The sequence below is a fragment of the Heteronotia binoei genome, chromosome 11 (assembly GCF_032191835.1).
Source record: "Heteronotia binoei isolate CCM8104 ecotype False Entrance Well chromosome 11, APGP_CSIRO_Hbin_v1, whole genome shotgun sequence".
In the NCBI taxonomy this organism is placed as follows: domain Eukaryota; kingdom Metazoa; phylum Chordata; class Lepidosauria; order Squamata; family Gekkonidae; genus Heteronotia; species Heteronotia binoei.
In genome coordinates, this window is record NC_083233.1 from 62,810,106 (window position 1) to 62,944,364 (window position 134,259).

A 134,259-nucleotide genomic window follows, 5' to 3' on the forward strand; every position below is an offset into this window, starting at 1 on the left:
AAGGGTTAGCCTCTATATCCAAATTGGGTGCAGGGAGAGCAGGAAAGAGTCTTTCTGTTTATGGAATAGGGATGTCTATCTCCACGCAGGATCTTGAGATCTCCTGGAATTACAAGTGATCTCCAGACTTCAGATATTACATCCCCTGGAGAAAAGGGCAGCTTTCCCTTCCTAAGCTTCACCTCAAAATATCCAGGAATTTCCCAACCTAGAGTTGGCAACCCTCTTACAGAATGAAGAAGGAGAATACATATTTATACCCTGCCCTTCTCTCTGAATCACAATCTCAGAGCGGTTTACAATCTCTTTTATCTTCTTCCTCCACAACAGACACCCTGTGAGGTGGGTGGGGCTGAGAGAACTCTTACAGCAGTCTGTACACTTAAGAGCCAGTTTGGTGTAGTGGTTAAGTGTGCGGACTCTTATCTGGGAGAACTGGGTTTGATTCCCCACTCCTCCACTTGCAGCTGCTGGAATGGCCGTGGGTCAGCCATAGCTATTGCAGGAGTTGTCCTTGAAAGGGCAGCTTCTGTAAGAGTTCTCTCAGCCCCAGCCACCTCACAGGGTGTCTGTTGAGGGGGGAGAAGATATAGGAGATTGTAAGCCGCTCTGAGTCTCTGATTCAGAGAGAAGGGTGGGGCATAAATCTACCGTCTTCTTCTTAACCACTACCCCAGGGGTGGCCAACGGTAGCTCTCCAGATGTTTTTGTCTACAACTCCCATCAGCTCCAGCCAGCATGGCCAATGGCTGGGGCTGATGGGTGTTGTAGGCAAAAAACATCTGGAGAGCTACCGTTGGCCACCCCTGCACTATACCATACTGCCTCTCCAAACTGGGAAGGCATTCCCCAGCGGTATTTATTTTGTATTTTTTTGTTTGTGTGTGTGCACGTGTGTGAGTGTGAGTGTGCACCTGGAAGTCATGGCAATCTCTAGTGACTGACTCCTACTGGGGGCTTGGAGGATATTCAGGGAAGTGGCTGAATAAAACCTGCCCCTCTTCAGGTATTCCAAGGAGGTCTCCCATCCAAGTACCTGCCAGAGTTTACCTGCTTAACTTCTGAAATCTGAAGAGACTGGACTTGCCTGGGCTACCAGTCCAGTCTCTTCAGATTTCAGAAGTTAAGCAGGTAAACTCTGGCAGGTACTTGGATGGGAGACCTCCTTGGAATACCTGAGGCGGGGCAGGTTTTATTCAGCCACTTCCCTGAATATCCTCCAAGCCCCCAGTAGGAGTCAGTCACTAGAGATTGCCATGACTTCCAGGTGCACACTCACACTCACACACGTGCACACACACAAATACAAAAATACAAAATAAATACCGCTGGGGAATGCCTTCCCAGTTTGGAGAGGCAGTATGGTATAGTGCAGGGGTGGCCAACGGTAGCTCTCCAGATGTTTTTTGCCTACAACACCCATCAGGAGTATTTATTGAGGGCAAGATGGCTTGAGCCTCTCAGTACCACCCAACCCCTTCACAATATGTCAGGGAGCATAACCCAAGGAGGAATGGGGAAATTCCTCCCAAGGTGCAATGCGGCACTTTCTCAGTGCAGCAAGAGAAGTGGAAATCACTAGGGAGGAAGCCTTCTGAAGAGAAGGACTCCGAGAAGATGGAGACTTCCTGTAATTGTCTTTTGAAGCTGTGGTGATTCCGACCTTTTCAGCTTTTGGTGATCATTCGGTATGGAAGGCCACATCTGTAACAACAGAATATCCCACAGGCAGGATATACATTCCGATTCAGGATCAACGCTGGTGCAAAGCATACATATTTCAAGCAAAAAGTGGAATTCTCTAGGGTGCTATAAGTGAGATCCAAGATTAATGGAACACACTTTACTGAAGGAAAATTAGGCCACATTTCAGGAAGGCTATCCCATCATGGAGGATAATTAGACAGAGGAAGACATTCCCCACAGAGTAAAGTAGACTGTTTCGGGAGCAATATAAAATATGTCTTAGTCATGAGCTTTCTGAAGAGTCTGCAAGTTGAGCTGAGTTCATTCACAATTTGCTACTTTTACCTTCTCAAAGTTATTTTGCTTTGGGGGGTGGGTTCAGTTATTCTGAAGGAGAAACAGGCTGCCCTTCAGATATTGTGAACTCTACTTCATGGGACTTTGCATTCACACATGACAGCTATCCAGGGTTTGATCAAAGAAGAGTTTATTAGTTGGCTCCAAACTAGCATATCCAACTGAAGTTTGTAGCTGATGTGAAAACCTCACTTTGTATTCATTATAGTTTGTTGTGATATGACATCTGAATTCATATCCCCAAGTTCTCTGAGTAGCATTGCCCCTTGGGTGGCCTTAGAGGAAGGGAAGATAAGTGGCCTTCTGAGAGGTGGAAAGAATATTGAGCTTTTAATGCTGTGCTTTTAAAGTTGGGCTTTTAATGCTGAGCTTCTGTTAACAACTTTTACGATGACTTCTGGTTTTTATTGTGTGTGGTTTTATAAGCCACCTCAAGCAGCGTTTCTGGAGATGTGGCATAGACATTTTCTAAATAAATAAATTAGGTGAAAAGTTGATTGACTGAAATTTGTTTAGACTGAAAAGCCGATAGGCTGTAAAATGTTTCTTATATCTGGGGGACGAACCTGAGTTTGTTGGACAAACCACAGTTTTATCATGACACCTGAAGGCAGCCCTAGTGTGGAGCAGCAGGTGAAAGACTAGGGTTGCCAAGTCCAATTCAAGAAATATCTGGGGACTTTGGGGGTAGAGCCAGGAAACTTTGGGGGTGGGGCCAGGGGACTTTGGGGGTGGAGCCAGGAACAAGGGTGTGACAAGCATAATTGAACTCCAAGGGAGTTCTGGCCATCACATTTAAAGGGACAGCACACCTTTTAAAATGTCTTCCTTCCATAGGAAATGATGAAGGATAGGGGCACCTTCTTTTGGGGCTCATAGAATTGGACCCACTGGTCCAATCGTTTTGAAACTTGGGGGGTACTTTGGGGAGAGGCACTAGATACTATACTGAATATTTGGTGTCTCTACCTCAAAAAACAGCTCCCCCAGAGCCCCCGAAACCTCCAGATCAATTCCCCATTATACCCTATGAGAATTGATCTCCACATAGGGAATAATGAAGTGCTCAGCAGACGTTCCTCCCCTCTCCCCCCCCCCCCCATTTTCTGGCGACTCTGAAGTGAGGGCTTGGCCTCTCTACTCATGAGTTGCAGCCAACTTCTTCCAAGTAACACAGACACCCCATCCCAAGAGGATGACTTGGAGACTGAAGCCTCCGGAGGGGAAAAAATCACATGGTGGCTTTGGGGGTGGGGCTTCCCCCCACCGGCCAGCTGACTAGGGGCAGGAAGGAGACTGGGAAAGCAGAAGAACCCCCGCTGGGACCTGGGGATTGGCAAGCCTATGAAAGACCCAAGTTAGAAACTCCACAGAGTGATCTTTGGTCAGTCAGTCTCTGTCTAGCCTACCCCACGGGTTTGTTGTTAACGTCACAAAGAGGGGAGATGCTCCTCTGAGCTCCTTGGTGGTACATAGATGAGCTTAGACTGTGTCCATTTGTCAGATGGGTCAGTCACGCCCTGTTCCCCTTCTCAGAGTACCTCTTCCTCCTCTTTTGTCATATGGGGGTGGGGGTGGGGGTGGCAAACAAATGGAGGCCTTGCCTAATGGAGGCAACTTGTCTAAAATCTCTCCAAAAGTAGAAAGATTTTTCACTAATAGTTACGTCCTCTTTCATTGGTGTCCATCCTCTTTTGGGCTCTTTAAAAAAACTGATGAAAATGCCCTCTTCTGGGGTTGGAAGGGTGAAATATTCCTAGTTAGTAGCAATCATCACAACTTAAATAGTTTGGTGTAGTGGTGAAGTGTGCGGACTCTTATCTGGGAGAACCGGGTTTGATTCCCCGCTCCTCCACTTGCACCTTGGGTCAGCCATAGCTCTGGCAGAGGTTGTCCTTGAAAGGGCAGCTGCTGTGAGAGCCCTCTCCAGCCCCACCCACCTCACAGGGTGTCTGTTGTCGGGGAGGAAGGTAAAGGAGATTGTGAGCCGCTCTGAGACTCTTTGAAGTAGAGGGCGGGATATAAATCTAATATCTTCTTCTTCTTAAATAGTCAGGGTATTTAAAATGAGATTTGTCATAGTGATCACTCGTTTGAATTTGTACCATTTTGCATTCTAAACCACTCCCTACCAGATAATTTTACTATACTTTCATTGGATCTTAAATTTCTACCTGTTTGCATTCTGAGCCACTGACTACCAGCTATGTGTGGCTTTGCTCACTGTACCGGATTCCTCGTCTGATGAAGTGTGCTTAGAGAGCACATGAAAGCTTACATTCTGAATAAAACTGAGTTGGTCTTTAAGGTGCAACTTGACTTCTATTTTGTTCGTTTGAAGTAGTCATCTGGGAAATACGTCCTCTTTTTTTTGCATTTCAAAATATGGTAACCCAATTCCTTAGTCAACAACGGGTGACAGAAGCAAATCCCATTATTTTTGTGGAGTGAAGCAATTTGTCCTGATTGGCCTACATGCTACTGTACCATGCCGACTCCACAATCTTTCATTTGGAACCTCCAGCACATCTGCAGTTTTCTCTTGTAGATATGCAGTTTTCTCTTGTAGACATTTGATGCCGCCTTTCTGTTCAATCAGAATCATAGCTACCAGCATTGCTTCTGGGCACTCAAGAAGTAGTTCTCCAATTCTGTAATCTTGTTTTACTTCATGTTTGTCATATGTATCATACGGTCAGTTCTGCATTCTCTACTTTTTAAAAAGTGTATTATGCTGTTGTTATTACATTCTTCTTACAGGGTGCGATTTGCCTTGAATCTCAGTGAAAGAGGCAGCGTATCATTGAAACAAATAAACAAACAAACTTGGCAGCAAAAACATGGAAAGAGGTGACAAGGGCAGCTACATTGAACATCAGGAGAAGACTGGCTGAAATCATGCTCATGCTTACTTGGAAGTATGGCCCATTTGAAAACTGTGGTATTTCCTTCCAAGCAACCAGGCAGAGGAACCAGGCTGTGTGAAGGGTTTCAGGACTTCAACTACAGCAGAAACATTTTATTCCAGTTATCATGTGTTATTATTTATTATAATAACTTTGACTACTTTTGAGAAAAAGTGGGTGAATAATGGTCTAAATCAGGGGTCGTCAGCCATTTTGAGCCTGTGGGCACCTCTGGAATTCTCACACACCATGGTTAGCTCCATCACAAAATGGCTGCCACAACTTACCTTCAGTCACACAGTGAAGATCCTTGTGCTGTGGCGGTAACTTCTTCAAAAGCTACATTTTTTAAAAAAACTGCACAGTCAATCAAATCTCCAAGGTCCTATCAGAAACTTTTCCGAGGAAAGCTCCACTTGGCCTCACCCACTTTCTGAAACACTTGGTGGGCTCCATGAAAGACGTCAGTCTTAGGGTTGCCAGCTCCAGACTGGGAAATACCTGGAGATTTTGACAATGGCGCCTGGAGAGGGTGGGGTTTGGGGAGGGGTGTAATGCCATAGAGATTGACAACAGGCTGGCAAAGGCAAACCGTGCATTTGGCCGACTGCACAAAAGAGTGTGGAGCAACAAGCATCTGAAAAAAGGCACAAAGATCAATGTTTACAAAGCGGTTGTGATGACAACCCTCATCTACGGCTCCGAATCGTGGGTTTTATACCATCATCACCTGCGACTCCTTGAGCGCTTTCATCAGCGCTGCCTTCGCACCATCCTCAACATCCACTGGAGTGACTTTGTGACCAACACTGAAGTCCTCAAGAGGGCGGAGGTTACAAGCATCGAGGCACTGCTGTTGAAGACGCAACTGTGCTGGGCAGGGCATATTTCTAGGATGGAAAACCACCGCCTTCCCAAGATTGCTCTGTATGGCGAACTTTCCACCGGCCATCGAAATAGAGGGGCACCAAAGAAGAGGTACAAGGACTCCTTGAAGAAATCCCTTGGCACCTGTCGCATCAACCATCACCAGTGGTCTGACTAGCCTCAGATCGCAAAGCATGGAGGCACACCATCCACCAGGCTGTCTCTTCCTTTGAGAACGCACACATAGCTGGTCTTGAGGACAAAAGGAGATTGAGGAAGAATCGCACTGCTACAGCACCAACCCCAAATCAGACTTTTCCCTGCAGCCACTGTGGCCGGACCTGCCTGTCCCGCATTGGTCTTGTCAGCCACCAGCGAGCCTGCAGCAGACGTGGACTACTGCACCCTTCTTAAATCTTCGTTCGCGAAGTCAAGCCGAGAGAAAGAATGCCATAGAGTCCTCCTTCCAAAGTGTCCATTTTCTACAGGTGAACTGATCTCTATCACCTGGAGATCAGTTGTAATCCCAGGAGATCTCCATCCACCACTTGGAGGCTGGCAACCCTAGCTGCCATATTGCCCATAGGCACCATGCTGGGAACCCTGGTCTAAATAATAATATAGGAACTACTGATAACCTTTTTATATTTGGTATGTTTTGGATTGCCAACCTCCAGGTTGGAACCACAGGAAGACCAGTAGGAAACAGAAATAGACAGTGGCCAAATTGCTAATAAAGAAATATACTTATTCTTATTTCATTAATTAGTAATTGCACAACAATTCATTCAAAGGTAAGTAATTTTCAGTGCAATTGATTCCAGTGCAATGTGGTGCAATAATCCAGTTCAATAAATTGCTTGTGCAATGTCTGTTATCTTCAATGAATACTGTCAAATATGGAATCTTGAGGTGGACATCTCAAACCACCTCCAACATAGCTCGCTAGCTGATTAGCCTGTTTCAGATACCTTCTTCATGGAGGGTCAGTTGTTCACAATTGTCAAGTTCCAAACCACTTATACACTTCAACAAGCATACCAAGCACAGGTGGAGAAAAACTGTGGAGAAAATCTCTTGACTTGACAGGTGGGCCCTGGAGATCTCCTGCTTTTACAAGTGATCTCCAGCTGACAGAGATCAGCTCCCCTGGAGAAAATGGCTGCTTTGAAGGGTGGACTCTATGGCATTGAACCCTGATGAGGCCCCTTCCCTCCCCAAAGCTCATTGTTTCCCAGATCCATCCCCAGAGTCTCCAGGTGTTTTCCAACCCAGACTTGGTGGCCCTAATATGCAAGGTTAGGAGGGGGCTGATATGCTTAAGGGCCCTGGGGATGGGATGGGATGGGAGGCTTATCCTTTGCTGTCTGTGCCATTTCCTCTGTCAGAAATGACCTCCTTTGGGTTGCTCCAAGCCACAGTAAATAGATAAACTGTGCTTCTCTTTTTCCTAGGGTTTTAAAGCATTCCAGTTCTTTTTGTGCATTACAAATGCAGGTAACAGGAATGCCTGCCCCTCACAGTTCTTCCAATATGTGCAGTCACTGTGCTGTGTGAACAGAGGGAATGTGCTTATCTACCAAACACATACAGCTCTGGTATGTGTGAACAGACCCTTGGATTTTTTAAAGCTCATGTTCACACATACCAAATCTTGTATGAGGAATAATAATAAGATGATGATGATGATGATATTAGATTTATATCCCACCCTTCACTTTGAATCTCAGAGTGGTTCACAATCTCCTTTATCTTCCTTCCGCACAACAAATATTGCCCTTTGTTCATAGAACAGAGTGACTACACATATCAGAAGATTGTGCATAGCATGGTTCTTCCATTACATGCGGTTAGTGAGCTCCTGGTATGTGTGACTGTAATGTCTGAAAGGGCCTATAATTATGCCAGATTAGCAGTGTTCTTGCATGGCCCAACATGCTGGTTTGCTCATTTGCTTAGACCAGAGTGAGAGGGGAGGTTCAAAAACCAAGGGAGGCAACTCAATTCATTTGAAAGGTTGAATCAAGGACTGTTTTTCTGTATTTGCGCAATTGCCAGTCTTAGAAAGGCATCCTGCCTCTAGTGACCCTGCTAAAGCAGAAAAAACATCCATTGTAAGCTGAGAACATACACTTTTCCTCTACTTGCTTGGCAGATGGAGTCATGCGTCCAATCTGGGGCCCTGCCCTGCTGGTCTTTTTAAAACGATGTTAACATCAAGGGGAGAGTTCAGAGCAGAGCAACAAACATATTGACGTGTGGAATGCAGGCCCACTAAGGAAAGGTGGACTGGGAATTTTAGCTCTGAGAAGAAAAGACTCAAAGGGGGAAATGAGATAGATACAGGTGAGTAGCTGTGTTGGTCTAATGCAGCAGCAGAACGGAGTCCAATGGCACTTTTAGACCGACAAAGTTTTATTCACAATATAAGCTTTTGTGTGTAGGCGCACTTCCTCAGATACATTGAAAATAAGGATCTTCCAAACAAGTAAAGAAAGAGAAGCAGATTTACACCATTGCACCAAGAGCTGTACAGTCTGATTTTCTAGCTTCGGTTGCTTCCGCACAGAGGTTTTGCTCCACTTTGGCTTCCTTGATGTAGTGCTGTTTTCAGAAGTATCTAGATCAGGGCCTCCCAACTTTAGAAGCTGGTGGGTACATTTTGAATTTTGACCCAGCATGGGTGGCATAGCTGCCACAAAATGGCTGCTCAAGGAGGCAGAGTCAGCCACAAATGGATGGCCACAGCTTAACTTCAGTAACAGCTCAGATTCTTGTGCTGGGGTGGCAGCTGCTGCCAAAGCAACATTTTTAAAAAACTGCACAGCCAATCAAGTCTCCAGTAGTCAGTCAGAAGCCTTGCTGGACAAAAGCCCTACCTGGCCCAGCCCAACTTCTGGGGAAAAAAAAAAGTGGAGGGCACCAGAAAAGGTGTCAGCAGATGCCGTGGTGCCCATGGGCTGCACACTGGGGACCCGCGTTCCCTCTAAGCTGAGTTAGTGTGAGCTAGCTCACAGATTTCTAGCCTCCAGCTCACACATATTTGTCTTAGCTCAGGAAGGATGGCCCCAGAGAACAATAATTTATGCAGTCGCTCACAACTTGAATGCCAGTAGCTCACAAAGTAGAATTTTTGCTCACAAGACCCTGCAGCTTAGAGGGAACATTGCTGGGGACCCCTAATATCGATGGTGTTATCCACTTTTTGTCCTGCTTCTGTGTTTCCCCCTGCTTTGTAGCAATCTTTCCCAAACAGGTTTTAGTGTGATTTTTTAAAGGGAAACATGAGGAAGGGAAGAGGAGCATATTTGCAGCTCCTGCCCACATCAGTGCCATTTTTCTTACCTCTGTCCCCTTCTGCCACCATCCATTCCCCACCACCATGGGAGAGCTTTTTTTGGCTTTAAAAAATGGTAATGGACATCACTATAGCAATATACAGATCAAGAAAACTGGTATATTGTGCATCAGGAAAATAGGGAAGGAGGAGGCTGAAGGCAGACAGAAATCCAGCAGGTAAACTTTCCTCACCCTGTATATGCATCCAGTGGCTGAATTCCTGTTCGCGTGCAAGCATTAAAAGAAAAGGAGCCCTGCCAAAAGTATATATTCCGCAGCAAATCAGATTCACCAATAGATGCTTTTAAGTAAAAATTAAATTATTGGGGGTTCCAATCATGGATTTCCCATGTCTCATGTGGCTTGTCCCCAGGACATAAATAGAAATGGTTAAAATCACTGCTCAACTATGAAACTTGCAGGACAGTTGTCATCAACCCTGAACCTGCAGGCCAAATTAGAATTTTGGAAACAGACATAGAATTGCAGAATTACAGAGCTACAAGGGGCCATACAGGTCCTCTAGTCCGAACCCAGGCTCAATGCAGGATCAGCCTAGAGCATCCCTGACCAGTGTTTGTCCAGCTGCTGCTTAAAGACTACCAATGAGGAGGAGCTCACCACCTCCCTCAGTAGCCAATTCCACTGTTGAACAACTCACTATAAAGTTTTTTCTTAATCTGCACTGCAGCCACCACCTTCCCACCCTTCATTTAAACCTATTATTGCAAGTCCTGTCCTCTGCTGCCAACAGAAACAGCTCACTGCCCTGACAACCCTTAGACACCAGGCGCCAATGTGAAGTGGCTGTTGTGGAAGGCGGTGATGCCCCTGATCACCAATCGCTGGGAATTTCCAGGAGAAAAATTGTCCTATGAAGGAGGCAACTGCTTCTGAATATATGCTCCTTGCAGTTACAAAGGCAATGCCTCCTGTGGACTTCTGAAAGCTTCTTACACCACGTAGGTGATGGAATGCCAAGATAGTCTCTTTTTGCACTGAGGAAGAGATGCTTGGGAACAGTTTCCAGCAGGCCCCATTTTGGGCAGGAGCTCACAGGAGTGGTGCTCCGGAACCTCTAAAGTTTATCGTGCTCTTTCTTTCTTACCCCCCCCCCCCAAAAAAAAAAAACCTTGCTTCTGGGCTCCATTGTTCAAACCCCCTGTGGTAATTTTGCTGAACTTTTATGATCTGACAAACTTTCTATATTTCCCCCCACAAAAAATGGGAAAATAATCAAAACATATAAAGCAGACAGATGGAAACCTTCATCATGTCACTGTGGCCACATAGGAGAAAGTAATTTTAAAAGTATGATGGGAGGAGTGTTCCCTCTAAGCTGAGTTAGCATGAGCTAACTCACAGTTTCTTAGCCTCCAGCTCACACATTTTTGTTTTAGCTCAGGAAGGATGGCCCCAGAGCAAACTAATTTATGCAGTAGTTCACAACTTTAATTCCAGTAGCTCACAAAGTAGAATTTTTGCTCACAAGATAGCTTAGAGGGAAAGTTGGATGGGAGTACGGTTTTATGATGACAATTATAATTCAAGCATTTTAAACTAGATGCTGAGCTGATATAATTTAGTACACCTTCTGGTGATGTCAGGGGTGTGTGGCATATGCAAATGAGTTATGCAAATTAGCTCTGGCACATCTTTTTCTACAAAATGACTCCTGGTTTCCAGAGGGTGGTTTGTTTTTCCGATGTGTCTACAGCAGGAGAGGTTGCCATACTCAGAAACAGAATACTTGGCTAGTCAGTGAGACTGAAGCTGCCTGTTTTTTATATTATTTAAAAGCCTTTGGATTTTATCATCCAGATTTAAGAAGCAAGAGGGTACCTGGAAATACATCATGCCATCCATGTTATCATTGGGTAAGTTGCCCAACCTGACTTGGAGATTTGGGGCCAATTCACATAATACAGAGTTTCCATGGCTGCCACAAAGACTTTGTGTCAGACTGTGGTAGAAATTCTGTGCCTCCCAGACCTTTGCAGGGCTGGCTCTGATGGTGACCACCACACAGGTGGAGAAGGGCCTTCATCCTTCTTCCCCACGCTTTCACACCCCGAAAATGGCCCTGAAAAGCCACTATTCACTCTACTGTGAAAATAACACACAGCACACACATAATTTTTTGCCCTGGAGGAAACAGCAGCTCCCATGGAGTCATTTCAGAACAGGAAAATGCCACTGGTGGGGGACACTGCATCCTTTCCCCACAGCTGCCATGTTTTTCATCAGAATTAAGCCCATGTGCATTTGGGACGTGTAGAACTCTGATCTTGCATCCTATACAAAGTCTTCAAAATGGCCCTGAGAACTATGTATCGTATGAGTTGGCCCTTGCTGAGATGATAAAAAGAAAGGGGGTTTTAATCTTGAACTGATAATAAAAAATGCCACACTATATCAGGGGAAGAAAGGGATTCTGATTATGATATTTTGGCTTTTCTTTCTTTATCAGTTGAGAACTGCCGAAACTGATTCAAGTGAGGTAATAAATGTTCATAAATAAAACTATTTTGGATGCATGGCCTGGAGCTGGTTAGAAGAGCTTGGTAAGACAGCAAGACGACTATTTATCAAAGCCTCCAACCTTGCAAACCAAAGGGAGTTCAAACGTAGAGGCCTGTTAGGCTTCCCCCAAGTGAGGAGGCTGCAAGGTTTCAAGAATTCCAGGAATCCATGTGGCCGTTCCATTAAACACCCCTGATTAGTGAATGTGCTGATAAAACCTTGGAGGGCAAAGGTCACACTGTGGAACTGAATGTCTCCAGCATTTGGATTCCTTTGGCACAGTTAACCCTTCATCCACTCTGCAAGAAGCGAGAAAGGATGGAGGGATGCTATAGATCTCATATCTGTTTCCATTTGCCCTGTCTATAAGTTTGAATGGTTTTCTTCCATTTCATTTTATATGAAGAAGTGTGTTTGCACATGAAAGTCTGTACCTTGAATAAATTGTTGGTCTTAAAGGTGCCCCTGGACTCAAACGTTGTTCTATTGCTTCTGGCCAGCATGGCTAGCCACCTGGATCTAGGGTTGCCAGGAAATATCAGGAAATATCTGGGCACTTTGGGGGTGGAGCCGGGAGACTTTGGAGGGGGACCAGGAGCAAGGCTGTGGCAAGTATGACTGAACACTGAAGGGAGTTTTGGCCATCACAGTTAAAATGACTGCACTCCTTTTAATGCCTTCTCTTCATTGGAAATAATAGAGGATGGGGACACCTAGAATTGAGCCCTCTTGCCCAATCTTTTTGAAACTTGGGGATTTGTTTGAGGAGAGGCACCAGATGCTATGCTGCAAATTTGATGCCTCTGCCTCAAAAATAACATCAGCACCCACCTAGACAATCCTACCTGGATCTGTCCAGTACAATTTAGCTGAAGTTGTTTAGGTCGCACTGATTTCATTGAAAGAGTTAGATAGAGCTGTAGGGCTCAATTTGAGAATACACTGGAGATTAACAATTTTGTGACTTTTTAGGGGAAAACAGGAAGCCCGAGAAGGGAACAGGAAGGGAGAGAAGGAATGCTTAGAGCCTTTCCTTCCTACTATTTTTCTGTTCAGAAAAATATCATATACACAAACTGCATTTCCACTCATGTATCTTTTCTTCTGCATGGAGAAAAGCGGCAGGGGTTGGGGATGGTTTGGCATGGGCATGGAATACAAAAAGGAAAGGGTTAAGCATAGTATTGCTAACCTCCAGATGGGGCACTGTATCCCAGTTCTTCCTCTTAAATAACATCATGAAAGAGTGTGTTTAAATTAAGAATCATATAAATATACATGTAATATGAAGCCTTATACTGGATTATACCACTGGCCGATCAAGATCAGTATTCTCTACTTATCCTGTCAGCATCTCTCCAAGGTTCCAGGCAGAGATCGTTCGCATCACCTTCTACCTCAGGGGTGGCCAAACTGTGGCTCAGGAGCCACATGTGGCTCTTTCACACATTCTGTATGGTTCTTAAAGCCCCCACTTCCCCATCAGCCATCTTGGAGAAGGCATTTGTCTCTTTAAATCACTTATCCAAGCCAAGCCAGCCAGCAGCTTGGAGAATACATTTAAAGTTAAAGTTGCTTTCTTTCTCCTTCTCACCATCTTCCTTCCTTCCTTCCTTCCTTCCTTCCTTCCTTCCTTCCTTCCTTCCTTCCTTCCTTCCTTCCTTCCTTCCTTCCTTCCTTCCTTCCTTCCTTCCATCTACCACCTACATCTGATGTTCATGTCTTGCTGCTCTCAAACATCTCACATTTATTCTGTGTGGCTCTTACATTAAGCAAGTTTGACCTCCCCTGTTATACCTGGTCCTTTTAATTAGAGATACTGGAGATTGAACCCGGGACCTTCTACATACCAAGCAGATGCTCTACCAATGAGCTGCAAGGGTGAGGCATTTGTACCTCCACTCTGAGGAACAAATGCCTTGTCCTCATGGCTCATAGTTTCTCCACTCTGACACCTTGTGGAAGGAAGCAAACCACACAAAATGGCAACTGTCATCACTCGCACTAAAATTTTTAGAATTTATCTCAAAGATGGGGATGGATTAGCCTTTAGTTGCCCTGGAGACATTCTAGGAGACAGAAGCAAGCTGAGCTGAGCCCCAGCAGTGCCACAGGGGGGAGGGATGATGGCTCAGTGGTAGAGCATCTGCTTGGGAAGCAGAAGGTCCCAGGTTCAATCCCTGGCATCTTCAAAAAAGGGTCCAGGCAGATAGGTGTGAAAAACCTAAGCTTGAGACCCTGGAGAGCCGCTGCCAGTCTGAGAAGACAATATTGACTTTGATGGACCAAGGGTCTGATTCAGTATAAGGCAGTTTCATATGTTCATATGTTCACAGAGGCCCAAATGTAGCCAGTGGCAGCGGCAATGAGTTTTAGGCTTTCATTTTGCTTTGTCCCAGATCACTACAGCTCAGGACAATTCTCATGAAGTTGCCTTATAGTGACTCAAACTCGTGGTCCATCAGCATTAGTATTGTCTACTCAGACTGACAGCTGCTCTCCAGGGTCTCAGGCAAAGGTCTTGCACATCACCTCCTGCCTGGTCCTTTTAACTGGAGATGCTGATGGGGATTGAACCTGGGACCTTCTGCATGCCAAGTAGATGCTCCGCCACTGAGCCTCAAGCTGAGTGGCCCACATGGGGTGGCCAGCACTTCAGGGGGTCTTGGTTTAGCATATCCTTGGCTTTTTGCACTTCCCAGTCCACCCCTCCCTGAAGGCAAAAATAGGGACAAAATTAAGGAAATGGTTTTTTAGAGATGACTGCTAGAAAATAGATTCTCTCTTGTTAAAAGAGACGGAGCTCATGTTATACAGGCCATATGGGGATGAATGGAAGGTGAGCAGAGTGATACCAATTACATCCTCAGTTTGCATTTTCTCCATGTCCCTCCTGCCTCTAACATCCTTCCAGATGTGTTCCTGCTGGCCTGACCCAGCTGTCAATACCTGTTAATTTCATTGCCATCTTTTCAAACAGCCTGGGAACAAACAGGAAAAAGGTAAATTGGAGAAGGGTGGGGTCACCCTTAAGACAACTAGTTCTGGCCCAAGGAGCAAAGCTATTAATGATGACAGGAACAATACTTTGTACTCCTGTGGCTCCATCCATCAAATAGTTTCACTGGACATTCAGATTCCAACTCTTGCCCATGGAGGGAAAGGAGCAGCTGAACGCACAAGAGGGAAGGGGAGACATGCTGGACTCCTAGGGTTCATCTCTCAGGCAGGGGTGCACTGTGCTTGGAATAAATTTCTGCCTCCCTCACAGAAATTCAGAGGGGGAATGTCTCCTTCAGGAGCCCAAGGGGAGCATTGTAAATGCTTTCCCATAAATAAATGTACAAGTGCCATTTTAGATTTCACTTTTAAAACATGTCTCTAGTCCTCATGATGAACTGAGAGAGGAACATCTGCTAGAGAGTCAGCTATTCTGCAGTTATTAGTTGTTATTTTTGTACCTTGCACAAGGGTCCCCAATCTTTTAAAGTCCTTGGGCACTTTGGAATTTTGAGATGGAGGGGTGAGCACCACCCTAAAATGGCTGCTGCAAGAGGTGGAGCCAAAGCCAATACCTCCCGCCTCATTTTGCAAAAGAATTGCAAAAGGACAATAACCAGAAATGTAAGAAAGCTGGAGGGGGAAGGGAGGAGGGAAGGAAGGAAAAAAGGCTGGGGAATAAAAAGAAACAAAGGAAAGACCAGAGAGAAATAAGGGAGAAAGAGTAGTAATAGAAAGGATGAAAGCCAGAAATTCCCATCAGTCCTCTAGATCCTCCAGCAGCTGGTTTTGTAGTCCTGGCAAACTCTTCCATGTGAATGAGAGCAATCAGTAACAAGTCCTACCTTATAGTGATGACACCGACTTTCTGAAAAGACTGGTGAGCACCAGGGGAAGTACTGGCAGGCTCCATGTTGCCCTTGGGCACCATGTTGGGGAACCTGGATCTAGTATCTGTTTATTTGTTTGGATATTTATACCCCAGTTTTCTCCCTAGTAGAGACTCAAAGCAGCTAAGAAGAATAAGATATTGGATTTATATCCTGCCTTATACTCTGAATCTCAGAGTGGTCACAACCTCCTTTACTGTTCCCCCACCCCCTACAACAGATACCCTGTGAGGTAGGTGGGGCTGAAAGAGTTCTCACAGAAGCTGCCATTTCAAGGACAACTCTCCTGACCCAAGGCCATTCCAGCAGCTGCAAGTGGAGGAGTGCGGAATCAAACCTGGTTCTCCCAGATAAGAGTCCGCGCACTTAACCACTATACCAAACTGGCTAACAATATCATTCTCTATTTTTATCCTAACAACAACCACCACCACCTACGTAAGATTAGGCTGAGAGTGAGCAACTGGTCCATAGGTCATAGGTTAACCTTTACTCCCCATTTATCTAACAATAAGCTTTCCTTCTGGATTCATCACCCCCCTCCAATAACAAACTGGGGTATACCAAATAATTTTATCCAGGTATAACAATATTTTGAATTATTCTGTAAACTCTCATGAATCTGAGACCCCTGCTCTCTTCCATATCAGCAAGACCCTTAACATTCTTTGCCTATAACCCAGACCTTGCAAAAAAAAAAAAATCACTGCATTTCTATAAGTTTTAAGAAAAATTGTTGTGTGCCACACGTCATTCAATAACAGTTAATTTTTTTTAAATGCACCCTTCAGTTCATAAAGAGAGACTGTTGTGCAAATAAACGGAGTGAAAATGAGGCTGTCTTGGTCAGAGGTGATCTTTTGAAGATGGGCCCCAGATGGGTTCAAACAGATGTCCTCAGGGAAGGAATCCCAAAGATAAGATCCTGAGGTCAAGCAAATCCTAATTCAGAAGGAACGTGAGGATGGAGTAGGGGGATGGGGGTGGAGAAGGGTGGGTCTGTCAGCTTAAATTACCGAGTAGATGCTACGTTTCCTTTTGACACTAAAGCAGCCAGATTGAATGCAAATTAAGCACCAAAAAATGTTCTATTTTCAAACCCCCCCTGACTTCCCCTCCCCCTCCTGGGTTTGTTCTCCTTGTGGGAGGAAGGTTTGGCTGGGCACTGGCCAGAAAGCCTCAGGGACAGAAAGAGATAAGAGCTTCATCAAATAGAGACAAATTTCAGGAGAGTCACTGTTTCTGGTTTGTAGCAGCAAGAAGAAAGGGGGTGGGGGGATGACAGTGGTATCCTAGGAACATAAAGACTCAATGATCCCATACTAGGAAACATGTAGATTTAAAACCTGGGTGATTGCTTCTTGTAGAGAGTAATACATTAGGACAGGGATGGATTCAGGAGAGAAGCTGTGTTGGTCTGAAGTAGCAAAGTCTAATGGCACTTTTTAAGAACAACAAAGTTTTTTTCCCCCATTTGAAAACAAACTTTATTTAATGCTTAAGACCAACGAAGTTTTAATCAAAGTATAAGCTTTTCTGTGCAGGGACAGTTCTTCAGAGAACAGGGAAATATTCAAAGGAATTTGAATTTCTAGGAATTTCTCAAGCCAGTTTTGGCACCCCTAGGGCTGGATTAGCAATTAGGCCAAGTAGGCACTGGCTTATGGGCCTCCACACCTTTAGGGGCCCCGGGCCAGCTCCCCCCCCCATTTCCCCCCTGCTTGCAGCCCTCCCAGGCTGCATGTGAAGCCAGCAACTGAGCCACTCTTTGCCTGACCAGCAAGCTGCTGGTGTTGTAGCCAAGTTTGTCTCTCCCCTGCAACTTTGTCAAAGGGGCTTTTGAGATGGTTCCTGCAGCGGTGGTGGTGGCACTTTGACTCTGAGATGATTTGCGAGGGGCCCCCCAAGATTTTGACTGTCTCGGGGCCTCCACAGGGTTTAATCTGGCCCTGCTAGAGAGAGATGTGTCCTGACCCAAATAGTCCAGGCTAGCCTGATCTTAGGCTTGCCAGGTCCCCCTTGGCCAACAGCAGGGGTTGGGGGGATAGAGTTGCCAGATCCAAGTTGGGACACTGCCGGGGATGGTAGGGTTGTTAGATCCAGGTCGGGGATGGAGGGCAAGAACCTCAGTAGGGTACGGTGCCACACAGTCCCCCCTACAAAGCATCCATTTTCTCCAAGGGAACTGATCTCTGTAGTCTGGAGATGAGCTGTAATTCAGGGAATCCCCAGGTCCCAACTGGAGGCTGGCGACGCTCCCTGACCTCATCAGTTCTCAGAAGCTAAGCAGGGTCAGCCCTGGTTAGGATTTGGATGGGAGACCACTGAGGAACTCCAGGGTCCTACACAGATCCAGGCAATGGCAAACCACCTCTGAAGCTCTCTTGCCTTGAAGCCTATGGGGTTGCCATACGTCAACTGCAGCTTGATAGCCAAAAAATGAAATAAAGAGGGACAGGGCTTTTTTTTTGGGGGGGGGGGGTAGCAGGGACTCTTTTGCTTATTAGCCTGCACACCCCTGATGTAGCCAGTCCTCCAAGTGCTTACAGGGCTCTCAGTACAGGACCTTCTGTAAGCTCCAGGAGGATTGGCTACATCAGGGGTGTGTGGCCTAATATGCAAAGGAGTTCCTGCTACCAAAACCCCCCACAAAACCCTGAAAAGGAAGATGCAGTGAGAAAATGCTGCAAGGAGGGCAAAGCAGCCCTTCCCTCCCACCAGCACTTCAGCACTGAAAATTGTCCTCCCTTGAAACCGCTTTCCCCTTTAAGAAGCCTTTTAAACACACACGTTTTAAACACATACATGTGTGTAGGAATGCCATTTCTTCAACGTTGTAGGATTAGTAATAATTACAGCTAGCACCCCAAGTGCACTAGACAACAATTGTGTACTGACACCAGTGTGTGAAATACGCTAATGCCCTTAGACATGTTAGTTCTTGATGGATGCATTTTGCTCAGGATCTGGTTCCTACATTTGTGGTGAGGATTCCCTCCTTGCCCGTGTCACTTTGATGAAAGGCAGTGGTCTGCAGGCACTGCTCTTTGATGTGAGCATGCCACGCCTTGGACTGTGGCATGCAGAGCCCTGAAAGCCAAGCTGGGATGGTTGGCGGCATTTCCTTTCCTCTCCAGATCCTCTGGCTGGCATAGACATGCAGTGTGCTTCTTCCCTTGCCTCTGTGTTGTGGGCACACTAGCAAATGCTGAGAGGAGCATGTCTCTGTTCTTTCCTTGACTGAATCCCTACTGAGGATCATGTGCAGAGATGCTCTCCTGTGTGGTCCTTCTGCAGGACAAATCCCGCCCCCCATTCCCTCACAGGAGACAAAAAAAGAGTTCCTGCCACCATAAACCGGTTAAGATTATAACCCAGTCTTAAGGCCAGTTTACCTGACCTAATTGGCATGCTGAGAATGTGGGTTTGTGCAGACCTGCACAAAGATCAGCATGTGGAACATTCTCCGCATGCCCGTTTAGGAACATAAATGAACCCTACGGCTGCAACTGCATGCACTTACTGGGGATTATGACCCAGCAAACCCAGCTGGACTTACTTTCGAGGAAACATGCCTAAGGGCAGACTACTGATAGCGAACTGCCAAAATCCAAGATTGTTGTTTTGTGGGGGAAAATGAATATGTACCTCAAGTGGAAAATTCATGGTAATGATATTGAAGAAGTCTCCTATTTTAAATTCTTAAAGGGTTGGTTTTACCAGAGATTAACTAACACACGGCTGCCCACTTGGATCTATGGTCAGTTCAAGCTGCTCATGTTAAAAAATTGACTACAGCAGCATTGCATACTATCTGTTGGTGTTTTAATTCATCTGGGTCTCAGTATATCCCAACCGCCATCAAACTATTTAATGCCAAGGTGGCCTCACAGAATTGGGACTGGTATCGCGATTAAAAAAATAGGGCAGTCCTTGGATTCAGGTCTTCTTGAACTCCTACAATCCATCTGCAGAATTCCAAATTGTGTAGCATTGTTCCCCCTGTCTCTTGACACTCAGGCTTGGCTGAGTTAAAACTATATACTCTGACACCCAAGGGGGTTACCTCAGTTTAGTCAGAGAGGATTCTTATGTTTCCCACTGTTTATCCCACTAATAACAATAATAATACATTTTATTTATATCCCGCCCTCCCTGCCGAAGCACGCTCAGGGCGGCTCACAACATGTAAATCTCGGTTTACAATAAAACATCAATACAATTCAATAAATAATACATTAAATAAAAAACATCATTTAAAACCAACATTTCTATTAAAATTAACATTTATCGTGCTACATCTCAGATCTTCAGTGAGTTTTGCGGCTGGATACGTCTACAGCAGGTCTATCTTAGATCTATATTTATGCAAAGGCCATCTTAAAAAGAGTAGTCTTGCAGGCCCTGCGGAATTGATCAAAACTCCTCAGGGCCCACACTTCATCCGGAAGTTGATTCCACCAGTGTGGAGCTACGATCGAAAAGGCCCGTTCTCGTGTGCACTTCAATTTGGCCTCCTTCGGCCCAGGGATTGTCAACCAGTTCATTCCCGCTGACCTCAGTACTCTCTGGGGCTCATATGGGGAGAGACGGTCCCTAAGGTAGGCAGGCCCTCAACCATATAGGGCTTTAAAGGTAATAACCAGCACTTTGTAACGAACTCAGTATACAACTGGCAGCCAGTACAGCTCGTGCAGCCCCGGCTGTATGTGCTTCCACTTTGGGAGCCCTAATAACAGCCTAGCCGCCATGTTCTGCACCAGCTGCAGCTTCCGGGTTTGGCACAAAGGCAGCCTCATGTAGAGGTCATTACAGTAATCCAGTCTCGAGGTGACCATTGCATGGATCACTGTTGCCAAGTCATGACGCTCCAGGAAGGGGGCCAGCTGCCTCACCTAAGATGGAAAAAACGCGGATTTGGCAGTGGCCGCTATCTGGGCCTCCATTGACAATGAAGGCTCCAGTAGAACCCCCAAGCTTTTGACCCTGTGTGCCGCTTTCAATGACACACCGTCAAAGACTGGGAGGGGAATTTCTCTTCCTAGAGCGCCACGACCCAAGCAAAGGACCTCCGTCTTCATTGGATTCAGCTTCAACCTACTCAGCCTGAGCCAACCTGCCACGGCTTGCAATGCTAGGTCCACTGGGATAAACTTGTCGAGCAACAATTCCAGCTTCTCAGTGTTTCCTAGGACTCCCTTTATTCAGTTACCAGACAGGAAGCCATGAGAACCATTAAGTAACGTCTATTTAAATATGATTATAACAGTACAATCTGTAGAGCACATGTTACTTCTACTCAGTTTGCTGGCATTCTTCCATCTGGACAGCTTCCCAATTACTGCTTGTACTAGACTGTTCCTTCCTATAGACATGCCTTTCTATTGGTGCACTTTAATGCCCTACCATCTGGAGCAGGGGTGTCAAACATGCGGCTTAAGAGCCAGATCAGAACCCCAGAGGGCTCCTATCAGGCTCACAAGCAACTCACTGTCTGCTTCCTTCTCTCTCTCTTGCTTCCTTCTGCATCACTGCAGTTTGAACAGCAAAAAATTCCTTGATGTGAATGTATTCACAGGAGGTGGTGGCGGCTACAAGCATAGCCAGCTTCAAGACGGGGTTGGATGAAAATATGGAGCAGAAGTCCATCAGTGGCTATTAGCCACAGTGTGTGTGTGTGTGTGTGTGTGTGTGTATATATATATATATATATATATATATATATATATATATATATATATATATATATATATATATATATATATATATATATATATATATATATATATAAAATTTTTTGGCCACTGTGTTGGACTGGATGGGCCATTGGCCTGATCCAACATGGCTTCTCTTATGTTCTTATTCAGTCAATGTGTGAGGGTTGGAATGCTGGCTACTGTAAGTAAATGGATACTACTGAGAATACAGTGGATTGTAATGAATTAAGGCACCACCAAACTACTGCACCTATAAGCCAAAAAGGATGGTCCCAGAAGGAGGATTATTTAGATCTGAAATGAGATTGGACCGGTTCTGGACTCATCATTGGACTGTATTGAGTGAATTCTGCATAAATTATTCTGTGGACAGTAGTGACGTTGTGTGCTCAGGATAGTATTTTTGTCACTGTACATTTGTATTGTAGTCATTGTAATATTTTATTGCAAAAAAGGAATCACTTTAATAATATTTTGATATTGTTTTGTACACTGAGAGTATTTTCTTGTCATTTCCTTCTGCATCACAACTTGCTTTGCCAGGCTTGCTCAATCGCACAAGAGCTACAGAGCAAAGTCTCTATTTTCTTCACTGGCTGACCGGCACATGAAGCAAATTATGCACAAAAGCTTGCAATGCCCAGCCATTTCACATTTTCCTCTAGGTCTTAGGCTCAAAGCATTGACCATAAAATTTCTGTAATGAATGTCCATAAATCAAAAGTAGGTTTGCAACTTACAGATACATACCTGAACAACACCTGAACAGCATACTTCGGATTGCTACAGCACAGACATTGTTTCCAGGTTTTGATGCAATAATTCAGAGCAAGGAGTGTCAGTTATCAGAGACTGTTAAATAAACAAAATATTGCAAGAGTGCAAATCTTTTCAGCATATTTTTTAATGTTTTTAAAAAATCTTTGTGTTTGTGTGTGTCCTTTATAAAGTTTATATCTCCACTACCTGGACTTACATTTTATGACATACATGATCTGGCCTGACAAGGTCTCATTTATGTCAGATCCGGCACTCATAAAAATGAGTTTGACACCCCTGAATTCTTGCAAGGGAGGTATCTTAAGATACCATGCTCTGATAGAATATGTGACTGTAGTGCAGGCAGTGTAGACCAGGGGTGTCTAACTCATTTGTTATGAGGGCCAGATCTGACATAAAAGAGGCCTTGTCGGGCTGGGCCATGTCGGGCTGGACACAGACAAACACAATTTAAAAAATTTTTAAAACTTAAAACATTAGCACTCATTGGTCTTAAAGGTGTTTTCTTTGTATTTTCCCCATGGGATCCAGGGAACAGGGCAAAGGAAGCTCTGGCTCTTTCCTTCCTTCCCCAGGGAACCAGGAGGGGGAGGAGCCTCAGCCAATAGAAGGAAGGGAGACTTTGCTCAATAGCTCTGCTGTGCAATTGAGAGAGCCTGGCAAAGCAAGCTATTCCTCCTCCCTTCTTGAAGAATAAAAAAGATCCCTTCATAAATACAGCACAGTCCTGATGCTCTGTTGTGTGTGGGTGTGGTTAGGGTCTGTTCCCTAGATTGGAAGGCATGGATCCATATCTTTTTTTCCACATCAAGTCACAGCTGATTTATAGTGACACCATGGGGTTTTCAAAACAAGCCATGTTCTGAGGTGATTTGCCATTGCCTGCCACTGCATCCCACCCCTGGTATTCCCTTCCAAATACTGACCAGGACTGACCTTGCTTAGCTTCCAAGATCCAATGAAATCAGGCTAGCCTGGGCTATTCAGGTCAGGGTCCTAGTTTACTAGCTGGCTAATTTGGCTGGAAAATCCTTCCCCTCTACGAAACTGGGCTATCACATCAAGTTATGGAGTGCTTGCATTGATATCATCCTTGTAGGAGTCATATTTCCTTATCTGTAGATGCTTTCCACTGCAAGCCACTCATTTCTGCATTGAGGTTCCTGGTAGCCACATTGGAGGTTGCTGGAGCCGTTCACAGGAGGTACAAATTAACGGAAATAAATTAAATAAATAAATAAAATTGAAAAATAATCTCTGTGTCCAGTGAAACTTTTACTGTATTGCTGACTGCAGTGATGCTTTAATTTTCAGTCCCTGGCGGAGAGCCAGTTTGGTGTAGTGGTTAAGTGTGCGGACTCTTATCTGGGAGAACCGGTTTGATTCCCCACTCCTCCACTTGCAGCTGCTGGAATGGCCTTGGGTCAGCCATATCTTTCATAGGAGTTGTCCTTGAAAGGGCAGCTGCTGTGAGAGCCCTCTCCAGCCCCACCCACCTCACAGGGTGTCTGTTGTGGGGGAGGAAGGTAAAGGCGATTGTGAGCCGCTCTGAGACTCTTCGGAGTGGAGGGCGGGATATAAATCCAATATCATCATCATCATCATCATCATCATCATCATCATCATCATCTTCTTCTTCTTCTTCTTCTTCTTCTTCTTCTTCTTCTTCTTCTTCTTCTTCTTCTTCTTCTTCTTCTTCTTCCTGTCATTACAGTGAACATGTGGAAGAGGTTGTTTGAAAGGATTTCTGTCTTTACTACATTGCAACTGTAGACTGAGCCAAACTTGCAAAAATCTAACCACACTTTTGCCTCTGTTCCTGACTTCACTGCAGGGACCAAGTTACTTGTTTTATACCATTGCCACAGGATACTACTGTCCTCTAGTGGACTACAGTACAATTGCTTCACTATAACATCTTGCTCTGTAAAGTGAGTTTTCATGGATAACTGTGTGGGTGTCCCTAAATGACTCATCAGTGAACACAAATTGGACATAAGAAATCACAATATTTCAAAAATCCTGGAGGAACATTTTAATCTCCGTGGACCTGAATGTCACTGTTTTAACCACCACCCCCCCCCCCCAATATCTCACCTTCAATGAAATTGAAAACTCAAAAGTGCTGAATTATGTGTGTGTGTAAATTGCTGTCAAGTTGCAGCTGAATTATGGCAACTCTGTAGGAGGCTGAAGTTGGTTATTTCCCATGGGAATAAGTCTCCATAAGGAATAACAGAGTTCCAAGCAGACATTTCCCTCCCCTCCCCCCCGCTTTTTGATGACTGAAGTGGAGGGAGAGCCTCCAAACAGGTGGATCCCCTGCCCCCACCTGGGGATTGGCAACTCTACTACTGAAGAGCAAACAATGTAGTAGGGAAGGCCTGGAATTGAGGCACCTTGCATTAGACCTGTATTTTAATGCGGTAGCCCATGTAGCTACTGCCAACTTTCCCTCACATAATATGCAATCACAAAGTTGAAAGGGTACATCAAACCACACAATGCGGTAACTGGAGTAGTAGAAGAAAAAGAAGATATTGGATTTATATTCCACCCTATACTCTGAAGCGGCCCTGTGGCACAAAGTGGTAAAGCAACAGTACTGCAGTACTATGGTCTGAACTCTCTGTTCACAACCTGAGTTCAATTCTGGCGGAAGCTGGATTCAGGTAGCCGGCCCAAGGTTGCCTCAGCCTTCCATCCTTCCAAGGTCAGTAAAATGAGTACCCAGCTTGCTGGGGGGAAAGTGTAAAAGATTGGGGAAGGCAATGGCAAACCACCCCGTAAAAAGTCTGCCATGAAAACATGAAAGCAACGTCACCCCAGAGGACCTTTCCTTTCCTTTTTCTATACCCTGAATCTCACAGTCTCAGAGCAGTCACAATCTCCTTTACCTCCCCCCCCCCCCCCACAACAGACACACAGTGAGGTAGGTAGCACTGAGAGAGCTCTTACAGCAGCTGCCCTTTCAAGGACAACTCCTATGAAAGATATGGCTGACCCAAGGCCATTCCAGCAGCTGCAAGTGGAGGAGTGGGGAATCAAATCTGGTTCTCTCAGATAAGAGCCCGCACACTTAATCACTATACCAAACTGGCTCACCAAACAGAAGTTATTGCCTAAAAAGTGTTTGCAAATTTAACATCCACTGGTTGTTCTTCCAGTTTGTTAATTATATTATTTTGACATAGGTTTTGACATAGATTATGACTTGGTACTATTTTGCATGCTTAATTGCTGCCCATCAGCAATATGTAACTCTGCTCACTGTACCCCCATTTCACTGTCTGATGGTGTGCATGCACACAAAAGCTTACATTCTGAATAAAACTTTGTTGGTCTTAATGGTGCTACTGGACTCCAGCTTTGTTCATTGCTTCAGACCAACACGGTTGTCCACCTGCATCTGCAAAATTATTTAGCATTTTGGCCCAGGCTGGTCTGATTTCATCAGATCTCAGAAACTAAGCAGTGTCAATTCTGGTTAGCACTTGGATGCAAGGCCACCAAGGAAGTCTAGGGTCACAACAAAGAGGCAGGCAATGGCAAACCATCTCTGTTTCTCTTTTGCTTTGAAAAATCCTACACAGTTGTCACAAGTTGGCTGTGACTTGGTGGTGTTTTCCACCACCATTTCCAAGGAAGTGTCCTTAGGATTACACTTTATGTCTATCAAATCTAATTGAATGAGTGACTCCTGTAAAGATATCAACATTCACACCTACCATTTAGCATTCTGCATACCCCAGGACCATCTCCACCCCAGCACTCCAAGCAAGACTTACATCATAATCACTGCATTCCCAACAAACAAGTAAATTGCAATGAATTCTACAGCTCTTGTAAGCATGCATGAGATTGGCTGTACAGGGCACACAACTTTCTTCAAAAGAAAAGTCTGACCATTCAATGGGGCTTGTTCCCCAATAAGTGTGCACAGGATTAAGTTGGGTTACCAGATGTCTACTTTTTAGAGGACTTGTCTCTTTGTGTGTGTGTGACTGGGCTCTTTTTTTTAAAAAAAAATGAAAATGTCCTCTTTTGGAGTTGGAAGGTTAGGGATATTCCTAATTAGTAGCAACTATCGCCGCTTTAGCAGGGATATTTAAAATGAGATTTGTCACAGTGATCGCTAGTTTGAAGTAGCCAGTCGGGAAATATTTTTGCTTTTCAAAGTATGGTAGCCCTCGTTTAAAACAACCTCTTCTTTTGCATGGAAAACAAAGAACAGGTCTCTTTTGGTGGCATTTTTAAAACGGACAATTAAAAAAAAAAAGATTCAGCATACAACTTTTCTGGCTTACAACCAACTTCTCCAGATGGAATGTGTCTTGCATGACGCTCAGCCCAGACGACCCGCCCCCTCCGGAATGTGCCTCCGGCATGAAGGTAATGGAGAGAGGCGCCGTTCCCATGGCAACGGGGCCCACCTGCGGCCGGAGGACCAGAAGATGCAGGAGTCTGCGCATCGCTTTCGCCCTCCTTCTCTAGAGACTGGAGGGAAGAGGCGGTGTCTGTGCCCGAGAATGACCCGGCAGTGGAAGAGGCGGCGGCAATGGCCGCCTCTTGAGGCTGCGGCGCCGGGTGAGTTCTTCGCCTCAGCTTGGAGCGGGGAAAGGAAGCCTCGACCTGGGCTGTCTAGCAGGGTTAGGCCGCGCCGCTTTGCCAGCAACATGTACCTCCTCCCCGCGTTGCCTCGTTACCATGGGCGCAGGTAGCGGGTCCTGGACTCCTTTGGGTTGCTGGGGAGAAGAAAAGGGGCTCCTTGGGGAAGCGGGAATCGAACCTTTCCCCTGTGGAGGCGCCACCTCCCAGTCCCACTATCTTTGGGGAAGAGGAGGGAGGAGGTCTGTGTAGAGGAAATTCTGAGCCCCCCCCCCCCCAATCTCATTTTTGGGGTAAAAAATAAGGGCATATTTTTGAGGTGGGGATAGGGTGTAACTAACTTTCAAAAACCATTGCAAATTTCGTGCCGGCTTTGGAACTGGCCTTTAAACTCAAGAGCTTCTTTGGGTGCCTGTGAGTTCTAGTAACGTGGGGACGGGAGAAAAGTTTATATCCACTTTTCTCTACCTGAAGCGTAATTTTACATAATTCTATCATGTTCCACCTTAAATTGCCTTTTTAAAAAACTTAAAAGTCTCAGACTCTTCAGTCATTCGTTATAGGAAAGGTGTTCTGATCCCTCGTTTTGGTTGCTCTCTTCTGCATTCCACCCACCCATCTTTGCAATATCCCTTTTTTGAGCTATAGGAGTTACCAGTAGTCCCATTGAGGTTGTACTATAGATCTATACATGGACGTTACAGTGTTAGCAGTTTTATTTTCAGTCAGTTTCCTAATCCCGGCATGGAGTTTGCCTTCCTCACTTCTGCCACAGACCGAGTTGATATTTTCACTGAACTATTCATTCCAACCACAAGATTTCTTTCCCTCTAGTTAGGACCCACCAGCATATTATTCATTCATTTAAAATGCTTATAATCTGCCTTTTAAAGTGACCAGCGGCTATATCACTATATATTCCTAAAATACTGCAGCTGGAATTCAGAGGCTGTTTCTCATGCTTAATTTGGGTATGTATCCTTTTTTTTAACTTTACCAGATTAAATTTAAACTGGAAGATCCTTTTACAAAATCAGTGATATCTAAAGGCTTTGTCTGTGAAGATGTGAATCCTGGGATATAGAATTAGTGCCTTTGTGCTTGTGAAATAAAAATGTCTAGGAAGAAACAAAAAAGGATATAATGGACTAAAAACAGGATTTGTCTTTTTTTTGTAGGGTGAAACAAGCCTATATATATATATTTTTAAAGCTCTGAAGGGCCTTTTCAATACGCCTCAAAGATGAAGACTGTTCTTATGGTAGCAGAGAAGCCGTCTCTGGCTCAGTCTATAGCAAAAATCCTTTCAAGAGGTAGGGGTGAACATTTCTTTTGTTTGTTCTTTCACAGCATTTCTCCATGGTAATGTTTAAGTCTGTTAGGGCCGTAGTCTCATTTTCTTTTGAGGAAGGCTTGTTGAACTTCCAAGTAAACACATGTGGGATCCAGTTGTTCAATGTATTTGGCTTAATTGAGTATTTAATGTGTTTTGTATCCCACCTTTCAGACAAGCAAGATAGACGGTGGTAACTTGGCAGTCTAAAATACTAGTAAAACTCTAGTTTTAGTAAATTAGTTCTTTTGCAGCTGGAAGTAAAGTTTTCTAAAAAGTTCACCTTCTTCTCCCCTGATCTCATTGTTTTAAAAGACCCATAGTGTTCATTGTTGTCATTGGTATGTGTGTGTCTTTTTGTCATAGGAAACATGTCCTCTCGCAAAGGGCTCAATGGAGCTTGCTCAGTGCATGAGTACACAGGATCGTTCTTAGGACAAAGTGCCCGCTTCAAGATGACATCAGTCTGTGGCCATGTGATGACGCTGGATTTTATAGGTACAGCACCCGCTGTTGGTGGTTGTTCATTTTATTTGGAGCGGTTGTGTTACTGCTCTTCCAGGAGAAAAGGGAAACAATACTGCAAAGCTAAGTGGAACTTTTAATAAGATGGGCTCTAGCTGAAATAGGTGACAGGCCAGAATCCTGTTGGAAGTTCGGGTTCAGAATTTGATGTAGGGTTCAGAATTTTAAAAGCCCCACATAAATTTGCAAGGATCAATGCATTTTTAATGGACTCCAGTACCTTGTATCTATTGATTTCCTGTACTAGGCAAAAGTACAGATTGAATAATTACACAATGGATGTATTGCAAGGAGTTCCCTCCCCTCTTTTTTCTTTGACTGGTCTGGATTTCTCATAGCAGACCATTGAGGCTCTGTCCTCTTGTATATATGAGATGTGTATGAACTTGTTGCAGTGTATGAGCAGTTTGTTAAGTGGAAATGTGGACTGGGTAAAGAGTAGCCTTGCAACCTTATAGCATTTCTTAAGAGTTCAGCCATGCAGTTATTAGGACTGCATTGAAGTCTCCATTTGCAGGAGCACCTCTTGGCACTCCTCCATCAGTCAGAAGGCAGAAGTGTGCCATTCAGTGTTTCCGCTAGCCAGAAAGTGCATCTTCACAACTCCTTATGCCTTCCCCAGTCACCACTGTTCCTTGGCTTATGCTCCATCATCCCACCTGCTCTTCTTTTCCAAGTCCTTTCCTAACTATTTCAAAATTGCTATAAAACCTGAATTTTGAAAAAAGACTTACACTGATATGGCTACCTATGCAATGAATTGGAATAATTTGATGGCAGAATTTGGGCCTAGCCCCTTTCCTGCCAAATGTGATGTATAGCTGGATGTCTGTGCCTTGCTCAAACTACAACCTACAGTGTTGCTTTCACAGGTACCTTCTAAGTCGCTGCAGTTGTTCAGGTTAAAGTTAGACAGTTCATCATTGCTATCTATGGAGTTCAAGGAGGTTAGTGTGGCCAGGATATTGGAAAGTTTGATTTGTAGGCCAGAGCAGCAGAACAATATTTAATAATTGTAATATTGGAATATGAGGCAGAAAAGGGTTATCAAAGCATTTCAGGAAATGTAGAAGAAGAAGAAGAAGATATTGGATTTATATCCCGCCCTCCACTCCGAAGAGTCTCAGAGCGGCTCACAATCTCCTTTACCTTCCTCCCCCACAACAGACACCCTGTGAGGTGGGTGGGGCTGGAGAGAGCTCTCACAGCAGCTGCCCTTTCAAGGACAACCTCTGCCAGAGCTATGGCTGACCCAAGGCCATGCTAGCAGGTGCAAGTGGAGGAGTGGGGAATCAAACCCGGTTCTCCCAGATAAGAGTCCACACACTTAACCACTACACCAAACCGGCTCTCCTTGCCCTGACCTAGGTGGCTCAAGTTAACCTGATCTCATCAGACCTCAGAAATTAAGCAGGATCAGCCCCGGTTAGTACTTGGATGGGAGACCACCAATAAAGCTCAGGGCCACCTCTGTTTGTCTCTTGCTTTGAAAACTCTAGGGAGTTGCCATAAATTGGCTGCAGCTTGATTGCCCTTTCCACCAACAACAGGTCTTGCAGATTACATGCCTTGGGATTTTTAGATGAATGTAGCTATGCACCTCTCAAAGCATTTGTATGGCACAGTGACCAGCAGAAGTGGAAAGCTACAAAGGTCTTAGAAGTTTGCTGTGTTCTTATTAACATTCCACTTAACTTTCTATCCTTTTGCCCTTCTCCAGGAAAATACAACAACTGGGATAAAGTAGACCCAGCTGAACTTTTTAGCAAAGCGCCTACAGAAAAAAAAGAAGCTAATCCCAAACTGAACATGGTGAAGTTTTTACAGGTATTTGCTCTCTGGATGGGTTTTAAAGCAATCATAACGCTTTTATTTTTAAAAAGTTATCTGCCTACCATTTGAACCCTTCCTTCCACTAAGGACCTCAGCAAGGCATGCATGATTCTCCCTTCCCCAGATTACATTGAGATAGTTACTTGGTATCCTCAGAGCTGCATGCCCGAGCAGAGTCTGCATTCCCAGATCTGATGATCCTCCTTAACCACAGTGGCTGTCTAGACTTGGAGGACTATGGTTGCTCCTCTTCCCCTTCTACTCTTCCTCCTCTTTCTAGCTTTTTTCAATTTCTGCTTGCATTCTCTGGGCCTACAGTAGTGGGATCTCCTCGATAATATGGAGAAAATAATGCTGTTCATATTCCTAACTGGAGGATTAACCAAAAAGTGCTTCATGCAAATTTCTTTCATTTTATATTGTTTTTGCATAATGTCTCTTTCATTTTTTTGTCTAATGTTTTCAGAATTAACTGCATAGCATCTAACTGGCAATAGAAAGTCATTCAATAAAGACAATTTTATAATCTGCAAAATATAGAGGAAGAAGAGACACATAGGTAGCCCTAACATTTACAGACTTTTTTGTCCCAAAATGTTTTGAATCCCTTTTGTGATGGGAGAGAACTGTATGTAATGCCAAGATACTGTAGCTTCCTACAATCCGAGTTCAGTTATCATTTAGCTCTGCCTTTCATGGGTTAGCTGCGTTTTTGTCTCTGCATTTTCCTTCTGCACTTTTTCATATCCCATCACCAGTAACAGCATTCTTTATCTGTGACTGCGTTCTAAAATACGACTTCTGTGTAACCTCCATGCAGTGAAAAAGCAGCTATGTGAGACTGCCCTTTGAAAATGTGATTAGCGCTTTGATTGTTTCTTTCTAACTTATTTTTATGGCTCTTTAACCACAATCAAGCTTCTGCATGGCAACAACTTGATAAGTTTATGTTTCATTTCAAGAGACACTGTGTTCAGACATGACAATTCACATTTGTCATTACAGAAACAAGCCACAGAGGTTCTTTCTCATGTGGCCTCACTCCATCTTCCCACCCCTTTCCCTCTACCTGCATGGTTTAAGAATGAAAACTTTTGCATTTCCAACCAACCATAATGAATATAACCAAATCTGGCCTGGAACTCCAAGCTGTAAAAGATAAAACCCAGCTGAAAGAGGGAAGGGTACATAGCTGCCTTTTAGTGAAAGGAACATGTGTGTTTTATTTTTATTTCAGGTGGAGGGAAGAGGCTGTGATTACATTGTTCTGTGGCTAGATTGTGACAAGGAAGGTGAAAACATCTGCTTTGAGGTATGATTTCTGCAATAAAATATGAATGTTAATTATATCAAATTAGAATATAACCTACATTCATATTTTATTGGCAGCAGTGGTGGAACACACTGGTGCTACTGTATAATCTCTTTTATCATCTTTTCTCAAATGTAAAAAATATTACATTTGATGTATCCAGATAGAGGGACTTTTACATCACAAACATAGAGAGGAAAATGATGAATTTAAACTTTTTTCTTCCATGATCATTAAATATTTTTGTCAGCATATTTTAAAGCTTAGCTTTTGAACCTTGAGGACTAGAAAGTTAGTGCTGAATGTATTTTAGACTTCCTACAAAGTCTATAATTACAACTAGGCATTGCAGCTAAGAGCCACTTTGGTGTATTGGTTAAGTGCATGGACGCTTATCTGGGAGAACTTTGTATGATTCCCCACTCCTGCACATGTAATTGCTGGAGAAACCTTAGGTCCAGTGTTCCCTCTAAACTGAGTTAGTGTGAGCTAGCTCACAGTTTTTTAGCTGCAGGCTCTTAGCTCAGGAAAAATAGCATCAGAATAAACTCATGTATGCAGTATCTCAGAACTCTATTGCCAGCAGCTGACAAAGTAGAATTTTTGCTATCAAGACTCCAGAGCTTAGAGGGAAGATTGTTTGCGTCAGTAATAACTCTGTCAGTGCTGTCCTCTCAAGGCCAGTTTCTATCAGAGCTCATTCAGCCCTACCTACCTCAAAGACTGTCTGTTGTGGAGAGGGGAAGGGAAAGGAGATTGTAAGCTGCTCTGAGACTCCCAAGTGAAGGGCAGGGTATAAATCCAATCTCTTCTTCTTCTTCTAAACATACTCAGCAAGCTATACATTGCCTGTATCTGCATTAAAGTTTACTTGTATCCACTGGCTACAATCTTGTTCACACTTACCTGGGAGTACACCCTAGAACTCTAGGGATAAGGTATATAGGATAGGTCTGCATGATATTCATGCTGCAAATTGTGTCTTATTGCTTTTGCATTTTACAGGTATTTATACATTTACCTGTTGCTTGATCTAAAGGTAGCCAGGATCATCTCTGAAAAACTAAAGTGGTGGGCTGAATTTTGTGTCCGTGGCAGAGTTGCTGTTTGAACCAGGGACTTCCTGATTTGTATCCCTGCCTCTTAACTGCACTGCATCAGCTCACAACAAGAATATAAGTGAGCAAAACAAAATTTTAAACGCATGGGTTTAGTGCAGCAAAGGCAAGTTGTGTAATTGTTCTCAAGAAAAGCAAATGATGTACATGTTCTGTCTGTTGAGAACTTTGTGCCAGAGTTCTGTTGAAATTAATGAGAGATTTGCAGGAGCGCTGTACAGCAGGTTCCACCCATTTCTCTGAAACTTGTGCAGGTGATATTCCTGGGACACTTGATTGGCAGAGGGACGAGGATGATCTATTTGACTAAAATGCATATACGTTGGTTTCTTCTTAGGTTCTGGATGCCACCGTCCCTGTGATGAATAAGCTCCATGTCAGTGAACGGTCTGTGTACAGAGCTAAGTTTAGCTCCATTACTGATACAGATATTTGCAATGCCATGAACCACTTGGGAGAGCCCAACCACAACGAGGCTCTGTCGGTGGATGCCCGTCAGGAGCTGGATCTGAGAATTGGCTGTGCATTTACAAGGTATCTGTGTGGCCTTTCTATGCCATGCTAATAACTTTTCTATCCTGGGGTGCCTTTCCTTGGTTTGGGTTGCGAGCTGGTCTGCGTGTTGTACTTGCCCTGGGGTATGGCATCACATATAGTATGATTACTTGGCAGAAATCATTAACGGAGCCAGGGCCATCACCTTGTGAGTTTCTCCACCTGCAAGCGTGTCAATGGAATTTTCCTAGAGGAGTAATAGATGTAGCCTGATAATGCCACCTGTTAAAATGAGGTAGCTTTGTGGCAGGTTCAGTCCCTAGCATCTCTGCTTACTGGGTCTGTTGGAAAGGAAAGACCTTTTTCTTCTGGAGACCAGCTGCCAGAAAATAATGATCTTCATGGACTGGTGAAATAAGCAACTTCATATGATGTGTGATTGCAGGATAGGAGACTTTATCACATGATGCACATGAAGCTGCCTTATACTAAGTCAGACCACAAGCTCAGTATTGTCTACTCAGACTGGCAATGGCTCTCCAGGGTCTCAGGTAGAAGTTTTCACATCACCTTCTGCCTGGTCCTTTTTAACTGGAGGTGCCGGGGATTGAACTTGGGATCTTCTGCATGCAGAGCAGAGGCTGTTCCACTGAGCCACACCTCTGTTATGCCTTCTTTTTTGAAATAAACAATTTTTATTGGTAACATATGGTAGCAGAACTATATCTACAACTTATAAAAAGCTTAAAGTAAGAGAAAGATCTTTCTACCCCATATCTTACTTTCCCCCCACCCCTCCCTCCGTTACTTGACCCCCGCCAGTGTTATTTTCTTTTAAAAAAGCAAGTATTAAAGGTACCCTTAACTATTAAGAAAAAAAAAAGAGAAAAAAAAAAGAAAAACCCAAAGGTTATATTCTTATTTTAAAAGTCTTAGTCATCATCAAAGATTGTCCAATGTCCTTTTATTTTCCACTCTTTTTCTACGTATCTTCTGAATTTCTTCCACTCCAACTTAAAAAGTTCCAAATCATCGTCTCTTAATTTTCTTGTTAATTTGTCCATTTCACTCCATGACATAACTTTTGTAATCCAATCCCATTTCTCTGGTATTTTTTCTTGCTTCCACAGCTGCGCATACAATGTCCTAGCAGCTGAGAGCAAGTACCATATTAAAGTTCTATCTTCTTTTGGAAAATTTTCCATTTGTAATCCCAGCAGAAAAATCTCTGCCACGTTGTTAAATTCGTATCCCAAAATCTTAGAAATCTCTTGTTGAAACATCTGCCAAAACATTTTAGCCCTTTCACAAGTCCACTCTGTTATGCCTTCTTAAATTGGGTTGGAGAGACTCCTGGCAGAGGAAATCTACAGGAGCATCAAGCAATAACAAAGCTTTCCATTTATTTATTGAGATGCTTTTATCTCACACCTTATATAGTGTGCTCAAGGCAGCTAACTAAAATTAAAACTGGCATGCTGAAATAGTGCCTTGACTTGGCTTCTAAAGGCTGACAAAGAGGGGGCCAACTGAACCTCACAAGGCAAGGAGTTCCAAATGTCTGGTGCCATGTTTGCATCCCCACTGACCATTACCTCCATGGCAATGGGTCAATAAAATTAACAGGATGGGGTATTCAGTAAACAATACATTACATTAGGGTTATAGAAACCATCAGAAATCTAAAAACAGAGCTGAAGCAAAAGATAAGCTTTAATGTGACACATTAAATGATAAAAAATTATGTGATGGGGTCCTAGGCTGCAATCGCACACACTGTTTGTTTATTTTACTAGATTTGTATCACTCCCTTCCCGCAAGGGGGCTCAGGGTGGGTTCCATCATATAGTAAACAATTAAAACCACATCATATAAAATTACATATTAAAACATCTAAGTACTGCACTTTCATTCCACTTTCAATGCACTTTCCAATTGGCTTTTGCCAGTTCACCCAGAGAGCAGTTTGGTGTAGAAGATGATGATACTCCTGGATTTACATTCCACCTTTCTGAACCTCAGAGTTTCAGAGCGGCTCACAATCTCCTTTACCTTCCTCCCCCACAACAAGCACCCTGTGAGGTGGGTGGGGCTGAGAGCTCTCACAGCGGACTCTAATCTGGGAGAGCTGGGTTTGATTCCCCACTCTTTGACATGTAGCTGCTAGGTGACCTTGGGCCAGTCACAGTTCTCTCTGAGCTGTTCTCTCAAGAGCGGTTCTCTCAGCCCCACCTACCTCACAGAGTGTCTGTTGTGGGGAGAGGAAGGGAAGGAGATTGTAAGCCACTGTACAAATGCCTAATAAAGGTTTCAGTATCATATTGACTCTGTGAAGGGTGGAGTATAAATCCAATCTCCTCCTAAAATTCAGCTGGAAAGTGGATTGAAAGTGCATTATTTAGTGAGTGTGATTGCAGCTCTAGTTTCAGTAAGCTAAATACATAAGTGTAGACCACTGTCCCTAATAATTTATCATAATGTTTCTTTTAGGTTTCAGACAAAATACTTCCAAGGAAAATATGGCAATTTGGACAGTTCACTAATATCCTTTGGGCCCTGCCAGACCCCAACACTGGGCTTTTGTGTAGAACGACATGATAAAATCCAGTCATTCAAGCCTGAAACCTACTGGGTACTGCAAGCCAAAGTAAGTTATCATCCCCTTTCTTGTCCCACAGGATATCTGATTTGTACAATAGTTTTACTGATGATAAAGGAATTTTCAGTGTGAGTTTCAGAAGATGTCACCAATTTCTAACCTGAACGATGGATGGAATATACTTCAATTTGTCTGTCAGATGCTTAACTGTAAGAGAGTAGCTGTGCTGTACAGTGTAACCACTATGCAACTGATGATAGGAATATGGAGGGTCAAGACAGTACAGATTGCCCACTGCCTGTGTTCTTAACATGGCCATTTGATGTTGCCAGTCAACCAACCAAGATGGAGACTAGAATGGGCACAAAGGATGAACTTTTGCATACTTGACTTTCTGAGAAGACCATCCCTCTTATGTCCATTTGCCATTTCCAACTGTAGAATATTCAGAAAGTGCTTCAGGGGCTCACTGATCTTCCCCCAGTGGTTCTGCAGCAAATATGTCTTGAAATACCTGACACTGATGATATTATTTTCTCTTGGTGATAATGTCATCTTGTTGATCATCCAAACTGGGAGCCTTGTCTGTGCATCGTGGTCTGTGCATATTTCATAGAGACAAAGCAGGTCAGCAGAGGCATCCTGCTAAAGGAGAATACCCCTTTCCATCACACTCAGGAACTCTGTTGACCCTCTTTTTTAAGGATCCCCTGGCAATGAAAAGGAACACCTATAGTGCCCAGTGTTCTGTTCTCTGATTGGTCAACAAAAGTGTACTTTCAAAAACTTCCTATCATCTGCAATCATTCTGAGGTGTTTTGCATGCTAGTGTCATGCAATAGCAAGCAACAAAGAACTCCCGTGTAAAGTATAACAGCGTTCTCTATTTTCAATGCCAACCAATGTTCCCTCTAAGCTGCAGAGTCTTGTGAGCAAAAATTCTACTTTGTGAACTAGTGGCATTAAAGTTGTGAGCTACTGCATAAATTAGTGTGCGTTGGGGTCATTCTTCCTGGGCTAAGACAAATATGTTTGAGCTGGAGGCTAAAAATCTGTGAGCTAGCTCATGCTAACTCAGCCTAGAGGGAACACTGCCAATAACATAGTAATCACTTATTATCCATTCCTTTCACATTAAAATATATAGTTCTCAACATTCAAAAAATGACTGTCACAGGATCACAGAACTGTTTGCTCTCAGAGTGAAGCTTTCAGTTCTTTAATGCTCATTCACCCTGTACAGTGCTTTCTATATGCCTTGACTCACTCTGCAACTTTCCCCTCAGATGTCCCAACCTCCGGTGGCTTACTGAGGTTTTTGAGCTGCTTGGGTAGCTATGAGTGAGTGCCAGACCCGACCGGTGTTGAGAGGTCTCTCGCTGGGAGAACTGACGTCTCATCCTGGCTGTCCCTTGGTTGTTCTGCAATCCCTGCTTCAAAATCAACCCAGCTTACCATTCCCAGCCACTTAAATAACCCACTGTTAGTGTGTCACCCAACCCTGGCTTCCAGCTGCAGCCAGGGTCAGATTTGTCACAATATCCATTAAAATGTGCACTCAGGCTGTTTGAATAGTATAAAGGTCATCTGCTCTACCCAATGAGAAACCAATTTTCACATCAACTACAGACTAATGTGTCATCCCAATGAGTCAACAACTGATGTCAGATTCTTCAAAAGTGTCATGCCAGTGGCAGAATTCCACAATATCAATATGCAGTCACAATGATTCCATTGGACTACCTGACAAATCAATTATTAAAGAGGAACTGAAGATATTAACTTCTTTGTATTTTCCCCCCTCCTTTCCTGGACAGGTTAACCATGAAAAAGAAAGTTGTCTGACTCTGGATTGGGACAGAGTGAGGGTGTTTGACAGAGAGATTGCTCAGATGTTTCTGAACATAACAAAGGTAGCAAAGGAAGCCAAGGTAAGAATATAGAATCATTTACATGGATAGAGTCTTGTCTTTAAAACCCCTGTTGTTTGAATCCAGGGGTATGACCTTGAAGACACATTATTTTATAACTTTGCCAAAGATAAGTAGAACCTTGATGGGGAGTCCTATATAACCACCTTAAGTCATATGATATTGTAAGGTATAAATATTTTAAGTTATACCAAATTACAGTTGTTACCACTTTACTGTTCTTACATGGCATTTTAATCTTTCGAAGTAAGAGTTGCAGTAAAAATATGCAGGCTTTCTTCTTCCTGTTCTGAATGTAGTAAGGCCAAGCATAGGTAGCTTTTTCTTTCTGTCTCTGTTGTTGGTCTGTTTTATGGCATTTTTATCTTGGAGTTTTCAACCAAAAATGGGGTCCCAAAGAGGTCCCCAGGAATGAGAAACCCATACAAAGGGCCAGTTAATCCAAATGTTCTTTCTGGAGGAGATTCTCATCTAAGTTAGATCTAGGCACACTTCTCCTCCTCCTCCTTGAGATTAAAAACAAAAGCTAGATTTTAAGAGACACAAAACTGGGGTGGAGATGTGGGGCTAGCACTGTTTACAGCATGACCAACGTGGAGCCAGCCAGTGCTGTGCACTCCCAGCTCACGATGCAAACGAGCAGAACTAATTTATTTGCTCTCAGCCTTGGAAAGGATTAGTGGTACATGTGAAAAGAACACGGCGGGTGTGCTTTTGGAGCGCAGCAGTAACTCTTTCTTTTTAAAACATATGCTTGTAAACACCATAAAATTAAGAATCATAAGCAATTAATGCAAGTAGTAATTAGCTGAAATCAGTATAGCATGTGGTGGTTTGCTGTGCTTAAAGCAAAATAAGTAATAGCAAAGCCTGCTGGGTAAGTTTTTGGATTGTATCCAGCTTCCTTAGTATACAGAAGTGGATAACCATATCCCATTCATATGTTTCAGGCAGATCCTTAAGCTTAATTGCCAAGCCCTTGAAGGCAAAGGGGGGGTACCAAATTGGCCCCCACCATTTGACTCAACGATGTTATCAGCATGTGGGGGGGGGGGGTGCCAGAAGTTAGCCTTGCCTAGGGTGCTAGACAGTCTAGAGCCGACCCTGCTTCCAGGAAAATCTTAGGATTCCACTGTACCAGTCCCATCTTATAGAATCACGGAGTTGGAAGGGGCCATATAGTCCAACCCCCTGCTCCTTGCAGGATCAGCCTAGAGCATCCCTGACAGGTGTTTGTCCAGCCGCTGCTTAAGACTGCCAGTGTAGGAGAGCTCACCACCTTCCTAGGTAGCCGATTCCACTGTTGAACAACTCTTACTGTAAAATTGATTTTTCTACTATCCGGCTGGTTCCTTCCCACCCTTAATGTAAACCCATTATTGCGAGTCCCATCTCCTCTTTGCTAGCTTCTACTCATGAGCGCTTTGCCTTGCAGCCCCCTTGATGCATGTTGGTTTCATCTCTCATGAAGAGGGGAAGCGTACAGCAATTCCTTCCTGCTTCATACCCCTAAAACATCATCCTTGCTTACCTGATGATGTTCTTCTGTGTTGTATGTAGGTAGAGTCCGTGAGCAGAAAGGAGAAGGCTAAGCAAAGGCCTCTGGCTCTGAACACTGTAGAAATGTTAAGAGTCGCCAGTGCAGCTTTGGGTAAGTTCAAACCACAGAACAACATTTCTTGCAAGCCTTTTGTAAAAACAAACAAAGAAAAGCTCTGTCAAGTTGCAGCAAGACCTGTTAGTCATAATACACAGTGTACGAGCAAGGTTCCCAGAATGTCCATGCCTCGCCTTGGTAACCCTTTTTCTTTTTGCCTTCAGCGCCTTAAGATTAACATGGATTGACTGCAGTGGAGCTTGGTTCCATGCAAGATGTTTATGTCCTGCTTAAGAACATAAGAGAAGCCATGTTGGATCAGGCCAATGGCCCATCCAGTCCAACACTCTGTATCACACAGTGGCCAATATATATATATATTTATGCTTGCAGCGTTGGGTGGACCCTACTTGGTTGGAAAGGGAGCACAGTAATACTGTAAATAAATAAAATGATTCAGCCCTATTATTTGCTTCTGCTGCTGTGCTGCACTTTGGCTCATAGGCTTGAGCTGAAAGGGCCTGGCACCAGTGTGAGAGCACAGTGTTGTCTTTAGTGACAAAATGGTTCTGTTGCAACGGGCACAACTGCCCTAGTGCCTGCCAGTTCCTGTGGCACAGTGTTGTGGAAGGGCAGTTACACATGTGATGTGTCTCTTTTTTTTAAGTGCATTGCAGTGCAGTTGCACCTTTCTAAGCGTTTGCAAGACATGTGAAGCAGACCTTTGTCATGTGGAAAATGCCATCAAGTTGCACCCAATGTATGGCAATCCTCTGGGGTTTTCAAGGCAAGAAGTACTTTGTCATTGCCTGTCTCTGCATAGCGACCATGGACTTTCTTGGTGGTCTCCATGCAAGTAGTAACCAAGGCTGACCATATTTAGCTTCTGAGGGGATTTTTGGTTTTATTTTAGAGCATGTGTGTATGTGCACGTGCATGCATTCCTGGAAGTCATGGTGACTTCTGGCGACGCCTACTGGGTCATGGAGGATATTTAGAGAAATGGCTTGATAAAGCCTGCTTCCACCTCCTGATTCTAGTATTCCAAGGTGGTCCCCCATTCAAGTACTTGCCAGGGTCAGCCCTGCTTAGCTTCTGAGATCTAATGAGATTGGACTTGTCTGGGCTATCCAGGCTCGTCGGTATGTCTACATTTTCATCCATGTTTCTTACTGTACTGTCTGTCATACTACCCTGTAAAGTGCCATGCATATAAACAATAACAATACTGGTGACAAAAGTAGTTCTGGATGCAGCCCCCTTCCTGACCAATTCAAACCTGGCTGACTCAAAGTTAAGCTGACCTTGCAACCAAGGAACAAATGCTGTATAGAAAATGGAATGTAATTGGCGTATGTTAGCAAATGGTTTTGTTGCTTGAACACATCTCTTGTCCCTCTTGGGTTTACAGCCTGATCCCATGCATGTTTACTCAGAAGGAAGTTTCGTTGAGTTCAGTAGGGTTTACTTTTCTGTAGCTGAGCATAAGATTGTGCTGTCTTTCTCTTGTACTCTCACTGGGAAGGAAGAGGAAGGAGAAGGAACAAACAAGAAGCATCTTCTTTGCAGTTATGCTTGCAGGGGCTGAGGGCCAGAAGGCTTGACTGGCAGAGGTGGGCTGTAAGCAGTGCCCCTGGGACCCATGCAGGGAGAATAGGGTGTGATCCTCTGCAGTTGTCACAGAGTGAGCCTAGTCATCTCTTGCTCCCTCTTCACATCAGTTAGTGGCTTCATTGCTACCAGATCCCTAGGGACAGAGGTGGGATAGAAAGACTTTAAATAAACAAGAGTAACAACGTGTAAGAAGTCCCCTTCTCTTCTCTGCATCCTGCCTCTATTTTCTTTCCTCTCTGTGTTAAAAAAGCAAATGAGAAGAAAAAAAGGACTTAGGCACTCCTGAGCAGAATCTGGGAGAGTGGGGTGGGGGTGGGGGCTAGAGCAGGATGGACAAATGGTGGAACAAATTTAAGTGTAAATCCAAAACAAAAAGTAATCTGAATGCTTTATGTGTAAATGTTTTGTCGCTAACAACTAAACATGTCCTTCTAAATTACATCTAGGGATGGGGCCGCAGCACGCGATGCAAATAGCTGAACGGCTTTATACCCAAGGTTATATTAGTTACCCTCGGACAGAAACTACTCACTATCCTGAAAACTTTGATTTGAAGGGCTCTTTGCGACAACAGGCTAATAACCCTTACTGGGCAGAAACAGTAAGTTTGTGAAGTTTTAACTTTTATACTTAATTGCATTTTGTACACCAGAGAAGCAGATGTCCAGCTGTCATTTCTTTTAAATGTCTGATCTTGCCGAGTTCACCATGGAAAATGGTTGTGGCATGATCCAACCTGAGGTGACTCCACATGGTGACAAGTCCCCCAGTTTCCTGTTTGTGGCTGAGAGCTTAGCACAATGGTGGTGGGGCTTCCACTTGGTACTTCAGCCCACATTTTGCCTGCTGAATTACAAATTATTATGAAACTTGGAACAAACACCTCCCCAGGACTGAACAGGGATATTGGTTTTTTATCTCATTACAGATGCTAAACCCACTCTCAGTGAGTATAGCTATACATCCACAGTATTCCAATGTATTTCTCTTTTATAATAGTGTGTCAGAATAATGTTTTATATTGACATACTCAAATAAGGTATATTGGCTATTCATCTCATTACATATACCTAACCCATTTTCATTTTATGTATTCTTGTTTTCTAATGGCAGACTAGAATGATGTTTATAATATATAGATTGATGCTGATAAGTAAATTAGGTAGCCTACAACTAGGAAATACTGTGATTTGCGAAAACACCAATTGGCAGGGAATTTTATTGCTTTTTATGGCTATCCAGACCAAATGGCCAAGCCACACCGTTTTATCATGTGACCACAGCCAGTTTGCACTCTTAAACAACAAACTGCATGTATTTCAGCCCACAATACCTGATCCCCTCGTCTGATGAAGTGTGCTTAGAGAGCACACGAAAGCTTATGTTCTCAATAAAACTTGGTTGGTCTTAAAGGTGCAACTTGACTCCTGCTTTGTTCAGTCTTTTTCCTTGTTTGGAATAATTGACAAAATGCTGTAGCATTATAACTGTGGGGGAACTTAGGGTGGTGGAAATTGTGTTCGTGTGACCAGGAAAGATCCATTCTTTCTCCTGTCTGCAGTGGGGCACCCTGGGTTTGCTGCCATCTTTCCAGAAAGGTCGTACTGAAGCAGGTTTTGGAAAGCAGAAGGTGCAGCAGAGCCTTGTAATGCTATGTGGAAGCAGGGGGAAACCCAAACTGTTTCCCATTAGAATCCAAACCAGGCTAGATACCTGGTATGGAAGCAACCTAAGTTAAGCACTTCTGGGTCCCATTTATTTCAATAAGAGAGTTAAGTGCATGTTTCTTGCCTGTACCACCGGGCTGTGAAAGTGTTGAACTTATTTTATTTATAACATTTGTATGCCACCTTTCTCCCTTTAAGCTGGATCATCTCCGTTGAGCCTCATCCTTAGCCTGCAGTACATTCATGCTGCTTTTCTTGTTTCCCTTTAGGTAAAAGTATTACTGTCGGAAGGTATTAACAGACCAAGGAAGGGCCACGATGCTGGTGACCATCCCCCAATTACTCCAATGAGAGCTGCTTCAGAAGCAGAACTAGGTGTCTAACCTTTCCTACTCTAATCTTCTAAGAATTGCTAGCCGGTGTATAGACCTCAGGGAGAAGGCTGGACTTCCCAGCAAGGTCTTTAGGGGCAACAGAGAGCTTGCTAATAAAACTATTGTTGCCCTGAATTGTGGAATGATGCATCCAGCCACTTTTGATGTTCCCAGGGCAATTCATTTAATAGCCTGTATTTACGTCTTTGTTGACTAGAAGCCTCTTTCTCATGTGAAACCATAGTATAATTTGATCTTATACACTCAAAGGATCCAAGCCTTTTCCACTACAAGGAAAGATAACAAGTAGGGGATGGGAAACATGAATATGAGTGATCTCAGTCCATTTCATAGAGCCATGGAGTTGGAAGGGACCTCTAGGGTCATCTAGTCCAACCCCCTGTACAATGCAGGAGATTCACAACTGCCCTTCCCCCACACACACACACATACACACAGTGACCGCTGCTCCATGGCTGGAAGATTTGGTTGTGGTATTTGCATGCATGTACTGCATCTGTGTGCTGTAAGAGCCAGGAAGCAGTTCCCACACAACTTGGTGAATATATGACTAGGGCTGTACTCTCAACCTGAGCCCCCTGACCAATGCAGTTGGGCTGGAAGAGTTGAAATTGCATCTCAGGGACAGCTGCATTTTAATCAGCTCCTCTGTTGGCCAGGTGATCTCTTAAGGAATTTTCTGGCCATGAAATCCATGAATGTGTCTCACACTAAGAAAGGAATGGTAACTTTATTTGGCATGAGAGCTTAGTTGAGGGCTAATTACATGCTGTCTTTTATTAGAATAATTGCTTAACGGGCCATCAAGGCTTCCATTAAGCATCCATCCATTTGTATTATTTCCAGCCAAAGCCACTAGCATCTTGAGGATAAATTTAAATTGGTATTAGCTATAACTGAGCATGGGACTGCCTTCCTGGGATCAGATCAGCCTTTAGTACATAGGCCATCTGGAGGCCAGTTTTGCGCTTACATGATAAGCTATTCATATCTGGGTCCTTTCTTACAGTATTTTATAGCACCTATTTTATCTATTTTAAATAATTTATTATGTAACTGATTATATTTAAAATTGTTGTTTGCATTGTTTTACTTGAATCATGGAATTCCATGTCTGTGAGCCGCCCTGAGCCCGCCTTTGGCGGGGGAGGGCGGGATACAAAAATAAATTTATTATTATTATTATTATTCTGCATCAGGCAGACTTTCATGGAATGATCTATGGTGTGAGGCCTTATCTGGGCATGGTCTCTACGGCATAAATGTTCCCTTCATAAGGGCAGTACTGTGAACTGCTTCACTCTCATTTGTATCAACATACATACTGATGTTATGTGTAAATGCATCTTCTAGTCTTAAGATCAGACTTGTATCTGCAACAAGAACCTGCAAAAAGCTAAGTACTCTATAACAACTGTGTGTCCATCTGCTCTGGCAACAGGGTGGGGGAAGGGTTAAATTAATCTTAATTGTGTTGCAGAAGTATAATAGGTATGGATGGTGTACAAGGATTTAAAGAAGAAACATTAAGAGAGGAAATAAGTTGTTTTCCTACAGAGTTTTCTCAAATTGAGTGAAATTTATTTATTTTCATTAATTTATACCCTGCTCCTCCCACAAATGCAAACTGTGTTGTGTGAGTAATCATCCTTTTGTATTTCCAGGTGGTGACGGGTGGAGATTATATGAATATATCACTAGACATTTCATTGCCACTGTCAGTGCTGACTGTAAATACCTCCAAACAACCATTGCTTTCAGCATTGGTCCTGAATGTTTTACTTGTATAGGAAAGACTGTTATTTCAGCAGGTAAGGGATTGAAATAACAAAAATTGTGCTTCTCATGTCTTTTAAATTCAAACTGGATTTTAATCCTTCTGCATGTTTGAGTTATTCCTAACTTGGAAAAGGGTACAAGAATTGTGTGGGGTTTCCCCCCCTTTTAAAAAAAAAATCCCTGACTTATGCCATTTCATGTCATATACCCAAATATCTTGACTATTTTCTCTAAGGGCCTTGAGATTGGAAAAATAAACAAGTAAGGAATTGGGGGGGGGGGGGACTGTTATATTCTAGCTAAAATCGATAGGTGGAATTAACTGCTAGATTTTTGAAGGCACTGGGAAATATTGCCTTACATGTCAAACAAGCCAGAACAAGCAAGCCAGAGATTAGTGGTTAGTATGTCAGGCAAGTATCTGAGAAACTCAGGTTCAAATCCCTACTCTGCCTTGGAAACTTGCTGAGTGACCTTGGCCCAGTCAGCCTAACTTCCCTTGCAGGGTACTGTGAGGATAAAATGGATGAGTGGAGAGAGATGTAAGTCACTTTGGGTCCCCACTAGGGAGAAAGGTGAGAGTAAAAATGAAATCAATAAATCTACAGAAGTCATTCTTGCTTTTAAGGAAATTTGCTAGCTATGCTACAAAGAGGAGAAAATACCTTACATTTTGGGGGGATTGTTCATAATCCAAGTGACAGCTCTATCCATTAAAACAGGCTGTACTGATTATTACTATGCTAAAGAGAAAATATTAAGCTGTTACAACATGGTTGGTGTTAGCTGAGGCAACAAGGTAAAACATGGATGCTTGTGTGTATATGATCATACATGCCCATCTCCTAGGAAACTTTTTCTTCCTAACGGTGCTTTTTTAACTGACTTCAGGTTTCACAGAGATCATGCCCTGGCAGAGCATCCCCCCAGAAGAAAGTCTTCCTAGCTGTGACCGAGGAGATACTTTCCCCATCAGCGAAGTAAAATTGTTGGAAAAACAAACCAATCCGCCTGATTATCTGACCGAAGCAGAGTTGATCACACTGATGGAAAAACATGGCATTGGTAGGCGCATGTTTTATGGTTAATTCTTTAAAAGGAGAAAGAAAATCACTTTCCCCTTACAGTGGTCTTCTGATTCCCCCCCCTCCAAATACTAACCAAAATACCCATCAGGATGGATGGAAGGGAGACCCATTTGATTGTTAAAGGACGCTACGGGAAGGAGATCCATTTGATCATTAAAGAATGCTGGAGGATAGGTTCCTCCCCTATCCAAAGTTGTTCCCTTTCATTTATATATAAAAAAGGAAAGGAGTGTATTTGGGGTAACCATTAAGTATTGGGTAGGGTGTTTATGCTGTCCCCCCCCTATGGCTCCACTCTGTGTAGTAGGGGACTGAAGAAGTGCCTTCTCAACAGAGTCCTAGAGACTTCAGCCCATATTTTTTTGTCCTGTTAACCGCAACGGGAGTCACAGCTTCACCATCGAATAGGTAGGGTGTTTGTTCCAGGAACAGTCGTGTGGTTCTTTTGATCCTAACAAAAGATCCTTGGCATATTCTGGATCTGCATTAATTCAGATCAGTCAGATTTTTATCCCATCAACTCAAAGCTCGCATGTAAGGAATCCAATCCATCAAGCATGCCAGTGAGGTGCTTTGTGGGGGATTGAGATAATTAGTCACATGGGTTGGGAATTATAAAACAATACTTTGTGTGTATTAGGAACGGATGCCAGCATCCCAGTTCATATCAACAACATCTGCCAGCGCAACTATGTCACTGTGGAAAGTGGCCGCAGACTGAAACCTACAAACCTGGGCATTGTTCTGGTCCACGGCTACTACAAAATAGGTCAGCTGGTTTCATTTGTTTAATATGCAGTTGTTGAACAATTCTGTAGACCTTGTTTTCCATAGGCATAATGGTTTGGCGCACCAATCCTCAGCGTGGTGTCTTGTGAGCACTGTGGCACCTGCCAGTAGGTTCCTTAATATCCGTTTGCTGCTTCTCCAAAGCAAAGAGCTAGTTCTGGATTTCTTTCCTCAGAAACATCAGGCTTCACAGCAGGAAGATGCTTGGCTTGCTGCTTCCCAGCATTTTGTGATTGGTCCCAGTACCTCATGGCAGCTACTTTCTGATTGGCCTTAGCCCTCCATGCAGCTTTCCTGTTCTCACAATTTTAAAACTACCCACATGCTCGACAAGATTGACGTCCCCTATTCTCATTAAAGAAGAAAAATAGTTTTTTTAAAAAGGGCTAACAAATGCAGCCTGCTGATCTCTCCTGTACTGCTTCCATTGAAGTGAATGGGGACTGTGCAAGAGGACCAATCTGCTCTTGCACAGATCTTGGGTAATTGACCATATTGCCCACTATATTAACCATTGGTTGTTCTTATTAATACCTCTGCCTCCCTTCGGGTTTTTCTTTTAGATGCAGAGCTGGTACTTCCCACGATACGTAGTGCAGTGGAGAAGCAGCTTAATCTAATTGCTCTGGGTAAAGCAAATTACCACCAAGTTCTGGAGCACACGTTGGACATCTTCAAAAGGAAGTTTCACTACTTTGTGGATTCAATTGCTGGTAAGGGTTTCTTTGCACCTGAATGTTTGTGTGACAGTCTGACAGTTTCTTTGCCAGTCTGGGTAGACAGTACTGACCTTGATGGGCCAGTGGACTGTTTTCAGTTTAAGGCACTTCATATCTCAAGGTACAGCTGACTGCTGTAGTGCTGGGCAGGGCTGCAGAGAAGAAAATCAACCCATGAGAACAGGACATACTTCAAACAGCCAAAGTGCAAGAACTGTCCACTTGGCACCCTGCTCTCCTCTGCCAAGCCTTCTAGTCTCTTGACACAAATGTTTGCTTCCTCCCTCCCGCTCCCACTTTCACAAATAAAATACACCTGGGAAAAAATGGATTGCGAACAGCACTTGGAGGTAAGTCCTGTTGGCACCAATGAGACTTAATTCCAAATAAATGTGGTTAGGCTTGAATGCTTATGAGCTTGACTTGTACTGTAGAACTTTATCTGGTTATTACATTATTACCTCCAAAATGCTGATTGGAAAAATTCCAAAGAATCCCTGAAGAACTCTACCTCTTAGGAACACTGCAGAAGAGGATTGTTTTTTGTTGCTAGCATTTCACAGGTTCAATTTTTTGTTGCCTGTGGCTGCCAGCAAGAGAAGGCAAGGCTGGTGGTTAGGGCATAACGTTTCTGTGACCTTACCTTTTGGCAGGTATGGATGAATTGATGGAAGTGTCTTTTTCACCTCTTGCTGCCACTGGCAAACCCCTCTCCCGCTGTGGAAAGTGTCATCGTTTTATGAAGTACATCCAGGTAAAGAGAACCTAGAATTTGACATGATGCAAGGAAGCAGGTTGAAAGCTAAGAAGTGACTGATAAATTAGTTGTGCTATCATCAGTGTTGTGCAAGGGTTACGTGGAACCCTCTTAAGCCTTTTAGGCTTTGCTGATTGAAGAATTGCATGTAAAATGAGGAGTCACTTTTCTTCCTTTATGATGTTTGTCTCCTGTACTCCTTCCAGGCCAAGCCAAGCCGCCTGCACTGTTCTCACTGTGACGAGACCTACAGCCTTCCCCAGAATGGTACCATCAAACTCTACAAAGAGTTGCGATGCCCCCTGGATGACTTTGAACTGGTGCTGTGGTCCTCTGGGTCTAGAGGGAAGAGTTACCCCCTGTGTCCTTACTGTTACAACCATCCCCCTTTCAGGGACATGAAAAAAGGTTTGCCTCTTTAACCATTGAACCTTGTATTGGTTAGGCCCTTTTGTGACACATTTTTTAATAATCTCCCTCTCATTGCTGCTGGAGAAAGACTTTCTGCAGTTGTCTGTCTCACAGCTCTGCCCAGACACACTCAAATACTTAACCTGAGTGTTAGGATCACTACTGATAGTTTGTCAGGGCATCCACACTTTTATCTTCAACCCACAAAAACTCACTTGGCAGGAGCAGTGCTGCAGAGCTGCCATCCGACATCAATCCAACCTGGCCAGCCCCACTCCATGAATGCACAGCAGAGCTGAAGCTGACCCAACAGGTGAGGATGGCAACATCAAAGGGAAGGGGAAGAGCCTCCCCTTCAAATAGAAACAGCAGGCCCTGTGCCTTTTTCTGCCATTGTAGTGCAGCATAAAGGACAAGGATGTGGGAGTGCTCTTTCCATGCCTCTCTGGGGTATTGGCATTATAGATTATCCCAAGCCACCTTTCAGCAGCAACTGAGAGGAAAAAGCAAATGGCCCCTGCTGGCAAAGTACACCACTTCCTCTAGAGCTCAGGGTGAAGGAACTCTTGGATCTCTCCCTGTTCACAGGATTCAGGGATGTTCCTGTTTTCCCTCTTCCTAGTTCTTTACATAATCATCTTTGGTGGGGGGGGGGGGGACTTATGGGCAGGGGTTAGCCCATGTGCTGCACCCACCTGGTAAAGCCCCACATTGCCTTTGCATTTACAAGAACTGTCCCTGTCGTGTGGGTGGGGCAAGGCAACAGAAAGGGTTTTGGCTCTAGGGAATATTCCTGCTATTCATTCCTGTCATATCAGAAGTATTTCTGCTCGTGTTTACCTGTAAGTCGGGCACAGACATGTTGAGCACATACATTCCTTGCTGCCATCCCTAAATAGACCTGAAATGGCTTCTGACAGAATGATTTCATATGTTTGAGTGAGTGGTTTGGGAGTGCTTCTATGAGTGAAAGCTGTAGGGGGCTTAACACTCATTGATCAATGAAAGCTTAGTTGGACTCGGATATCCATCAAGCCTGGTTTGTCTTCTAGACGGAAGGGGCCACTTTCCCTGCAGAAGGTGCCTGAAGCCAGCTGCGGCCAGTCTCATTGTCCAGGCTTTTAGGGGAAGTGTCAGGCTATAAGTGTACAAAGAGCCACAGAATATGCACTCTAGTGCCTAATCTAATAGATGTTGCAAAATCTTCCAAATCCCAACTTTCACTGCTAAATAGGTCATGTTTCTAGTTTTTACTGTTGTGGAGAAAAACCTGAGCAGTTTTTGAACAGATTTGGGAATAGACTGAAAATGTTTCTTAATTAAGTCTTCTAGCACTCCATCCATGGAGTGAAATTCCTTCAGTTAGCACAGATTCCCCTCCCCATAGCTTCAAATATGTGTGCTCTTATGTACCCAGTTTCCAATTACCCATATCTGTCATTTCCACCACCACCACCCCCGCCACTGTGTCTTAATCCTTGGCAGGATCTCTCACAAAATTCTTAAATATGCAAAAAAAGTCAAATTGTGCAACCAAAATAAATACTTAAATGTATATCTACAATTATTTGTGTAGAGAGCCAGTTTAGTGTCATGGTGTTAAGTGCACGGACACTTATCTGGGTTTGATCCCCCACTCCTCCAGATTCAACTTCTGGAGTGACCTTGGGTCAATCATAACTCTGTCGGCTGTTCTCTCAAGAGCTCTCTCAGCCGCACCTACCTCACAGGGAAGGGAAGAGAAAGATTGTAAGCCACTCCAAGTGAAGAGTGGAGTATAAATCCAATTTCTTCAAACTTGTGGAGTTTGGCATATTGGGAGAAATTGTTGGCATCTGTGCAAACACATAAGCAGAGCTCTAGACCTATCACACTTTTTATCTTTCCAAGGTCTTCAGGATGGTTCTTCCCTCCTCCATCTCCTGTTAGTTGCTAGTGGCAGGTGTTGAGAGGGATTTCTCTGCTTGAGACCCTAGAAAAGCCACTGCCAGTTAAGAACAGGCAGTGCTATGCCCAAAGGGATCTCAGTTAACAAGATGTGGTTAATAGGCAATTTATTCACCACTGCCAGAATGTTAATAGCTGTAGCACGGAGACAGGATAAAGCACCAGGTATCGAGAAATGGCTTAGGGAGGATATGGTATGCTATGTTAATGGAGGAAATATTTGCATATAGGAAGTTTTGGGACAGGAGCAGATATACACAAGATGAGTTTGTACAAGTCAGGTCTCCATTACTTTTTGGAATAGAAATCTAAAGAATTAATTTAAAAGAGATATTGAAATTTTAGATTGTCAAATCTTACCTTGTAGATATCGTATATGTTATGTACTATGCAGTCTCATATATTGAATATTATGAAATAAACAGATTACTAGAAAAAAGAGTAGGCAGTGCTGTTCTATGTAGCCAGCGATCTGAATCTTTAGAAGGTAGCTTATTTAGCCATTATGACTAAAGGGAACCTCCCATGTTCAGAGGCAGTAAACCCCTGAACACTAGTGACAGGAGTCAACATCAGGGGAAGGCCTCAGTCTTTATGCCCTGTTGTTGGCCCTCCAGAATAACTGGTTGGTGACGGTTGTGAGACAGAATGCTAAGGCTAGATGGGCTACTGGTCTGATCCAGAAAGTATCTTCCTTTGTTCTTAACTGGGTTCGATGGCTGTTCTTTTCCCCAGTACAGAAGGGACCAAAATAAAAGCCATCCAGGTTTCCTGATAGTCTGCTATGTTTTGCTCTTTCTTCAGGAATGGGGTGTAACGAGTGCACCCACCCCACATGCCAGCACTCGCTGAACATGCTTGGAATTGGGCAGTGCGTGGAATGTGAAAATGGGGTCCTGGTGCTCGACCCGACCTCTGGGCCCAAGTGGAAGATGGCTTGCAACAAATGCAACGTGATCGTACACTTCTTTGAAAATGCCCACAAGGTACGTGTGTCGGCAGAGACCTGTGAGTCATGCGACGCTGCCCTGGTGGATGTGGATTTTAACAAAGCCAAGTCTCCTCTCCCTGGGAATGAGACACAGCATTCCGGGTGTGTGTTCTGTGACCCCGTCTTCCAAGACCTGGTCGAACTGAAGCATGCAGCAATGAAGCATCCTATGCACCGGGGAGGACAGGGGAAAAGGCAAGGCCGAGGAAGAGGTAAAGGCAGGAGGCCTGGAGGAAGGCCAAACCCAAAGAGGCCAAAAGACAAAATGGCTGCCCTGGCAGCTTATTTTGTGTAACAATATCAAACAATAAAACTTCATACAAAGACTTTGTTTCCTGTTCTCATGTCACTTTCTTCAACTATAACTTCATCCATAAAAGCTTTAAAGTTAACTTCCATGTATTAGTCAAACAAGAGGTATTCCCCTTCTTTTCTTGTGCTCCACATTGTTGACTGGCTGTTGCAAATTCCATTCAGATCAATGGGATTTATTTAAGCAACTTAACTAGGCTGAGCTGAAATTTACAAGTGAATCTTTTCCAGCTCATCGGATTTTGCTGACTATTTTGAACTAATCTCTCACTTCTAAGCTCCCATTCTGTTAAGCATTTCCTATATCAGTTTGAAATGATGAAATAATGAAGAGCCTGTTCTGCTATGGCTGGCCCCTGCCATCTGCCAGCCAGTGCCCCCAAATCCAGTGGGGAGCTATGACACTGTTCTAACTGCCCTGTTCATTACCACTGGCTTCCCCTTCCCAGTCTGCTGCAGAGGCTGAAGAAAGGAAGAGGGAGTACCTTCTCATTTGAACTTGCAACTGAGCATGATTGTGATAAACTGAAATGATAAAAGGGAGTGAGTGCACCCAATGAATGGAGGATTTCAGAGACAAGTGCAAAATGGAGAAAGCAAGATACAAGTGTAAATAACTATGGATTATTTACATTTTGAGTAATAATCTATAGTTTCTGCAGCCCAAACACTGGTTATTGTGAGTCCTTTAAAATTGTATTCAGTAAGAAAAGTTGAACATAAAGATTTACAAATGTCATCTCCAGTTTTATAAACAAATCATACAGACATTAAATTCATTTTGCCATGCTAGCCGGAATAACATTCCATTTATTGAACTTTTTAACCATACAATGCAGGTTAATTTAGTCAGCTCCACATTCTTTTAGCCCCTCCTCCAACCACTTCCTTTATATGGAATTATGTTCCTTTCCCAGTATCTAGCAAACTAATTGTGTGTCCTTTATTAGGAAGTGGCACACACAGTATTTCACAGTATCAAATACACACTGGAGCACCCTGTGCGGTAGTTTTAATGCACTGGCATAAATCTGCACATGGTTCCCATTTAAATTACTGGCAATTTCTATCATTTCCCTTTAACATAACTCAGAGCCCTTTAGTCCCATAAAAATCTTTGCATGCCATTCCCTTCATATCAAAAAACCAGTATGGCCCCACCTACCTCGCCGATACGTTTTAACTTAAAGATCCAGTTTTCTTTTCCCAAAAGCAGAAGTTAGTTATGTACTGAGGTGTTCTTTTTGGCTGTGGAGCTACAGGTCGGGTCAGAGCAGTATGACTGAACTCTACCCCACCAGCATGCTGAATTCCCTTTTCTACAGATTAAAGTCCACAGCTCTTAACCACTACACCATGCTAGCTCTTAGCAGGACGGGTGGCTAACCTGGTCTAATCAAAATTTAGATTGTCCAGGAAATATATAAAGAAGGAATCTTACACAAAGTTTGTGTTAAGACATCTGGGCTTTGCTTTATATGGGTGAATTATAATAGTACAAAGTATTAGCATTATTATGCATCATAATAATATTACTAATACAAAAAGTATTCAGGGAAGATTTGTAGAAGGATAGAGGTGTTTATAAGTGTTAGCAGTCACATCAAAAGGCTAGCAAAATGCTCTCTCATGTACCTAACAAGATGGCTTCTAGCCCATTAAAAGTTCTGCTTCCATAAATTATGTAAGTCATCCCATGGGCTCTGACATCTGGGAAAGGATCCCAGATCTCTGGCAAAAGATTTTTTGCAGCAAAACCAGCAGAATTCTTGTGGCATTTTAAGATTTATATTCTATAATAAACTTTACATAGGCTACAGTAACTATAGAGCCAGTTTGGTGTAGTGGTTAAGTACACAAACTCTTATCTGGGAGAACCAGGTTCGATTCCCCACTTCTTCATATGCATCTGCTGATGTGACCTTGAGTCAGTTACAAGTTCTTGCAGAGCTTTTCCTCTCAAGAGCAGTTTCTGTCAGAGCTCTCTCAGCTCCACCTACCTCACAAGGGTGTGTTTTATTGTGGGGAGGGGAAGGAAAAGGAGATTGTAAACCGTTCTGAGACTCCGTCGGGTAGCGAAGGGCAGGGTATAAATCCAATCTCCTCTTCTATGGCCAGGCAGGCTTTAATCTGCAAAACCATCTCATGGATTTAAAAACCCGAGAGTTATGTTTATATGGAAGGATTCCAAAGTGTAGGAAAAGAAAAATTTATAGATAATCAAAAATGCATAATCTTGTAGTACCTCAAACACTAGCAAAAGTTTATTCCAGCATAATCTGTCACCCACTTTTTCAGACCCTACCAAAGTTTATGAAATCGTTATTTTATTTATGGTATTTACAGTCCACCTTTCTCACTTGGACTCAAGGTAGATTACAGAGTCAACATAATAAGGATAGGATGGTCAACAAACTACAGCAGGACTAGTATAACCAGAAATCTAAAAACAGAACTGAAGCAAAGCATGAGTATTAAGGTGACACGATGCAAAAATTTCAGAGTAGGATCCTAGTTTCAGTAAGCAAAACACTGTACTAGTATAAAGCCACAGTCCCTGATAATCCATGTAACTTTGTTTATCATTTAGTTCAGTGTAACTCGTTTTCTTGCTTAGAAAAAGCTTCTAGAATAGTTCAGTTTTGCACAGAACAAAGTTTGAGTCCACTGGCATCTTCAAGACCAACAAGATGAGCTTTTGTGTGCTTGCACACTTCCTCAGATAGTTTTGCATAGTTTGCAGAAAGCCGAGGGTGGAAGCCTTCCTGATCTCAAGGCAGGCCATTCCATAAGGCAGGGGGCCACAATGGAGAAGGGCATTACCTGACTACACTGAGTTGTCATGCAAGGTCAATTGGATCTAGGTCCGTTGACTTCAATACAGTTAAACGGGAGTTGGGTTACAGAGGATGGCCCCAACAAGCGATCCAAGTAGAGCCAGGGTTACAGGCTTGGGACTGCAGTGATTTGGGTGCAAATTCGACATGAAGTTCATTTTCGACCAGTCAAACTTACTTCAGTTTGCCAGTTTACTTCAGAGAGCCAGTTTGGTGTAGTGATTAAATGCTTGGACTCTTATCTGGGAGAACCGGGTTTGATTCCCCACTCCTTCACTTTCACCAGCTGGAATGCCATTGGGTTAGCCATAGCTTTCACAGAAGTTTGTCCTTGAAAAGGCAGCTGCTGTAAGAGCTCTCTCAGCCCCACCCACCTCACAGGGTGTCTGTTGTGTATGTGTGGGGAGGGGAAGTAGAAGAGATTGTGACCGCTCTGAGATGCAGAGTACAGGGCGGAAAATAAATCCAATATCATCATCATCTTCATTTGTGAGGACGAGGACAGTCTCCAGGTGGGGCCTGGGGATTCTCTGGAATTACAGCTCATCTCTCCAGGCTACAGATATCCGTCACTCTGCAGGAAATGGCTGCTTTGGAGGGGGAGGGGGACTCTATGGCATTGCACCCCACTAAGGTCCCTGTCCTCCACTGGCTCTGTTCCCAAATCTCCAGGAGTTTCCCAGCCTGGCTCTGGCAACCCTAGGGCCTAGGGGGAAGGTATGCGAGTAATCATGCACATGGTGTAAACAGATCCAAGCGGGCAGCCATGTTGGTCTGAAGCAGTTGAACAAAGCAGGGGTCAAGTTGCACCTTTAAGACCAGCCAATTTTTATTTCGAACGTAAGCATTTCGTGCTACTTAGATCAAAGGTTTCCTCAATTTGTTAATTTTACTATTCTGTCATTGTACCATTTTACCTTCTAAACCCCTGCCTACCAGATAATTTCACTTCACTGTCACTGGTTCTTAAATCTGTACCATGTTGCATGCTGGGCCACTGCCTACCAGCTATGTATGCCTCTGCTCAGCTATGTATGGCTTTGCTCACTGTGCTGGATTCCTCATCTGATGAAGTGTGCTGAAGAGCACACGAAAGCTTACGTTCTAAATAAAAATTGGTTGGTCTTACAGGTACAACTTGACTACTGCTTTGTTCAAATGGTATAAACATGTTAGAAAGGCACATAAAGGGTTTTTTTTTTGTAAAGCAACAACAACAAAACAAAAACCTGCATTTAGGTGTTGTACCCCAACCCCCCTTTAATCACTTCAGGGCTGAGGTAACTCCCGCTCTTGCCGCCCTCCTCCGCCTCCCCTCCCCCGACAGGAACCGTTTCTAGGCGGGGCAGCTTCCCTTCGGGGTGGGGGCCGGGGACAGAAGGGAGGCGGGACGACTCTGCCACAGCCGCCCTCTCTGGCAGCCGAGCGGCCACGAGTAGCAGCGGCGGCGGGAGCGGCCATGGCTTCCCTGGACGAGGAGGCGGCCCGGGGTTTCCTGGGCTCCCTCCTGCGGGATTTCCCGAGGCCGCTGGGCGCGGAGGACGCCTTGCCTTGGAGTCCTCCGGGACGGGGTGGCGCCCTCAGCCAGGCCGAGGCGCCTGCGGAGATGGCGGAGCTGGCCCGCGGCTTCCTGGGCTGCAGGTAGGACAGGAGGGAAAGGGGTCTTCTGACAAGGTGCGATTCTGTGCGCTGAAGCCGGTGCCCGTTATAGTGAGCGGGGCCTCCTCTCTGGGGAAGGGTGCAGAAGGTTGCAGCTCGGGGGGGGGGGGGGGTGACTTGTGTCGGGATCTGTCCCAGGCAGAGAGGGAAAGGGAGAAAGTTCCAGTTAGATAACAGATTCGGGTGGAAAGCTGCGTTTTGCAAGGTGGGAAAGAGACAGCGTTGGCTGGCGTGGAGGTGAAGGTCGGGGGCAGGTGCGAGCGTTGCTGTGGCTTTCGTGGGATCCGTCGGGCTCGTTTGGCATTGGTTTTGGTCGTTGCTTTCGTGCGCGCGTGTGGGCTGGGTCGAGGGGGGTGTGTGTGAGGAGTTTGGAGAAATGCACGTGGATTACAGAGTAAAAGGACGGTTTAGTCGAGCGTGGAGTAAGGAGCGTTGCGGCTTCGCTTCGAGCGTTGGTTTTAGTGCTCGAGTAGATGCAGCAGGGAGTAGAGAATCCGTCGGATGTGGCTGTGGATTAAGGGGGTATCAAGCTACTGGGGTGCACAGAAATGGGAATGCACCATTAGTGTATGTGGCCGTGAAGTGTGGGGAGAAAACACTCCTTAAAAACATACTTGAAGCAAGTGGCGTTTTATGTATTTGTTTATTATGTTATTGATAGGCCGCCTTTCACACTTGGACTCAAGGCGGATTATGCAGAGGGAGTCAATGCAATCGACAGAAGGGCCATTTAATAAACAATAAAATAGGACTAGGATTGTTGGACCAGCCAAGAGTCTAGGAACAACTGAAGCATAAGTATTAACATGACGCATTAAGTGACTCAAGATAATATAGGGTTACCATATTTTGAAAAGAAAAAAAAGGACATATATCCCGACTGATTACTTCAGACAAGTGATCACCGTGACAATACCCCTACTATTTAGGCTGTGATAATTGCTACTAAATAGAAATATTCCTAACCTTCCAATACAAATAGAGATTTTCATCAGTTCTTTAAAAAGGAGCTCAAAAGAGGACAGATACACAAAAAGAGGACCAAGCCCCTAAAAAGAGGACATCTGGTAGCCCTTCCATAGTAGGATCCTAGTTTCAGCAAGCTGTATACTGTAATATAGACCACAGCCCCATATATTTTATCCAGGTAACCTTCAGAATCATTAACTGCAGTGCAACACCATTGCCTGTGTAGAAAAGTCCTCTTGGATAATAGTTCAATTTTGCATAGTTTTCAGAAAGCCAGGAGAGTGGGAGCCTTCATGACTTCTTCAGGCAGGCTGTTCCACAGGTGGGGGTCACAGTGGAAAAGGCGGTTATTGATTTTGCCCCATTTGCTGGTTGGAACCTGCAGATGAACTTTCTCTGATGAGCAAAGTTGTCCTAGTGAAATGTGAGGGTAGAGATGGTGTCATGACTTCCCTCTTAATGTATGTAATGCTGCCACCAGAAATTTAATTCCATACACTTTAATGTTCCAAACTGAATTGTGCCCAAGCTCCAAGGCTTCTTCGTTGGACTATGTGGCCCTGAGGATGAGACTCCTATAATTTAATATCATAGGATTCTAGGTTAATATAAAACAAAATAAAACTTTATTTGTACAATAAGTGTGTGGGTTTCAATGTGTTTATTAGCTTAATTCTTCACTGAATAATAACTTCTGACAGGTGTCACACTCTTAAATTTCATACACTCCTTACTCTCAAATCCTCCTTTCTCTTCCTAACAACTTTCTGACAGCTGCTCTCTCTCACACTCCTATAATACTCTGACAATATTAGGTTTTAGCTCCCTGTCTAGCCCCTAATATGGCCTCCGTAGTGTTCTACTTTTCTTCCCTACAGAATCTTAATGCCTTTCATAGAATTATATGGTATTCTAATTAGAAACCTGCTTTTCAGACTGTGTACTGCTAACTGACCACGACTGAGTATTAACTGCTGTCACTCTGTTGAGCGTTCACTCCTGACTGACTTCTCTCTCTGTCACTCTCTCTACACATACTTCTTAGCTCCTTCCGCACTCTCAGTCATCAACCAGTCACCTCACTCATTCTTACATTTTTATGTCTTAATTGTGTTTTTATATTTCATGTCTATACATGACTATGTAAGCCACCCTGAGCCTGCTTTGGTAGGGAGGGCGGGATATAAATAGAAATAAATAAATAAACTCATCCCCCCCTTTTTCACTCCCATTTCCCTACTGCAATTTACCAGCAACTAAAGCCCCGTGGCGCAGAGTGGTAAAGCTGCAGTACTGCAGTTGGAGCCCTCTACTCATGACCTGAGTTCGATCCCAGTAAAAGCTGGTTCAGGTAGCCGGCTCGAGGTTGACTCAGCCTTCCATCCTTCTGAGGTCGGTAAAATGAGTACCCAGCTTGCTGGGGGGAAAGTGTAGATGACTAGGGAAGGCAATGGTAAACCACCCCGTAAAAACTCTGCCATGAAAACATTGTGAAAGCAACATCACCCCAGAGTCAAAAATGACTGGTGCTTGCACAGGGGACTACCTTTACCTTTTTTTAAAAAAAGGAACTCTCAAATAAACTCAAATCATTACAGGCAGTCTTGCATATTTGGAGGTCCAAGGCCTTGAAAGCCTTTATATGTAATAGCTAAAACCTTAAATTGAGCTGGGTAACTGATGGGCAGCTGGTGAAGTACCTGCAGGATGGGAGTAATATGCATGCTCCATTACTGAGTTGGAACCTTGGTTGAGGGTCTTTTGGAAGACCTCTACTTATCACCTGCTACCTGAGCTTTTAAAGCAATATAAAGATTGAACTGGGGACCTTCTCCATGCAAAGGGGATACTTTAAAGAACCACAGCTTCACCCCCAGTGCATACATCCATAGAAGAGGAAATGGTGTTGGGGGATTAAGGAGTACTGTTTAGTCCTGATTGTGTTGATCGTGTTCTGTTTTCTAAAAGTTGTTCTGTATTGAACTGAATTCAGTTGGTTGCAGTTTGTATTTCTGTTATCATTTATTTATTTATGTTATATTTATATCCCACCCATTCTATACAGACTCAAGGTGGCTAACAGCATAAAATAGACAGTAAACAAAAGCAATATTAAAACAATCAGATAAATGGCAATGGTGCTACTTCAGGCGGATCATGTAATATTTTCTTTCTCATGCGCATAGATCCTAGGCAGTTAGTACTAAAGCGCGATAGATCCAGATGTGGTGGCAGCCCTCTCCCATTAGATGTTATAGGCCATCCAAAACAGTTCAGTCTTGCAGGCCCTGCGGAACTGTGATAAATCCTGCAGGGCCCTGATGGCTTCTGGGAGGGTGTTCCAAAGTATTGGGGCTGCAACTGAAACGACTCTTGCTCTGGCGGAATTAAGCCTAGCCTGTTTTAGCCCAGGGACAGCCAGAAGATTTTGAGAGCTTGATCGCAGTGCTCTCTGGGGAACATGTGGGGCAAGGCGGTCCCGCAGATAGTTAGGTCCTAGGTCATATAGGGCTTTGAAGGTTAATAACAGGACCTTGAAACAGATTCAGTACGCAACAGGCAGCCAGTGCAGCGCTCTCAGCACAGGCTGAATGAAGCCCCATTAGTAGCCTGGCTGCAGCATTATGCACCAACTGCAGCTTCCGGATCTGAGTCAAAGGCAGCCCCATGTAGAGAGCTTTACAGTAATCCATTCTTGAGGTGACCAAGGCATGGATCACCATTATGTGCTGTGGCTTGCTGGCTTTGACTACATGTTAATGTGAGATGCTGAGGAATATGAATGTTGTAAACAGGGCTTTTTGTAGAGAAAGCCCAGCAGGAACTCATTTGCACCCCCTGACACCAAACCAGTTGGAACTGCATTGCTGTGTGTTCCTGCTAAAAAAAAAGGCCCTGTTTGTAAATACTGGACTTGTCTGACTATATACAGTCTCTAGTTAAGTGCTGTTACAGGCAGCGAAGAGGAAGGACTACAACCCCACTGCACAGTACTCATTCGGATGTATGATTCTGGTTGTTAACATAAGACTGGGTGAAGTTCAGGCATATTCAGTGTTCACTAGTACAGAAATCTGGAAAAGTGGATAGGAAGCACCTGTTTTGATAAAAAAAAAATATGTAGATGTGATAATCATGAAGTGCATATTTTGTCATTACTCAGAAGGCCTTGGGTTGGGCCTGCAGGCCTTCTTGTGGAAGACATAAAGCCTGCCAAGAGCTTTCTGTACAGAGCCTCTGCATTAGGCTGAAAAGGGAAAGACATTCCTATGAAGGGGGAAAGATGATAGAGAGTTCTTGACTGTGAATGTTCAAATTAAATTACAGGCACCCAGACCATGGCTCAAATCTGATCAAGTTATGACCAGTGTTTTTCAGCTGTCAAGCTCTTACGCATGCCTGGGTAATTGCAGTAACATTTGCCTGAGGCAGATCTGTTTTTCTGTTTGTTTGTTTTTAAATTAAATTATATATGTATGAGTGTACTTTATTTAAAGTATTGACATGATCCAGATCCAGTCTGTTCTTGACTTCAGTCTTAACTCTGCTTCATCATCCTCAGGGTGTTTGTCCTTTTTTGAATCAAATATTTTGCAGTTGTTGTACCTGGGCTGCCCTTTAAAAATGCCTTGTGTAAATACCTTGTTCATTTGGCTACCGGCAGATATGTAAAATAATGACTTCTTCATCTCTTAAGCCCTGACCTCCCCCCCCACCCTTATGAACTCATTCTAGACTAAAGAGATTTAGTTCAGGATTTGCAAGGTGTTGATTTCCCTGTTGTTTTTATGCCACACTATTCTTCACGGGCTTGCAGTTCATAACAGGCTATAAAGTTATTAGCCTGCCACCATTGCCATCTGTCACCTTGTAGCTGGAAGTCTTGTGCCCATGAGGACATCCAATGCCTGAAGAACATTTGATGGGGGTCTGTGTCTTAGTGCTAATCATACTGTCTTGAGATTACACTCCACTTTGTCGGTTGTTAAGGCTAAGGTCCCTCTATTAGATCCCTTTTCCTCTGGCAAGATGGTTATTCTCTTCTCATTAAGAGCAATAACTATCTTTTGGCTTGTTTAGGGCTTTTCGCCACCTCTAAACCCTTTGCCAAACCCTTCTCTTCCAGATGAACAGTCTTTGTACACAGGACCTTAAGCTTAGAACTGAAGAACTACAGTTCCCTCTCAAGATGTGTGTTTCTTTGTTTTTCACCCAGAGACTGTTTAACTTTTTGGGATACATCTCTGCCCAGAGCCGCCTCTAGGTTTATAGTCACACCACTCTAGCTCTGAACCAGACTCTGCTTCAGGTGTAGGCTCTCCTCATATTAGAGAGACTCCCAAAAGCAACCACTCTCTGATCCAGGGCTGGCTCACCCACTTTGCAAACTAGGCGCTTGCCTAGGGCGCTGGCAGGGTGGCGGCGCTGAATTCAGCCTTCCCTCCTTCCCCCTAGGCAAACACCTAGTTTGCCCCCTCACACACACACCTCCTCCCTCCCTTCCCCATCCCAGGTCTATCCCCAGCACCGCTTCCAGGCTGTCTAAATGCTGATCTGCGGGTAAAGCCACACTGCGCCCTCACTCAGTGCCGGGGCAGGCCAGCAGCAGCATAGCGAACCACATCCTGAAAGGTCGCCGCTGACTCCTCTCCTACTTTCTTCCCATCCAAGAAGTGTGGAGGAGGAGAGCAGCAGTGGCACTTTTAGGGACGCAGTTCATTAGTGCGGCTGCTGGCCTGCTCGGGCATTGAGTGAGGGTGCAACGAGGCTTTACCCGCTGATCAGCTGATTGGCGGGGTGGCAGCCTTTAAACATCCTGAGAGCAGCACACGATCACCCTTCCGGGCATTAAAATAGACCTGGGGTGGGGAAGGGAGGAGGAGGTGTGGGGGGGGGGGACATGGCGCTGTGGGGAGGAGGAGGACCAGGGGGCAGCCCCACAGGGGGAGGCGCTGTGGAGGGGGGCGGCAGACCACTAGTCTGCCTAGGGTGCCATGCGCTGTTGGGCCAGTGCTCCTCTGATCCATACACTCTCCAACTGCCTCAGCTCCCCAACCACTTCAACCAACTGCCTAACTGTCCCCTCTTGACAGTTAGCAGAAGTTCCTTCAATCAGAGTGAGTTCTATTAGCTGTCACTGTCACTCATCTGCATTACCTCTAAACAAAGAGCAGTCCCACATAATTCCCATTGACTAATCTCAAGGTCTGTTACAGCATAAATTCTAGTCACCTCGTGTATTAGCTATACTTAAAAAATCTCGTCATTCAGTATAATCGGTGAAAGTCACTCTGGCCCATTACCACCACAACCTTGAGCTTGAGTGAGCAAGGGAAGGAAGCCAGGTACCACCAGTTGTATCTATTTTATGTTTAGTCAATCTGTTGGACAAATCAACAAAATGTTTTGATTGACTGAAAAGGTATCTTAAAGAATATCTCATAGAAGGTGTCACTTTAATAAAATTTAAGTATTATTAAAATTGCAGGTGGTAGGTGCCATTTTGGAAGAGGGTTTTGCCTTTGCGCAGGAAGGAAATGCTGTGATACCTACTTTCTGTGTAGTAAGGTGATGTCTGGGTGCTGTTTTCTTCAAAACTATGTCTTTATTCATATGCAAATTTATGTAAACAATTTAGAGGGAGATGTTCTGTCTCTTTGACAGAGGCTTAATGTGTGGGAAAAGACAGTTGATGTTTTCGTGGTATGGAGTTAAGAAACATCACCTGGTAAATAGCATCCCATAAAGCCTCTGATAAATAGAAAGGGCATTTTTTTTCTCCAGGCAGTTGGCAGCCATACCTAATGTTAGTGAGGTGCAGTGTCTGGTATGTCGTGTACCATCTATTGTCTGAACTGGAGTTAGACGTTGTCTTGAAAACATCAGATTCAAAGGTTCCATCTTTAACCATTTTTGTTTCCTCTTCCATAATACATACAAAGGATAATGGCTTGCATGCTGGTCCTGAATAGTTTTTTTCTTGGAATAAATTTAATTAATTCAGCTGAATCTAATTTCAAGATAAGCATAATTGTGATTATTGTTTGACATGTCATTTCTTCAGCAGGATTTCTGTGGAGTACAAAATAGCTAATATTGTAAGTGATGCCCCTGGCTGAAGTTTTCTTTAATTACTCAGATTTATTATGTGTTTTACTACTTTGTTGGATTTTTTTTCTCTTTTTAATCATTGCATTAAAACTGACAATTTTAATGATGCTTAAATATTTTGATGTGTTTGATTTTATTATGAGGAAAATGAGTAGAAAATGAGCATTTTTAGTAATGTTATTATAAGGAAAATGAGCATTTTTAGTAATTGTTGCAGTAGTTGTAGTATTTTTGTAAATCTGATAAACATCTTGGGTTTTGTTCTGATGAAACCATAATTTTTGTGGGGAGAGGGCGGTAAACACTGGTTCTTGTTAAACGGAATACCTTTCCACTCAGTTATTGTAAAGTGACATGTATAGGCAGAGCAAGAGCCAGTCAAAGGAACCATGTTGCGTATATCTTAAAATGTATCAACTGTATTTCACATGCTGTTTAAAAATAATGCTTATTGTCAACTATCTGGAATTTAAGGCAGGCGGTCAGAATTCTGCTAAGTGAAAGACCAGCTTTGTGCTGTCAGAGCAGCCTGAGATCAATGAAGTGAAGAGAGGGAGGAAATTAAGCGTGCTTCCGCTGAGGCAGGCATGCACTCCCTTCATCGACTGCATACTATTTCATTTCTGTGGGGAATGCAGGGGTGGGGGAGTGAGTTCTGCATTCATGTTTCTTTGTGTGGTGGCGTGGAAGGACACAAGGTCCAAGCTTCCATTTCCAAAATAATTTGATAGACTGGAGGCCCTTGCATTTTTGCATCTGTGCTATAATTTTTTTTGCTCTCAAACCAGCATAATTTCAAAGGTGTAGATGCACTGGGTAAATCTTGCAAAAGCATGGCTATACCTGTGACTGAGGCTAGAAAAATCACAAGGCACTTACAATTTGTATATAATTTGATTTTTTTCATATTACTTTGCCACATAAAACATAATTTCTATTTTATGTTTCATATTAGTTACTTTAATCCAAATCCTCCATTACACTTTTCAGGTCTAAATGGCTTTTTAAAAGTCAGGAAGAAATACAAGTCATCTTTATGTGAATGGATGTCTGTTGTCATCGATTTGTAAAGTAAATAATAGTAAACGAACCAGTTCCCTACCCTACATTAGGGCATGCCATTGTGGCTGATATGGGGAAGAGAAGGAAAATGGAAATTAAATGCAGTAAGGCAGGGTTTCTGTGGTTTAGGACCCTCTTTGGGGTATGTGCCCACCCAGCTTTTCAGAAAGTGTGCAGAACTTGTTATTGGTTGCCCCCACTCAAATTTATTTAAAACATTTGCAGCACAATCCTGTTGGGGGGGGGGGGCGAAAGTGTTTTGGGAGCAAACTATCCACTACATTGGCGCAAGTCTCATTTGTGCCTGTGGAAGTCCAGTTGCGCCACAGCGGAGGCGACTTACGCAGATGCAGGCCCACCGGAGCACCGCCCCGCCCGAGAGCAGCAGCGCCTAAGGGCTGCACCCAAATGGAGGCGGACGTATGGTGGAGAGAGCTGCGCCAGCACACGGGGTGGAGTCAGGGGCGGAGTCAGGGACGCAGCCAGGCTTAAGTGGCTCCCTAAGGATTTTGTGCTATGACACGCCCCCTGAAGAGGTGTAAGTTACATCAACGAAAATGGTATCCCATAGGCACTGGTTGAAACCGAAAACAAAGATTGCCCCCGCTGCCACAGGAGCCTGCAAACCTCTTAGGGAGCCGTGTAATTGTCTCCCCAATCCCCACACACTCCGGGTGGGGTAAGCCCCCTCCCCAACACCCAATCGCCACTTCCCACATTCTAGAAAAACTTCCCTTCTGGCCTCGCACGACTCTTTAGGTTAGGTGGGTTGTGCGGCAAGGGGTTCTGCCGGGGAACTCCCTGCCGCGAGGACTTAGAGCGAGGGCTGGGAGCTTCATTTCCTAGATCCTAGTCTACTCTAACCACTACTTCACACTGACAGTCCAAAGACATTCCTTACAAGTTGTGCCTGTGTGTACTAGAAAGAGTGATTGGTAGACCAGATTTGTGTTGGAACACTACCAATTGACCTGAACTGAATGTTTGTTTTATTTTAAAATGTTTATGAGCTCCAATTCCTCAGTAAGTGGGCCAAAAGAGGCTTACAAACCATGCTGCAGTGTATACATTCAAACATTGCCCCATCACATCAAAATGCAACCTCAGTCCAAATCACAGTGATAAGATCTGCAAAAAGGCCTTTTGCTGGAAGTTTCCATAGAGTACGTCCAAAAGGGAGTGGCATTTTGATTGGAATTCCAGCCAGAAATTCCATCTGTATCTTCCCTTCCCAGATGGAATGCATTCCTATATTTCTTTGGCAGGTAAGTAGCTCATGTATGATATTCTCATGGACTTGTCCAGTACTTATTTTATGAAGCAAGGTGTTAGCACCAGGGCTTTCCTTCCTGCATACTAAGATGTTGGCTGCAGTACACAGTGTGCAAGTCCCATTGATCTTAGAGTGGGGTTTACTTATGAGTAAGCAGGCATTTATTGTGTTGCTAGTAAATGCCTGTAGGCAGGTTGTAATTACTTGATGGCAGGAGAGACAGATTTTATATATGCCAATCACTTTTTTCTTGGGCCAACCCAGATGTTACTACAAGTAGTTATGATTAATAGATGAATACAGAAGAGACTAGGTCCCATGACTTAAGAATTCCTGCTCAAATTCTAAATCTGTTTTTTTTTTTGTTCTGACTGGAAGAAATAATCTGATAACTGTAAACATGGCTTGAGGATATAAGGGTATTGTATATTTCCCTAGTGGAAAGCAATCTGTAAAGCAGATTCTATCTTTATTTCATTGCCAGTAAATACATTCTGCAAGCAGAGGTCCATTCCTGGCTGCCTCTGAAAATACCCTCCCTCCCATTCTCAAACTACACTTAGGACTGAATTGCGTGTTACTTTAGACTGAGGTCTGTGCTTTGATCTCCCAACATGTGTTTGATCCTAAAGAGCAGCTAGATTTGAGTCCAGTGGCACCTCAGAGACCAACAAGAGTTTAAGGTTATAAGCTTTCAGGAGTTGAAGTTCCCTTCATCAGACATGAATAGAGTAGAAGTGGAGATCTGTGTCCTTTTATCCCATTCAGTTGGTGGGAGGGGTGTTGTAAAGAATGCTTGTAAAGGATGCAAAGGTACAATGTATATTGTAATCTGCTTGATTAGAGCAAATGCTTGGGGGGCAGAAAATTAACATCTATAGTGAGATGGTTGTAGTGTATATTTTGATAGACCGCTGGTTTTTATATGTTATGTTTTATTAACTTACTGTTAATTTACTGTTAAATGTTTAAATTGATGTTTTAAAGCCGAAACTATGTTAGATTTTATATGTTGTAAGCCGCCCTGAGCCACTTCAGTGGGAAAGGCGGGATATAAATTGAATATAAATAAATAAAATAAATATCTTGTGTCCCTGTTCAGACCATTGTTCTGAAAGTTTGTACCCTGAAATTCATGTTGGTCTATAATGTGCTGCTGGAGTTGAATCTAACTGTTCTGCTGCAGACCAGCATAGTTATTCTCTGAAACGAATGAACAACTACGGCTCTGGTATCTAGCATAGGGCAGTGGAGATAAGCCTTCCTACACACACTGTTTTCTTCTCTCATTTAGCCCTGGTAGAGAAATAAGACAGGCATACTGCCTTTGTCTATATCAGGGGAGGCAAAACTGTGGCTCTTTCACACACATTGTGTAGCTCTCGAAGCCCCCACCGCCCCATCAGGCATACTGCCTTTGTCTATATCAGGGGAGGCAAAACTGTGGCTCTTTCACACACATTGTGTAGCTCTCGAAGCCCCCACCGCCCCATCAGCCAACTTGGAGAAGGCATTTCTCTCTTTAAATCACTTTGCCAAACTGGCTTGGATAATGCAATTAAAGTTGCTTTCTTTCCACCACTCTCTCCCTCCCCATCTATTTTCTTTCCTTCCTTCCTTCTCTCAAACATCTGATGTTCATGTCTTGCAGCTCTCAAACATCTGACATTTATTCTATGTGACTTTTGCATTAAGCACGTTTTGCCAACCCCCGGCCCATACATACTGTTTTTATCTGTCTCCCCCCTCCCCAAGCTAATTGTAGCCTTGGGGACTATTTCTATTGGGAAAGCAGGGTTGAAGGGGAAAAGTTAAACCACCCTGTCCCCAGTATTATAAACTGAATCAGAATCAGGGCCTTTTAGGATCCATAAGCAAGTGGGGAATCATTCATGGGCCCCCCCTATAAAGTGTAATTTGGACCTGGGTGTGCAAATTCAGAATTTGTGTAGTCCAACATGCTTTCTCTGTGCTGGAGAGTTTGCTAATATTCTGAGGCAACACAGTATTATCTGTCTAAAACAATGCCCTGCTGCTCTTTCTGTTACTGCTTTCATGTAGTTCCTCAAACTCTATGCACTCCCCTTTCCAGGGCTAAGATACATATTGTATTTTCCCCCTTCAAAGAAAACAGTGGACTCAAATGTGGCTGTTCCTCCTGCAGCAAGACCATGCCCAGTTGTACTTGACAGAATATCCTGTTTCTTCTACTGTCTTGCAGCAAGTACAAATGCCCCATTAAGAATAAAATCTAGCTTTTAAAACAAAACCATCCGGAAAGACTATGGGAACTTTGGGGGGGTGGGTGTGGCGGAGTTCATTTTGTTTCTGCTTCACTTTTCCTACCAGGAAGCCAAGTATTACTCATACCAAGAGATGCTGATTGTGTGTTGAAGGAAATTCTGGGAGGAATACGGATGCCAGAATTGCTTTTGGTCAGAGAGACTGACAGGAAATGTTTAAATGTCGCTAAGCACTGGGAATGACTTTCTTTCAACATGTGGGGAGGGACAATAAAAATTGGACAGGATGCATGTGTGAACCCTAAAACAAAATGAATTAAGTCATGGAATAAATTCCTGTTGCACAAATCTGCAATCTGAATGTCTTTGCCCAATAAAAAACATGCAGCCGAAGTCCAGGTGAGGAGGAAAAGGAATTTATTGCAATGAATTGTGGAGCAGAGCTAAGCCAAGGACTTACCAAGTTGCTCCACCCCTTTCAGGGGTGACCAAAATCGTATATACCCTTGATGACATGTTGGCACATATACATACTAATTGGCTGCAGCATCCAGCATAATTTCATTGCGAGAGTCAGCTACACATTACTAATGCATTTTATCAAATTGGCATCAGTTCATTGGCTACAAACTGTGGCATAGCAAGAAATTAAATACACATGCATCTTGACCACATGGACATGGACTATGGGACTCAAAAACCAGTGGGGAAACATTTTAATCTTAAATCTGGTTTTGGGTCTAAGAACCACCCCCCCACACACACACACACTTCTACTGTTAACTTAGAAACATAGTAGAAATGCATTAAGGCACAGTTTGTGAGCTGCCCTGAGCCTGCTTTCGGCGGGGAGGGCATGATATAAATTAAATAAATACAGTGAAAGTTATAACTCTGTTATAGATAAGGCTGGAATGTTAGTTGTCTTGGTCTCAGTGCCTGCGCTGTGAGACTACCTCTTCTGTCTTTTTCAGCCAAGCCTGTGTGTTAACTCTTAAAGATGTTGCTTCTGCAGGCTTGTGACCTTCCTAACCAAAGCTGTGTCCCATATTACTGTGAATTACAGTTGATTGACAGTTTCAGAAAGTAGCTGCTGGTCTGCAGTACAGTTAGATTCGAGTCCTTAGAGACCAACAAGAGTTTCAGGATAGAAGCTTTCAAGAACCAAAACCCCCTTCATCAGAGATGAATAGGAGTGGAGATGTCTGAGTCCTATTATTCCAGTCAGAAGGCAGGAGGGGTGTTATAAAAAATGCTTGCAAGGATGCAGAAGTACAATGTATATTGATATCACCTTGATTAGAGGGGGGGGGGTGTGTGCTTGAGGACAGAAAATTAGCATCTGTAGTGAAATAAGAATCCTATGTCCCTATTCACACTAGGGGGAAACCATTGTTCTGAACTTGTAAATGAACTCAAGTTCCGCAATCTTGCATTGTTATTTCCCCTTGAAATTTTTTAATTTGAGGACTGCCACTCTTTAGTAAGTGATGGAATGACCTGGAAGATTAAAATGTTTTCCCACTGGTTTTTGAGTCCCATAGTCCATGTCCATGTTTAGAAGCATATTGCTGCTGGTGAGAAAGTTAGAAGGCAGTATGTGGGCAAGAAAACATTTGTCTCCCAATGCTTGTGAGAGAGAAGTATCATTGTCCAGCATAGGTAATAGATCAATAATGCATTGAACTGGTTTGAGACGAGAGCTGCTACGTGACCACCTGTGGTGTTCTGTTATTGTTTCATTGATCAACAGTGTTTAGAATTACCGTAATTCACATAAATGCATGTGTTTTTGCTCTTGGCACTGCCCAAAATAACTTCAAGATGTCAAAATAATAGTATTTGCAGCTGGCAAAAGGTATTAGCAGTGATATTCAAAATACTGTATTTACAGTAAGTCAGTTTCCCAGAAGCTGGAGAAAACAGATGCGTTCAGCTGTGAACACTGTAAGGAATGGAAGTGCAGTTCTCTGACTTGTAAAGCTTATCCTTCTGATGGATTGTTGGAATCTATTCAGCTAGTGTGAATCCTGTGTTCGACAAAGTTTTTTGTGCAATTTCATGTATATGCAATATCGTTACTGTTTTTGGATCTAGATAACATATAGTAACTGATGCATCTTTAGCCCTGTTTGTGTTTATAACTATCTCAGGAATGCATGTACACGGGTATTTGTCTGAGCCACACATTTATACATGGGGTTTAGGACAAATGACAGGTATGCTAATCACGTGTCACACAGTCCTTTTCTGAAAGAACAATGGGACACCTCATTAAACAAGCAGAGGAAAGAGGTATATAAATGTATTTGTTTAAGGCATCCAGTGTGCTTTCAAGCCATTTTTCGTCAGGCAGTTCTCGGAAGGTGGGCTAAAACTCCAAAAAACAATAGAATTTATTTGAATACCAAGTACACATTTAGAAACAAGGGATTGAATCCAGCCAGCTTTCTCATACAGTCTCTCACATAATTTAGTTTCTTACTCCATCCCATGTGTCTTTTGTTCATGCAGGTCCCATAATCCTCACTATAACCTTTCCTGGTTGACAGAGGAGACTTTCTCTTCCCTTTTCTACCAGTTAGATGGCTGGTTGGGTCCAACCCTCTACCTGCCTGTGTTAATCTTACATTTTGTAAATGTCTAACATCTTCCCCTTACAATGAAAATATTGAGAAGTTGGGTTTGACTAAATGAATGGTACTAAACGTGCAAATATTCACTAGCTGTACACATCAAATGGATGTATGTGGAACATTTCTCAATTTCATCCTTTCTAGAAAGAATGTGAACATTGATAAATTATTCAGGCTATGTTGGTGTTATGCTGTGAGAGCAATCCATTTTCCTCACCGCTGTCAAAACACCTTGCAATAAGGGAATCACCTGAAAACAGCAGAAGCAAGCAGCATTTAAAGTAACAGTAATGAAAATGTTACTCTTTCTTTAGGTATAGCCTTTTAATTTTGTGAATGGGACAGATACAACATAGAAATAAGCAGACAATATGAGAGGGATACTGAGAATGTGAAAAACTTAGCCATGACCTTGAAAATGATATCATAAAGCACCTTGAAGCAACTGTACTTTTCCAGCCCAATTTTAAAGAGGCTTTGCTTTAGATTGCTCGATATAATACATATTGTATTTGTCTTTCCTCCCCATTAAAATAGGTGTGCTGGTTGACCCAAGTTTTGTGATACAAAGAGATAATTATGCTGTAATTGTACGTATCCATGTTAGTTAGGCAGACCATTTATAGTGAACTCAGTAAGTGAAACTCTGCAAGTAGATATTTGCAGGGCTTTTTGTGTGTGTGTGTTTTTAAAAAGCCCAGCAGGAACTCATTTGCATATTAGGCCACACACCCCAGATGGCACCATTTATACACAGGTCTTTTTTAAAGAAAAGGCCCAGCAGGAACTCATTTGCATAATAGGCCATATCACCTGATGTTACCATTGTTTCACACAGGGCTTTTTTGTGGGGCGAAAGCCCAGCAGGGACTCATTTGCATATCAAGCCACACCTTTCGACACCAAGCCAGCTGGAACTGTGTTCCTGTGCATACCTGCTTAGAAAAAGCCCTGGATATTTGTATGTGTGTACTGTGGTTTTTCATGCTTCCTACTGTGATGAAACCCTTTTTGTATTGTTATTGTTGCAGAAGATTCTGTTGAGTGTTGCATTACCCTTGGCATGCCTCTAACATGCCGCCTGCCTCGGTAGGGCGAGATATAAATAAAATAAAATGAAAAATGCCATTACCCTTGGCATGCCTCTAACATGCTGCCATTTCCCTCTTGTCACCATTGCAAAGAAAGCAGTGGTTTTGAGAGAGATTGCCTGCCCTTTCTATTGTCACTGAAGACCACTTATTAAGCTATCCAGGAATCCTGGAGCACAGCACAATTTGAAAACCACAGATACAATGGTAGATCTTTGTGGATTGGATAGCAGCAAGGGAATATACAACTCCCAAGTTGGGGCTGTACCAGCAATGGCAATCCACTTGGGTGCAGTATACCAACATCTGTAAAGGCTGGGCTTTCAGTGCTCTCACTAGGGTTCTTGCATGTTTCTGACACAATAGAATGCTGGATTCTTGAGAGAGGTTTGGATTGGCACTGCATCTAAAGGGTTCACGGGGTTCTGATGGAAAGCTTGGCTCGCTACAGGCTTGTGTGTTCAAATTCTAACATGCAGTGCAGCTGCTGGCTGCATATTGTCTGCACTGCAGTCTCAGTGAAGTTAAGTTACTGGCATTGGCAAGGATCAGAGTTCTCGAACACTCCACCTGTTAAACTGTTGAGAGAGTGAACAGTGCCGACTTTTAACTGTGTCCTTACGAACTTGGTGCACACAATTTTTCAAACTGCCGACTTAACCAGTTTGTAGTGAAAACCTGCTTAACATTTCCAAATGACAGGCAGATGGCATTGAATTTTGGTGAGTGATCAGCGTGACCAGCTTCAGCTTGGGGAGTTTGGGGGTTATTTATTTAGCCAAGGTCCTTGGGGGCAAGAGTTATTAGTATTACTTTTTTATATCCCTCCCAGCTTGTCTAGGGAAATATGAACCTGTGATGGTTTTCTTACCTGGCCAACCTGATGTCAACCTGATGCCTCTACGCTGCCTAAGTTCTTGCCTTTACTCTGTTAAACTGTCAGGCACAACTTTGTTACTTGCCAAAAGCTGGGAATTTTTGTCTTCAAAGTTAAAAGAAAGTATGATTATGGACAAAACATATTTAGCAGTTGGGGGGAAGCATGTATTCTCTCAAAGGTGGAAGACTTTCATTACTTACTGGAATAAGCTGAAACCAGTGAAAGCTGAGATGTTCTATATTTCAGTTCCAGCTTTTCTTTGGCTAATACATTTGATACGCTGAATTTAGGAGATGTTATGAAGGTTGACGGTGGTTAGATATTAAGATTTAAGGGTCACTATTCATTTGACATGGTCAAGTGATGTGTTTACTTGTATGAACTTGGTGTTATTGTGCTCTTTTACTGTATTTGTAGATTTCATTTTTTTATGCTTTGTAATAAAATTAAGAGAGTTTTTTTTAAGCTCAAGTATTTTCTTGTGACACAGCAGGGAAAACAGTCATTCCATAGACATTTCTGATAAGTTTTAGACATTTTTCTAAAGCTGAAGCCAGCCTTCACAATCCAGTGATTGTCTCGGTGTCCCTTCCCTGAGCAGCTCCTTTTAGTGTCTTTTCCTTTTTCTTATCAGGGATGCGCCACCTCTTCTTGTGGCATCTTTGATTCACGCAGCAATCAATGGTCTGCTCCAGACGGATCTTCGTGATTTTAAAAAGCAGCACGTGGAAGGGGAAGAAGCTGGAGAGCCTGGGACATCTTTCTGTGAGTATGCTTCCCTTGCACCAGAAAACTTGCAATACATGAATCCTGAACCCAAACTGCGCCATGACACCTCCTGACACCTTTTCTGGCCCCCACCAAGTGTTTTTAGGAAGTGGGTGGGGCCAGGTAGAGCTTTTGCCCTGCGAGGTTTCTGATTGACTATTGGTGATTTGATTTGCTGTGCACTTTTTAAAAAATGTTGCTTTGGCAGCAGTTGCCACCCCAGCAAAAGCATCTGTGCTGTGTTAGTGAAGTTAAGCTACGGCAACCCTTTTGTGGCTAGCTCCACTTCCTGCAGCAGCCATTTTGTGGTTGCACCCACCCTGCTGTGTCAGTATTCCAAATGTGCCCACAGGCTCAAAAAGGTTGGTTCAAACTGTTGATGCAAGCTGCCGATTTAGAAATAGTGCTTTTGTATTACATTATGACATGGCAGTTCCTTTGTGCGAGATCTGGTCTAGGAGTAGAACAAAACTGAATCTTGATAAGAACTGACAAATGGTTGGAGCAGGCCTGCAGGAAGCAGTGAGGCAACTCTGGCCAGTATGATTAACAGTATTGGTCTCTCCACACTAGGAAGTTCTTTGTTGTCCAAGGAACTGCAGGCATCCTGCTAAAACAATGTGGGTCACTTCATTTTTGATGAGCCAGTGAAGTTGCCGCAAGGTGACAGATAAAAGAAATCATTTGCCCCTCTTTCCTTTCAGATCATCAGATTTCCCCCTCCTCAAATCATTACACTGGCTTCCTGTATCTTTTCTGCACATATTTCTCTTTCTTACCCTCTCAGTGATCTCTCCATACCTCATCTTTCGGTCTGTATTGCCTCTGTTATCCATGCCTGTGAACGAACTTCATCAGCTCTCATACCCTTCATTGCCAACAAGTCTTCTCTTTTAAACAGCTTTGCTCATTTCCTCTTGATGCCCAAGACCTCTTCACAGAACACCTGCATGGAGGGTAGTGGTGAGGGTTGTTGTTGGGGGTTGGAAAGAGTTTTAGCAGAGGTGAGTTATAAGAAATTGGAAGCTGTGCAAGAGTAAATGGTAGAATGCAAAAAGGGGAGAGAGTATGGCTCAGAAGAGGGGAAATGTGTTGTATGTAAGGATGAAGGGGAAGCGGGGCGGCAGGCAGAGAAGAGGGAGAAAAGAAGTGTGAGAAAGTTTATCAGTAAAGATTGGAACAGAGGCTGGGAAGGGTGAAAAGATGAAGACTGATTGCAGTCCTAATTATGGGAATAAGGCATTTGGAGATATTGGGTGATTCTGGATTAGAGCACTTTTTAACACAAGAAAGATAAAATATGTATGACTGTATTTAGATAGATAGATAGATAGATAGATAGATAGATAGATAGATAGATAGATAGATAGATAGATAGATAGATAGATAGATAGATGATAGATAGATAGATGATAGATAGATAGATAGATGATAGATAGATAGATTGTCATTGTTCTCAAAAAAAAAGAAAATGAGAGCAACGAAATTTCCTTCCTTCCTTCCTTCCTTCCTTCCTTCCTTCCTTCCTTCCTTCCTTCCTTCCTTCCTTCCTTCCTTCCTTCCTTCCTTCCTTCCTTCCTTCCTTCCTTCCTTCCTTCCTTCCTTCCTTCCTTCCTTCCTTCCCTCCCTCCCTCCCTCCCTCCCTCCCTCCCTCCCTCTTGTTGAAATTTCATATTTAAAGTTCTTCGGGGCAGAACCTGGCTTTTTTGTTTGTGTGAAAGCTCTGTGTACATAAGTGATAGTGAACAAATAACAAAGATAAGGAATGCCATGGTTTTACCAGATGCTAGAAATGACTTATTTACTCAAGTATTCTTTGGGGCTACTTTTCACTCTGAACAAAGGGAAATAATGTTGGCTCCATCTGCTGGGGCAGATGAAAAGTGCATGTCATTTAATAGCACTGAGAATGACCCTTGAGTTGGACCACTGGTCCATCTAGCCTCATGTACTGTGATTTTCACTGTCTCTTCAAGGTTAATATGCACTTTGGGATGTGTGGCTATTCCTAAAAAATGCTGATCTCTTGCTTTTATTATTCAAGGCTTCTTGTTGCCAGGGCCCAGAGATAGATTATCCCAAATGGTCAGCATTCTGAGAATTGCTGTAAGTTCCAGTGTAAGACAGGGCTGAGCAAATTCAACCTGGATTTAAATTGAGAGGCAGGCATCATCCCACCTAGTCCTTCATGTGCAGGCAGGAGGTGAATTCTGGGTATTCAGAAATAGCCAAGAGTTCATTGCATTTTGTTGCTATGCCCTACTAAACTATCTTCTTTGTTGTACAAAATGTAGTATATCCCTTTGGAGAAGTTCTGAATAACCCAAAGACAAAAAGGGCTATTAGCTTCCTTCAGCCACTTTTGGGGGCAGGTGGGCAGGCAGGCTAGAAATATTATCAATAAATAATTGCAACATGTTTTGTTCTAAAATTTTTGAGGTTTTTCAAATTAATAAGAAATGCCATTCTGCATTAATCCTTGCAGCTTAATGCATTAAATTCCATGGATCATGTGCCATATTTTAGACTGATGAATATGTAGCAACTAAAGCCATCTTTGGCCCAAATTGCATGTAACGTTATTCTGGTTAAGAGTACAGAAGCTGGCCCTAGATTTGGTCCACCCTTTCCTTTCCTGGAAATCCCCCATGCATCCCTTTTTCTGTAGGTGACCATGATTTACCCTATTTAATAATAGAAATTTGTATTTAAGGGTAATTTCTGTGTTTTGATCTGAGGTAGTGGCTGTTAGTGCCTTGATGCAATTCTTATTAAGAATAAAATATAATGCCATCTTAGGTAAATAAGCACCTGAGAAAGGCTTCAGGTAGAGGGGAATGTGTGTGTGTTGGGAGGAGCAAATAGTGCAGTTAGTTCAAAGTTTGTTTCAAATTATTATATCTTTTTTTGTGTGTGCTAGTGCTTGATGGAGGCCCACTGCAGCTCTGTTTCTTTAACAAGCTCTGGGATGTTTGTTGCAAATGGCAGAAGCAGCTGCCACAGTTGAAACCTCTTGAACGCTACCTCCAGATCTCCAGCCATGCAACACGCAATTCTCGCCGGAAGATGGAGGACAGGCATGTTTCCCTTCCAGAATTTAATCAGCTCTTTGGCATGACGGTGAGGGTTCTGTTTGCGTCTCAGATGGAAATAGGTACTGACAGATGCCACTCCCCCTAGAAATAGCCTTGCCGCTCCCTAGCAGAGAGACTCAGTCAGCAAGCTGCAACTGTGATGCATTTCCTCTTCCATTACCAGTGATGCAGCTTCTGATTGGCTTATTTGGTATAGTTCCACCTTCTTTAAGTAGCAATCTCAGGCCCCATTGTTCAGTGCATTGACATCAAGACTGGAGCTTCCAAATGGGTAGCTCCGTGACAGCTTCCTTTGCCAGATCAGGGTGGAGTGGGGTTAACCAAGCCACATCAGCCAGGCAAATCTGAGCAAGGAAAGCCTGGATCTTGTTGAATTCCTAAGATTTACAAAGACTATGCTGTAGATATACATAGACCTCACAGTTGCTATTCTGTTGGAACCTTTGGCAGGAAAGTGTAAACACAGAGGCACGAGGAAATAGCACCCCCTCCCGGTATGAATATCATGTGATTTGCTAAAAAAGATGAGAGAATTGGAATTATAAATGGATGTTGATAGTTACTGGAATGATCCAGAGCCCGTTCCTTGCGAGCGGTTCTTTTTGAGGCCATGTTAAACAGAAAATGTTTGGATATTATTTCCCAGTTGCTGATGTGGAAAAACAGTTGCATGTGACCTCAGAATCTGGAGTCCTGAAAATGCTTGTTTGCATTTTTTCCCCCAACCTTTGTGGTTGTTGGGTAATATGACTTCAAGAGATTAAGGATACCTCACAAGGAAACCACTTATGCCCCCACTTTCCAGGCCACTAGGGATGTTCTGCTCCAATCACAGCTGCATTTACACATGCAAGTTTCATTCCATTTGTGTTTCCTCCAGTAAAACTGGAGGGTTTTTTTGGCACTGATTCAATCCTAAGCATCTCAATTTGCAGGTGACCGTAGTATCAGGTGGGTAGTCATGTTGGTCTTCGTTAGAAGAGCAAGATTTTCCAGTGGCACTTTGAATATCAACAAGATTTCCAGGGTCCAAGCATCCAAGGTTCAAAGCTCCCTTTTGACTCTTGAAAGCTTATTCCCTGGGAGTAGGCTTCCCAACCCCCCCTCCCTGGCGGGGGGGACCCCCGAATTTGAAGCGTCCTCCCCCACTCTCCAAAAATTCAGAAGCGGGGGGGAAATGGCGCCATTTTGGTGCCACTCGCTCTTGGGGCATTTGGAGGCGGGGCGGCCTTTTGCAAATTGCAATGGCAAAAAAAAAAGTGCCAGGGAGGCCTTGCAAAGAACAACCCGCCCCCGCCTGGCGCCCCTTTTGCAACAGCCTCCAGCCTTTCCGTTTCCTTTCCTTTCCTTCCCCGCTCTGCGATACCTCTCCCCACCTTTAGAAAGAACTACAACTCCCAGCATGCCTAGTGCGGCAGAACTTTCCGGCCTTGTAGTTCTCTGGGCTGCTCGCCTCCCATTGGCTTGTGGGGCTGAGCTCCGGACGGGGAGCTATGCTTCCCGCCATGCCCCGTGGCGGGACCTGGGCTTCTGTGAGTCGTCTTCGTTCCCACAAGGGGAACAGCTGATGGGGAAGCGGACAATGGCGGCGGGGCGGCTGATGTGGGGCGGGGGGCGAAGGCGAGCGAGCTGGGAGGAGACGGCAGGTAAGAGAGACCCCCCCATCCAGTAGGGAAGGGGCAGTGGGGCTGGATCTCGCCCCCCGGTTGCAAAAGGGGAGAGAGAGAGGGAGGCGTGGGTCTTCAAGTTGCTACCGGAGTCAACTAGCTTATGACTTTGGGAGACCAGCTGCCAGTCAGAGCTAACAGTGGTTGACTCAGTAAAAGGCAGCTTCATATCCTCATAAAGTACAAAACTATTCAAAAGTGGTATGATCAGTAGAGGCCAGAGATCAGGGGTAGAGCGCATGTAATGTGTGCAGAAGTCCCATGTTCAATCTCTGGCATGTAAAGGATCTTTGGTAGAGAACTGGGAAAGTCCTCTCTCTGCTGGAGACCCTAGAAAACCACTGCCAGCCAGGCTAGATGATAGCAAACTAGAAAGCTCAGGGCATTTTCATGTGTTCAAGGAGTCTCTCTCATCTCTTGACATGTCCGACTGAAAGGATGGCGTGGAGAGAGCATACTTTGCTGTGTTTGACGGTCACGGTGGAGTCGACGCTGCTAACTATGTGGCAGCTCATTTGCATTTCAACATCGCGCATCACAAGGAGATTGTGAAAAACCCAGCAGAGGCCTTGAAAGATTCTTTCCAGAAAACAGACGAAATGTTCCTTTCTAAAGCCAGAAGGGAGGTGAGTGGTTAGAAGCAAGCAAACAATAGTTTTGAATAAGTATTTGCATGCTGGGTGGTGGGAGGGAAGATGGAGAGTGATAAATGCATCCCCAGACAATTACTCTTTTATAACATCTTAGCTTCTATTAACATGCTGAATATCCCATATAAATATTTTTTGTTCACTTAATACACATTATCCTATGAATCACTGTCCACAAATCTGAGGAAATGAACATTTTAATTCAGTAGATCTATAACTAGACCTTTGCAGAGAAGTAGCCATCTGTCTCTAGCTAGGCTGATGAAATGGTGTTTTCTCTCTTCTTCACTTAAATTCATACTGAGAGGGGAGTGTTGACAAGATATAATATGCAAGCCAAGAATTAGGAGAAACACAATCCCTAAATCTGGGTTTTGGCTGCTACAAACTGATCTTTTCTTCGTTTCTCAGGAGGTTGAGGGAGCTTGAGATACAAGCATGATAATTGCTCTTGTTCTACCAATATCTTCAAGAAGGAAAAAAGACCAATTTAAGTCTGTGATTTCAATTGATGTTGTGATTATTTCCTGCTCAAGAGAATAAAACAAACAATTAAAACATTAGTTTGCAACTAAACATCTCTTAGGCTATGTAGGAGCACAGTCCAAAACTTTGGACATATATAGTCCATGTGTCTTTTGTCCTTCAAGTTCATCTTTGTGGAGATGAGTTGAGCAGTTGTGAAATCAATGGATTGCTGTTTGGGTATCTTTTTACTCATATAAGCAAAGCAAAAACACTTATTTGGTGACTAAATTATTTAAACGTTCCAAAAGCAAGAGCTTATTGTTTCTCGGAAGGACAGTGTTCCCCTCCACGAGATGGAACATAGTGGGAAATCCAATCAGTGCTCTGCATGGATTTCTTTGGGTTTATTGCACTGGTTCTCTTGGGCAGTAAATTGGGTGCCTAACTCTCTCCCTTTGGAGTTAAAATGGTGGCCCTCTTGAGGGTGGCACCAGTTTATTCTCTGTAGATGAGCTTTAGCATTGGAGTGTTAGTGTGACAGATTTGCTCTTAGATTTGTAATAGAAAGAGGGGGTGATCTTTTTCCGTGATCAGGCAGTTGTAAATACTGTGGATTTTGTTCTTGCAACCCTAACCACTTTCACTTAATGTGCCATCATTAACGGAGCAGGCATGAAATGCTAAAGTGGCTGTGAGCTTCAATAGAGTGCTCTGGTCCAGGCTCGCCCAGTAATTTTAGACTGGGTCGTGGTGTGTGACTGTCTGGAGTAATAGTACACAACATTTTTGACCCTGTGGGCACCTTTGAAATACTGATTGAGGATGCTGGACACAATCACAAAATGGCTGGTGCCAGAGGCAGACACACACACACACCAGAAAATAAGAGAATTGATTTAAACAATCTGCTAGGAAACAGGAGCAAGAGATAGAATAGTACCAACACTGTGGTGGCAGCTGCTACCAAAGTAACTTTATTTTAATTTGCACAGCTAATCAGAAACCACGCTGGGCAAGAGCTTCACCCCCTTTCTGAAAACCTTGGGCTCGTCACATGCTCACAGCCTAACCTACCTTGCATAGTTGTTGTGAAGATAAAATGGAGGAGAGGAGAATGATGGCTTTGGCTCCCCATTGAGAGAAAGGCAGGGTATAAAGCAAATAAATAAACAATAAAATAGGTTGGAAAATGGACCATTTGATGTGGACTGTAATAGTGGGACTGGGGGGGGGGAGGACAGAGTATATGCAAGTGTGTAACAATAATTTTAGAGGGTAGCCCTTTTGGTTTGCAGTAGAACAGCTACATTCAAGTCCAAAAACATCTCAAGAGAGCAACAAGATTTTCAAGGTATGAGCTTTCCAGAGGCAAAACCTCCTTTGTGTTTGATGAAGAGAGCTTTGACTGTTGAAAGCTCGTACCCCAAGAAATCTTGTTGGCCTCCTACTAGACTTGCACTGAATGACAACTAGCATGTTTTTTGTTAACAGATATTTTGAATGATCCGACAGAGCTGATTGTACTGTGTGAATTTGCCCTAATTTAGTTTTTTTCTGCAACCCTGATGGAATGTCTGGGACACCTGATCGCTGCACAGCTCAATAACAAGCACTGATTCTCCCTCTGCAGTTACGTTTCATGCATTCAGGCCCTCTTTAAGACGTGTTCTCCTTTCTGCTCCACAGAAGCTGCGCAGCGGGAGCACCGGTGTGGCTGCTTTCATTGTGGGGAACAAGCTACACATCGCTTGGCTGGGGGACTCCCAGGTTATGCTGGTGCAACAGGGGAAAGCTGTAACCCTGATGGAGCCTCATAAGCCAGAAAGAGAGGTAACTGCGGCTCCTATGGCTGCCTGCCACAGCTCTTTAGAATGGATTAGGATGCTTATTTACCTGAAGACATCTTTCCTTCAAATAACATGACTCTAAATATATTTGTGTGTATGGCTATAACTTTGAAAGTGGTGATGTTTAAGAACAAAATTGTGAAAATAGGGGATGCAGATCATCACATATGAAAAGTACACACGTTAAATATTTAGTAGAGAGAGATGTATTTAAAACAGGGCCTTTTTTTTAGCTGGAACGCCTTTGTATTTTAGGCTACACCCCCTGATATAGCCAATCCTCCAAGAGCTTATAGTAGGCCCTGAACTAAGATCCCTGTAAGCTCTTGGAGGATTGGCTACATAAGGGGTGTGTGGCCTAATATGAAAAGGAGTTCCTACTACAAAAAAAGCCCTGATTTAAAAGTTATTATTTATTTATTTATTTATTACTTTACATTTATATCCCACCCTCTCCGCAAGCGGACTCAGGGCAGCTTACAATATCATAAAAACAATCAATTCCATAAAACATATAAAATGGAACTAGGTGATCTTGGGCCAGTCACACTCACAGCCTAACCTAACCTCATAGGGTGGTTGTGAGGATAAAATGGACAAGTGGGAGAATGTTAAAAGCCACTTTTGATCTCCATTTGGGAGGAAAGTGGGGTATAAATCAATCAATGATTTGTTTCTAGTTAATTACAGATATGGTAAAAACACATCAGTGTAATGTACTCGTTAGAAGCTAGGGTTTTTGTATGACCTTGAGCCCAAGCATTCTTTCTTTCAGGCCAGCCTACCTCACGGGAGGTTTTGAGAATAAAATGGAGAAGAGAACTATGTGTGCCACCTTTAACTCCTCAGAAGGAGGACAGGATAAAATGTAACAAACAAGAAGAGCCTTTGCATGTTCTTCCCCAATACAATCAGAACATTCAATGTCATTTCCTTGGGGTTTTTTTGCCCTGTTACAACCCCATGTACATTGGCAGTGCAATATGATAATACATAATACTAGCATATGCCAGGAGTGGCTGTATTACAGCTGATTCAGCGCATGCATCTCCAGTGCACTCTAGGAAACTGAGGAACTACTGAATAAAGTTTTAATCCAGTGGCATCTTGAAAACAAAGTTTAATTCTGGGTATAAGCTTTTGTGTGCACGCATACATCTTCAGATTCTTCAGAACTGCTGATTAGATTAGATGATTATCTCACCTGTTTTCCAAAAGAGTTCAGAGCAGCATGCAATCCTGTTCTTTTATCCTCACAATAGCCCTTTGGGAAAAGTTAGGGAGAATTACATCCCTTGGGAGTAGAGATGTGCATTCAGACCTACCCAAGCTGAACATTTGTGTGTGTGGAGGGGGGGGGAATCCTCAGAAAACCTCAGATATATTTGGGAATTCTGGGTAGATAAAAATGTACCAGGTGGCAGGAGAGGGCATTGCTCTGCCAGGATTGCTGTGCCTGCTGGGAGGCCATTGCTTCCTGCCGGTTCAGCTCTGTGCTGCCTTCTCTTGCCTCCCAGTTTAAAGTGGGCAACAGGAGAGGACAGCCCAGGATCACTGTGGCTGTGAGGAACTGATAGCATCAGGAGAAGCCAAGCCAGCCCTAGGACTGGACTGGTATTTTTTTTTACAGGCATTTTTCGGTTTGGGTCTATTGGACCTGAAGAATTTCAGGATTTCCAAAAAATCCCAGATCCAAATACCATACCACTATTTGGATCCAGGATTTTTTGGGAATCCCAACATTTTTTCAGATCCAATAGACCCAAACCAAAAAATATCAGTTCAAAAATTGTACACCCTTTCCTGGGAGTCAGGTCCCATCGAGTAGATCTGAGTAGGATTTGGTGTATATCTGCTTAGTTTTGGGGGGCTCAGGCACTTTGGCCCCTTCTGGCTTTTTTCACTCTCCACAGGAGTGGCTTGATGGGATTTTTATTGATTGATTGTAGGATGAGAGACAACGGATTGAAGCCTTAGGAGGCTGTGTGACCTATATGGACTGCTGGCGTGTCAATGGGACCCTGGCTGTTTCCAGAGCGATTGGTAAGCAAGATCTTGAAGCTGCTCAGCCTATCATAGAATGACCCTTGGATGAAATATTGCTAGCATGTCCACGAAACAAAACTAAAAAGTGGAATATTATGCAGAGTCTATCCAGTCAAAGCCCACCAATTTCTGTGAACTTAAGCTGGGACAATAGTGTAGAATTGCCCCGCAAACAGCTTCCAAATTCTAGCAAACTGAGGAACTGCTGAACAAAGTTGGAGTCCAGTGGCACTTTTAAGACCAACAAAGTTTAATTCTGGGTATAAGCTTTTGTGTGCACGCACACGTCCTCAGATCCTCCAGAACTACTAATTAGATTAGATGATTATCTTGCCTGTCTTCCAAAAGAGTTAAGTGCAGCATACAGGATCCTGTTCTTGTATCCTCACAATAGCCCTGTGGGGGAATTGAGGAAAACAGTTGTTTGACATCAGCTAGCTTCTGTGTAAGTCTGAAATGAACAGAACAAGGCACACACGTCTCTCCCAGTTCTGCAGAAAGCCATTTATTTTTCTTATTAACAGAGATGGCAGCATTTGCTAACCTTGGGCTCGGCTGCTGCCATTATTGCTCCTGCATTAGTAATGGTTCTGTGCAGCACATTGCCATAGCAGCACACACCTGACAGCACGAGTTGAAGAAGAGAGCTTTTTTGGTTCCTTCCCTGAAGCATCTCTAATAATACAGTTCTGCATCCTTGACTGACCCAGGTGTGTGTTAATATCCGAAATCAGTGCTGATGGCTACGGTTCAGTTGCATGCTTGAATATTTAAATAGGCCAGTAGTGAGAATCAGTGTGACATAATGATTTTGAGTGTCCAGTTAGCACCAGGGGGAACCAGGATCATATCTCCACTGAAGCTCACTGGGTGACCTTGAGTCAGTCTGCCTGTCTCTCTTGCTCAGCCTGACTTGCAGGGTTGTTGGGAGGGTAAACAGAGGGAAAGAACATAATTTGTGTAGCCCTGGGCTCTTCAGAGGAAGAGTGCAATTTTAAAATGTGGTAATTATTCATGTATATTGAACACACAAAGCTGTCTTCTACTGAATCAGATTACTGATTCAAGGTCAGTCTCATCTGCTCTGACTGGCAGCATCTCTTCAGGGTCTCAGGCAGAGGGTCTTTCACATCACCTACTGACAGAATCTTTTTAACTGGAGGAGTCAAAGATTGAATCTGGGACCTTCTGCAGGCCAGGCAGATGCTCTGTTACTGAGTCATGGACCCTTCCCAGCATTACAGCATCTCCATTCTGCCCCAGTTTGGTGTAGTGGTTAAGTGTGCAGTCTCTTATCTGGGAGAACCAGGTTTGATTCCCCACTCCTCCACTTGCACCTGCTGGCATGGCCTTAGGTCAGCCATAGCTCTGGCAGGGGTTGTCCTTGAAAGGGCAGCTGCTGTGAGAGCTCTCTGCAGCCCCACCCACCTCACAGGGTGTCTGTTGTGGGGGAGGAAGGTAAAGGAGATTGTGAGCTGCTCTGAGACTTCTTGGAGTGGAGGGCGGGATATAAATCCAACATCTTCTTCTTCTTCCTCCATCAATTAAAAATCAATCCTTAGTCAAAAACAAGAGCTGTCAGCCAGATAATAAAGTACTGCCTTCGTCTCTAAACTCCCAAAATCCCACTGAAGGATTGTTTTTTAACCATGCAATAAAATGTTTGACAGCTCAGTGCAAAAGTGCCTGGGAGGGATTCAGGGAACAATGCAATGCACAACCCTGGTCTTATCCCATCATACTGAATGGGCTTAGAGTGGAATAATGCTGTACTGGTTTTTGCTATTAGTGGCCCAATTATAACACAATGCATAACAGGCCATGACGTGGCCATCATTCATGGGATTTGTGTTGCCTGCTCCTTCACACATTTAAATCCTTTCTTTGGTTCCCATCCACATGTCTTTTAAACATAGATATGCCCCCGCCACATATAAAGCAAAGGGATATGACTTAAACTGGAGAAGATTCAGGTAGGTAGCTGTGTTGGTCTGAAGCCGCAGAACAAAGTTTGAGTCCAGTAGCACCTTTAACACGAGCAAGGTTTTATTCAAGATACAAGTTTGTGTGCATGCACACTTCTTCAGATACTGTGAAACAAGATGTCTTGTTTTATTTAATGTGCATGCACACAAAAACGTATACCTTGAATAAAACATTGTTGGTCTTAAAGGTGCCACTGGACTCAGACTTTGTTCTATAGAAGGGATACTGAACTCTTGCTCCCTCTCCCCACCTTCCCTCTTCCCTATTTGCTTAGTTCCCAGCCAGGCTTACTTCCAGGGCTAGTGCCCTGTGCTACTCTGGGCCTGATGAATTACGGGCAGGGTATAAGCTAGTGAACAGAACAATGCCTAGAGAGATGGAGTAAGACAAGCTTTGCTCCATTTCTGACCAAGTGTGCTGGCCCCACCCCCTGCTGTGTGCATTTGCCCAAATGTGTGCACTGCACCGTACACATGCAGAAATCATGTGCACACAAACCCCATCCTCACAGTTATGAACAAAGCTCATCTGTCTGGTTTGTGCCCATTGAATAAAGCAACCCTGGAAAGGGAGAGTGTCTGGTAAAGGTTCATCATCCTAACCCAGATGCCCATTTTGAAAAACCACATTTGTGGCCCCGCTGTAGACATGATGGTGAAAGTAGACCTGTGTTTGATGTCATGGATCATACACACTCTGGCTTGGTGGATGTGAGAACTTGAAAAATAAATCTGAGATTCCCAGAGAACAAAAAGAGGTTCTGGGGCGGGTGGGGGAAGAATATATTGTTCATCAGTGTTTCAGTTTCTATCATAAATCCAAGGTGAATGAGGAAAGTCTGGCTTGGGTAGAACATGTTGAGGGAAGCAAAAAGAGACCCAGCAAGAGTAAGTTTTACACACTGCCTCCTAATTTGACAAAAGTAAAATTCAAGAGAAAATCTGGATGCTGTTTTCTGAGCTAAAAATTTGAAGGATTTAAGGAAAGACTTTGAAAATGTCCTGTTTAGAATATACCCCTTTTCAATGAGACTCTCCTGGTGACTTGGACAGTGTCCTTCAAATGCTTGTAGCATTAAATCTGTCACCCAAATGTGCCTTCTTCACCCCAGTGGAATTCTGAGGTGTGTGTGTAATGCTTCCTACTTAGAATGGCCCTATGAATCAATGACCTCCAAAACCTCCTATCATTGACAGCCTTGCTCAGGTCCTGTAAACTGAAGGCTGTGGTTTCATGCGTTTCCTTTCTCCCCAGCCCAGGTAAAGAAGAAAACCTTTTTAAACACAACAGCCAGGACAACACTTCACCAAAACCCTGCAGAGAGTCTATGCCTTCTCTTCAGGCTAAACAGTAGACTGCCACCAGGCTCTTTGACTATTCCCAGTAACTCCAGAGGAAGAGCCAATCTCTGAGCCTTTCAGGGAAATTATTTCAGTTTTAAACAATTTTATTGATAACATATGGTAATAATTTCCATTAATAACTTCTTTTCATCTATCCCAGGGAAATTATTTCAGAACGTCAACCCTACAAGATAGACTTGCAGCACTGAGTTTCCAAACTAAACTTTAACCATAGGTGACCAGGCCAAGGATCCTGGACTTAGCTTTGAGGCTGCAGAGACAACATTCACACAGATTAAATATATAATAATTTATTTAAACATGCAGATATATTTATAAAGACAAGACTGTGACGGAATGACAAAATAAGAGACTTACTCTTCTCCAGACTACCTAGCGCATAGAAGCAATTAGTTCCAATCGAACGCAGCATTCAGAATTCACGCGACAATACAGCCATCAGTGAGGAACCAACTGCTGTTTGCCACTGACATAGTGATGGATGGTCAGTTGTTTAAGCAGCTGACCTCTACTCAAAGTATAGTGTACCTTATAGAAATAGAACAAAGTTGGAGTCCAATAGCACCTTTAAGACCAACAAAGTTTTATTCAGAATGTAAGCTTTCGTGTGCATGTACAATGAAAATAATGAAAATATTATAGGAATAGAGTCTGGAGCCAATCTGAATCTATGAGGTGATGCAATTTTTCTCCCTGTTGCCAGAGTAACCAAGGGTCATGTGACTGCCAATTTATCCTTGGTTCTCAAGACCAGAAGCACTTTCTTCAGCTGCAAGGAATCTCTTATTTAGGCAACCATTAGAGATGGTACCAGTCTACCAACAGGCATTTGATAACTTCACTTGAAGGCCACATTCTTGTTAGGTCTCGTGAGAGAATGTTTTACAGTCTGGCGGCCTAACTAAAATCTCTAAGCCATACTACTTGACCAGACTTCGTAAGGAACCAAAATGCACTACAGTCATTCCATCTCATGTTGGATCTTCCACTTTTCCTGGCATTATTGTCTTTTCCAGTGACTTGTCTTCTCATAAGGTGACCAGAGTACAATCACTCAGTTTAGTTACTTTAGATACTAGGGAGAGTTTGGGCTTGATTCGATCTGGAAACCATTTATTTGTCTTTTTCGTGGGCCACAGTGTCTTTAAAACTCTCCTCCAACACTAAATTTCAAAGAAATCCACTTTCTTCCTATCAGCTTTCTTCATTGTCTCATTCCCCTACATAGTAATGGAGAATATGATGGTATGAATTACCTTCTGTTCTAGTACTTCATCTTAAATAAAGGACCATCTCCGGGGGGGGGGGGGGGAGTAAAGGGGGTGGTCAGAAAGCATGTGTGAATTTTGACATCTCTTCTCCCCCTCCCAATCTCTTAGGTGACTTGTTCCAGAAACCTTATATCTCTGGCTGTGCAGATGGTGCCTCCTTTGAGTTGACGGGTGCCGAAGATTATGTGCTTTTGGCCTGTGATGGGTTCTTCGATGCCATCAGACCCTTTGAGGTGGTGGACCTCGTTCTGGAGCACTTAACCCAAAGCCAAGGGGATGGCCTCAAGGCTGCCGAGAGGTTGGTGGCCGCAGCCAAAGAGAGCGGCTCCAGCGACAACATCACCGTCCTGGTGGTGTTTTTAAGGGAGCCCCAGCGTGTCTTGGCTGACTGCCTCAGAGACCCCAAAAGCTGTTCTGCTGAGGATTGCGCAGCAGACTCGCCCTTTCACTTTTTCAGCTCTGAAATGACAGGCTAGAAACGATGACCAGATCTGCTCACAGTGCAGCATCCAAATGCGTCCAAGTAAAACATACCCCTTACCATAGGCGGTAAAGACTGTTGAGTGGGGGCACAAAATGGCCCGACTCGAGCATCCAGATTTTCACCACTTAGATGGGCAACCTGAATCTGGATCAGATGGCTTCAGTGCAGATAAAGGTTCATCTGACTGTTCTCCACACATATTTTTCTCCCTTTCACACTCCCATAAAAAACTAACCTGCCAGGGAAAAGGATTCCAGCTTAGCTTTCTCCCCAGTATGCTACTTTTCTCTGTACAGGGAAACTTCTGTATGGTGGAGCTCTATACCACATGAGCTTTTCTCCTGTGGTCTAAAGCAGCACAGCTAAGACCATAAGAACCAGACCTCAAGAGGGACTTAATAGGTTTGTGTTTTTATTACCCTAGATCATAGTTCTGAGCCTTGGTCCAGTGTCTCAGGAGAGGGTGAAGAATATATATAAGCTGCAGATGAATACTTTGGACTCTCTGGAATCATTTGGAATAGCACTTAAAGAGGGCTGCATTTAGCTGCTTAGTTCTTATGTCCGTGAATAAGCTACCATTAACCATCACCAAAGACTTGCTAATTCCTACATACAGATTCAGTGTTAAAATGTTGGAGAGTAGGCTCTTATGCTTACCAAAGGAAGTCAGTGAATAATAAGTTTGTAAAGCTCAAGGGAAAAGAGGGTTGAATGAAAAATGTCAGCAACAAATAACCCATTAATAGTGAAATTCCATGTAGAGTTACTCTAGTCTAAATCCATTTATTTTAATGGGCTTAGAGTGGACTAACTCTCCATAGGATTGCACTGTAAATTGCCAAACCAGCATCATGGGAAAATCCCTGTATGGCCGTGTAGTTGTCTGTAAACATCACTAGCTTCACAGTGGCAATGGAAATATAGAGGGCTGCAGCTGGTTTGCTAAAATGAAACCCTTGCAGAAGTCTCATTTATTCGTTCTCTTGAATCTGCCAAGTAACAAGTCACTGCTTTTGAGAGTTTTAGTATTGGCTTCTCTTAACCAGTGTGGGAGGTGAGGGGGGTGGGATGAAAACCCTTGTTCTTGCCATCCCATAGTGAACTGTGTATAAAATTAAGTATTTGATTATTTTTATACTGTTTTCTGTGGTTGCAACATTTTATGTTTGGAGACTTTTTAAAAAAGAAATCGTATTTTGCAGAATGCTTACTTTAAATTAGGATTTAGATGTACATAAGGGGTTTGGTTTTTTTTCTTGATTTTGCTGTGTTTTACAGGTCATTCTTAAGTGCCACATGCCATTCTGATGAGGATGGAAAGGGCTGCTTTTTTCTATAATATTGTGTGGAGCATGTGTTATTACTGTATTTGTTTAGCACTTCTGCTGTTCCTATTTTGATGTATGCAAAAACTGAGTATGGGTCCTGACCATTTCCACTCTCAGTCTTTCTGAGAAGGCATGGTGCTTTCAGAAATAGTTTGGGTTTTTTTGAAGTGTCTTTGTGATCAGCTGTCCCTTCAGCTGAGTGCCACATCCAGATTCTGATTCTAAAACTATATGAGCTGGCAGCAGACCCCCTGGTTTTAACCTCTTTAGCAGGATCAGCCACAGAGACCACCAAGGAGCTCCAGGGTTGCTACACAGAGGAAGGCAATGGCAAACCACCTCTGCTTGTCTCTTGCCTGGAATGCCCCCATGGATGGCGTCGTCACAAGTCAGTTGCAACTCTAGGTCATGTTCTTCTCTTATTTTCATGCATTCATTTTTTGTGTTTAGAATTGAGCCCCCCTCCCTCACCTTTCTACATGTTTAAAACAGACTCGGGTTTAAACCAGCGGATCTTCTGCCATCACATGTTGAGCTGGGTTCAGGATCTGATAGATGTACTATGAAGTATTTATTCTGGTTTCATCTGCCAACATGGAAAACCACTTGGCAGGTGGTGGGACTTTGAGGTCATGCTTACTTCTGGCTTGTTCTGATATGTGATGCCTCCCAGAGAAAAATGTGCATTGTGTTTTCTGAGTCATCATCTTGAAAGGTTATGAGAGAGGCAAAAGCTTCTCTGTGGAAGCAAGAAGTGTTCATTGCACTTGCGAAGTAGCCAGCTGATAGAGGGTCAGCAACTCATAAAATGTCCCAATGTGTTATAGAAACAGCGAGTCAAACATGACTAGCTAAAAAGAGGAGAAATAAACTTGTGCTGCTCGGTCTATCTCACCAGAGTCTTGAACAGCATCTCATGACCTCTTCATGGGTAAGGTGGTGATGGTGAATAATCTGCATCCGAAAGCAAATTTGGGGAAACATTCTTGCTGAAATAGTGTCTAAAGTGGGAGGCAAGAGTATCAACAGCTGACCCTTGTTTAATGAGGCTTGCAGTTTCCTCAGTAATATTTGAAGGTGTAATATGCCTGCTTAGACTTCCCTTTTCGCCTGATCGGTAAGTAGGAAAATACTTGGAGATTTTGGGGATGAAGCCTGAGGAGGGTGGGGATTGGGGAGGGGAGGGACTTCAGTGGTGTATAATACCATAAAGTCTACCTCCTAAAGCAACCATTTTCTCCAGATGAACTAATCTCTTTTGCCTGGACATTAGTTATAATCCCGGAAGGGATTATCACCCCATGGAGTTTGGCAACTGTACTGATCAAGCAAATACTTAATTTTGCTAAAATATTGGCAATGACTATATCTTCTTCGTAGTCTCTGTGCAGTCCCACACATGGGTTATCCGCCTGGATCGAACCCGACCTCGGAGAATTCAAAGCAATCTTAGGTGTTAATTTTGGCGTGCACTCCCTCTCGTTCTGGGGAGGAGGCATCCACTGCACATGCCTAGTATGGGAGGAAGGCGCTCCACCCGCCCAGTTCCTTCTTTTCCGCCATCCGGGATACACCTACCTCTCTGCGTTTCCGTATTTCTCTGCAATCTTCACTTTGTTCCTTGCATCCTCACCGTTTTCTTCACCCCTTCCGAGTTTCGTCTCACCTTTCCGGTATTGTTTTAAAAAAAGAAGTAACTTTATCTTCATCTATTCCCCTCTTTCCCCTCCCCCCCTCCCCTCTTCCTGGGCGGATGGAAGGGAAAGATACCGCAATCACCTTTAAGAAGTGTGTCCGGTGTGGGGCCAAAATTCCATCGACAGATGAACATTCTCTGTGCCTTTTCTGTCTGGGGGAGACCCATAGAACTGATACTTGCCTTCACTGCAGCCAATTTGGGAAACAGGCTAGAAAAAACCGTGGCCAGGCTCAAAAGTCACCTTCTGGAGTCATCACTACGGCCTGTGATGTCTCATGCTTTGGGATCCCAAACTTCGCCATCATCCCTAACTGTACAAAGGGACATGGCTCGACTGGCAGCCTCCGTGGCATCGACTCCCAGCAAGCATAAGTCCAGAAAACACTCCAAGAAGTCCGATGATTCCAAAAAGAAACACCATATGGAAAACCCTCGGATTCGACATCCCAGAGATCGAAGCCAAAGACAGATCATTGGTCTTTGGCTTCTAGGTCTCCTACCATGACTTCGGCACCGCACCTGACTGTTTCCACTTTGACCTCGATGCCGACGATACCGACTCCACCGGAGCACATCAACACTGTGCCGGATGAGATTGTTCATATCTGATCTAGATCTCCATCAGTTCACGAATCCCTACCTGAAAACATTCCAGACACTGAGTCGCCTGAATCATCGTGCCATCGGAGTCAACGAGCTAACCTTGAAGTGCATTCCTTTCTAGAAGTTTCCTTGCCTCGTAAGCAGCAGACAGTCTCTCCAGTGTCTCCACTCGGACAGGAGCCGTCGACACCCAGGGAGCCGTCCACTCGAGTTCTAGAGGAACGATCCCCACGTCACTGCAGGGAGTGTTACTACTATTTTAGTCCATTGCGTTCCAGGTCACCATCCCCACGTAGATACCAACGGTATTACAGGTCACCTTCTTCAGAGTCACATTGATATCGGTACCATGAAGAACCATTCCAGCCTCGGTACTGTGAGATAGCTTATCAACCTGCATACCGAGAGCCTCAATACCGTGAAGACACTTGCTGTCCTCGGTACCGTGAGGAGGTTTCTTGTACCAGATCCCATGGAAGTCCTTATCGTCCACGGCATTATACCTTCGTGTCTAAACCACTATCACCAGCCAGGTCTACTTCAGCTTGTTTAATCTCTTCGAAACAACAGCCTGAACAACCTTCCTTGATAACTAAGCCTGTGTCAGTGCCTACCAAACCTACTTATACGGATCCCACTGATATTGCCATTGATGCTCCTGAAGAATCTGAAGCTGAACACTCAGACTCTTCTCAATCAATGACTTCTGCACCTCACTCTCCAGCCACTGACATTACCAAGCCGGCCGACCTCTCTCCATTGGAAGGATCCAAGGCTTACCTGGATTTACTCTCCAACATGGCTAATGCCCTTAATATCAAACTTACCACTGACCTACCTAGAGTGTCAGATGTAGTCCATGACTTGGTTCATGCAGACCTGCTGGCAGGCTCTTTTCTCCCTATGCTTCTTGTCCATCTAGAAGCCTTAAAAGAGACATGGGATAAACCTGCATCAGTCCCACCTACATTCAAAAGGATTGAGTACAAAATTCATGCCCCGGATTCTAAATTTTTATTCAGCCATCCGGCACCTAATTCCATGATCATGCATTCATCATCGAAATCTAAACAAACACGCCATCCGGTTCCACCTGAAAAGGAAGGAAAGAAATTAGACACATTAGGAAGGAAAATCTACTTCCTCGCCACTGCTACTTCCAAGATCCATAACTATTTAGCTTATTTTTCGGCCTACACGTCTCAGCTTAGCACTATGATCCCTTCATTACCTGACACAGCACAGAAGCAAGTATCACATATCCTACAGGAGCTCTCCCGTGTGAGCAAACAACAAATTAATTTGGTACGTCACACAGTGGCTTGCTCATCCAGGACCATGGCCACATCTATCGCTCTATGCTGTCATGCCTGGCTCCATTCCTCTACACTACAGCCTGACATCAAGTTCAAAATCGAAGACTTACCCTTTGATGGTCAAAGCCTCTTCACTGCCACTACAGACAATATTTTGATTACTGTTGATGACAGTAGGAAAAGGGCTAAGAGGTTGGGAGTTAACCAACAACAATCTCAACCTAACTGGCAGAGAGTCTGGAAACCTTCGTGCTATAAGCATCCCTGCTCACCAAGACAAACCGATTTCTGGAAACTCAAGGCACTTTCAGCCAAACAGCCATTCCATCAAAGGGCCCGTCCACAAACCACAAAAAAGAAGGCCCTGGCTTCAAAACAGTCTCTTTGACTCTCTCATACCACCTCTCAAACTGTCACAATATCACACAGACAGCCCCAAACTATGACCGTTTTACCCCATGTGGGAATCCATAACATCAGATTCATGGGTCCTGGCGATCATCCACAGGGGTTACATCACAGAGTTTGATTCGCCCCCGAAGCTCCACAGATTCATAAGTACTCCTCCTTCCCTCCCTCTCCAGAAAGAAATCACCACCTTGCTGGACAAGGCGGCTATAGAACCAGTTCCATTGCAGTTCCATTACACAGGGTTCTACTCCCATTACTTTTTGGTTCCGAAGAGGGACGGAGGTCAACGTCCTATACTAGACCTTCGCAAACTCAATCAACACATTCGTTACAAAAAATTCCGCATGATTACTCTGCAGTCTATTCTGCCACTGATTCCAGAGCAAGTCTGGATGGCGTCGATAGACCTTCAAGACACCTACTTCCACCTCACCATCAAGCATCATCACAGAAGATTCTTCAGGTTTGCCGTCGGGGACCAACATTACCAGTTCCGCTCTCTTCCCTTCGGTTTATCGACAGCACTGAGAGTCTTCACAAAATGCATGGCGGTAGTAGCAGCTTTGCTTCACCAACAAAAGATCTCCATCTACCCCTACATAGACGATTGGCTTGTCATGGCTCAATCCAAAGAGCAACTCCAAAAGGATATCTCTACCATCCTATCTCTCCTGTCCTCGCTAGATCTTCAGGTCAATCTAACGAAATCCAACCTGATACCTACGCAGAACATCCAGTTCATAGGGACACGCCTCTCAGCACTAGCGCACAAGGCTTACCTCTCAACAGACAGAGTGCACCATATCCAATCCCTACCCAGTATTATCATTATGCACCGTACCCAAACAGCCTTCATCTTCCAACGTATGTTGGGTCTCATGGCGGCCACCACTTCCGTCCTCTGCTTTGCGAGACTCCACATGCGCCCTCTTCAACTTTGGTTCGTCCAAACATTCCGTCCACATCATCAACACCAAATGACCATACTTACTGTTCCATCTCACATTCTCCCATCTCTGGAATGGTGGACGCTGGAACGCCATCTTCTGACTGGAATGCCGTTCATATGGCCAACCCTATCTGCCATTGTTACAACCAACGCTTCGAAGTGGGGATGGGGAGCCCACTTGGGAACGTTGACAGTTCAGGGTCAGTGGACAGATTACGAAAAATCCCTCCACATCAATTGCTTGGAACTGTTGGCGGTTCACAGAGCTCTAGGGTCTTTTCTGCCATCTCTTCACTGTCAACACGTTCAGGTCACTTCAGACAATGTTGCTACTGTCTTTTATATCAATTGTCAGGGAGGCACTGCTTCTGTCCGCTTCTGCAAACGAGCCCTGTCCCTGTCATTGGAGCATTGCTCATGACATATTTCTGACAGCTGTGCATCTTCCTGGAATCCAAAATGTGCAATCAGATGCACTAAGTCGCCGCCTTGTCAACGTCCATGAATGGACCCTCAATCGCCATTACCTTCAGACAGTTTTCAAGATAGCCAGGGTCCCGGCAATAGACGTCTTTGCCTCTCCACACAATACCCAGTGTCCACGTTTCTACACTCGGGATCCTCCATCCCCACAATCTGCGGGAGACGCCTTCCTCCATCTGTGGTCGGGACCACTGCATTATTTATTTACACCGATTCCTCTCATCACAAGAACATTGCAAAAAATAAAGCTAGATCGGACCAACTGTATTCTGATCACTCCGTGGTGGCCCCATCAACCTTGGTTCACCACTCTCCTCCTACTTTCGAACAGCATATTCCTCCGATTTCCCCAAGTCCGCAATTTAATCTCCCAACAGGAAGGCAAGGTACTGCACCACAACGCTAGACTTTTAAGACTGACTGCCTGGAAAATCAGTTTTTGAATTTTCCTTCAGACGTTCACCATGTTATGCTCAATCTTAATCAGTTCCGTAGGGCTTGCAAAACCACCCTCTTCCAACTGGCCTTTTAAGACAGAACCCAGTGACTAACATCAAGCCATTTTGTATAATTGAGACGATAGCACCACTATACTGCTTTTAGATTAATTATTTTAATGTTAACTTATATTGTATTTATTTATATTACCTGTATTGATGTATACTGTTTTATTGTTATATCATGATATTTTATATCATGTCTTGTAAGCCGCCCTGAGCCTGCCTCGGCGGGGAGAGCGGGGTATAAATAAAAATTTATTATTATATATTATTATATTATTAATGCCAGAAAACCTTCCACTAGAAAATCGTACTCCCTGAAATGGAAACGTTTCTCAGCATATGCTACTCTACATAACTTTCACCCTGAACTTTCCACTATAGCCCAAATTTTAACGTACACATTGTCTCTCTCTAACTCAGGGCTAACTTACTCTTCTTTGAAAGTGCATCTGGCAGCCATCTCAGCCTTCCATCCACACATTGAGGGGTGCACCGTTTTCTCCCACTCCACGACTAAGGTGTTCCTGAAAGGAATTCTGCGTCTCCAACCTCCAATCTGTCAGTTACACCCCACTTGGAGTTTATCTCTCGTGCTGAGCTAACTTATGAAACTGCCCTTCGCGCCTATGGCGTCTATCCCCCTGCACCTTCTGTCATGGAAGACGGCATTGCTGGTAGCACTCACATCTGGCAGAAGAGTCAGTGACATTTGTGCTTTCAGGGCAGATCCTCCATACACTATCTTTCACCATGATAGAGTAATATTACGCCCTGACCCTTCCTTTCTACCTAAGGTTGTCTCACCATTTCATTTAGGAAAACCATCTACATTACCTTCCTTTTTTCAAAGTCCTACTGATGCTGGTCAACGGGCCCTTCACAATCTGGATGTGCGTAGGGCTCTTGCTTTCTACATTGAGCGGACACGTCCTTTCCGCAATGGCACTAGACTTTTTGTAGCCTATGAAACCCACAACCAAGGTCACAAAATCTCAACACAGAGATTTTCTAAATGGATCGTGGCAGCCATTACCTTATGCTACCGACTGGCCAAACAGCCTGTACCAGAATGATTATGAGCTCATTCCACTCGAGCCGTTTCCATGTCATCAGCCTTCTGCAAGGGCGTCCTGATGGAAGACATCTGTGCTGCTGCGGTCTGGTCTTCTCCATCTACATTTGCCATGCACTACACATTAGACATTCATGCTCGGCGTGACACGTCTTTCGGACAGGCTGTACAGCGTTCCATTTTTGACTGACGTCCCCAGTCTTCTATTCTGTGAGTTCGTTATTTCATGTCTTATATTTCATGGCTTATATGCATAATTAATTTCCGACTTTTATTACAGATCCAGCACCCACCTCCAGGCAGATCAGGTTGCCAGTCACCCATGTGTGGGACTGCACAAAGACCACAATGAAGATAAACAGGTTTCTTACCTGTAACTGATGCTCTTTGAGTGGTCATCTGTGCAGTCACACACGCCTAGAGTGGCCATAATATCTGCAGGCCAGCCAGGGACACCTTGAGGGGGGAAGGAATGTGTGTGCAGCGCAGCGGCCCGCTGAAGCAGCCTGTCGGTCACTTCCGGGTTCCTGTCCTGCATCTCGACCTGTGTTATTAGTGACAGGCTGCTTCGGCGGGCCGCTGCGCCGGCCCCCTGGGTCCCACAATGATGGGACTGATGCCACAGGGACGGGCTCGAAACACTCTATAACCCCTCAAAAGAACAGCAGTCTAGCTCGCTTCCCCCGAGCCCTGCCGCCATAAGCCTCAAGGGAGCCCATTTTGCGGCATCTCCCGGCGGGAGGGTGGCACCCGCACGGGACACATATCAAATAAAAGAGGGGGCGCAGGGCTATCAGAAACAGCCGGCGGAGGGAGTCGGGAGCCCAACCCACTGGGGGATCCGCACCCCGAAAGTGATGAAGGTGGCGCAGATAGAGCCAACAGAGCAAACGGGGGTGGAGCAGAGGGAGGATGACTTAGCCCACCCCCATCAAGGAAAGAAGGAAGGAAAGAGGGAGGGAGGAAGAGTTCCAAAATTAAAATAAAAAGCAAGGGGGACAGTGGACATCCTTGTCTAGTCCCCCGTTCAATTCTAATCGCTTCTGAAAAATCTCCATTAATGCAAATCTTGGCACTTTGTTTGGAATAGATAGCTCTCACTAAATTTGTAAAATTTAGGCTGCATCCGATAGTTTCTAATGTCTTAACAATAAGGTTCCAATTAACGTTGTCAAACGCCTTTTCGGCGTCGAGGGCAATACCGGCAAACTGTTTCCCGGGGTGCGATCGATAATATTCCAAAATATTGATAAGAAATCTTGTATTCTGTCTCATTATTCTACCAGGAACAAATCCTGTCTGATCTTCATCTATAACCGAAGGAATAATCTTTTTCAGTCTATTAGCCAAAATCGTTGCGAATATCTTATAATCCACATTCAGGAGTGATATTGGTCTGTAATTACGGATTTCTGTGGGATCTTAATATTTTTTATGGATTAATGATATCGAGGCCTCGCTCCAAGAAGGTGGGAGCTGCCCACGGGAATTTAGTGCGGTCATTATATTGGTTGTATATATTCCATCAGATGCAAAGGCTGATTTAGTTTTGAATTATTTAGGCAATGAAGTTAGTGAGTTGCAAACTAAGTATCCAGATGCTGTTTTTATTGTAGCAGGTGATTTTAATCATGTTGATTTGCGAGTTGTTCTTCCTAAATTTTATCAACAAGTGACATGTGCGACTAGGGGACTGAATACTTTAGATAAAGTTTATATAAATATTGCACAGGGGTATAGAGTTTTGCAGTTACCACAGTTAGGCATGTCAGATCATTTATCCTTGGTTTTGGTTCCTGTGTATATTTCTAAGCGGAAGAGGGGGGTGGTTGTAACTAGGATAGTGAGATGCTGGCCTGTGGGGGTGACTATGCAGCTTCAAGACTGTTTTGAACTAACGAACTAATTGTTTTGAGCAATTAGTTTGAAAATATATTATTTCCTGCCTTCCTGTTACCTTCGACGAACATCAGTTTGCTTACAGGAAAAATAGATCTACTGAGGATGCTGTTAATACTGTCCTTTATACTGCCTTATCGCATTTGGATAAAAGGGGGACGTATGTTAGAATATTGTTTGTGGATTTTAGCTCTGCTTTTAATACAATATCACCCCATAGATTGTTGTTTAAGCTTAAGGATTTGAAGCTGTCGGACTCTATATGTGAGTGGATTTTGAACTTTTTATCAGGTCGTTCAGAAAGGGTTAAAATGGACGGATATACTTCTTCCATGAAGATCTTAAACACTGGCACTCCCCAGAGATGTGCCTTGAGTCCACTTCTTTTTACTATTTACACGTCTGATTGTGTTTCTAGCAGTCTGAGCAATAAAATCATTAAGTATGCAGATGACACAATGTTAGTGGGGCTCATCTCTGAGAATGATGAGTCTGCGTATAGGAGGGAAGTTCATCAGCTGTCCCTCTGGAGTAAAGCAAATAATCTTATTTTTAATGTAAATAAGACGAAGGAAATTATAGTGGATTATAGGAAGGGTAGTCTGGACATCCAGCCGTTGTTTATTGATGGGGTTATGGTAGAACAGGTGACAGAATGGAAGTTTTTGGGAATTACTTTGAAACAGGATCTAACATGGGGGGCAAATACTTTAGCTCTAGAGAAAAAGGCCCAGCAACGACTATACTATTTAAGACTCTTAAGATCACAACAACTGTCAGGGAGTCTGCTGGTTGCCTTTTATCGTAGTTCCATTGAGAGCATTTTATCTTATTGCCTCTGCATGTGGTTTGGGAGCTGCACGGAAGCAGAGAGAAGGGTGCTCCAAAGAGTGATGGTGAGAGCACAGAAGATTTGTGGATGTTCTCTCCCCTCATTGGTGGATCTGTATGATATGGGATGTAGAAGGAAGATACAAATGATCTTAAGGGACCCTTCACATCCGGGCCACTTGCTATTTGAGATTTTACCATCAGGTAGGCGATATAGTGTGTTGAAGGCAAAGACAAAGAGATTCAAGGGCAGCTTCTATCCAAGTGCCGTGGTTAAGCTAAATGCGGGGTTATGAATGGTTATGTGTTTTTAGATGCGTTTGAATGGTCTATGTATATGTCCTTTTGTGGGTGTTGATGTGTTGGTATGTTTGTGGAAGAGCACCTCATTTCGTTGCTCTCATTTTCTTTTTTGAGAACAATGACAATAAAATTTATCTATCTTTATCTATCTGTCATCTATCTGTCATCTATCTATCTATCTATCTATCTATCTATCTATCTATCTATCTATCTATCTATCTATCTATCTATCTATCATCTATCTAAGAAACCTGTCCTGTCTGCAGTTCAGCACTGTTTGGAACCACTGGATCCATTCTAGCTCATTAGTCTGTAAGGTAATTAAGGCAAAACAAAGGACAGTGTCTTGTTTGCAGCTTTCTTTCTTGGTGGTTTCTGGAGATGTGGCTTCTGGGTAGAAAAGGCCATGAATGCTTTGTGGAATTTCTTCCCTTCTAGGTGGGTGGATGTAGAATGTGCTTGCTAAGAAGCATTCTCTTTCTGATCCCAGTCAAGGCATTGGGGAGGAATCTTCACCACCTCTTACTCCTTAGCAAGGACCACCTTTTGAAGCCACGGTAGTGAAAGCATGAGGCAGAGGACCAGGGCTATTTTTGTAGAGAAAAGCCCAGCCACACATCCTGACATCATCATTGTTCTACACAGGGCTTTTTTTTTTGCGAAAAAAGCCCAGCAGGAACTAATTTGCATGTTAGGCCACACTCCCGATGCCAAGCCAGCCGGAACTGCATTTCTGTTTAAAAAAATAAAAACAACCCTGCAGAGGACCTTCATGTCCTGTTGCTGCATCTGCCGCTTCATTCCAGGAAGAAACAAGAATGACTGTGTGGCATTGGTGTCACTAGCACTGTGTCAGTGGACAGGGTTTGGGTTGTTTTTGTTAGGGTCCGTTTGTTTTTAAGAAACAGCTTGGTGGAACTGATTTAAAAATGGCATTTTGTGGTAGGAAAAACTGGGCTAAATTTCAGCCCTGACCTCATTGGCCCAGGCTAGCTCAATGTTATCAGATCTTGGAAGCCAAGCAGGGACAGCCTTGATTAGTACCAGCAAGAAAGTCTGCCTTGCAACTGAATTGGGACAGCAAAATGCTTATGCCTGGTTCCTGCCCTGGTCACTTAACATTTCCCCCCTCTTGGTATCTCTGTGAGAACAGTATTATGAAGCTAAATACTCTACATCTGCCCCCACCTGATCATAAATGATAAATGGATAGCTCTTTGAGGGGAAAAGGCTTCCTGTCACAGCCTGTTAATCTATTTGATACGCAGCAGTGTTCTGCAGCACTGTTCAGAGAGCGACAGAAATGTGCAGAACCATTTTTAGAACCATGGGGGAGGGGAAATTAAGTAAATCCACCCTCTAATAGTGGTGATGGGAGCTGAGGGTAGGATGGGAAAGCATTTAAGGAGGTCCTTTAAAAAAAAAGGGACTAGCTAGGAGATTGGGCTACAAATGTCAGTTGCTTGCAGATCATTGTGAAGTGCTGGAAGAAGTGAGAAACTAATTGGTAGAAAAGGAATTTGATAAAGACATTTAACATGTGTGAACATAGATGCTGTCTTACGCCCTGTGAGACCATCAGTCCATATTTAACCCATTATTGCCTAGTGAGAGTGACTCTCCAAGGTCTTGGGCAGGCAAAGGTGTTTCCAATGCTGCTACCGGAGAGCCCTTTAACCTTAAATGGTAGGGATTGGGGCCTTTGGGTGCCAAGTATGTGCTGGACCACTGAGCCATGGGAACTCCCAAATTACTGGGCTGCTGTCAGAGAGTGAGAGCCAAACAGCATTGCAAGTGGCCCTTGGCTGCCTCTGGGTGAGTACCTGTATCTTGGAATATGTACTCAAGCCAGGTTTGGAGAGGGGGAGGGGTATATGCAGACACCACTTCACACCTGCAGCTTATAAGTCAGTGTCCTGAGCTGTTGCTGGCTTGCTGCTGCACACAGGTGAATTCCGAAAAGATGAAAGTCTGTGTATTTGGCAGCTGGAACAGTACTAATCACAGTGATGACTTTAATAAGCCACACTTCGTCAAACTGAAGAGTGGGAAGATACGTTGCTCTTATTCCACCCTTTCTTTTAAAGTGCTCTGAAAGCTATTAGCATCTCTGTGCTAAAAGCCCTAAAAACTTGCAAAAGAAAAGTTCTCCCTGCTTGAAATAGGCTTGATTGTTGTGCTCTGGCTGCAGCCACTGTGACTCCATTAGAACCCATTAGTTAGCTCCGACAATCAAATGAGGAATGAAATCATCAGCAATATGGTTAGCCAAAGTGGTCTTGTTTGGGAGATCCTGAAAACTTTTGCTTGCTAGACACTGAAAGTGAATGGCAAGGGTATATAATCATCCTAATTCGTACCCTGTTCTTTTGAAGCAGGGAGTGCAGGTTATATTTTGGAGACAGGAAAACATCAGAAGAACCCTGCTGGTGGATCAGACCAGTGGTCCTTCTGGTCCAGTGTCCTGACTAATACAGTGGTCTACCAGTTATTCTGAAGGACCAACAACAGGGCATGATATTATATGATGCAACATTTAGAAAAACATCCTACTTGCGGTTGCCCAGTTGTGGTATCTGCCAGATAGGGAAAGCTCTGGTATCTCCCTTAGCAGAGATTAATGTATGCAGATTACTTTATATATAGGGTATCTCTCATTCAGGCTGGAGTTTGGGCTCCTCTTGGGTTCTTCCCGGTATTCTACCTCCCTGTGAAATTGAAAATCTCCAGTGAATTAAGGAACTTGCTCTGGGAGTTCTGTGGTGGGCAGCTTGGTTTGCTTGTACCCGGATTCAGTCCCTGGCAATTACAGCTGAAGGATTTCTAGAAGCAGGGCTTCAGAGCCCATTGACTCTGGATTACAGAGCACAAGCAGTAGCAGCTGAGACAGCTGTTCCAGTGATAGAATTCAAGAGAGCAGACTTACGCCAGTGTTCCCTTCCAGACCCCACCAGGGGATCATCTAATCCAGCATTTGGTTTCTGACAGTGACCCTCCAGATGTTTTGAGGAATCTTACAAGCAGGATATGAACAGGGCCTTTTGCATGCTCTGAAGCAGTAGCTCAAGGGGTTGAATGAAGGCTCTGTTATCAGAATAATTAAAATTTTAATTAAAAGACAAGCAAAAGAACATATATTTAGCTATTACTTGATAGATATGGAAGTTAGCTGCTTGTGTTTCCTAACATATAGAATATGACAAAAAGTGTAGTTTTCTTGATGATAAAGACTATCAATGTGGTATTTGTTCTATGTTAAAGCACATAAAACCTAGCAGTGTAACTAATGGGAGTTGTACTTGATGAGAATATACTGGCACATAGCAACACAGCTTTTCTAGTGTTACCCTTCAATAACCTACTTGTGCATTAAGCCAGGGGTGTCAAACACATAAGTCTTGGGGGCCAGAACCAGCCCGTCCAGGGTTCTTACCCAGCCCACAACCTGATATGTGTGGAAATGTAAGGTGTTCTCCTTTTATGGTATCTCTTGGGGCGGGGGAACCCCTAGTCTTGCATATTATTAAATGCGTTTATTGGGGCTTTTGTGGGCTCCACACTAAATCAATTGCTTTTACTGCTAGGAATCAATTGCTTTCATTTGTATTTTGAGTAAGAGATAATATTGTTAATTGGGTTTGCCTGTGTCCTTTATAAAGTTTCTGCCTCTAAGACCTTGCTTCACATTGTATGGCACACATGGTCCAGCCCGACAAAAGTATGTTTATGTCAGACCCGGCCCTTGTAAAATTAAGTTTGACACCTCTGCATTTCTTTCTGTTCCTTTCTCCCCCTTGCCTTAATTTTCCAATGCCCAGAGGGGCCTCAGTGTGCCATTCAGATGGGAATGGGGGGAGAGAGAAATCAGCAGTGTCCATTCCAGATTTTAGAGTCCCCCCGCCTTCTGGCTCCTCTGGAAGACAGTAGGATCTATAAACAGGTCCCGTATTGGATAGAGGAAACATTTTCTGTTTATTGAGGTGGGGCCAAGCTAGGGTTGACAGCTCCAGCCTGGAAAGTTCCTAGAGATTTGGGGTTGTGCCCTGGGAGGAAAGAATTTGGGGAGGCAAGGAAGCTCAGTCAGGATGCAGTGCCCTTTCCAGGACTTCCGGTATACTAGAGCTCACCCTCAGAAGTTGCCATTTTCTCTAGGAAAAAAAAAATCTCTGTAATCTGGAGATCAGCTGTAGTTCCAGAAGAATTCCATCCCTTAACTGGAAGTTGGTAGCCTGAGGTTCAGACTACAAGGCCATGATCAGGCCTGTCCTGGTGAAAAACTGTGGACTGCTGATAATCCCTCAACATAATCTGTCTCATGCATATGTGGCGTGTAGAACTGGGCATGCAATGTTTAGCCACCCAGATTGCCCAGTTGGATCTCTGGGCATCCTGGAGGGCAGATATTCTGCAGAGAATTTTTGGAGGGCTATGCAGAGGGAAAGCTGCTTCTACAAACCAAACACCCTGCATTTATGGAGCTGGTAGAGGCTTGCTGAATGATAGCCTGCCAGGAGGAGGCTGATATTGGTAACTGGGCACATAGATGATTTTCAGAACCGTTGTGTCATGGATTCTGCCACATCCCACAAAGTTTTACTTAAGGCCGAGCATGCTGGTAGCCTGCACTTCTGTGAATCTCCGACAACTCAGGCTGAATTACGGTATGTCCTCTTGCATTCTTTACGTTGCAATATACAGGCAATTAAGGTGGTGGGGGAGGAATTGTTCAGTGCACAAAAGCGACATGCCCCAACCCCTTCTAACCTTTTGACCACACATCTTCAATACTGCAATACAGCGAGGATTAGAAATTTTAATGAAAAGGAAACCGAAATCATATTCTCAGGAAGCCCATTCTGCATTTTCCAGCATGACTTGCATAAGATACAATGGATACTGAATAGGCCACTTGTGCACTTCAACCAACCTGGAGACAATCAAATAGCTATGATTAATAATGTAACAGGCGTTCCACCAAATCATTCCTCCAGCATTTGGCATCTTATGTAACTGCAGAAGTACAGACAGTAAGCCGCAATGTTCTATAACCACGTCTATTGATCAAAAAGTTGTCAGTATTAATGACTGGACTGCTACTTTCTCTTGGCAGCATTCCTTCCTTATATCCTGTTGCCTAACGAACCTGGAAAGGAACCCCAGAGGCAATTATGTTTAAAATTAAAGAAACTCTTTATCTGTGTCATTCAAATGTAATTCTATTTACGGTATTTGGGAAGGCAGTCTGCACGTATAAGACTGAAACAAGATGGGCTTTTATAAGCTGTAGCTCTAGCCGTTATCCAGTATTTCTTTTCCCCTGCAGTGTAAGGTGTGTGCATGAACTGTAACCTCATTGTTCAATCATAATATGCTAATTCAGATTGTATCTTTATTGGATTGTTCTAATGGTGCTTGTGAACATTCTGCAATCTTTTTTTTTAAACAATTGTATGAACTGTTCTTTTGTATCTATGCATATCTCCTCCCCCCTATTCCCAGAGTGCCTCTTACCTGTTTGTGTATTGTGGGGGAGGGGAGATGCCCTTTGGCTTTTGGATGTGATGTTTTGGAGTATTAATAAAGGGCTTAAAAGATTGCATTTTCAGTAACCTATGCTTCATTTATAAATGACTGGAATCCAAAGAGTCTTTTGAAAAAACAGCGCCTGCAAGTGCCAGATGTTTGCCCGGCTCTTGGCTTTTTCTTGGCAGTTGTTGCTTCGGAAGCCCTTTCCCCTTGCCAGACTCTCAAAGCACTTAAAAAAAAACAAAAGGAGAGGAGGAGAAGCTTGTGCTGTTATCTTGTACACGGCTGGATCTCTGTCAGCTAAGCTGCAGCTCCTTGGGTTTCCCAGCTGCTGAGATAAGAACACCTTTGGGGGCAGAAACTGAAACCACTGCTCTCTAGGCTGAATGTGCACTCTAGAGATATCCCTCTTTTAAAGGAGCCATAATCAGGGTAGTGTTTAGCATTTATGTTGTGCTTTGGTGCATTCAGAGGGTTTCATGCATCTCGCCTTGTGAACTGTGATTCTTATCCAGAAGCTTTGTCTGCCTTGCCCTTCTAGGATCCTGCTGTGTTGGCTTGTGGCTGCACAGAGAGAGGGGGTGGGGGGTGGAGAAAAGCTAACACAGTCATAATAACTCATGGCTGATGTGAAAATAGAGCTGCTAAAACAGAGCAAAATACATCTGTTTATTATGAAGTGCCCAGTAACTACAGATGAAAAACATGCAGAATGTAGATAAAAACAGAGGGGTAGTGGGTATCACATCCACTTTGCATACATTAATGGCTAAGGACAGAATGGTTGTATAACAGCTTATCTTTGATGGGTGTGGGCTCCTCAGTATATGCAAGCTGACATCAATACTTTATAACTTTACATCTCTAGTGTGTGCTGTTATTATTTAGACCACTAAAGAAGGACCTCTGGGCCAAAATGCATTTGGTCTAGTGGTTATTGTATGTGTAACCAATATTTTGGTCTCAGTTATTGTATGTACAGCTTACATTTGTCACTGTAATGTGGATGTAATGTGATAACCACTACCTCTGTTTTTATCTACATTCTGTGCATGTTTTTAATTTGTAGTTACAGTGCACTTTGTAATAAATAGATGAGTTTTGTTGCGTTTTAGCTGCTTGACCTTTTAGGTTCCTCACTTGCTTCTCAGGTTGGGTTTCTTTCCCTTTTGCTGTTTCCTTGATGTGAGAATGGAACCAGGGACTTTGCAACTCAGTCTCTTAGTCACTCTCAGTATTTTGGAAAGCACTGTCCAAACCCAACTAGATGCCATACAGAAAGTGTATGAAGAAAGCTAAGCCCTGCCCACAAGATTACCGTGTTGTGTGCAATTTTGCCTGGTGGTCCAAAAGGTACAGTTTCACCTTTGGGTCTGCCATATAGGGCTATCTGACAGCTGCAGTTTCCTGATCACTTGCCAAGGAGGGATGTGACAAACTGCACGATTCCTCAAGAACTCGATCCATCTTGTAGAAGGTCATCTGTGATACCGAGTTTATTTGGTTGATCTACACTGCCAGGAAAGGAAAGGTCCTCTGTGCAAGCACCAGTCGTTTTCAACTCTGGGGTGATGCTGCTTTCACAACGTTTTCATGGCAGACCTTTTACGGGGTGGTTTGCCATTGCCTTCCCCGGTCATTACATTTTCCTCCCAGCAAGCTGGGTACTCATTTTACCAACCTCGGAAGGATGGAAGGCTGAATCAACCTCGAGCCGGCTACCTGAACCAGCTTCCTCTGGGATCGAACTCAGGTCATGAGCAGAGGGTTCTGAAACTGCAGTACTGCAGCTTTACCACTCTGCGCCATGGGGCTCTTTTACACCGCCAGGAGGGAAGCCTTTATCCAGCAGGGACAGTGTAGGGGGCCCAGCCATTAGAAGCTACCAGTGGCTGCAAGGCAGGGACAGGTGATAGTGAAGGGCTGAAATCCCCCGGCTGTCATTTCTCAGGAGTTCTTTCAGGCCCCAGCTACTGCTGCAGTATTCAGCAAAGCCTCTTGTCACTGTGCAAAACAACAACAACAAAAGAGAACCTGTGAATTTCAGCATCTGGCTTTAATTAAAAACGGTGATAGAATTTAATTCTGTGTCACGTTGGGAGCCAATCTGGCTGAAAAGGGGGTGGGATAAACACAGCAAATAGTATATCCAAAGACCCAGAGCTGGTGCTACAAATTAGTTTTTATCCCTCTTCCTGGGAATTCAGTACTATCACAAACAGCCTGTGCTCTCTGTCTGCAGGGGGGGGGGGGGGGAGAGAGCAGTATCAGTGGCAGAGCATTTTTTTTTTCAAATATATTGAATATATTTCAAATATATTGTATTATATATTTTTGTTTAATACATTGCCAAACAAATGTAATATACATTCATGAGCTTATTCAACATTACCCAGGACTGCCAAAACGGAGAAAATAATCATAGTAATTGCCATCAATGTAAAGGCTGCGGCCTTTCACGTAGTGCTGGATTAAACCCTGTGGAGGCCCCTAGGCAGTCAAAATCTCAGGGGGGAGGCTTGCAAATTATCTAGAGTTGGAGCACCCACTCCACTGCCTGTGGCCCCCACGGCAGCTTGCAGGCACCTTCTCAAAAGCCCCTTTGATGAAGCTGCGGGGGAGAGGCAGAGAGAGGCAAACTTGGTAATGACATCAGCAGCAATCGCACCAAGCAAGTTGGGCAAAGAGCGACTCAGGTGCAGGCTGGGAGAGCTGCAAGCAGGGAAAAATGGGGAGGGGGGGAGCTAGCCCAGGGCCCCTAAAAGCATGGGAGCCCATAGGCCAGTGCATAGTTGACCAGATTGTTAATTCTGCCCTGCTTTCACATCACCTGCTGCCTGAGAGCCAGTTTGGTGTAGCAGTTAAGTGCACGGACTCCTATCTGGGAGAACCAGGTTTGATTCCTCACTCTTCCACTTGCAGCTGCTGGAATGGCCTTGGGTCAGCCATAGCTCTCCTAGGAGTTGTCCCTGAAAGGGCAGCTGCTGCAAGAGCTCAGTCCCACCCACTTCACAGGGTGTCTGTTGTGGAGGGAGGGGAGGTAAAGGAGACTGTGAGCCACTCTGAGATTCAGAGTATAGAGCGGGATATAAATCCAATATCATCATCATCTTCGACATGCAGGAGTTTGAACCTTGGGATCTTCTGCATGCCAAGCAGCTGTTCTACCTTGGAGCTCCTCACTTTGCATGCCTTGCTGTGTTGTAATCTGACATGTAGAGGTCTTCCTTCCTTCCTTCCTTCCTTCCTTCCTTCCTTCCTTCCTTCCTTCCTTCCTTCCTTCCTTCCTTCCTTCCTTCCTTCCTTCCTTCCTTTGTAATTCAAAATGTTTATTACAATATTAATTAACCATACATTTAAAATATTCTCCAAATACTGAGTAATCCAATCCAATAATAAAATAAATGTAAACAGATTTTGAACAGTTTGGCTGTTTCTAAGGAAAATAAAATAACTCCAATAAGCTCCTTGCAAAGAGAAAGTTCAAGCATCAGAAAGAGAAGCTAGAACCTTTGACTGTTCTGCTGTTTTCTCTGTCTTCAGGGATTTTTTGGAATAGGAAAATATTAGAAACCTGATGTCCACCTGCAGCCCATACAATTCAATGTACCTTTAGAGCACTGCTCCATTCTGCAAAATACAGAGACTACACCTTAAGAGATCTGCACGGACATTTGTATACAATCTCTTGCTCGTTGTCTTAGGAGCAATAAGAGGTTTCTCATTTATTTATAAAATTTATAACTGCGCTTTTCTGCTTTCATCAGGGCTACCAAGATGGCTAACAAAAACATAATAAAGCCATGTATTAAAAGCCATTAAAACCAAACAAAAACACATCATTAAAATCAAGCTGGATTGATCTCATCCTGCGCAACCAAACACAAACCTAATTTGGTTTCCCCTTTTTAATTTGCAGTCTCTTTCTTTGGATAGGTAAAAGGTAAAACAAAACTCAGTTGGAATCACTTCCAGATAGGTAGCTGTGTTAGGCCATTTCAGGTAACACTAAAACTTTTATCACATTCACATTTACTGATGCATAAACCTTCATGACTCACCGCCCACTTCCTTGGATGCATAGCTACCCTGTAAAGACCTGCTGAGTTGCAATTGCCTGCAGATCTGATATGACCAACCTGGGGCTCAGTAAGGACACAAAATGGTTCTTTTGCTCTGTTTATTTTTTTTTTTATTTCTTTCATTTATACCCTGCCTTCCTTCCCTTTGAGGATCGAAAGAGGCTTCCATAATTCTCCTCTGCTTCATTTAACCTCACGATCCTGTGAGATTGCTTAGGCTGATGGTAAGTGACTAGGGTTGCCAGGTCTGTGTTGAAAAATGTCTAGAGACCTTGGGGGTGGATCCAGGGGAGAGGAGGGGCCTCAGCATGGTCAGGGCTTTTTTTGTAGCAGGAACTCATTTGCATGCTAGGCCACACACCCCTGATGTAGCCAATCCTCCTGGAGATTACAGTAGGCCCTGCACTAGGAGCCCTGTAAACTCTTGAAGGATTGGCTACATTGGGGTGTGTGGCCTAATATGCAAATGAGTTCTTGCTATAAAAAAAGCCCTGCATAGAGTCCACACTTCAAAGCAGCCATTTTATCAGAAAAGCTTATCTTTGCCAACTGGAGATCAGTTGTAAAACCGGGAGATCTCCAGGCCCCACCTGGAGGCTGACAACCCTGTGTGACCCACAGCCACCCAGCAAGCTTCCATGGCACAAGCGAGGATTTGTACTTGGGTCTCCCACATCATACTCCAACCCTCTAATCACTCTGCCACATTGGCTCTATAAAAAGACATTGTCCCTTTTGAGTATGAATATTTTAGAACTGAGTCCAGTAGCACCCTAAGAAGAACAAGACCATAGATTTATACCCCATTCTTCTCTCTGAGTCAGAATCTTATGGCTTACAATCTCCTTTATCTTCTTCTCCCACAACAGACACCCCGTGAGGTGGGTGGGGCTGAGAGAGTTCTCACAGAAGTTGCCCTTTCAAGGACAAAGTCTGCCAGAGCTATGGCTGACTGAAGGCCATTCCAGCAGCTGCAAGTGGAGGAGTGGGGAATCAAACCCAGTTCTTCCAGATAAGAGTCTGCACACTTAACCACTACGCCAAACTGGCTCAGGCTATAAGCTTTTGAAAGTCAAAACCCCCTTCATAGGACGTCTCCTACACAGGCACTGAGCAGCCCTGAACCTTAGCAAGCATATGCTATTATGTGCCCTTCAGTAAGTTTGCCAACCTCCAGGTACAATTGCAATCGATTTGCAGGTGACAATGATCCGTTCCTCTGCTGAAAACGGCAGTTTCAAAAGGCAAACTCTATGATATACCATAGAGTCTAGGCAAATTCCCTCCCCAGATTTTCTACTGGCACTGCCCCCAAGTCCTTAGGAATTTCTCAGGCTGATATTGGCAACCTTATGCTCCAATCTTATGTATTTTATATTTTAAAATTATGTTTATTGTTAATGAGAGAAAAAAACTAAAAGGGAGGGAATATACAAAAGGGATGTTTATTACAAAGTTAAACACAAAAGAAGAAAAACCCCACTTATCATTCTATGACATTCTGAACCGGGGTCCCCAATGTGATGCCCACAGTTACCATGGTGCCTGGCAAGTATTTAGTATAAAATGGGCTTGGCCGGGTGGGGCTTTTGTTGAGCAAAGGCTTCTGGTTGGCCACTGAGGATTTGATTGGCTTTGCAGAATTTTAAACATAAACAAGGATCTTCACTGTGTGGCTGAAAGTAAACTGCGGCAGCCATTTTGTGGCTGCACCCACCATGGTATGTCAGAAGCCCAAAGGTGCCTGTAAGCAAAAAAGGTTGGGGACCTTGTTTCTGTAAAATTATTGACCCTTCTCGCTTCTTGATTTGTAATTCTGTTTGGAAAGCCAGTTTTAGAAATGAGAGCAATTTTCTGTAGGCTCATAATCCAGTCATTAATACTGAGGGCTGCAGAGGATTTCTGACCGAATGCTACAATGTTGTCTTGCAGCGCTTAATAAGCACATTATAAGCTTTCTATCTGAGGCAGGCAGGGGTGGACAGAGAGCCAGTGTAATATAGAGGTAAAATGTCAGACCAAGATCTGGGAGACCCAGGTTTTGTGATAAATGGGTTCCCCCCTTGAATCTTCAAAAGAAAAACTAAGTCAGTCAGGTAGATCCATTTCATAGTTTTTACTGATATCAGTAGGAGCAGCAATACATCAGGCGGGCTCAAAATACAGAATTAAAAAAATACATTTATACTACTCCGGCCACAAGTCCCTCCCTTGTCCTCCCAGTAGAAAAGAAAACAAGGTTTACAATTCTTTCAGACTGACTTCTTCACAGCACACTACACATTAGCTCCTTGATATGACCCCCACCCTCTAACATATATCGTATGACTATGTAAATGAAGCAATTATCTATGCTGGGCATGTTAGTGAATATTCATGAAGCTATTAAGCATGCCCATTGTCCACCTGTATACCCCATCCCATAACCTTTGTCACACTTTCATTCCTTGCTGCCAAGATGGCCTTAAGATGTATCAAAACCCTGTAACACAGAGACTTCACTAAAATATGCAACATCTTTAAGTTTCACTCCTGCTTCTCTATAGGCAAAAGTTAACCCTTACACATTGGGTTCCACTTCAGCTCAAACATCAAAATCATTTCCCTCAGTTTGACTCCCCCCTGACATTGGGCCAGTTACACAGTCTGAGCCTAACCTACCCCATAGGATGGTTGTGAGGACAAAATTGAGCAGAGGAGAATGAAGTAAGCTGCTTTGGGTCTTTCCTTGGGAGTTGAAATGAAGTATATGTATCACAGAGTTTGGGTCTTTCCTTGGGAGTTGAAATGGCAGAGTATCACAGAGCTTTGGGTCTTTCCTTGGGAGTTGAAATGGCAGAGTTGAATAGGGTGGCTGGATGGGCCACTGGCCTGATCCAACAGGGCTTCTCTTATGTTCTTATGTGACGCAGAGTGTTGGACTGGATGGGCCACTGGCCTGATCCAACAGGGCTTCTCTTATGTTCTTATGTGACGCAGAGTGTTGGACTGGATGGGCCACTGGCCTGTTCCAACAGGGCTTCTCTTATGTGACAATACTGACTTTGGTGGACCCAAGCACTGATTCAGTGTAAGGGAGCTTTGTGTTTGTGACTGGAGTAGACAATACTGACTTTGGTGGACCCAAGCACTGATTCAGTGTAAGGGAGCTTTGTGTTTGTGTCTTCTAGTGCAATTTTGTTCTCAGATCCTGTATTTACTTCATCAGTATATGGGATAAGGCACTTTCTCAACTGTGCTGCATAATGCAGCCTATTTATTTTGTCCTGTTGGCTCTATCTGCGCCACCTTCATCACTTTCGGGGTGTGGATCCCCCAGTGGAGTGGTCTCCCGACTCCCTCCGCCGGCTGTTTCTGATAGCGGCACGCTGAAGCAGCCTGTCGGTCACTTCCAGGTTCCTGTCCTGCATCTCGACCGGTGTTATTAGTGACAGGCTGCTTCGGCGTGCCGCTGCGCCGGCCCCCTGGGTCCCTCAACGATGGGACCGATGCCACAGGGACGGGCTCGAAACACTCTATAACCCCTCAAAAGAACAGCAGTCTAGCTCGCTTCCCCCGAGCCCTGCCGCCATAAGCCTCAAGGGGGCTCATTTTGTGGCATCTCCCGGCGGGAGGGTGGCACCCGCACGGGACACATATCAAATGAAAGAGGGGGCGCAGGGCTATCAGAAACAGTCGGCGGAGGGAGTCGGGAGACCACCCCACTGGGGGATCCACACCCCGAAAGTGATGATGGTGGCGCAGATAGAGCCAACAGAGCCAACAGGACAAAATAAATAGGCTGCATTATGCAGCACAGTTGAGAAAGTGCCTTATCCCATATACTGATGAAGTATATACAGGATTTGAGAACAAAATTGTTTCCGGCGGTGATATTTGGGGGATTTTTGGGGACGTCACAGGAAGTGCTGTGAAGTCACTTCCTGTTTCCGGCAGTGGCATTTGGGGGAAATGATGTCATTTGGGGGAAATGATGTCACAGGAAGTGATGTCACTTCCCGTTTCCGGCAGGTGACGCGGGGGAAATGATGTCACAGGAAGTGATGCCACTTCCTGTTTCCGGTGGTGGCATGACGTCACCGGAAGTGACGTCACCGGAAGTGACGTCACTTCCTGTTTCCGGCGGCGGCGCGCGCTTCGCGCGCGCACACCCCTACCCACCCACCCACCCCCCAGTGTCCCTGGCTGGCCTTCAGACATTATGGTCACCCTAGAGTTGAAATGAAGTATATGTATCACAGACACAGCTGCCTCCATCAGAGGGGGACATGCCACTTGGAGCCTTCTAAAAAATTGCACCCCGCTGCCCATAGCAGCCATTTTGCAGTAGTGTCTTCAGAATTCCAAGGTGCTGCAGGGTCATCAAAGGGCCCCTCTGTCCAGTGCATTAGAGCATGGGTTCCCAACCTTTCTGAGCACAAGGACCCCTTTTAACACCAACAAATTTCAAAGATGCACCCAGGTCATAGCAGTTGTATTGTTAGTATCCAGTGATTGAGAAAATACAAAATGACAAAGAGGGACGGTGGCTCAGAGCTAGAGCATCTGCTTGGTAAGCAGAAGGTCCCAGGTTCAATCCCCGGCATCTCCAACTAAACAGAGTCCAGACAAATAGGCATGAAAAACCTCAGCTTGAGACCCTGGAGAGCCGCTGCCAGTCTGAGTAGACAATACCGACTTTAATGGACCGAGGGTCTAATTCAGTATAAGGCAGCTTCATATGGTCATATCAAAATGACAATGCTTTTCTTTTTATTGCGTGTGTGTGTGTGCCTGGAAGTCATGGCTGACTTCTGGTGACCCCTAGAGGGGCTTGGACATTTCAGAGAGGTGGCCTGCTTACCTGTCTCTACATCCTGGCCCTGGTATTCCTTGGAGGCCTCCCATCCAAATACTTGCCAGGGTCAGCCCTTGCCAGGGTCAGCCCAGGTCCAGGCCAAATTGGCAGTGCTTGATGCATTTGAGGACCCCTGTTTCCCTGGCCCCCAGGTTGGGACCCCCTGCATTAGAGTAAGATAGCAAAAAGGTGAAGGCAGACATTCTCAACTAGAATGCCATCTCACTGAAAAGTCCAAACTAAAGCACCTATCCAAAAGCCTTACAAAATGTTTCTTTCAGACTGGCTTTCCACGGTGACTAAAGGGAAGTTGCATGTTCAGAGGCAATCTTTGAACCCCAGTCAGGCCCGTAGCTACAGGGGGGCCAGCCCACTCCATTCAAACCCCCCCTTCCATCTGTATGGCCCCTCCATTGGAGGGCCTCCAATCTGCCCCCTTTAGAGTTGCCAAGTCCAATTCAAGAAATATCTGGGGACTTTGGGGGTGGAGCCAGGAGACATTGGGGGTGGAGTCATGAGCAAGGTTGGAACAAGTACAATTGAACTCCAAAGGGAGTTCTGGCCATCACATTGAAAGGGACTGCACACCTTTTTAATTTCTTTCCTCCATTAGAAATAATAAAGGATAGGGGCACCTTCTTTGGGGGTTCATAGAATTGCACCCCCCCCCGGTCCAATCCTTTTGAAACTTGGAGGATGTTTTGAGGAAAGGCATCAGATGCTATCTGCAAATTTGGTGCCTCTACCTCAAAGAACATCCCCCCCCCAGAGCCCCAGATACCCACGGATCAATTCCCCATTATTCCCTATGAGAATTGTCCTCCATAGGGAATAATAGAGGGCCCAGTAGACATTTCCTTCCCCCCTAGGCTTCCCAATCCCCAGGTCCCAGTGGGGGATCCCCCGATTTTACAGGCTTCCCCCCTCCCCCAGCCAGCTGGCCGGCGGGGGAAGCCCCACCCCAGCAGCCGTTATGCATCTCCATGAACAATTCCCATAGGGAAAGATGGGGAATTGATCTGCGGGTATCGGGGGCTCTGGGGGGGGCTATTTTTTGAGGTAGAGGCACCAAATTTTCAGTACAGCATCTAGTGCCTCTTCCCAAAATATCCCCCAAGTTTCAAAAGGATTGGACCAGGGGGTCCAATTCTATGAGCCCCAAAAGAAGGTGCCCCTATCCTTCATTATTTTCTATGGAAGGAAGGCATTTTAAAAGGTGTGCTGTCCCTTTAAATGTGATCGCCAAAACTCCCTTGGAGTTCAGTTCTGCTTGTCACACCCTTGCTCCTGGCTCCGCCCCCAATGTCTCCTGGCTCCACCCCCAAAGTCCCCAGATATTTCTTGAATTGGACTTGGCAACCCTATTCCCCCCCCCCCATTTTCTATAGTGGGGGGAGGGCCTCCAAACTGGGGAATCCCCTGCCCCCTCCCTCTCTCTCACACACACACACACTCTCTTACTGGGTCTGGTTCCTCCACAACTTTTTTGCTCTGAAAACGAAAGCAAAACAAACGGAGGGTCTGTGCTCTGATTAAACTGCTGCTGACCCTTCCCCATTAAGTGCTTCCTGTTTCCTGCTCAACTTTAAAGGCACACATTTTAAAAACAGACCTGTTTGCAAGTTTCTAAACCTGCCAGAGCTCTAGGTACATGGTGACTGTGGGGGCAGGGCTTCCCCCCGCCAGCCAACTGGCTGGGGACGGGAGGAAGTCTGTAAAACTGGGGGATCTCCCGCTGGGACCTGGGGATTGGGAAGCCTAGCCCCCTTTGCTCACCACTGCTCTGAACAAGTCCAGCATTGCTACTTTAGGGGCTTCAGATTGGCACAGGGGTGGGGGAAGAGAAGAAGCTTACTCACAGCCAGATCCCCCTGGAAGGTTTACTGAGTTAGATGGGGTGGGCTGTTGCTTTACTTGAGAAGCAGAGAAAGTGTTTAGGACCAAACTAAGTGGCCCCCTGGCCCCTCCAAACAAAAAATGCTGCTGCGGGCCCCACCTCACATGAAATCCTGACTACGGCCCTGATCCCAGTACCAGGAGGCAACATCAGGGGAAGACCGTGGCCTCTGTGCCCTGTTGTTGGCTCACCAGAGAAACTGGTCACCTTCTATGAAACAGGATGATGGACTAGACGGACCAGTGGTCTGATCCAGCAGGGTTCTTATGTTTTTAAGGGGGTGGGGATAGGGATACTTTGTGAATTTGATTAAATTTAGGAGGAGTGTAGCTTTTGCATTGCCCAAAGTCTTCAGGGTGCAAAGATCTGTAAATGTGACCAAATAATGGTGCCTTGGGAGAGTCCTATCCACTTTTAGGTGTGCATACAGCCCTCTTCCTTGTATGGGACTTGCACATGCTCAGCAGCCGCCAGGATCGCAGTTCTGCCATCTGGTCCTCCCCCTCATTGTGAAAGCTGCTTGGATTATGTAAGAAGAAAATGAAAAATATTTTTGTACCAAGTCATCTGTGCTCCCCCCCTCCAATGTTCCTGACCAAATTAAAGGGAGGGGGGGGGGGAAATGCCAAGAAAAAAAATTATTTCATGCTGTTCGACAGTATTAAGATTGAAAACTTTCAGCAAACAGGTGCTTGACGGAGATGTAATAGTTTATACCAAATAGTTTAAGTCTTGCTTGCATTTTGCCTTGTGCATCCTATAAATGTATGTAACTTGGTTGTAATGCCAAAATAATGCTTGTACATTTCAATAAAAAAACTCTTTACTTGTTTATTTACTTGCTTACTTTACTTACTTCATGTATAGTTCACTTACCTCACTAAAACTCAATGCAGATCACATTGAGTAAAACCATGCAATCAAATAGCACGACTCATGACATACCCAACAAGTGATGTTATAGCACTAGAATTAAAATGATGATGATGCAGAATGGACAAATCATACATTTCTAAAACCGCTGGTAGACTTGTCCTCACATACAAATATATTGGAACCAAATCATAGATAATATAAATATCATGTTACAAGTAAACAGAGCTTTTTTTGTAGAAAAACCCCAGCAGGAACTAATTTGCATATTAGGCCACACACCCTGATGCCAAGCCAACCAGAACTCTGTTCCTGTGCATTCCTGCTTTAAAAAAGCCTTGCAAGTAAATATCCCTGTTACTCCAGAAGCTGTTTTATTAAACTATTGGAATCATTGCAAGGAAGAAACAGGAAAGAAACAATAGCAATTTTATTATCTATTGCAAAAACACTATCAGCAAGCAAATGGTTACACCAACTGTAGAAGGTTGGCTAATTATGAGATTATTTTATGTAAATTAGCATTCTCTTCTTGTACTGTGTCACCAGTTTTATATGAAAAAATAGTTGTGGAAACTTGGTTCCCAATCATTACGTATCTAACTCAACAAGGTATCTCACCTACAAATCCTTTGTATAACAATATGATTTTTTTTAGTTCAAAAGTGCTGTAGTTATCATTACACTGTAATATTATGCTGAATGTTTTAAAAGGCAAATATATACTGTACTGTAAAATGGTAAAATATAAATTTTTAAAAAGAAATAATGCAGAGAAGAATCTTAAACAAAGGAGAAAGCAGTGGGTTCCCTGTATTGCAAACCTCTTGCACTGGATTGATTCCGTAGATCAGCAAGGCTGAAACCTCATGTTTTGTCTCTTTGTTGCATTTCCTGCTTGTACGGTTTTAACGAGAAACTGCACTGGAGAGAAATGCATTTGGTTTTGAAATAGCTCCCTTTCACATTGAAAGGCAATTTGCCCTAAGAGCTAGTAATGGAACCGTATTCAGTTAATTACCAGATACTGGGAAGACAAACAACAGAGGATTCCCACATGCCTTGGTTATTAATTCCCAAAGGAATCTGGCTGGCCGCTGTTAGAGAGTGCAGGCTGGCAGGGCTTTTTTTTTAAAGCAGGAACTCCTTTGCATATTAGGCCACACACCCCTGATGTAGCCAGTTCTCCAAGATCTTACAGAGCTCTCAGTACAGGGCCTACTGTAAGCTCCAGGAGGACTGGCTACATCAGAGGTGTGTGGCCTAATATGCAAAGGAGTTCCTGTTACATGGAGTATGGTCTGATTGAGGAATAGGGTTGCCAGGTCCAACTCACGAAATATCTGAGGACTTTGGGATTGGAGCCCGGAGACTTTGGGGGTGGAGCCAGGAGCAAGAATGTGACAAGCACTATTGAACTCCAAAGGGACTTCTGGCAATCACATTTAAAGGCACCACACACTTTTTATATGCCTTCCCTGCATTGGAAATAATGGAGGATAGGGGCACCTTCTTCTGGGGCTCATAGAATTGGACCCCTTGGTCCAATCTTTTTGAAACTTGGGAGGTGTTTTGAAGAGGCATTGGATGTTATGTTGTAATTCTGGTGCCTCTGTCTAAAAAAACAGCCCCCCCAGAGCCCCAGATACCTATGGATTAATTATCCATTATATCCTATGGTAATTGGTCTCCATAGGGTATAATGGAGTGTCCAGCAGACATCCCCCCCACTTTCTGATGACCCTGAAGTGGGGGGAGAGCCTCCAAACCGGGGGATCCCCTGCCTTCATTTGGGGATTGACAACCCTAGAAGCCAGTCCTTATGCTTTATTTAATACACTTCTATTGCACCCCTCCTCTGAGGTGGTCAGAGAAGGGTTGCCAACTGTGCCTTGGGAGATTCCTAGAAACTTGGGGGCAGTGACCGGGTAGGATGGAGTTTGGCGAGGGGAGGGAAAAAATCAGCAGAGTTGTGATGTCACTCTGGGACTTCCATTTTTCCAAGAGTCTATGGTATACCATCACCCTCAGAAGCTGCCATTTCCTCCAGGGAACTGATCTTTGTAATCATGAGATCAGTTGTAATTCCAGGAGAACTCCTGTCCCTGGCTCACAGACAAGGCTCTCTCTCCCCCATTGTATCTTTACAACAGTCCTGTGTGTTTGGTTAGGCTGACTGTGACTGGCTCAACTCATCTATTAGGATTCATGAAAGAGTATGCATTTAAACCTGAATTTCCCACAGCCGGCCCTTGTCCTAGACCAGTCTTTACATAGTATTCCCCTAATATTTTCCTTGCTAATGCCAGTTGGAAAAGACTTTCACAGTCTAGGAGATTTTCTCCTGTCCCTGTTTAGAAAGGACCGTCCCATTTTGATTCCCTTCCCCCCTCCGTTTGGAGATGGTTTGTTCAGTTTTTTAGGCTGTATTCACTTTTTTTTAAAGCTTTGATTTTAATTGTTATTAAATAATTAAACAAGGGAAACAAAAACATTGAAACTGTACATAATTTTAAAAACAAAGAAAGGGAAAAAAATGGAAAAAAGAAAAAAAGAATGAAAAAGAGAAAGATATAAAAATACAAGAAAAAAGGGAAGGGGATAATAAAAAGGCTTCCAATTTTCTCTACAACAAATATAGTTTTTGATTACAAAAGTTTCCTTGCTTATATATTAAGACCAGAACTCCTTGTGTTTGTTTCCCTTTAAGCAAATTTGTTGTTTTTTTAAAAAACAAAATCTGCCTTTCATCTTTATACTTTTCATGCAAAAAGTCAATGAGAATATTTCTAATCTCTAAAAAAGATTAGTTATCTTTTCCCTAACCAATATTGTAAGTTTAGCCACAGGGTGCATTCACACTTCAGTAAACAATGCATTTTGCAACTGGATTTTTGCTATTCGTACACAGTAAAAATCCAGTTGCAAAATGTATTATTAAGTGAAGAAGATGATACTGGATTTATATCCCGCCCTCCACTCCGAAGAGTCTCAGAGCAGCTCACAATCTCCTTTACCTTCCTCCCCCACAACAGACACCCTGTGAGGTGGGTGGGGCTAAGAGAGCTCTTACAGCAGCTGCCCTTTCAAGGACAACCTCTGCCAGGGCTATGGCTAACCCAAGGCCATTCCAGCAGGTGCAAGTGGAGGAGTGGGAAATCAAACCCAGTTCTCCCAGATAAGAGTCCACACACTCAACCACTATACCAAACTGGCTCTCATGTGTAGTGTGAACACATCCATAGATACAAAGTCCAACACCTTCTCCAAACATTCTTCACTATAACTATTGCCAGACTTTTCCAATTCTATGTGTTAAGTCCATAGCCATAATTTCATAGAGGAACTCTGTAACTTCTTTCTGGGAGATTGTCCATTAAACCTGAGATAGCAGACTCTGGTTTCAGTTGTAACATAGCCTTTAGAATCTTCTATAAATTCCAAATCTATGTCCTCTGTAGAAGATCTGCCAGAACCCTCTCCCGGATACCTTCATCAGCTTCTTCTTGGATGCCTCCCAGACAGTATTGAATTTCTCTTAAGTCCATAAAATCTAGGCTGTATTCCTAAGGACATGTTCTCAGAGTAAATCCTACTGAGTCTCATGTAACAAAAGAGTTTTCAGCTAATCATTAGGAAGCACTTCATGACAGAGCGGTTCCTCAGTGGAACAGGCTTCCCTGGAAGGCACTGGGCTCTCCTTCCTTGGAGGTTTTTAAACAGAGGCTAGATGGTCATCTGACAGCAATTTTTATTTTGTGAACTTAGACAGATCATAAGAGGGAGGTCAGGAAGGGTTGCATCAGTGCATCAGGGTTAGATAAAAATATGGAGCAGAGGTCCATCAATGGCTATTAGCCACAGTGTGTGTATATATATGTGTGTGTGTGTGTATAATTTTTGGGCCACTGTGTGACACAGAGTGTTGGACTGGATGGACCATTGGCCTGATCCAACATGGCTTCTCTTATGTTCTTATTAGTTCTTGTGGCCCTTTCTTACACACCCAGGGAAATGCTGATCACCACTTTGGGGTCAGGAAACAATTTCCTCCAGCCCAGTTTGGTCAGGGATCCTGGAGTTTTTTGTTTGTTTGTTTTTTTTTTTGCCATCTTCTGAGCATGGAGAAGGCTCACTGAGTGTGTGTGTGTGTGTGTAGGGGGGAAGGTATTTGTGAATTTCCTGCATTGTGCAGGGGGATGGACTAGATGTCTCTGGAGGCTCCTTCTGACTCTATGATTCTAACTTACTTGACTTGCTTAAGATTGCTTGCTCATGCTCAGCATGAGCTGCCAGAGCTATCCTTTGCAGGGTCTGCAGAAATAAAATTAAATCCCAGAGTGTAGCATGGAAACATCATCTTTGGTGTCAATTCATGCGCATGAACACTAAGGCATCATGCTGCCCACCAACTTATATGCTGTACTGGCTGAGTTCTGTTTTGAATTTCCAATAACATATTGCAAGCAGTGTTCCCTCTAAGCTGAATTAGCATGAACTAGCTCACATATTTTTAGCCTCCAGCTCGCATATTTTGTCTTAGCTCAGGAAAATTGACTCCAGAGCACAATAATTTATGCAGTAGCTCACAGCTTTAATAATTTTAATAAAATTCACAAGTAGAATTTTAGCTCACAAGACTCTGCAGCTTAGAGGGAACATTGCAAGACAATTTCCTTTTCTTCTAGGAAAACTCTTAACCCAAAGAAACACCTTCCTAGCTTTTAAATTAGGGGAAGAGAGATGGTTGCTGATACAACATGAGGAGGCAACATGAAATGGTGGGAGGAGAGGGAAAGTCTACAGCAAGAGATCTTTGGGGTTGGGCTTGGGTTGTCAGATTCCATTTTTGTGGAATATGTGAATTATGCTCCAGGATCAAACAGTTGCATTATTTACAAGAATCCATAGCTTATCCACCAGACCTGGTTTTTGACACGAGGATTCTGAGACAATTAATCTGGACTCCAACATGATGCAAATTTCTCTGGTGGTCTGGACAGTGGGTCGGTCCGACTACTGGGTATAGGCTCCTCCTCCTCTTCACAGGGTCAGGTCTTCTAAATGATCCGAAGGGGGGGAGTGGCCTATACCTCCCAGCTCCCGCCAGTTTTTTTTCCCGGCCCTGCATGAGCAGGACGGGTTCTTCGTGAGCGCTCCTGAAGAAGCGCAGAAGATCCGGAAAAGAAAAATTCTCTGTCTTTTAAAAGATGCTGCAGGCTGGGAGCGTAGGGGTTGGCCCCAACAAACCCAGCAGGAGGACGATCGCGCAGGGCTACTCAAGAGTAGACCCTGCGGCAGCGCGGAGTACATCGGAGGCCAGGAGGCCCTTTGAAGCTCCGTTTCCACCCAGGGGCGAGTGGAACGGAGCGGAGAAAAAAAAGGCGGTGTTTTTGCGGCAGCGCGGGCGATTTAGAGCCTGGGAAAGGGGTCCTTTGCTCTGGCGCACTGATCGCAGGCTGGGACCCTGAACTGACTAGCTTTTATGCTTGGACAGATGGGGGAGCCTGGTTATGAGCACCTCTAAGGTTTGGGCTGGTAAGGTGCTGCTAGCTCAGTTAGAGGGCGCATTTTAAACTGCTGCCCTCCATTTTGAGAGTTTTCCCGCTCTTTTTTGCTAGTGTCTTCCTCTCACTTCCCTTATAGGGATCTGTGGTGCATCAAAATGGCGGCCAATTCCCAAAGCAATTCCCCGAGCGAGTTCGACTTGCCTCTACTATCAGGAACCCTGACACCTCAACAAGAGGCTCAGAATCCCGACCTTTCAGGGGAGGATGCCAAGACCAACCTACTGCAATGGCTTAAAAGGGAAATGTTAAAAGAGTTGGGGCAGGACCTCTTTCAGCAGCAGGACTCCCCTTCTCCTCTGACGAGGCAAAAGAGGCAAGAGGGAAGAAAAAGGGGCAGAGACCCCAGTCCTAGTGATACTCTGGGGCGATCTAAGAGCAAGGTCCACCTGGGTCTGGATTCCCTTCTCCTGAGTGCGGCTGAAGAGTCGGAGGACTCTGATTTACAGTCTGATAAAGAGGAAGGTGACGTGAGAGTTAACGGCTTGGTGAACTAGACAAGTATGGCGAGGAATGAGAACTGACGTTATTTACAACCTGCATCAGTGTAAAAGAAAAGGAGTTAGAGACTGAATGATTGAAATTTGGAAGGCACTTAGTACATTTCGTAGGCTTCCCGCTGAACTATAAACTGAGACTACTGATACATTGCTTAAGACCCAGTTACAGAGGGTGGGAGATGGTCTGTTAGACCCGGCTAAGATTTTATAGCGGACTGGGTCTCATTGGAAAAGGGAGAGAATTGATCTGATTAGAATTGAACTGAGATGTTTGCTAACTGAAATAATAGGAGGGAAAACACAGAAGAAGAAGAAGGGAAAGAAGAAGAAAGAAGGAGAGGAAAACGGACATAGTTGTAAATGAATCTAAATTTAATTGTTTAATTTAATTGTTTAATCGTTGGTGTTGAGAACAATGAATTATTGACATATTGATTTATTGAACTATGGATTACCTTGATGCTAGAAAATGAATGGTTGACATTGTTGACATTGCTTTTGCTGATCTCTTAAAATTCTTATGAGTGCCATACTGCACAGAAAACGAACCTTATTGAAGCTTTGGTTGTAGAGGGAGACTTGGTATTAGTAGCAAGTAGGGTCAGACACCAGTCTGAGCTAAAAAAGACTAGGCAGGTGGATATTATTTAATTTGTATTGACTTGTGAATGAGAACTATTTAAAAAATGGGAGATAAGGAGAAGAAAGAGAGACAGTTGGAGGCGAAAGTCAAGAAACTGGGTCAAGGTACATCTCCAGGAGGCCCTAAACCTATACCATTAGTAGAGAATCAAGACCCTATAGAGAAACTGCAGGCCTTGATGATGGCAGGTTTTAAACAAAACCAAGAGGCCTTGGCGGAAATGAAAACTGATCTTTTGGGAGAAATTAAAAAGACCAATGAAAAAGTGGATGACTTTCAAAAGCAGCTTCTAGTAAACACCCAACAGTTGCATAGTTTAGCGGCCAAAATGGGAAATCTGGAAGACCAAAGTAAAATTACAGCTGAGACGGTAAGGGAAAATAAGTCAGACTTGACAGAATTGGAGGATAGAGTCGTCAGATTAGAGTTAGAAAAGGCTGCATACATACTTCGGCTACAGAATGTTCCGGAAGAGAGGGGGGAGAACTTGGAACAAAAAATTTTGGAAATTCTTAATGTAGAAGGGACGGATCCATTACTGGAAGATTTGAGAGAGGTTGATTGGATCAAAAGGGTTTCTACAGCGTACACAAAAAGACATAACCTGCCAAGAGAAGTATTGATCAGGTTTTCCCGAGTGGTGACGTGTGAAAAAATACAACGGAAAACAAGAGAGGACGGATTGATCTGGCAAGGTGTTACTATTAAAGTTTTAAAAGATGTTCCGTGGTCAATCCGTCAGAGAAGATTTGAATACAAAAAGCTAACGAACTGGTTAGTAAAGCAGTCAATACAATTTAGGTGGCTGACCCCAGAGGGTATTTTTTTTATCTATCAAAATAAAAGACAAAATATTACAAATTTGACACAAATGGAGGATTTTTGGAATAGTTTTGTTGATCTAAGTGGCCAAAGATCTGATGTAGAAGAGGAACAGGAAGAAGATACAGACCCGTTTGGGAAGCAGGAAGAGGATAATCAGAAATTTAAAAGAGAAAGAATTAAAACAAGACAGCACACAAAGAGAGACCAGGGGCATATATCAGGTAGTAAGGCGTTACTAGGATGACAGATAAGAAGGGATTACAGATTATATCGGTAAACGTAAATGGGTTAAATGAACCCAAAAAAAGAAGAAAGATTTTTTTGCAGCTTCAAAAAACCAAGGCCCAATTAGTTTGTCTACAAGAGACACATATAAAAAAGGATGATATCAAATTTTTGCAGAATAAAAAATTGGGACAGTTATATTACTCAAGCGATGTCGGAAAAAAAAGAGGGATGGCTATATATGTCAAGCAAAATATAGAATCTAGATTGATATACAAAGATGAATTGGGAAGGATTTTAATAATTGAGGCCACAATTAATAAAAGGAAAATTTTCGTTGTGAACATATATGCCCCTAATGATAAGCAAAATAATTTTTATAAAGAGCTTCATGGCAAGTTAGTGGAACTGCAAGTACAAGACTGCTGTATTATAGGAGACTATAACGCAGTATTTGACGTTAAAAAAGATAAAAAAATTGACAAACATAAGAAACTTTCACTACGTAGCGCCTTACCTAAGACCTTTTTTAGAATGGCAGAAGAGTTAAGTTTGGTTGATATTTGGAGAGTTAAAAACTCCCAAGCAGAAGAGTTTACATTTTACTCTCATCCATATGGGTGCTGGTCCAGAATCGATATGTGTTGGACGTCAACAGGTTTGGTCCCCCTAATTAATCAAGCTAATATTTTACCTAAAACATTTGCGGACCACAACCCAGTGCAGGTGATTTTGCAACACCCTTCAAGAAATAGCCGATGGACCCTAAATCTCCAGATATTAAAAGAAACTAAGTTCTTGGAACGAACGAAAAAAGAAATAAAGGAATTTTTTCAATGCAATTTAGAGAAGGATACAAGTATACAAAATATTTGGGATACCTTTAAAGCTTTTTTTAGAGGGTTAGCCATTAGCTACACAGCTAAAAGAAATAGAGAGCGAATGAAATTATATAATGATTTGGTAGACGAGATGAAGGGACATGAAAAACAACAAAAGACTAGAAACACTAAAGAGATAAAAGCTAAAATACAAGCTACGCAACATCAAATTAATTTATGGTTGACAGAAGAATTAGAAAAGAAACTCAAATGGGCCAAGCAAAATTACTTCGAAAATGCCAACAAAACAAGTAGATGGTTAGCGTACAAGCTTAAGAAAGAGAGAGACAAAAGAATTATAAGCTCGTTAAAAAATAAAGCAGGTTTAGAAGTTACACAGGAAAATCAAACGAGGCAAATTGTTCAAAGTTTTTATCGAAATCTTTATAGAAAGCAAGAAATCTCTGAACAGCAACAAGAGGAATATATTAAAAGCGCCAATATCAAGCAATTATCTAAAGAACAACAAGAAATTTTGGAGAGCCCTATCTCGATTCATGAAGTAATCGAGGCAATTAAAAAACAGAAATCCAATAAGACACCGGGGCTGGATGGCCTACCGGTTGAAGTGTATAGAACTTTTGAAGATCTGCTTTTAATTCCATACAAGAGAGTCGTAGAGGCAATACAACAATCGGCCATAATCCCAGTGTCTTGGAGGGAAGCACTAATCTCTTTAATCTATAAACAAGGGACGGACCCAACAGATATAAAAAATTATAGACCTATCTCCCTCCTGAACGCAGATTACAAAATCTTTGCGACGATACTGACAGAGAGATTTAAGAAAATTGTTACAAGTATTGTGCACGAGGACCAAACTGGATTTATTCCTGGGAGAAGGATGCAGCGGAATTTAAGATACTTTTTAAATATTATAGAATACTATAAAGAACACCCAGGAAAGCAATTTGCAGGTATTTCCCTCGACGCAGAAAAAGCGTTCGATAACGTTAATTGGAATTTCCTGGGTAAAGTACTGGAAGCGATAGGCTGTAACAAGAATTTTAAAAGATGTATAGAAGCGATATATTCTAAACAAACAGCGAAAATAAATATAAATGGGAATATATCAGAAGCGGTTGAGATAGAACAGGGGACGAGGCAGGGTTGTCCTTTGTCGCCCCTTCTCTTTGTAATGACAATAGAGCTTTTAATTAAAAAGATAAGAGAGGATGAAGAAATTAGGGGCCTGAAAATAAAAGAACAAGAATTTAAAATCCAGGCTTTTGCGGACGATTTACTGTTTATTCTAGAGGACCCCATTCCTGCTATTGATAAATTGTTAATAAGGCTACAACAGTTCGGAGAGGTCTCTGGATTCAAAGTTAATAGAGAAAAAACAAAATTTTTAACAAAAAATATGAGTAAAGAACAGATAATGCAACTAGAGACCAAAACAGGATTTAAACATGAAAAGAGAATTAAATACTTGGGTATATTTTTAACAAATGATGTGAAATCCCTTTATAGAGACAATTATGAGAAGATCCTGAACGAAATTGAATTAGATTTGGAAAAATGGAAAGATTTGCAAATCTCTCTTTTAGGAAGGATAGCAACGGTTAAGATGAACATTCTCCCTAGAATTTTATTTTTATTCCAAATGATCCCAATCGAACTACCTAAGCCGTTTTTACAAAAACTTAACAGAAAAGTTCTGGCCTTCATTTGGCAAAGTAAAAGGCCAAGGATTAAGCTAAAAGTCCTGCAGGAAGCTAAATCAAGAGGAGGAATGGCCTTACCGGATTGGACATTATATTATAAGGCAGCGTGTCTAGCCTGGGCTAGAGAATGGCTTTTGCTGGATAATAAAAGACTGTTAGTTTTGGAAGGTGCTGGATTAATTAAGGGCTGGCACTCATATATCTGGTACCATCCACCGCAGAGAAATAGTGACTTTTTAAGACATGAAATACGTAAGGCAATTTATAAGGTTTGGATCGAAATCAAAAAGAGAGTGTATTTATATACCCCATTTTGGCTATCCCCAGTGGAAGCGGTTACACACCCGAATATTTATGATTGGGGAAAGTCGTATAACTATGCTACATTACTAGATAGAGATAACAACTTAATACTCGATGAAAACATAGTTTCGGATTGGTGGGTGAGGTGTCAGGTTAAATCGATGTTCCAGGAAGATAAAGGTCGGGGGTTCTCGAAAGACTCAGAGATAAATGAATTTGATAATATAATTTACGAACCTCAGAAGCTTATTTCTAAAATTTACGAGTGGCTTTTAAAATATGAGATGCAGAAGGAAGTAGTTAAAGAAAGTTGGGTAAGGTGGTTGCAGGACTTTGGCTACACGATTGAGTTAACGGAGTGGGAAAAAATCTGGAAAAATAATATCAGGTTGACTAAAGCAATAGTTCTAAAAGAGAATTTATATAAAATGATGTACAGGTGGTACATTACCCCAGAAAGATTAGCTAAAATAAACCCAATGTACAACAACAAATGCTGGAAATGTAAAAAAATTAAGGGGACACTTTATCATATCTGGTGGAGTTGTGAACTCGCCAAAAAATTTTGGACTTATGTAAATATATGGATTCATAAGGTTTTTCGTAAGAAAAGGATTAAGCATGTTCCAGAACTCTATCTTTTGAGTATTTGTAAAGAAAATCTGCCCTGGGGGGAAAAAAAGCTATTGTTGCATATGATAACTGCAGCAAGAATACTTTATGCGAAGTACTGGAAGCTTCCTCAAATTCCGGATAAGGAAGAATTTTTAGTTAAGGTATTAGATATTGCCGAAATGGACATTTTGACAGTAAGATTAAGAGATGGTAACTGGGAAGAATGTATGAAATCTTGGGAACCATTGTATCTTTGGGCTGAAAGTATTGGTATGATGGTAAGACATTGACATTGTTATTTGATATAACCTGTTTAACTCCTTATCTATGTGGGTGGAATGGTGGGGGTCATTGTATGCTCGTCACTGGGATTGTGTTGTTATATGTCTTGTTTGGTTTATGTGGTGTTGTATGTATTTTTTTTATGTGTTTTACAATAAACTTCATTTTTGCAAAAAAAAAAAAAAAAAAAAGAACTATCTGATGAGGAGGAGGAAAAACCTGACACTGTGCAGTCTAGACTTTTCCCCTTTGAATACTACTCCAAATTGCTCCCTAAGGTTTTGAGAACCCTTAACTTTGTGGCCACACCTAAAGAGGATGAGGAGTTGGACCCTGACCTTCCTACAGGTTCAGGGAAAATGATGCCAAAGCTGAGCAGTGCTCAGACTGGGGTTCCTTTGCCTTTTTTGCTCTGGTAAAGGCAGATTGGGAACGACCGGCTAAACCTAAGGCCAACCAACAGGTCATCCCTAAACTATATTCCCTTATTCCACAGGCCACTAAGAGGCTAAAATTGCCAACGGTGGATGATCCTGTGACTAGTCTAATCTCCAACTCGGTCCTACCCATGGATGCAGATGGTTTACCCAGGGATCCATGTGATAGGAGGATTGAGCAGGCTTTACGCAAGGAGTTTGAGGTGACATCATGGGCTATTAAAGCGGCCACAACATCATCATTGTTCGCTAGAGCAATGTGCACGTGGTCCAACAACTTAGCAGCAGCCGATAGTGGAGCTCCCAAGGAATTCAAGGATGAGCTTAAAAAGATTGCCCTATCTGCTGCCTTTGTGGCAGACAGTTCTTTGGACACCATGCAACTAGCGGCCAGAGCCATGGCTTGTGGCATGGCGGCTAGACGCAACATTTGGCTGCGGAATTGGGAGGTCGATACTGCAGCCCAGGCTAGGGTTGCAGCAGTACCTTTTAAAGGAACCTTGTTGTTTGGAGAGGGCCTAGATAGGTACCTTATTGAAAACAAGGATAAAAAGAAAGTCCTACCCTCTAAGGGTAAAGAAACAAAACAGAGAAAGCCCTTTCCTTCCTTTCGGGACTCCAAGAAGCAGCCCAGATCAGGCCCCTTTCGTTCCTTCAGAGGAAAGTGGCAACAGAAAGGGCGTGATTCCAAACCCTATTACTCTGGGAAGTCAGACCAGAGTTCCAAACCCTCTTCCAAAAAAGGGGGGTTGTTCCTGGAAAGGACAATCTTTTGGCGGACTGGCTCAGCAGACGCTGGCTGGATCAGACGGAATGGATCTCAATGACTACGCCCTTCACCAGACAACAGGGAGAATAGGGGGTCGCCTCTCCTCATTCGCAGACATCTGGAATCAATCTATTCAGGACAAATGGGTTCTAGAGGTAGTGGAACATGGCTATGCCATAGAGTTCCATTCCCCCCCTCCCAACCACTTTCGTTGGGTTCCACAGAAAAGAGATTTGGTGGCTCACAAAGCTATGCTGGTGGCCATTCAACATCTGGTGGATATAGGAGCAGTGGAACCCGTTCCAATATCCCAACAGGGTTTAGGAGTTTACGCCATAATCTTTTTAGTTCCAAAAAAGAACGGGGAGTTCAGAACCATCCTGGATCTGAAGTGGCTCAACAAGCTTGTTCCAACAAAGCACTTCAGAATGGAGACCCTTCGGTCAGTGTTGCTAGCCATTCAGCCTCAGGATTTTCTGGCCTCTTTAGATCTATCAGAGGCCTATTTACATGTGCCCATTCGGGAATCACACAGGAAGTTCCTATGTTTCTCCTACGGGGGGAAACATTTTCAATATCGGGCATTACCGTTCGGCCTGCAATCTTCGCCCCGGGTCTTTACAAAAGGTCCTGGTGACGGAGCTGAGATTACAGGGCGTGGCCCTGTTTCCTTACCTGGACGACATTCTGGTGAAGGGGGGGTCATTCCAACAATGCCAGGAAGACATTCACCAGACAGTGACCATGTTGCGCAGTCACAGATTTGTGGTGAATCTGGAGAAGAGCAATCTTCTTCCCTCTCAGAGGCTAGGGCATCTGGGAGTGGAGATAGATACAGCTGTGGACAGAATATTTGTAACCCTGGAAAGACGGGAGAAGTTCTGTCTCCTCTTACGGGGGATTCTACAGCAGAGCAGGGTGTCGGTTATGGTGTTAGCACAGCTGCTAGGGATGATGGTCTCTTTTCAGGACCTACTGTCCTGGGCCAGGTTCCACACTCGCCCCCTGCAGTTTTTCCTCCTACCGTTTCAGGACGTTATAGGGAACAAAATCCCCAAGTTAGTGACATTACCACCAAAAGTGAAATCCCAGTTACAGTGGTGGATGGACCCGGATCTTTTCAGTTCAGGTCATCCTCTACGCGAGCCCCTGAGGGTCTGTATGACCACAGACGCCAGTCTATGGGGTTGGGGGGCCCACTCACAGGATCAAATGATCCAGGGTCAATGGGAGCCCCATGAATCGAAACGGAGTATCAACTTCCTGGAACTCAGAGTGATTCGGCTAGGATTGGAGGGTTTGCAGGCTGTCCTGAATGGTTGCCATGTCCTGGTGAAAACGGACAATTCAACAGCCAAGGCGTACATGAATCGGCAGGGAGGGACCAAGGTGAAATCTCTCCATGCCGAGGCAAAAATTCTCTTAGAATGGGCGGAGAACAATCTCCTATCGATCAAGGCAGTACATGTTCCTGGAAAGGACAATCTTTTGGCGGACTGGCTCAGCAGACGCTGGCTGGATCAGACGGAATGGATGTTGCACAGAGACACATTCCGTCTGATAGTGGACAGGTACGGACCGGTGACGGTGGACTTGTTTGCCACGGCAGAAAATCGTCAGGTGGACAGGTTCTTTGCCAAAAACAGAGACACAAGAGCAGAAAACACCGATGCTCTCAGCGCCGAGTGGCCAGTGGGACTCCTGTATGCCTTCCCGCCCCTTCCTCTTTTGCCCAGGGTGATTCAGAGGGTGGTAGAATCACGAGCGGAGATGGTACTAGTGGCTCCCTTCTGGCCGAGACGATCGTGGTTCCAGGAGCTTCTAAGGTTGTCGGTCCAGCCTCCTTGGCGTCTGCCGAAGAGGGACGACCTTCTGTCTCAGGGCGGCATGTTTCACCCTCAACCAGACCTGTTGCAGTTAACAGCCTGGAGGTTGAGCGGTCGCAGCTCGAGGGACTAGGTTACAACAAGAGGGTGGTGGACACTATGTTGGCATCACGCAAATGTTCCACGAATAGGGTATGTAATACCACCTGGAAGGTCTTTTCTTCATGGTCGACCCAACGAGGGTGGGACCCGATGTTGGTTACAGTTAAAGGTATCCTCGGGTTTTTGCAGGAAGGGGCAGACAAGGGGCTTTCCACCAGCACGTTGCGAAGGCAGGTGGCGGCTATTTCGGCTATACAAGGGGTGCGGGGACGTAAGACCCTGTCAGCGCATCCGCATGTCAAAAGGTTTTTGAGGGGTGTTACTCTTCTTAAACCTCCACAGGTACACAGATTTCCCTTATGGAGGTTGAATGTAGTCCTACAGGCCTTGTGTGGGCATCCCTTTGAACCTCTGGCTTCCTGCGGGATCAAGGAATTAACCCTTAAAACTCTTTTTTAGTAAGCATCACCACGGCACGAAGAGTGTCTGAGTTAAGGGCATTGTCGGTTGATAAGGAACTTTGTGTTTTCCATAATGAAAAGGTGGTTCTGAGACCAGACCCATCCTTTATTCCTAAAGTCAATTCCGTTTTTCATAGGTCCCAAGAATTGGTTCTTCCGAACTTCTGTCCCAATCCTCAGTCATCTAAGGAAAGGGAGTTACACTGCCTAGACGTTAGGAGGGCGCTTAGTTTTTATATTGAGCGCACCAAAGAGTGGAGAAAGTCTGATTCCCTGTTTGTTTCGTTCAGTAAAAAACCACAGGGACAGCAGGTTTCCACTTCTTCCCTTAGCAGGTGGCTGCGGGAATGTATTGGTCTGGCCTACAAGGCCCAAGGTCAGAACCCTCCAGAGGGGATCACGGCTCATTCTCTGAGGGGTGAGGCAACATCAGCTGTGTATTGGTTCTTCCCATCATTAGAAGCTGTGTGTAAGGCAGCGACTTGGAGATCGGTACATACCTTTACCAGACACTATAAGGTGGATAAATGGGCTTCAGCGGAGGCGGCCTTTGGGAGGCGTGTGCTGCAGCATGCACTCTAAACAGGGAAGCCGGTTCCGCCCGGGGATGTTCAGCTTTGTTACGTCCCAGTAGTCAGACCGACCCACTGTCCAGACCACCGGAGAACGGAAGATTTGGTCACTTACCGTGAAGCTTCCTTCTCGGTGGACTGGCAGTGGGTCGGTCCAGCCCGCCCGTCAGAGGTTGAGCGGCTTCCTGGGTTTTGGAGGTGGATCTTGGAGCCTCGTCTGTTCCTCTCCTGAGTGATGTTGCTTTTCTGTATTGGCAATGTTTTGTTTCAATCTCCTATTTAGGGGTGTTTGAAGCATAATAAACGATTTTCCTCGTTCATCTGCCTCTGTATGTGAATGGGGAGGTTGTGGAACTCTTTTATTCCTAGGGGGATGCGGCTTGGATACACCTGGCGGGAGCTGGGAGGTATAGGCCACTCCCCCCCCTTCGGATCATTTAGAAGACCCGACCCTGTGAAGAGGAGGAGGAGCCTATACCCAGTAGTCGGACTGACCCACTGCCAGTCCACCGAGAAGGAAGCTTCACGGTAAGTGACCAAATCTTCCGGTCTCTGCGCTTATGCAAAGAGACTTTCAATCACTGCACCACATTATTGAACATAAATTGCAGCACTCAAAGATGTAATTCAGCACATGGTTCACTAATGAAGATCCAAGGCATGCAGCCAGATTGTTACATGGGAGATCACAAATTGATCATTGTATTGCAGCTTACAGTCATGACCTGTGGTTTGAAAAAAGAATGGACCCCACCCCGCCACTACTCACCGTATCTCAATGCTGCAAAAACTCAGAGTTGCTATACGGGTTCTTATGGATCCTTATTACTTTTTCAGGCAGACACATCACTGCTCTGACCATATGTCATGCCTCATACAAAATCACAGATCTAGGGCTTCATGGGGTCACCTTGGCACAGGTTTTCAAGGTACAGATCCTTAAAGATGTTTACAGGCAAGCCAAAAATGCATCCTCAATTCACAGTTCATGACTGTCCACAATCCACATGTAAAATCACAGATCCAGCAATGGATGGTCAAGAAATGGCACAACTGAGCTGACTTGGATAGCCCAGACCAGTGCTCCCCCAAAGCTGAGTTAGTGTGAGCTAGCTCGCAGTTTTTTGGCCTCTGGCACACACATTTTTGTCTTAGCTCAGGAAGGATGGCCCCAGAGTAGCCAATTTGCTCACCCCCAACTTTCTAGCTAACCAAGTAGAATTTTTGTTCACAAGACTCCTCAGCTTAGAGGGAACATTGGCCCAGACTCCCCCCTCATTGATGGTTGCCAGGTTCCCCTTGGCCATCAGCAGGGGATGGGGAAGTAACGTTGCCAGTTCCAGGTTGGAGAACTCCTGGAGATTTGGGGATGGAGCCTGAGGAGGACAGGGACCTCACTGGGGTACAATGCCACACCGCCCACCCTCCAAAAAATGCATTTCCTCCAAAGGAACTGATCTCTGTAGTCTGGAGATCAGCTGTAATTCCGAAGGATCCCCAGGTTCCACCTGGAGGCTGGCACTCCTACCCCAATCTCACCAGATATCAGAAGCTAAATAGGGTCGGTTCTGGTTAGTATTTGGGTAGGAGCCCACCAAGGAAGTCCAGGGTTCCTTTACAGAGACAGCCAATGGCAAACCACTTCTGAATGTCCCTTGCCTTAAAAACTGTATGACA

The 134,259-nt window shown here is 43.9% G+C and overlaps 2 protein-coding genes across 3 annotated transcripts; both read left to right on the forward strand.

Moving 5' to 3' along the window:
* The first annotated feature begins 26,558 nt into the window (after positions 1-26,558).
* On the forward strand, positions 26,559-51,899 carry TOP3B (DNA topoisomerase III beta). Of its 2 annotated transcripts, none has more exons than XM_060249381.1 (18): positions 26,559-26,652; positions 27,852-27,986; positions 28,373-28,504; positions 30,252-30,358; positions 31,602-31,676; positions 33,132-33,328; positions 35,780-35,936; positions 37,706-37,819; positions 39,380-39,470; positions 41,477-41,631; positions 42,967-43,072; positions 44,757-44,903; positions 45,763-45,936; positions 46,600-46,728; positions 47,312-47,461; positions 48,121-48,221; positions 48,431-48,632; positions 51,387-51,899. In XM_060249381.1, exons 2-18 carry the CDS (start codon positions 27,917-27,919, stop codon positions 51,866-51,868), a joined length of 2,589 nt encoding a protein of 862 aa, XP_060105364.1. In that variant the 5' UTR covers positions 26,559-26,652; positions 27,852-27,916; the 3' UTR covers positions 51,869-51,899. The 2 variants fall into 2 exon arrangements, with proteins under 2 accessions (XP_060105364.1, XP_060105365.1); XM_060249382.1 differs by lacking the exon at positions 26,559-26,652 and adding an exon at positions 26,664-26,782.
* Positions 51,900-56,155: 4,256 nt separating this feature from the next.
* PPM1F (protein phosphatase, Mg2+/Mn2+ dependent 1F) lies at positions 56,156-88,425 on the forward strand. The gene is made up of 7 exons (XM_060250027.1): positions 56,156-56,363; positions 73,281-73,411; positions 76,335-76,534; positions 78,614-78,802; positions 80,981-81,124; positions 83,091-83,184; positions 87,917-88,425. Exons 1-7 carry the CDS (start codon positions 56,182-56,184, stop codon positions 88,282-88,284), a joined length of 1,308 nt encoding a protein of 435 aa, XP_060106010.1. The 5' UTR covers positions 56,156-56,181; the 3' UTR covers positions 88,285-88,425.
* The last annotated feature ends 45,834 nt before the right edge of the window (positions 88,426-134,259 follow it).

Excerpts from the sequence above, each read along its gene's own strand:
- TOP3B (XM_060249381.1), top strand. The coding sequence starts at position 27,917 with ATGAAGACTGTTCTTATGGTAGCAGAGAAGCCGTCTCTGGCTCAGTCT. Across the intron at positions 28,505-30,251 it reads GATGACGCTGGATTTTATAG|GAAAATACAACAACTGGGAT; the intron begins GTACAGCACCCG and ends GCCCTTCTCCAG. Across the intron at positions 48,633-51,386 it reads TTTCAGGGACATGAAAAAAG|GAATGGGGTGTAACGAGTGC; the intron begins GTTTGCCTCTTT and ends CTCTTTCTTCAG.
- PPM1F (XM_060250027.1), top strand. The coding sequence starts at position 56,182 with ATGGCTTCCCTGGACGAGGAGGCGGCCCGGGGTTTCCTGGGCTCCCTC. Across the intron at positions 73,412-76,334 it reads AGAGCCTGGGACATCTTTCT|TGCTTGATGGAGGCCCACTG; the intron begins GTGAGTATGCTT and ends TGTGTGTGCTAG. Across the intron at positions 81,125-83,090 it reads CTCATAAGCCAGAAAGAGAG|GATGAGAGACAACGGATTGA; the intron begins GTAACTGCGGCT and ends GATTGATTGTAG.